We start from the raw sequence: 144,179 nt of genomic DNA on the forward strand, positions 1-144,179 counted from the left end.
GGTCTATTGTGTCATTTAAAGCTTCTGTTTCCTTATTTATTTTCATTTTGGATGATCTGTCCATTGGTGTAAGTGAGGTGTTAAAGTCCCCCACTATTATTGTGTTACTGTCGATTTCCTCTTTTAGAGCTGTTAGCAGTTGCCTTATGTATTGAGGTGCTCCTATGTTGGGTGCATATATATTTATAATTGTTATATCTTCTTCTTGGATTGATCCCTTGATCATTATGTAGTGTCCTTCCTTGTCTCTTATAACATTCTTTATTTTAAAGTCTATTTTATCTGATATGAGTATAGCTACTCCAGCTTTCTTTTGATTTCCATTTGCATGGAATATCTTTTTCCTTCCCCTCACTTTCAGTCTGTATGTGTCCCTAGGTCTGAAGTGGGTCTCTTGTAGACAGCATATATATGGGTCTTGTTTTTGTATCCATTCAGCAAGCCTGTGTCTTTTGGTTGGAGCATTTAATCCATTCACGTTTAAGGTAATTATTGATATGTATGTTCCTATGACCATTTTCTTAATTGTTTTGTGTTTGTTTTTGTAGGTCCTTTTCTTCTCTTGTGTTTCCCACTTAGAGAAGTTCCTTTAGAATTTGTTGTAGAGCTGGTTTGGTGGTGCTGAATTCTCTTAGCTTTTGCTTGTCTGTAAAGCTTTTGATTTCTCCATCAAATCTAAATGAGATCCTTGCTGGGTAGAGTAATCTTGGTTGTAGGTTCTTCCCTTTCATCACTTTAAGTATATCATGCCACTCCCTTCTGGCTTGTAGAGTTTCTGCTGAGAAATCAGCTGTTAACCTTATGGGAGTTCCCTTGTATGTTATTTGTCATTTTTCCCTTGCTGCTTTCAGTAATTTTTCTTTGTCTTTAAATTTTTCCAATTTGATTATTATGTGTCTCGGCGTGTTTCTCCTTGGGTTTATCCTGTATGGGACTCTGCGCTTCCTGGACTTGGGTGGCTATTTCCTTTCCCATGTTAGAGAAGTTTTCGACTATTATTTCTTCAAATATTTTCTCTGGTCCTTTCTCTCTCTCTTCTCCTTCTGGGACCCCTATAATGCGAATGTTGTTGCGTTTAATGTTGTCCCAGAGGTCTCTTAGGCTGTCTTCATTTCTTTTCATTCTTTTTTCTTTAGTCTGTTCCGCAGCAGTGAATTCCACCATTCTGTCTTCCAGGTCACTTATCCGTTCTTCTGCCTCAGTTATTCTGCTATTGATTCCTTCTACTGTAGTTTTCATTTCAGTTATTGTATTGTTCATCCCTGTTTGTTTGTTCTTTAATTCTTCTAGGTCTTTGTTAAACGTTTCTTGCATCTTCTCGATCTTTGCCTCCATTCTTATTCCGAGGTCCTGGATCATCTTCACTATCATTATTCTGAATTCTTTTTCTGGAAGGTTGCCTATCTCCACTTCATTTAGTTGTTTTTCTGGGGTTTTATCTTGTTCCTTCATCTGGTATATAGCCCTCTGCCTTTTCATCTTGTCTTTCTTTCTGTGAATGTGGTTTTTGTTCCACAGGCTGCAGGATTGTAGTTTTTCTTGCTTCTGCTGTCTGCCCTCTGGTGATTGAGGCTATCTAAGAGGCTTGATAGGAGCGTCTGGTGGTGGGTAGAGCTGACTGTTGCTGTGGTGGTCAGAGCTCAGTAAAACTTTAATCCACTTGACTGTTGATGAGTGGGGCTGGGTTCCCTCCCTGTTGGTTGTTTTGCCTGAGGCAACCCAACACTGGAGCCTACCTGGGCTCTTTGGTGGGACTAATGACAGACTCTGGGAGGGCTCATGCCAAGGAGTACTTCCCAGAACTTCTGCTGCCATTGTCCTTGTCCCCACGGTGTAACAGAGCCACCGCCCCCACCCACCTCTGCAGGAGACCTTCCAACACTAGCAGGTAGGTCTGGTTCAGTCTCCCCTGAGGTCACTGCTCCTTCCCCTGGGTCCCGATGCACACACTATTTTCTGTGCGCCCTCCAAGAGTGGGGTCTCTTTTTCCCCCAGTCCTGTCGAAGTCCTGCAGTCAATTCCCACTAGGCTTCAAAGTCTGATTCTCTATGAATTCCTCCTCCCGTTGCCGGACCCCAAGGTTGGGAAGCCTGACGTGGGGCTCAGAACCTTCACTCCAGTGGGTGGACTTCTGTGGTATAAGTGTTCGCCAGTCTGTGAGTCACCCACCCACCAGTTATGGGATTTGATTTTACTCTGATTGCGCCCCTCCTACCATCTCATTGTGGCTTCTCCTTTGTCTTTGGATGTGGGGTATCTTTTTTGGTGAGTTCCAGTGTCTTCCTGTTGATGCTTGTCCAGCAGCTTGTTGTGATTCTGGTGTTCTCACAAGAGGGAGTGAGAGCATGTCCTTCTACTCTGCCATCTCGGTTCCTCCGTCATTTACTTTCTAAAACATAAACCATGTCTAGTTTCTCTTCCAAATCCATCTTTACTAACTTTGAAGAAAATATTCTAAAAAGCAGTTGTGACAATATGGATTGGTTGTCAAGAGTCCTGAGTTCTACCTGGCAGTCTGTCCAGGTATAAGTCTCTTAGCTTTTCTGGTATTTGGTTTATAATATAAGGGTTTGCATGAGATCATTTACAGGGTCTTCTTTTAAAATTCTGAGATTCTGAGAGCTGAAATTTCAATGTCAAAAGACCCATGTCCAAATCCCAAATCTACTCTGACAGACTACCTATTGGCTATTAACCTCCTTCGGGTTAGGCTTTCCATCTGTGAAACAAGGGAGAGTATCTGATATCCATAGGCTTTTCCAGGTGACGTTAAGGATTATAGATTACTAGATTCATATATAGTAGCAGCAAAATAAAGAATAAAACTGCACATGATGACACATTGAATATATGCATTATGTTCTGCTCCTTCCTAAAATCCCATTAAATGACACCAAAATAATGTTTATAAGGTAGAAAATGACAGAAACAATGAGAAAGGGCAACAAAATTTGGAAGCTGGAAAGCAGAGGCACAAGGAGGGACTGACTTGGTACACCCAAGAAAACTGAACCCAAAGCCAACAGTGGGGAAAGCAGAGGAACAATTATATTTATACCATGGAAACTTCAAAAGACTCCAGAATTTAATAGTTGACTCTGGAAATAGGGTGAAAATAGGACTATACAAGGCTCACTGAAAATCTCTTCAGGTACTGGTAGACCTCTGCATACCTTCCCACTCTTTCAACTGGGCAATGACTCTTCCTCTATCCAGATAGTGATTGAAGTTCTAAGTTTTTGGATTGGGTCAAACTGAGGGTTTCTGGACTGGGGGAGAGCAGACCAAGGTGAAAGTTGGGATCCATATAGAAAAGAGGGAGGAAGTAAAAATGTACATACTGATTGTTGAGTCCTCGAACTTTCTTCCCACTTGACCCCTAGAATGCTAGCAGCCAAGCAGGTGGTTGAAAGAATCTTTTCCAAGTAGCCTGGATCATAGGAAAAACCAAATCACACTGACAGGAAGTTTCTCAATAAATGGTCCAGATGAACATCTCACATTAAAAATACACTCAATATGTCCTACTCAGATGTTCCTATCAGGTTTTTATTTTCCATTCTGTAATATGAGTGGACAGCCAAGGGTAATCTGACATTTGAGGAGTGCATTTAATATGAAAGACAAGGCCAAAAAGGAACACAAAAACTGAGTGAAAAAATAGCTTGGAGAAAACAGAGATTAGACAATGAGGAAAAAAATCAAGATAACTTCTTCATGCACAACTCTATAAACATTAAAAAAAAAAAAAAAGGAAGGTGACAAAGAATGACCAAAATGATTTGGAAAGATGAGGAGGAAGTGTAGGGATGGAAGAATGTGAAGGAGGAGAAGGAGGGGCATAGGGGAAGAAGGAGAGAGGAGACTACTCTCTGGGTAATGTAGTAAATGGAGCCAAATTTCAATCAACCAATGCCCAGAAAGAAAACTTTCTATGTTAATTGACCATTTCACTTCTTTCATTAATACAAAGGAATCAAAAAACAGTATAACCAAGTAGGTACATTTCAGGCTCAAGGAATATTCAAAGAAACTCCTAAAGTAAGAACTGATAACGAACTTTTATTTAAAGACCTGTTTTTGTCATGGTTATTTGGATTCATGGTCTCAATTTGCCACTCAATTTTGCTAGCAGAATTCTGGCTACAGTGAAACAATCATGCTGAATTCTTTCTTCTTTGCTTGTTTTGGAACTGATCCAGAAGAAGACCCCAAACAACCCTTTTGTATATCTAGAGGTCCTCTGGGGGACTTGCAGGGGCAATCCTAGAGGCTAGAGCTACACCTACATTGGGGAAACCACCGATTTACCCCTTGTCCTTTCTAGAACTCTGTGGTGAAGGACGTGTTGGAGATGTGAAGCAGCAAGGATCTTGGCAGATCTGTCTGAGACAACAGTATGGTCATCAGATGGAGAGAAGAGGCTCACTCCGCGGTCTGGGACCCCACTGGGGAGCTTCTGACTGTGCTTCTGAAAGGAAATTCATGTGTACATGGATCCATGTGTTTGATCTTCCTCCTTGGGGCATCGTTATCCAGGAGAAACAGGAGCCAGGCCCAGCTCATCACTTTCTGTCCTTTCTACAGAACAGGGCCCTGCTCAGTGTGCGCCATCCACAGGCCCAGTCGCCCACTTTTCTCTCTGCTTTGTCAATGACCAGTTTCCACGTTGTAGCCCAGTGCTTAACCAGACTCAGGAGCCCCCAACTGGGGGAGGAGACCATGCTGTGTAAAGTAGCCCCTCTGCTTTGTGAACTAGATTTGACAGCCAGTAGAAGAGGCAGGACACAGCTCTTCTAATACATTTTGTGGAAAAGGAAATCAATATGCTTCCTGTGTTTCTCTGGCACTGCTTTTTGATGAGTATGCAAGAGAGTAATTATTCTTTTTTCAAACACCAGTTTTAATTGATGAGATTTTATCTTCTATTTTTAGGTGTGGAAATACTATTTAATTGTACAGTCGTCCCTAATATCCCTTCTTGTTCCAGTATTCCATACTTCCTTGACAAAGGTGGAAGAGATTGTCACACTTCAATGGAGGATCCTTCATAAGCTGAAAGTGCTAGTTTGAGAAAGCCGACAGTTGGGAAACCACGCTGTGTTTCCATGGAAATGACTTGCTGTTTTAAGAAAAACTCTTAGTCAGGTTTTAATCTCAAATGCAAGAAACACAGAACTACACATTCTAAATGGAGAAGAGGAATGGAAGAAATGCTAATTTGAAGGCACAGAGTGATTGTTTTCTGCAAATTTAAAACTTTATCCTAAAGTTATATTTGTCATGTGTGTATAGTTTACCAATAGTGTGTACAAATTTGATTTTGTCAGCGGTCCAGGTGCATCGAAAATGAAGCATTTTTAGTCAGAGGCTCTCATCTTCATTTTCAGGGGGAATTTGAGAAAGCCATTTAAAAGGAAGAGTACGATGAAGGGACAGTTTTGTGATTATGTACATTGGGTTATGAAAGTTTGGCATAGACTCATCTCTGTGGAAGCATGACACTATTCCTAGGTACTAAATGGCAAATTGATTGTGTGTTAAACCTATGAGGACGGGCAGGTGTGTGAGAAGTATGTTAAACAAATAAAGACTCAGAATAAGTGAGTAGAAGTCTTTTGTAATATTTACAATGAAAAATAAAGGGGAGGAAAAGGAAAAGCTTTGTGACAATTTCTAAAACATTCATGGGTACATTGGCACATATAAAGAGGAAGTTGGAAGGAGGTAAGAGGTATTGCCAGTCAGGACAAAGAAAAAGTCTTTAAAAGTTTTGAAAAATCTTTTTGATCTTTTCACCTTGTGGGGAAGGTCAAAGCTAACTAGAGGATTACTGATTAGGGAATGAATCTTACAAAATGTTCTAACCAATTATTTTTCCTCAGTGAAAATCCTGGAGAAGAAAAGGATCAATTGATGAGAATTTCTTAAAAGCCTGGATAAATAGCGCTATGAAATTTAAATGAAGGGTTATTTTAAATGAATCATGGTGGTCAGGGACAAGGAGAATGGAGACAAAACCCCCTATTGCCCAGAAGGAAAAAAATGAACCTATCAGAAATATGATAAGGTCATCTATACATAAATAGCTACAAATAAATTATAGCACATAGGAGATGAATCTATTTTATAACAGCAAATTCTTCATCAAGATACAAACATTTTAATGGAAAACTGCCTTTTCTATAACTCAACCAGTGGTGATATTTTGATATTTTCATTTTCATGATTTACTGCTGTGCTCATGCTTCATCTCTCCCCGGTGAACTTGTCTGCATTGTGAAACAGCAGGGAGTAAACAAAGGACCCACTAGGACACGGAACTTACATTCCAGAAAGGATGACAGACTCTAAATACAGCTATGGAACCTTGTCTCTTGGTGAAAGAGCCTTGAAGAAAAATGAAGCAGCGCAAGGAAGGAGAAAGTGATATGGCTGCTAGTTTACATAGTGTTCTCGGGGAAGGAATTTTGAGGAATTTCTAAGGAAACTCCATACTCTTCTCCGTGGTGGCTCTACCAACTTACAGCCCCCCATAGTGAAGAGGTTCCCTTTTCTCCACGTTCCCTCTAGCATGTGTTGTTTGTAGACTTTAAATGATGGCCATTGTGACTGTTGGGAGGTGATAGATACCTCGTTGTAGTTGTGATTGGCATTTCTCTAATAATTAGCGATGTTTTTATGTTCCTTTTTGGACACAGGGGGCGCATGAAATGTACCTGTGGAAACTGGTCTCTTGAAAGTTGGCCCTGTTTTGAATTCGTTGGCGATTACCCACCCCAGGACATTTCTTGAGGCCTTGTGAATATGAAGTGCCCATAAGCCCCGGTTTTAAACTTGTCATTATGGGACGTGGCCACAGGGCAGCAGCATTTCTTGATGCCCGGCTTTGGTTCCTGGAGCAACCAGAGCCTTAGCCGAAGTGGTGTTCCTGGGTTGGAAATTAGGGTGGAATATGCCAGCACAGACATCCAAACGTTTGTGTCTCATTACTTCCCCCCCGTTACACTTCACCACCCCCAGACGCATCCCAACACCTGCAACACCTCGATCCTGAGGGTCCTGTCGGACATAGGTGGAGCGGCGACTCTAAGAAAAAAGGCTGGAGGTGGGAAGCCCACCACCAGGAGACGGGGACACCAGGGGACTTTTCAAAGCTCTTCCAGCCCAGGGGGTCCACCATCCTTGGGTGTACTCGGCCTGCTTTAGCCATAGGAGGGCCCGCCTGGATCTGGAGATTGTGGTGCCAGCCAGAGGGGATGAGGCACTCCAGGTCCAAGGGGGTCTCGTGTGCTGGCATGTCCTCCCCAGCTCCCTCAGCCCCACGACGGTCCAGCCTTGGGACCCAGCCTGCTCAGGCTCCAGGGATGTGACCACAGCCTATGTCCCCGAGGCCTGAGGAGAATATAGAAGGCATTTCTTTTCTGTTTTTCTTTTAATTCGATTTTCATTTTATATGGGAGTATAGTTTATTTTCAATGTTGTGTTTGTTTTAGGTGTACAGCAATGTGATTCGGTTACACATATACATATATCCATTCTTTTTCAGCTTCCTTTCCCATATAGGTTATGACAGTGTTGAGTCGAGTTTCCTGTGCTCTACAGTGGGTCCTGGTTGATTATCTGTTTTATATATATATATGTTAGTGTGTATATGTTAATCCCAAACTCCTAATTTACCCATCCCCGCCCCACCTTTCCCCTTTGGTAACCATAAGTATGTTTTCTACATCTGTGGGTCTGTTTCGGTTTTGGAAATACGTTCATTTGCATCCATTTTTAAACTTTACACATCCGTGGTATCAGATGATATTTATCTTTTTTTTTTTAATTAAATAATTTATTTATTTTTGGCTGTGTTGGGTCCTCGTTTCTGTGCGAGGGCTTTCTCTAGTTGCGGCAAGCGGGGGCCACTCTTCATCGCGGTGCGCGGGCCTCTCACTATCGCGGCCTCTCTTGTTGCAGAGCACAGGCTCCAGATGCAGGCTCAGTAGTTGTGGCTCACAGGCCTAGTTGCTCCGCGGCATGTGGGATCTTCCCAGACCAGGGCTCGAACCCGTGTCCCATGCATTGGCAGGCAGATTCTCAACCACTGTGCCACCAGGGAAGCCCCTGATATTTGTCTTTTAAAATGAGGGTAGCAGTGAGCCTTGTAGATATCTTGTGGAGCATCATTCAAGGAAAGGGAAACAGCAGGGACCAAGGAAGGAGGAACCTGAGGCATGCACCAACTTACATTCCCACCAACAGTGTACAGCAGTGTACAGAGTGCTCCAGAGACAGCGAGAGGTCTGTATGGCTGGGGTGGAGTGCACAAGGGAAGAGTGAAGGAAGAATGGTCAGGGCAGAAGGGAGGGCTAGATCATGCAGGCTTACATGCCTACCGTGTATACTTCGGATTTTATTCCTAGTGTTGAAAGGAGCCACTGGATGGTTTTAAGAAATAAAATATCATAATGTACTTTAACATGTTATAAAGAATCACTCAGTCAGCTACAAAGGGGTGGATAAGCCATAAGTTTCCAAAAAAAACAAGGTGTGAGAAGGTACTGCCAGGGAAGAAAAAGATGGTGGCTAGAGCCAAAGTGGTCTTAGTGAATGGAATGAGAAAGTTTCATATTGAGAACACATTTTGAAGATAGAATTGGCAGATTCTCTGCAAAGGAATGAGTGTGGGATGGGAAATAAAGAGAGGAATCAAGATTGATTCCAAGGATTTTGGCATGAAGAACAGGAAGTATGCTGATGTCACTTCCTGGGAAAGCAAATGTTTGCGGGATGCAGGAAAGTAAAAGTTCAATTTTTTAAAAGTTAAACTTGAGTTACCTGTTAGAAATCCAAGTGTAGGTTAGATATATGAGCCTAGAGTTCAGATGAAAAGTCAGGGCTATAGATATAGTTTGGGAAGTGATACACATATCCATGAGACTTAGAGCCATGGAACTAGACAAGGTTGCCTAGGAAGGGGATGTGGATAGAGAAGAGAAGATGTGCAAGGACAAAGCTCAGAGCATTGTAAGATTTAGTGGTTAAGAAAGGCAGAAAGATACAGAAAGGTGTTGAAAAGGAACAGTCATTGTTAGAAGGAAAACCGGAAATGGGGGATATCACCAAAACTAGAAGAAAGTGCTTCAAGGAGGAGGGAAATCAACTGTGTCACTGCAGAGGGTTTGAATAAGATGGAGACTGGGAATTACCTCTGAAATTTGTCAATTTGGAGGTCATTAGGGATCCAAATAGGAGCCCTTTTAGTGGAGTGGTAGGAAAGAAAGACTAATTGGATCCAAAAGGGAATAACAGGAGAAGTAGGTAAGAGAGTATAAACAACTCTTCTGAAATATTTCCTGTATCAGGAAACAAGGGTCTGTAATAATGAGAGATGAAGTCCAGGGCAGTTTTTGCTGTGGTTTTATGATGGGAGTATCATACATGGACTTCTTTGCACATGTGAACTATCCAATAGAAAGGGAAAAAAATTAATGAGTGTGAGGGAAAAATAATTACAGGAGAAAAGTCTTTGAGATGGCGAGAGGGAATTGAATCAAATGCACAAGTCAGAAGATCTTAGGAGCATGGAAAGTTCATCCATTTCAATAGGAGAGACAGCTGAATAAGAAAGAAAGGTAGGTAGATTGGAATACTTGCTGATGGATGTAGAAATTCTCTTCTGATGGCCTCTATTTCCTCAGTGAATTCCAGAGGCCACGTACAAAGAGTTGGGAATTCAAGGGTGTATTAGGTGCATATTGTTGGGTAACAACATCACAATGTAGCAGCTTAAAGCAATGATTTATCATCTCCCAATTTCTGTGGGTCAGGAGTCTAAACATGGTTAATCTGGCCCTCTGAAAGGTTGCAGTCAAGGTGTCAGCCAAAGCTGTGTTCTTAAGACTTGACCGGGGAAGGATTCCCTTCCAAACTCATGTGACTGTTGGCAGAATTCAGACTTACAGACTGATGGATTCAGAGCCTTAGTTTCTTGCTGGCTGTTAGCTGGAGGTCACCCTCAGTTCTTTGCCACATATTCCAAATGAGGCAGCAAGAGAGAGCGTCTTCTAGCAAAACAGACACTACAGTCTTGTATATCATAAGCACAGATGTGATGTCTAGGTCTAGTTGTTTTTGTAGTTGTTTTTCTATCCTATTGGTTAGAATCAAGTCACAGGCCCCACCCACACTCAAGGGGAACAGATTACACAAGAACTTGAGTACCAGGAGGCTGGGAAAACTAGGGTTGTCTTAGAGTCTGTCAACTACAGGAAAGAATGGGAGCTTGAATAAGAAAAGTTCAGTGCCTTATGGAGCTAAATTGAGAAAAGATATGGGGTTTGGACTTCTTATCAGGGGGACTAACATAAACAGGGATATAGGACACAGTGTTAGTGGTAATGATGTTATCTTATGGAGAGATGGATGATTAAGTTGAAATGTAGACCCTTCTTGGATTTGGTTTACCGTAAGGTGGGGTGATTGGAGCATGGGAAGTCATAGTCATAGTGAAAGTAAGCCAAGCTCTGTCATCCTCCTCACAGTCCAGTTGAGAGGGAGCAGTACAGGAGCTAGGGGAAGGTGTTCTTTCCAGCAGCAGTTAGCTTTCAGTATGGCATTATAGCACAATTAAATACACAAGGTCTAAAGTTATACAGGTCTGGGTTTAAATCCTGGTCCTATCCCTAGTTAGCTTTGCAACCCTAAGTAGGTTACTGTGTATCACTTATTTCAACTAATAGCATATAACTCCAGGAGGTACGTGCTACTATTATTTGCATTTTATGGATGAAGAAACTGGAAATGGAGCTAAAGATAGCTCCCTTACCCCACAGGATGTTCTGAAGGTTAATGAGACAATAAAGTTAAAGTACAACCATAGATACTCAGAAAATTTTAGCCAGAAATGCCATCCTTATCTATGATAAATTGACATGCTCTAATCAAAATATATGTAGGGAGTGATGCAATTTCAACTATTATCTTATTTAGAGTTTGTAATTCATGAAAATATGTAATAGACCATTCATAGCCCATAAAGTTCAAGGCAGATTATAAAATGTAAAATGTAAAAATTATTTTGGTGTTTAGAATTTAAGAATTGAAAAGAAAATTTTAAAAGATACGTCATCCTACTTTTTTATTGAAGCATAGTTGATTTACAATGTTGTGTTAATTTCTTCTGTACAACAAAGTGATTTAGTTATACACATATATACATTATTTTTTATATTCTTTTCCATTATGGTTTATCACAGGATATTGAATATAGTTCCCTGTGCTCTACAGTGGGACCTTGTTGTTTATCCATTCTATATATAATAGTTTGCATCTGCTAACCCCAAACTCCCAATCCATTCCTCCCCTCCTCCCCCTCCCCTGTGGCAACCACAACTCTGTTCTGTCTGTGAGTCTGTTTCTGTTTTGTAGATAAGCTCATTTTTTTTTTTTTTGGATTCCACATATAAGTGATATCATATGATATTTGTCTTCCTCTTTCTGACTTAACTTCACTCAGTATGATAATCTCTAGATCTATGCATGTTGCTGTAAATGGCATTATTACATTCTTTTTTATGGCTGAGTAGTATTCCATTGTATATGTACCACATCTTCTTTATCCATTCATCTGTCAATGGACATTTAGGTTGCTTCCATGTCTTGGCTATTGTGAATAGTGCTGCTATGAACATAGGGGTGCAGGTATATTTTTGAATTATAGTTTTGTCCAGATATGTGCCTGGGCGTGGTACTGCTAGATCATATGACAACTCTATTTTTAGTTTTTTGAGGAACCTCCATACTGTTTTCCATAGTAGCTGCACCAACTTAAATTCCCACCAACAGTATAGGAGGGTTCCCTTTTCTCCACAACCTCTGCAGCATTTGTTATTTGTAGACTTTTTAAGGATGGTCATTCTAACCTGTGTGAGGTGGTACCTCATTGTAGTTCTGACGGCATCCTACTTTGGATCCTGATAGTTCTGTCTGTAAGAAATCTGATCTGGAGAAATGTCATTTGTAACACTAAGCTTTTTTTTTTTTTTTTTTTTCTTTAATAAAGGAAGGAAGGAAACTAGGAAGGGAAGAAGAGGAAAGAAGGGGAAAAAGCAGAAAGCAGGGAAGGAATGAAGAGAAAGAAAGTAAAAGATAGAAAGAGAAAGTTTTTAGAGTTTGAAAATGCATTTAAGCTTATTTCCAAAGTGCTTATCAATTTTTTTAGTGAAAGTGCCACTAATGAATTGTTAGCTCACTTGAAGCTAGTTAGGTAAAATAGGTTTTTCATATCCATAGTAGATAATAACTTATTTCCTAGAGCACAGTAATTATCATTAAGAAGGCATGATGCTTCTAAATGGTGAATAAAAACATATTTTCTAGAGTTCTTGGAAATCTGTGCACAATAAAGAAGAAATATTTCAGCTTATAAATGCTTGGATTTATGCCTACAGAAGTTAAAAATTCAAAAAGACTGAAGTGTTACAGGGCATCATTAAAGAAAATCAGTATTTTCTCAGCTATCTTAATAATGTATGATGCCAAAATGCTAAGCAACAAAAGAACGGTGTCAATTAGTGAGAGATATCTTAATTAAAGATAAATTTTGGGTGTTTCATTAATGATAAAGAGATGACTGAGATCCACCTACACGGCCCTATAATCACGTCTGCAGAAAAGCAGATATTATTTGAATAAAATGAATATTTTATAAGGGATATTTATGAGAGGAAAAGTTTAAGAAGCTGTAGCATATAGAAAAAAATCTATATCAATTGGTGTTAGATGTTACTAGACTTTGTGAGCAAATAAATCTGAAGTTCTCTTAAAACTGTCAGCTCTTATAGGACTGACTATTCATCCATCCTCAAAAATATTTACTTTTCTCCACAGAAATTAATATATATTTTTTGTAAAAATACCCTACTTCTACTCAGAAATAAAGCATTTGAAAACCATCACACTAATGTGCCTCAAAATTTTTTTTCTTTGCCTAAGTTGTATTCATGGAGAGGCCATCTGCTAACCCATCCAAGAAGTTGTCACCAGTACTATCTGATTCAGTGTTTCAGCCACAGTAGGGGAAATACTTGATTCCCTGAAGAAATTGTACATAACTGTACGTACTCAGCAATCACTGCTCCACTCAGGAGTTAGCAGCCCACAGGTAGTAGACTTACAGTCTTATAAAATAAGATTTTATAAAAATAAACTCAGAGTTATTTTTATCTTCTTAAGCCACATTTCTGTTTTACCCGTTGGTCTCTAGTATATTGTTCATCTTAATTAAACCAAAGTTAGATGATGTCAGGCCTCAAATTATACCCCTTTGTAAGGAAATCCAATCCACAATAAATAAATTGTGTATTAGTTTGAGTTCTCAGAACACATGGCAAACATTTCAAAACCTATGTATAATAAAACTTGTTTTCCTAAAAAAAAAAAAAAAAAGAAAGGCATAGTGTGGAATTCAGCTGATGATTCAATTATCAGATGTAAACTTGGGCAAGGTATTGCTTTCTTCCTCAATTAGGAAACTGGTGACAATACTAGAATCTATTTCATAATGTATGTAATGTATTTAAGATAATGCTTGGCACACAGAACTCAGATATTCAGTGAGGTGTTTCCCTTGTTTGCCCGTATGTTGAGCCCTTAGACTTTAAACCTTAAGAGTGACTCCTCTGTAAATGTTTCTGTAACCCTTCAGAGACGACTGACTCTCTCTTCCTAATGCCTTCTTCATATCTACCTCAATTTTGAAACATAACACTATATGCAGTTGTATTAAGCAGGACTCTCTCAGTTCCATGAAATAAATCCAACTAAAATTAACTTTATTGAAAAGGTTTACTGGCTAATGGAGTGGAGCCAAAAGGCAGGCATGGTTCAGGGTAGAATCTGAAGGTTCGAAATACACCATCAAGGCTCTGTTTCTTAACCTCTTGCTGTTTCCTTCCATGTGTTGCCATTTTTTTTTTTTTTCAGACAGAAGCTTTCCACGTTAGACAAAATATATATATGAAGTGTTCCAAGTCTATATTATTAGAGCTCAGCTGAGCTTGGTTCACATGCCTAGCCCTGGAGCAAAGGGAGGAAAGTCATTTGCCGGTTGATACCATATGTCCAACCCCAAAATACAGAGATTAATAATGCCATGAGGGCCATACGGGGTGGATCTTTAAATATAAAGCATGGAATTTTTATCAGTGAGAGTTAAGGGACACTGGGCAATCAGAAACAACTGATATCTTGTGAAGAAATTATTCTTTTGCTTTTAATCTGTGAACTCCTTGTACATGGATATATTACATTTAGATAATTTCCTCATTATCTAAAAGTAAGCATGCTATATGTGTCTGTTAAATGGAAATAGGGGGTGTAATCTAAAATAAAATAGAGTAGTCAAAGAAGACCTCACTGGGAAGATGATATTTGAGCAAAGACCTCAAGAAGGTGAGGAACCACCATGGTATATGTATCAAAGCTAAGAAGTAACATGGATTACTTCTGACTTCATTCAGATTTCAGCAGTTGTTCCCTTAATGTCCTTTTACCGTTCCAGGATCCAGTCCCAGATACCATTTGCATTTCGTTTCTATGTTGTCTTAGTCTCCCCTGGTCTATGACAGTTTCTCAGTCTTCCCTTGTTTCATGTCCTTGACAGTTTTTTTTTTAAGTGTATGTCTGTATTATTTTTTAAATTTTTATTTATTTATTTATTTATTTATGGCTGTGTTGGGTCTTCGTTTCTGTCCGAGGGCTTTCTCTAGTTGTGGCAAGCGGGGGCCACTCTTCATCGCAGTGTGCGGGCCTCTCACTATCGCGGCCTCTCTTGTTGCGGAGCACAGGCTTCAGTCGCGCAGGCTCAGTAGTTGTGGCTCACGGGCCTAGTTGCTCCGCGGCATGTGGGATCCTCCCAGACCAGGGCTCAAACCCGCGTCCCCTGCATTGGCAGGCAGATTCTCAATCACTGCGCCACCAGGGAAGCCCATCTTTGACAGTTTTGTGGAGTTTTGGTTAGGTGTTTTTCAGAATGCCCCTCAATTAGAGTGCATCTGATGTGTTTTCTCATGACTAGACTGGGGTTATATAGTTGGAAAGAATACCACAGAGGGAGCATGCTTTTGGAAGTCGGAAGAAAACAGATCCTGTTTGCTGATAGGAATGATTCACTAGAAAGGGGTAGATTTAATGATGTAGGAGTGAAAGAGGACCATTGTCAGAGGAACGCCTTTGAGCAAACAAGAGGAAATAGGGTTTAGAACCCAGAGGGAGAGATTAGCCTTAGACGAAAACAAGGACAGTTTACAAATAGTTAAAAGAAGGGCTGACAGAGCTTATGAGCACAGATGATACATGCAAGAGAGTGCAGTGTTAGAAGATTGGGCATGTTTTCTTTTGATTGTGTATTTTCTATTGCTGCGTAACAGATGATCACAAATTTAGCAACTGAAGACAACATATATTTTATTATCTCACAGGTTTCATGAGTTAGGATACCTGGCATGGCTTAACCTGCTTCTCTGCTCAGGGTCTCACAGGGCTATAATCGAGGTGTCAGCTGGTGCTGAAGACACATAAAGTTCAGAGTCCTCAGCTCACTTGGTTGTTGGGAAATTTCATTTCCTAGAACCTATAGACTTACAGTGGTTTGCTTCTTCAGGCCAGCAAGAAAATATCTCTGTCTTCTATCTTTAACCTCTTGACCTCTCTTAAAGGGCTCACCTGAATAGGTCAGTCCACTGAGGATTGCTACCTTTCAATTAACTTAAAGTCAACTGATTAGGATTCTCAATTACATCCTCAAAATCCCTTCATCTTTGCCATTTAATAATCACAGGAATGATAGCTCATTAACTTTGCCTTATTCTGTTAGAGGTAAATTATAGATCTTGCCCATACACAAGGGAAAGGGATTCTCTAAGGGCATGGCTCACCGGGCATCATCTTCAATGGATTCTACTTCCTTAGTTAAGTAGGAAGCGAAATCACAAATTGTTTGGACAGAAGAGAAGGTAGTGGAAGTTTGAGGAAATGGGAAAGGATGAAATGTATCTAAGAATGAGTGTACATTTTGACTCTGAACAATCTCTTCAAGATTTGTAGGGTTTCTCCAGCATGTGGTCTCCTAGGATAACTGCTCAACCCAATTCTCACACTAGACAATTACTAGATATTCCAAAAGATATTTGTGGGGCTTTGTCAAAAATAGTAAGAATTAATTCTGCTGTCCTTCTTAAGATTTATTGATCTATGAGGAATTATGATTAATGGAGAAATGAGGTTAATAGTTAACTCATGATCTTCTAAATCCGAATATTGATTGAAAAGCATGTTGATATTTACATTTAAAAATTTGTGGTTCATGCTCTGTTTTAATAGCTGTGTTAAATTTAGCAAAACATTTAGTGGAAAAAGCACAGGGATTATGCAAATAACTTAGAAGTTATGACTCTCTCAAGCATTATACTGTGAGAATAAATGACTGATTAAAAGTCTGTTAAACTGGGACACTTCTAGAATTTCTGCCACTAATATGTTAAATCAACACAAGAGTCTATTATGTAAGCAATGGAGTTTTTTTTTTCTTTGTTTGTTTAGTGTTTTTGTTTGCTTTACAGAACTTCCCTAAAATTGACTTTGTATAAAAGGCTCATTAAAAATAATAACTTATGATATAGAGCTACAGCTGTATTTTTCTTTTTTAACATCTTTATTGCAGTATAATTGCTTTACAATGGTGTGTTAATTTCTGCTGTATAACAAAGTGAATCAGCTATACAGATACATACATCCCCATATCTCCTCCCTCTTGCGTTTCCCTCCCCCCTCTAGGTGGACACAAAGCACCGAGCTGATCTCCCTATCTGCTTCCCAATAGCTACCTATTTTACTTTTTAACCCATTCTTTTTTTTTTTTTGTCTTACTGGAGAGTCTTTTTTTTTTCATTTTATTTTTATTTTTTTAAACATCTTTATTGGAGTATAATTGCTTTACAATGGTGTGTTAGTTTCTGCTTTATAACAAAGTGAATCAGCTATACATATACATATATCCCCATATTGCCTCCCTCTTCCGTCTGCCTCCCACCCTCCCTATCCCACCCCTCTAGGTGGTCACAAAGCACCGAGATGATCTCCATGTGCTATGTGGTTGCTTCCCACTAGCTATCTATTTTACATTTGTTAGTATATATAAGTCCATGCCACTCTCTCACTTCGTCCCAGCTTACCCTTCCCCCTTCCCGTGCCCTCAAGTCCATTCTCTACATCTGCGTCTTTATTCCTATCCTGGCCCTAGGTTTTTCAGAACCTTTTTTTTTTTAATTCCACATATATGTGTTAGCATATGGTATTTGTTTTTCTCTTTCTGACTTACTTCACACTGTATGACAGTCTCTAGGTCCATACACCTCACTACAAATAACTCAATTTCGTTTCTTGTTATGGCTGGGTACTATTCCATTGTATATATGTGCCACATCTTCTTTATCCACTCAACTGTCGATGGACACTTAGGTTGCTTCCATGTCCTGGCTATTGTAAATAGAGCTGCAATGAACATTGTGGTACATGACTCTTTTCGAATTATGATTTTCCCAGGGTATATGCCCAGTAGTGGGATTGCTGGATCATATGGTAGTTCTATTTTTAGATTTTAAAGGAACCTCCATACTGTTCTCCATAGTGCCTGTATCAATTTACATTCCCACCAACAGTGTATGAGGGTTCCCTTTTCTCCACACCCTCTTCAGCATTTATTGTTTGTAGACTATTTGATGATGGCCATTCTGACAGACCGGTGTGAGGTGATACCTCATTGTAGTTTTGATTTGAATTTCTCTAATGATCAGTGATGTTGAGCATCCTTTCATGTGTTTGTTGGCAATCTGTATATCTTCTTTGGAGAAATGTCTATTTAGGTCTTCTGCCCATTTTTGGATTGGGTTGTTTGTTTTTTTGATATTGAGCTGCATGAGCTGCATGAACTGCTTGTAAATTTTGGATATTAATCCTTTGTCAGTTGCTTCGTTTGCAAATATTTTCTCCCAATCTGAGGGTTGCCTCTTTGTCTTGTTTATGGTTTCCTTTGCTGTGCAAAAGCTTTTAAATTTCATTGGGTCCCATTTGTTTATTATTGTTTTTATTTTCATTTCTCTAGGAGGTGGGTCAAAAAGGATCTTGCTGTGATTTATGTCATAGAGTGTTCTGCCTATGTTTTCCTCTAAGAGTTTTATAGTGTCTGGCCTTACATTTAGGTCTTTAATCCATTTTCAGTTTATTTTTGTGTATGGTGTGAGGGAGTGTTCTAATTTCATTCTTTTACATGTAGCTGTCCAGTTTTCCCAGCACCACTTATTGAAGAGGCTGTCATTTCTCCATTGTATATTCTTGTCTCCTTTATCAAAAATAAGGTGACCATATGTGCATGGGTTTATCTCTGGGCTTTCTATCCTGTTCCATTGATCTATATTTCTGTTTTTGTGCCACTACCATACTGTCTTGATTACTGTAGCTTTGAGGTATAGTCTGAAGTCTAGGAGCCTGATTCCTCCAGCTCCGTTTTTCTTTGTAAAGACTGCTTTGGCTATTTGGGATCTTTTGTGTTTCCATACAAATTGTGAAATGTTTTGTACTAGTTCTGTGAAAAATGCCAGTGGTATTTTGATAGGGATTGCATTGAATCTATAGATTGCTTTGGGTAGTATAGTCATTTTCACAATGTTGATTCTTCCAATCCAAGAACATGGTATATCTCTCCATCTGTTTGTATCATCTTTAATTTCTTTCATCAGTGTCTTATAGTTTTCTGCATACAGTCCTTTTGTCTCCTTAGGTAGGTTTATTCCTAGGTGTTTTATTCTTTTTGTTGCAATTGTAAATGGGAGTGTTTCCTTAATTTCCCTTTCAGAATTTTCAGCATTAGTGTATAGGAATGCGAGAGATTTCTGTGCATTAATTTTGTATCCTGCTACTTTACCAAATTCATTGATTAGTTCTAGTCATTTTCTGGTAGCATCTTTAGGATTCTCTATGTATAGTATGATGTCGTCTGAAAACAGTGACAGCTTTACTTCTTTTCCAATTTGGATTCCTTTTATTTCTTTTTCTTCTCTGATTGCTGTGGCTAAAACTCCCACCAGTATGTTGAATAATACTGGTGAGAGAGGACATCATTGTCTTGTTCTTGATCTTAGAGGAAATGGTTTCAATTTTTCACCATTGAGAACAATGTTGGCTGTGGGTTTGTCCTATGTGGCCTTTATTATGTTGAGGTAAGTTCACTGTATGCCTACTTTCTGCAAGGTTTTTAATCAGAAATGGGTGTTCAATTTTGTCAAAAGTTTTTTCTGCATCTATTGAGATGATCATATGTTTTTTCTCCTTCAGTTTGTTAATATGGTGTATCACATTGATGGATTTGTGTGTATTGAAGAATCCTTGCATTCCTGGGATAAACCCCACTTGAACATGGGGTATGATCCTTTTAATGTGCTGTTGGATTCTGTTTACTAGTATTTTTTTGAGGATTTTTGCATCTGTGTTCATCAGTGATATTGGCCTGTAGTTTTCTTTCTTTGTGACATCTTTGTCTGGTTTTGGTATCAGGGTGATGGTGGCCTCATAGAATGAGTTTGGGAGTGTTCCTCCCTCTGCTATATCTTGGAAGAGTTTGAGAAGGATAGGTGTTAGGTCTTCTCTAAATGTTTGTCTTCTCTAAATGTTTGATAGAGTCGCCTGTGAAGCCATCTGGACCTGGGCTTTTGTTTGTTGGAAGATTTTTAATCACAGTCTCAATTTCGGTGCTTGTGATTGGTCTGTTTATATTTTCTATTTCTTCCAGGTTCAGTCTCAGAAGGTTGTGCTTTTCTAAGAATTTGTCCATTTTTTCCAGGTTGTCCATTGTATTCGCATATAGTTGCTTGTAGTAATCTCTCATGATCCTTTGTATTTCTGCAGTGTCAGTTGTTACTTCTCCTTTTTCATTTCTAATTCTATTGATTTGAGTCTTCTCCCTTTTTTTCTTGATGAGTCTGGCTAATGGTTTGTCAATTTTGTTTATCTTCTCAAAGAACCAGCTTTTAGTTTTATTGACCTTTTCTATTGTTTCCTTCATTTCATTTCCATTTATTTCTGATCTGATCTTTATGATTTCTTTCTTTCTGCTAACTTTGGGGGTTTTTTGTTCTTCTTTCTCTAATTGCTTTAGGTGTAAGGTTATGTTGTTTATTTGAGATTTTTCTTGTTTCTTGAGGTAGGATTGTATTGCTGTAAACTTCCCTCTTAGAACTGCCTTCGCTGCATCCCATAGGTTTTGGGTCATCCTGTTTTCATTGTCATTTGTTTCTAGGTATTTTTTGATTTCCTCTTTGATTTCTTCAGTGATCTCTTGGTTATTAAGTAGTGTATTGTTTAGCCTCAATGTGTTTGTATTTTTTACAGTTTTCTTCCTATAATTGATATCTAGTCTCATACCATGGTGGTCAGAAAAGATACTTGATACGATTTCAGTTTTCTTAAATTTACCAAGACTTGATTTGTGACCCAAGATATGATCTATCATGGAGAATGTTCCATGAGCACTTGAGAAGAAAGTGTATTCTGTTGTTTTTGGATGGAATGTCCTATACATATCAGTTAAGTCTGTCTTGTTTAATGTGTCATTTAAAGCTTGTGTTTCCTTATTTATTTTCATTTTGGATAATCTGTCCATTGGTGAAAGTGGGGTGTTAACATCCCCTACTATGATTGTGTTACTGTTGATTTCCCCTTTTATGGCTGTTAGCATTTGCCTTATGTATTGAGGTGCTCCTGTGTTGGGTGCATAAATATTTACAATTGTTATATCTTCTTCTTGGATTGATCCCTTGATCATTATGTAGTGTCCTTCTTTGTCTCTTGTAATAGTCTTTATTTTAAAGTCCATTTTGTCTGATATGAGAATTGCTACTCCAGCTTTCATTTGATTTCCATTTGCAAGGAATAGCTTTTTCCATTCCCTCACTTTCAGTCTGTATGTGTGCCTAGGTCTGAAATGGGTCTCCTGTAGACAGCATATATATGGGTCTTATTTTTGTATCCATTCAGCCAGTCTGTGTCTTTTGGTGGGAGCATGTAATCCATTTACATTTAAGGTAATTATTGATATGTATGTTCCTATTACAATTTTCTTAATTTTGGGGGGTTTGTTATTGTAGGTCTTTTCCTTCTCTTACGTTTTCTGCCTAGAGAAGTTCCTTTAGCATTAGTTGTAAAGCTGGTTTGGTGGTGCTGAATTCTCTTAGCTTTTGCTTGTCTGTAAAGGTTTTAATTTCTCCGTCGAATCTGAATGAGATCCTTGCTGGGTAGAGTAATCTTGGTTGTAGGTTTTTCTCTTTCATTACATTAAATATGTCCTGCCACTCCCTTCTGGCTTGCAGAGTTTCTGATGAAAGATCAGCTGTTAACCTTATGGGGATTCCTTTGTATGTTATTTGCTGCTTTTCCCTTGCTGCTTTTAAAATTTTTTCTTTGTATTTAATTTTTGATAGCTTGATTAGCATGTGTCTTGGTGTTTTTCTCCTTGGATTTATCCTGTGTGGGACTCTGTGTGCTTCCTGGACTTGATTGACTATTTCCTTTCCCATATTATGGAAATTTTCAACTATAATCTCTTCAAATATTTTCTCAGTCCCTTTCTTTTTCTCTTCTTCTTCTGTGACCCCTATAATTCGAATGTTGGTGTGTTTAATGTTGTCCTAGAGGTCTCTAAGAGTATCTTCAATTCTTTTCATTCTTTTTTCTTTATTCTGCTCTGCGGTAGTTATTTCCACTATTTTATCTTCCAGGTCACTTATCCATTCTTCCTGCCTCAGATATTCTGATATTGATTCCTTCTAGAGAATTTTTAATTTCATTTATTGTGTTGTTCATCATTGTTTGTTTGCTCTTTAGTTCTTCTGGGTCCTTGTTAAAAGTTTCTTGTATCTTCTCCATTCTATTTCCAAGATTTTGGATCATTTTTACTACCATTATTCTGAATTCTTTTTCAGGCAGACTGCCTATTTCCTCTTCATTTGTTTGGTCTGGTGGGTTTTTACCTTGCTCCTTCATCTGCTGTGTATTTCTCTGTCTTCTCATTTTGCTTAACTTACTGTGTTTGGGGTCTCCTTTTCACAGGCTGCAGATTCGTAGTTCCCGTTGTTTTTGTTGTCTGCCCCCAATGAGTAAGTTTGGTTCAGTGGGTTGTGTAGGCTCCCTGGTGGAGGGGACTGGTGCCTGTGTTCTGGTGGATGAGGCTGGATCTCATCTTTCTGTTGGGTAGGACCGCATCCAGTGGTGTGTTTTGGGGTGTCTGTGAACTTAGTATGATTTTAGGCAGCCTCTCTGCTAATGGGTGTGGTTGTGTTCCTGTCTTGCTAGTTGTTTGGCATAGGGTGTCCAGCACTGTAGCTTGCTGGTCGTTGAGTGGAGCTGGGTCTTAGCGTTGAGATGGAGATCTCTGGGAGATCTTTCGCCGTTTGATATTATGTGGAGCCGGGTGGTCTCTGGTGGACCAATGTCCTGAACTCACTTTCTCACCTCAGAGGCTCAGGCCTGACACCCAGCTGGAGCACCAAGACCCTGTCAGCCACACGGCCAGGTACATTGGGAGTTTCTTGCCTTTTGGGAAGTCTGAGGTCTTCTGCCAGCGTTCAGAAAGTGTTCTGTAGGAGTTGTTCTGCATGTAGATGTATTTCTGATGTGTTTGTGGGGAGAGAGGTGATCTCCACGTCTTACTCCTCCGCCATCTTGAAGGTCTCCTACAGCTGCATTTTTAATGTTAGTTAATGCAGATAAAATGAAATTATATATGCCAATATTATTTGGCTACAACCATGAAATCATGGAAGACGTCTACAGTTTTCTTGCAAGTAGCCCAAGGGGAATAGAATAACAATAAGAAATGTTCATGAACAGAAATCTTGTGTAACACATTGTTTTGTATATGCAAAGTTTCATATGAATCTATCTTCAGTTCAACAAATGTTTAATTTGCACCTACTCTGTGCTGGGCACTGGGGATATAAAGGTGGAAAAGACACACTCACTAATTAGGGCCAGGCTTCAAAGTTCCAGGGAATGCTGCATTTCATTAAATTTAGTGTTGGATCTATGACTGTATTTTTTAAAGAGACTTCTATATTATGTTCTCTTTTCTATGTGTATTTTATGTTCTTAAAAGAAATTAAAACAAAGATATTTCCTACCCTCAATGTGCTTATAGTAGAAAGAAAGATACTCATGTATGAAACTTATCTCAAAACAAAGTAGCAGGTGCTAGAAGTGTACTCTGCCTAACCTGTATGAGTGTAGGAAAAACCTTGGGTGTAGGGAAATATTACCACATAAGTTGACACTATAGTAGAATGGCATAGTTTTCTCAGCTCTATTTCTACTCAACTGTGGGACACCGGCAATTTCGGTACATATAGTTTTCTTAACTATAAAATAAACAAAAGCTACCTCAGAATGTTGGATGAGTATTTCATGAAGTAACATGGACAGCACTTAACACAGTGTTTGATACACATTAGATTCTTGTTAGAAATATTTATTTCCTTTTTTTCCTTTACTTTCCTGTCCCATTCTCATCCTCTTTCCAGTAGGAGGAAACTAAGTGAGGAACAATGGGAAAGACATCACTTGAAAAAAAAAAAAAACCACAAAAAACCCCAGTCTTCATGAGGTTATAAATTTTGGTTATCCCTCTGAAGTATAATCTGAGGGATAATATTACTGTAGCAGAAACTCTGAGGGAAAAAAAAGAGGAGAGAAGACTGTCATTGTAGGTATAGGACATTAATGGGACATCTTGTATACCTTGTGAAGAAGTTTGTGCTTTCTTCCATAGGCAGGCAATTGGGAGTCACTTACATAATTTGAAGCAAGAGAATGGCCTAGACTCTGAGTCTAGAGATTGATTTGAGTTAGACAGTAGGTATATAAACTAATTGAGAAGATATGATAGGCCAAGTGAAAAATGATGATGTCCTGGATATGATCAGAAACAGCACACAGAATAGCATAAATATTTAGGAAATAGCTAGGGAAAAAAGGAAGTAGTACTTAATGGTTGATGGAATTTAGAGCATGAGAGAGTGTGATAAGGCAAAGAATGACCCTAGGTTTCTGGTTGTGTGGCATGAATGACAGTGTCATGAATGGAGAGAATGAGGAGGGAAGATGAGAAAGTCTACTACTAGTGGAAGAGGTATTGTTGGTCATATGGTAAAGATAGTGATTAACTTAACAAGAAAATGCCAAATGGTTTTTGAAAGTAGGTGAAATGTTTTGTACTAACATCAGAAAAGTATGAGAGCTTTAGCATTGTCAGTCCTTTTAATTTTAGCCATTTGTATCAGTGTGTAGTAATACCACATTGTGGGTTTTTAAAAATATTAATATACAGAAAATTCATTTGTTGTTTTGGGTTTGCTGGTGGGGGAGTTGTATAGCTTTGAATTTGGGGAGATGTACAGACTCAGGTAATCACTACCTCAGTCAGGATACAGAATAGTTCCCTCACTCCTAAACCTTAGTGGCTACTAATCTGTCTGTAGTTCTGTCTTTTCCAGAATGTCATATAAATAGAATCATAAAGTACATAATCCTTGGAGGCTGACTTCTTTTACTTAACATAATGCATTTGAGATTCATCCATGTGGTTGTATGTATCAGTGTTTTGTTTCTTATTATTGCCAAGCAATACTGTATGAATGTACCAGGTTAATTTATCCTTTTACCCACTGAAGGACATTTGGGTTGTTCCTCTTTTGAGTATAAAAATGACAGTAATGGCCAACATTTGTTGAACATTACCATGTTTCAGGGCTGTTTTAGGCACTCTATTTGTATGAACATATTTAATATCCAAAACAATGTTATATGAAAGGAAAAGATAGAGTAATAAAATATAGATTGGATGACAAATGTTAATTTTAAGGTTGGTATAGTCTTATAGAATTCTCCGCCCCCCCCCCCCGGCAGATTTTTGTCTTAATTATAGAAATGCAGACTTTTTTCTTTTTCTTTTGATGCTGTTAATAACATTAATATAAAAATAATTTTAGTGCTGATTAGCAATCTGAGCCATCATCCAACCCAATCCCCTCCTTTTAAAGATACAGAAACTGGACAGATCAGTTTATAGTAAACGTTTTGGTTTATTTTTTGTTAATGAATGGTGAGCTATGGTTAATATACTACCAATTCAGCAAATATAAATCTTTTTCTGTATAAAATTCTGAGCTATATAGTTAATTTCATTTTCCCTTCTGGAACTAATCTATATTTGACTCAGTTGCCTTTCATTTTGATTACTTATGAGAAAAGCTCTGTCATGGATATAGCTGATTAGACATAAGGAATCCAAAAATGTAAACTGCATCACCTAAAACATAATGCTTTATTAGTTAAAAAATGTATCTTGAAAGAAGCTAGCACCTGACTTAAGTGTATATCCCCTTCACCACCACACTCATTATTAAGATTAATATAATCTTTATTGTATTATATTATTAGTATCTTCTTTATGAGACTCCTCAGAAGAAATTCCTCTCTTAATAGCAAAGCAGCTATACTTTTCTTGAGAAATTAATTTCTATCTTATACTATGGACAATGCACAATGTGTACATGAAGAGATGTTCTTTTTCATACTGGCTACTCAAAGCTTGGAGTTAAATTTGTTACCACCAGTTTAGCAGTGTATTTACCACATTATTCAGTTTTTATTTAATGCTGGGCTCAATAAGTGTATTTTTATTCTTGCTCTCCTTTTGAGACTATATTGTTACATGTTATGTATTCTAACAAATCACTAACATCCTTTTTGAAACAAAGCAGATAAGAAAGGCAGGTGAGTTGAGACTAAGAAAGATAGGAAGGCTGAATAGCGGGCAGGTAGGCAGAGGCAGGCAGGCAGGCAGGCAGTAAAAGGACAGAAAGTAGGTTGCAGAAGTGGAGACTAGAATTAAACACAATTATCTACAGTTTTTTTTCTACCTACTTGCCAGGCTTCAACAATGGATCCATATTTAAAAAGCAACAGAATAAAAAGCATTCCAAGTCCCTCTCAGTGAGTATTAATTCAAATCAGCTATTCAAAAGTCAAATTAGGAGGAATAATAGAGAAGATTGGCTGAGAGATATGCACCTAACTCACTTTTTTGGTGCTTTAATTTCTGATGAGATAAGACCTGGGGAAAGCTATCATCACACCATCAGAGCCACATGGATTCACTTTCACTGACTTGTGTTTTATTGTTTTATACTTGGAATATATCCAATAATCATCACAATAACTAGTCATATGAAATCCCCTTGAGTGTTAAAAAACGTTCAGGACATTTTTCATAATCCAGTTTTACAATCTTTACATCAGCAGTCACAAACTAGTGACCAATGAACTAGAGCCAACCAGCGAATATTTTAAAAATCTTTTGCAGTATCTGCCAGCATGTTATAATTAGAAAAATTTACAAACACGCAGGCATACATACTTCCTCGTTTTAGGGACCCACAGCTACAGAAGGGGCAATGCTGACAGGAGCTGTTAGCAACTACTCTTATTAGATGACAGTTGTCCACAGTCGCTATGACTCTATAGGGTTTAAACCTGATGCATTTATATTGCCTACCAGTCTCCAATAGGTTTTAAACTATGACTCTATAGGGTTTAAACCTGATGCCTATTTGAGAAATGTATTTTAAAATGTATTGACAAGGCAAAGTTTGCCTTGCATATGAAAGGAGGTGCTTCTTTTCTGGCAACAAGAGCCATGTAACATCTTGCATTAACTACTCAGAAGCTCTCAATACCAAATGTGTAGTCAACCATATATGCTAGTATCATATATGTATGTTCCTTTTTAAAATTCCATCATTCGTTTATATATATTAATTTTGTAACAGTTTCTTATGAAAAATATGTCAAATCCTTTTTGCAAAGAATCAGCATGCACATATAGGAGGAAACACTACCTAAATTTTATTTAAGAATGACTCAAGTAAAAAAATGAAATGAGAAAATAATGTGCATTAATGGAATATTTTATTTGAGGATTAAATTAAGCCTTTAGCTACAAACAGTCATGAGGAAAAATAAAACAGAATTTCAGCTCAACTACTGTTCATATAATGACTGTCACTAAATATTGTTCTTACAAGAACCTAAAAAGCCAAGAGCATAATTTTCAAGAATGTACTTTAAATATAACAATGCAGCAAATTTTCAAGTAAGAATTTAGCTATCAGATTTGCAGTTGACTTTTTACATGAAGTCAGATTGGACTGCACAATTTTAATAGTAATGGCTTAATCGTCTGCCATATGGATAATATGGGTAATTAAAAACGATATATAGAACGGCAGTACTCAAATATAAATTTAGTATGTATAAACTAAAAAAAGTGTGGCTGCTATTCTTAGGTGACTGTTCAAACATATACATTTCTAAACTGTACTGCATGTATTACAATTGAATTTCTTCTAAGTATTTTTCTCTTTTGCATATGATATTTTCAAGATCCGTATAAAAGTCACATTGTTAGATACTATAATCAAATTAACATGGTGATATATAGTGCTTTGAAAATGGCTTTTATAAAACGGACTGAAAAATACTTTTATGCATGGACATAATGTATTTTAAATGCTACTGAGTAGCTGAAGACTGCCACTTTGTATTGTTTATAATGATTGTTGTTTTGACTTTTTAAAAGACTAGGTTAAAAATCTAAAGTAGGAGAAATCTGTATATGTATGGCTGATTCATTCTGTTGTGCAGTGGAGGCTAACACAACATTGTAAAGCAACCATACTCCAATAAAAATTAATAAAAAAAATCTAAAGTAAAAACACAAAAGCATGACAATACAATCATATACTGTAAGTTGAATTGTATACAGAATTATCACTACCATGGTACATCATTATTTTGTTTCATGAAATAATTATTTCAATGAGACAGACTCTAAAAGGCTTTTTAACTTTATGGTTACATTTAAGGTTATATAAATGAGAAATTTGAACTTCAATATATAAGATGCTTTAAATGAAGTTTAGAACATACAATATAAAAAGTGTCACTATGTTTTGACTTCAGTAAATTTTAGATCTATGAGTATTTGCTTATTAGGTCTTAAATTATTTTGTCTTTTGATATAATAAATGGTAATTATAACAACAAAATCTAATAACATTGAAAAATGTTCCCCCATTCAGTGATAGTTGGAATATAATAGCACTACCGCTAAGTTCTTTGACTTGACTAAGGATGACTCTGTAAGTAAGCCAAAGTAGTACCTGCATTCTCAAGGATAATAATCCTATACTAAGCATACTATAACATTTAGCCTTTATGTGGATATATAACAGTCAGTATATAATTTAAATTTAAAGTACATTTAAATTTACAGTACTTTTTTTTAAAAAAAAGGAATAGCTGAGCCAAAAACTTTTTGGCTCAATTTTTCCTTTTGAAATTGTAAATATTTATAAAAATAACTTAAATTTTGCTGGTCATAAATAAAGTATTGCTTCTACACTATGGGACATGAGAGTGTTCAACCTTAATTCAAAATTTAGATAAAGACTTTTAAGGACTGCTTCTGTAGGCACTATAGAGTTTAGGAGCAGTCACTGTGCTTAAATTGAATAACTGTGATCAGTTTCAAAAAGGGCTTGGTTATGAACTTGGTAGGTTCTCTAGTGGCTTGTTACTTTTGCTGTTTTAGGGGAAGATCAATTTTCTAAAGGATGTTGGAGCTCATATATGATTATGCCCAAAGAATAAAAAAATAAGAAACCATCTTCCAAATTTAAAAAATTCATATTTTTGTGTGTATAACACAAATTCACAGATTTTAAAAGTACAGTTAAAAGATACCTACTTTTTAAATGCTGTATATTTCAAATAGAGAAGATATATAGAGTGGCGACTGAATACTACTTTTGAACTGTTAATCAGAAATTAAATAAAACATTTCAAAAAAAAGATTTTTATATCTAACGTACAATTTATTCCGTGTATGCTTTTATTAGGTGAAAGTTAACTACTTCATGTAACAAAATAGTCATTTTAAAATTACTCTTAAAACAAAAAAGTTAATATACAGCTGAGATCAACATTAATTACAGCAGTTTTTGACAATATCAGTCCTTAAAGAGAGTAGTAAAAGAAAGATTTGGTTTCTATACAGTCAAAACAATTAGACTGATTAAACCATAAAATAATTCATTTTGATTCATGCATTGCATATATTACACTGTTTTTTCTTTAACAGTTACTTTAGTTTATTGAATTAAATAAAAGCAAAGAATTGATTTCTTGTGATTATGCAATCTAAACTTGTTATAAGTCAAATGGTAAAGGCAGCTGTAATGAATACCTGAGGAAGATTTTGAAAGCGTCCTTCCCTAAGAATAACAAAATTATTAGAGATAATTCCTTCTAATAACTGTTTTTTTAAGAACAGGAGAAAAGAAACATGATATTCAAATAGTTATAAATCAGTAAAGTATCATTAGAGCTGATTCCAAACATTCTTCCCTTGAGAATTAATTAACTTTCTGCAATGAAGACAGAATCTATTTTTTCTTACTTTGAAACCGACTGTCAGTGGCTGGTTGGGGTAGTGCATTAGAACAAAGCTCAGAGGGAAATTCTGCAGTCCTAGATGATCTATCTATATGTCTGCAATGGGAGCAGGAGAGAAATGGTGGTGTCCGTGTTGAGGATTTGCTGACCTTGTTTTTATACACTTTCTCTTAATCTCAGAACTATTTCATAAAATTGTCTGTCATTATGGGTTCAAACATACAACATAAGCAATGACAAAAATTCCTGTGTTAGAGATCTCTCTAACTAAACTTTAATAAAATATGGTATGTTATAAATATTATTAGGTATAACATATTTAGAGTTTATCCCTAAGATAACATATAGTGGCTAACTGGATGTAAGAAAAAAAAAAATCCACAGGTTATATCTGTATGAGTGTTACTATGAAGATGCTTAGTTGTAACATTACAGTGATTTATTCTTGTAATTTCCTCTAGAAGGTGAATTACTAATTACTATTATACTGATTTCCCATGGTCTGAACATTCTGAGAAATGGCAAATTCTCAGTTATAAATAAGTTTAACATTAATCATGCTTCTTTTCAAAGACATGATAGTTAACTTCAAAAGCATGGCTTAAAATTAAATTTCATTGTCTAATGAGTTATTTTATGGTAAATTCCACTGCTAATTTGTTTCTGAATGAATGTCCATATATTCAGAATATTTATATGTATTGTTGTTTAGTATTTCCCTATTGCTTACATTTAATAAATTAAATATCTAAAAAAAAATTCATGTAATAGCATATATATTAGATTTTTTACTATAGTTCTAGTTACAAATATTAACTATAATAATAGAGTGTATTTTCTCTAGTTTTTAAAATAAAGAGATTCATTTTTACAGATGATTAATTTGTCACAATATGACAATTGATCACAACTCTTTAACCTGTTAGGTAACATAAAAGTATAATGTTTTTAGATGGGGATGTTATATTATAGACAATAAAGTCTTAAATATTTCCATCATTAAGTGTTATACCTAATAAAAAGTCAAACTTAGTAATGAACTTTCATCTCCATATCCTTAAAATCTGAAATGGTAAGTAAATTTTCTCTATTAGTTTTAGTAAAAATAGCTTAAAATCTTAAAAGAAGGCAATCCAATGATAGTATCAACTTTTTCTTATCTAACAGTTGGTCTCTGATTAACATTAAATTTAAAAATATGAATAATAAAATAAGTTAAAGATTGACAAGGTATCCTAAAATAGCATTTGAGGCATTGTATTTTCATAATAATTGTAGAGTAGCTATTTTTTTAAATAACTGAGAAGCAATCCTTAACCTTTATGAAAAGATTTTCCTTACTTCTAAAGCCTGAAATTCAGCATTATAATGTAGAAACATTAGACATGCAAAACACCTAGCAAGCTCTAGGAAACCAAAAATCTGCAAATGATGATACATATTGTGCTGTAGAAAGCAGACCTTCCTAACACAATATGGTTCACAGTAAGGCTTAAGGCATATGATTTTTTTCTGAAGAATTGTTATTGGAGAGTTATTCAGTCTGAATGCTAATATGACGAAGTTGACTGGATCATTAAAAAAAATGAAAAAGGAACCATGTACATTATCTTTTAGGTCTTTGTTCTTCAATAGACATATCAAATATATACACAGTCCTATTTCTTTGGGCCCATAATACAAGTAGGATTTAATTGTGTGCTAACTACTCTGTATAACACAAGCAATTACCTATTGTGAAACAAAAATAGCTATAAAGCAGGACTTCAATTCCAGTCAGAAATTCAGCAAATTATGCCACAAGGAATGTTATTTGCACAGCTTTTCTCAGTGCAACATCGCCATCGTGAAAGGTGGCAATGATAATGTTACTACCTTTAAAAATGTACAAATTATTTTTATTAGAGATAATAGTACATACTGACTTTGACAGTTTTCTTTCCATAACTCAAAACAAAAGGAATGTATTGAAATTAGGTGATTTCTATAATTATTTATTAAACTTTAATCAATGCATTAAGAAACAGGTAGCTGGTGATCTAATGCATAAGTTGCTCTTTCCTTACTGTATTTTTCAGACCACTTACGAGTTAGATCTAGATAAAGACTTGGTTTATGAGGCCGGTAATCCAGGTACACGGTATTACTGGTTCTTTTGGGAATAGCTTTTTCAATCTGAGTTCCTTCATGCCACTCATTAAAAGAGGTGATGGAAATTATATTGGGGTGGGCTTGGAGTGCAGCACTCAGAGCCTCCTCGTAATATTTCCCATTGACTCGGTTGCGAGTGTTTTGAGTGTTCCACGGACGGATGCTGGTATCTATGTATCCTGGGCCCACACTTGGGATGAACATTAGGTCGAACTGATCACAAAAAATTTTTAGCTTAGCCCAGTTCTCATAGGATGAGCCATAAGTAAAGCCATTTGTGGCAAAATACGTATAAATTCCATCAAAACCACCTCGAAGAATTTCATATCTATGCTTTTTTTCTACTAGAAGTGCAATAAACAATGCATCATAAGGAGAGTTGCGAATGCTCTGAGACCCTGAGCTGGTTAACAGATTGGCCCATTTTTCAGCTGTTGTGATATAGGAATCATAGACATAAAACATTGGAAGAGCACTGCCGTTCTTAGTCTTGTACCTGTAAAAGGCAGGATGATTTCCATATCTAGAATACAAACATATATGAAAGCAAAATGAATATTCATAACTCATTTGCAATAGACAATAATTGTTTATGTATTGAAAATGAAGGTAATCAGTGCAGTTTAAGCACATTGTTCACCTTTGGGGAATTAGCTATATAAGTGTAAACATTAAAAATGCATTTTTAATTTTACACATTGAAAAATGAGATACTGGATACATTAAGACATTAACAAACAAGAAATTATACTGAGGTTTAGAAATGATGACTAACACAATAAAAAGCCCATTTTCTACATGAAAATACTTTTTTTTTTTTGTATAAGTGATAAATGTCCCACTGTTGCTGACATGATTTTGTAAGAGTATGGCATCTGTCACAGACTATTATCAGTAAACCCTTAAACAAAATGAAACTGTATTAATAAATTCTTTCCTTGTAATCATACTAAATGAAAATATTAGATCTAATAGCATATCTAATAGCAATTCAAAATTGCAAAAAACAATTCATATTTCATACTCTGAACTTTCTTTTAAAAAGACAACTCTATATTCATAAGATTTACAGAATACCAATTTAAATGTCAGATGACAGAAATCATAGTCTAATATACACATAAAACAGTAAAAACAGGAACCTGTAACTATTCATACAGAAAGTGAATTATAAGGAAATTATCAGAAATGTTCTTTACAATGATTGCAGTATTCATTACAAAATTAGTTTAAACTAATAATATGTCATACTATAAGTCATTCAAATCTCTCAAATATAATTTAAATATACTTTTCTTATAACAGTAATTATCATTGGATCATATAACAGTAATTATAGGACAGAAGAAACTCACTTGTCTATAATGTATTTGACATTTCGGTACATGTTTTTATCATCTCGATTCTTATATGGTTCAATGTGAAAAGTGACCTAAAACAAAAAATATTGATTAGAGAAAAAATTATGATGTAAAAATAAAAAGGAAATCATATCCCATATTTTTAATAAACTGACTTAATAACCTTAATTTAAGGTGAATGCTTTTTCAATTATAGTTGATTTACAATGTTGTGTTAATTACTGCCATACAGTGAAGTGATTCAGTTATACATATATACACATTTTTTATATTCATATTCTTTTCCATTATGGTTTATCATAGGATATTGAATGTTGTTTATCCATTCTGTATATAAAAGCTTACATCTACCAACCCTCTCCCCTGGCAACTACCAGTCCGTGATTCTGTTTCATAGATAGGTTCATTTGTGGCATATTTTAGATTCCACATGTAAGTGATATCATATGATATTTGTCTTTCTGACTTCATTTAGTATGATAATCTCTAGTTGCATCCATGTTGCTGCAACTGGCATTATTTCATTCTTTTTTTTAATGGCTGAGTAGTATTCCATTGTATATATGTACCACATCTTTATCCATTCATCTGTTGATGGACATTTAGGTTGTTTCCATGTCTTGACTACTGTGAACAGTGCTGCTATGAACATTGGGGTGCATGTATCTTTTTGAATTCTAGTTTTGTCTGGATATATGCCCAGGAATGGGTCTGCTGGATCATATGGTAATTCTATTTTTAGTTTTCTGAGGAACCTCCATAGTGTTTTCAACAGTGGCTGCACCAAGTTACATTCCCACCAACAGTGTAGGAGGGTTCCCTTTTCTCCACATCCTCTCCAGCATTTGTTATTTGTAGACTTTTTAATGATTGCCATTCTGACAGGTGTGAAGTGGCACCTCATTGTAGTTTTGATTTGCATTTCTCTAATAATTAGCAATGCTGAGCATCTTTTCATATGCCTACTGGTCATCTGTATTTCTTCTTTGGAGAAATGTCTATTTAGGTCTTCTGCCCATTTTTGGATTGGGTTGTTTGTTTTTTTTTGTTGAGTTGTATGAGCTGTCTGTGTATTTTGGAAATTAAGCACTTGTCAGTTGCATTGTTTGCAAATATGTTCTCCCATTCTTTAGGCTGTCTTTATTTTTTTTTATAACTTATTTATTTATTTATGGCTGCATTGGATCTTTGTTGCTGTGTGCGGGCTTTCTCTAGTTGCGGCGAGCAGGGACTACTCTTCGTTGCGGTGCGTGGGCTTCTCACTGTGGTGGCTTCTCTTGTTGCGGAGCATGGCCTTCAGTAGTTGTGGCTTGCGGGCTCTAGAGCACAGGCTTAGTTGCTCCGCAGTATGTGGGATCTTCCCGGACCAGGGTTTGAACCCGTGTCCCCTGCATTGGCAGGTGGATTCCTAACCACTGCACCACCAGGGAAGTCTTGTCTTTTCGTTTTGTTTACGGTTTCCTTTGCTGTGCAAAAATGACAGCTTCTCCTATACCATTAAAATAGCATTTTACAAAATAATCTACATTTAATGTGTACTCTTATTCAAATAATTTATAACAAAATTACTTTAAAACATCAAAAACTAGTACTATAATGGACAATAATTTTCAGAATGCTTGTTATTGATGTGGTTTACCATGATAGCAGAAAGCAGTAACCAAAAAAGGTTAGTTATATATAAATCAAGAAAAACTAATTATGGTTACCAAAACCATTTTGTATGTCATTTATAACTACTGGAGTAGATTAAGGGAAATATCATGTGTACTGTCTACTTAAGATCTGCAAAAACAACTGAGAATTTTCACTTTTATTACTAATTTTACTGACTTACCATTAAAATACTTTATGGCAATATAATCAACTTATTGACAATATTTTAATTTTAGAGTTTGGTTTCTATGAAGCATGTATGGAATTAGAGACTTCTATGCTACTGCAATATAAAATGCCTTTGTTTTCAACCACCTAATTAAAGTGAAATATATTTTACATTAATCAGTGCTACTAGTTTTCACATAATTATAAAGTCAGACAGCATTTAGTGAAACTATAATTCTCTACTTTTAATAAAATAAGATTTCAGTAATATTATACAAAGAAAGTTTTTATTAGTAACAAAGTAAGGTCAATTTCATTTGTGCAGTATATTGTAAGTATGGCGAGGGCAGTTAGATTTTGCAGTAGCTCTGGTATGTATGTGCTTTGTAACTTCAATTGAAAGAAAAGTGGCAATGGTATGGGTATTTTCATACTCTTATATAATGTAACCTTGGGTAATCTCCCTTTAGCTGTAACATTTCCTAAGTAAGTTTCCATTTTATATATAAAGGACACCAAATTTAAGCAAATATCCTATATTATAATGAATTTGCTTTTAAAGTTGCAAACTCTACATAGCTTCCTTCTTTTTCGTAAAGAAGTGCAGATCAATACATTTATAGTAATTCAAAAAGCCATTATTTTATACAATACTTAATAAGTTAGAAATGAGGGAAAATATTAATTGCAATAATATTACCTTGTAGGTTTAGTGAATAAATAATGTGATGTATCACCATTCCACTGTTCCATTTGGAAAAATCTATTAGACCAATACTACAATGACTTTAAAAATGATAGAATGTTATATATAAAATCAAATGTTTGCATTATCTTTAGATGGGGAAGTAAGGGTCCTATAAATGTTCCCTCATTTCATGCTTCTAATTTTTGACCATGCACCCAAAGTGAACTTTCTAAAGTGAAAATCTGATGATCCTGGAGAGTGACATTAGCAACATGATGACATAAAATGTTCCTACTATATATTCCTTTTTAAATCAACAAATTGGACATTCATACATGAGCAAAAGTGCCTTTGTGGTGTTCTGGGACCTAGTGTCTTATTCCAAGGAACCCAGGAGTTGTCTAACCCACCACAAAGATGGTAAGAGACAAACGTCTGTTCAAGCTGGGGAACCAGAGGAGCCAGCCAAACTGCCTAGACCCTTTTTGTTCTTGCCAGGCACTCACATATGAGACAGAGAACTTGCAGAAGTCTAGTCCTCCCAACGGGAGGTTGCAACAGAAGGCAGAAGAAAAGCTTTCCTGGCACCATGCCTCTGCCCAAAGAAACACTGGAAGGGGAAAAGGAAAGCAGTGAGTGAGTGCCCAGCTAGACTGGAAGTGGCTGGAAAAATCATTTCTTCACCAGCAACTGGAGTACTAAGATGGGAGCTTTATAACCGGGGGTAGGGAGGATATTAGGAACAATATGCAAATTAGAACTTCAATTGGTGGGAAAGGGATTGTTCTTAGCAGAAGTCCACCTAGGAGCCACTCGGATCACCCTACTGGATCTGCAGGTGCCCCCAATGTACCCAGTGCTAAACCCACACTTTCCCCCCACTCTATGTTGGCTCCTTGTGTGGGCTCCCAAGTGCCACTGCAAGAGAAAGCTCCAATAGACTGAGAGCATGCTCAGAAACCATGAGCTTGAGCTATAGCAACCTTTTGGAAAACAAGAGAGGTTTCCAATAGCCAGCCTGGTGAACTGTAAGAAACAGAGAGGGCATAAATGTTTAAAAACTCACCCAAAAGAGGGAACAAGAAGACTGGAGCAGGTATAAATTCACAAAAACAGAGTAAAAACTCGGATAATATCAACACTACAGAATATAACATACCATCTGCTGAAGGCAACAAGAAAAGAGTTAAGAAGGTATCTACTACTTCATATGCAAAAACAACAATGCAAATCTAAAGGGATTAGGAAACATCAAGGAAACATGGCATCACATAAAAATTATTTCTAGCAATCAAACTCAAAGGCACAGAATATTGCAACCTATCTGATAAAGAGTTGAAAATAGATGTTATGAAGAAACTCAACAGGTTACAAGAAAACTCAGAAACACAATTCAATAAAACCAGGAATAAAATATGTGAACAAAATGACCCTTCATTAAAGAGAAAGAAATTTTAAGAAAGAACCAAACAAAAATTCTGGAGCTGGATAGCATGCAATGCAGAGAATATGCAGCAAGGCAGAGCATACGAAGATAGAAAAACCGACATGGAGGATAGAAATTTTGAAATAACACAAAAGAGAAGAGGGAACTTAGAAAAAGAACAAAGAATTCCTACTTGATCTATGGGTATCCATATATCCTGACAAATGTCAGGATAATCGGAATTCCAGACAGAGAAGGCAGGGGCAGGAAGTTAAATTAAAGAATAATAGCTGAGAACTTCCAAAATCTGAGGAAAGACTTGGACATACAAGTCCACAAAGCTAGTAGATCATCCTAGTATCTCAATGCAAAAAGACATTCTCCAAGACATTAAAGGCAGGCAAGGAAAAAAAAAAGAAGAGAACTTACAAAAGACTGCCAATAGGCTATCAGCAGATTTCTCTGTAGAAATTCAATAGGCCAGAGGACAGTGGAATGACATATTTGAAGAGCTGAAAGATAAAAATGGCCAGCCAAGACTACTTTATCTAGCAAAGTTATCCTTTAGATATGAAGAAGTAAAGCCTCTCCCAGACAAAAAAAATCTGAGGGAGTTCACCACTATTAGATCTGCCTTGCAAGAAATGCTGAAAGGAGTTCTTCAAGCTGAAATGAAAACATACAAAATTACAAAATACTCTGGTAAAGATGAGAAATATACAGCCAGACTTAGAAAACTATAATTCTGTAGGAGGATGGTGTGTTAACTACTCAACTATAGTATAAAGGTTAAATGAAAGTAGGAAAAATAACTATACCTACTATAAGTTAATAAATATACAATAAAAAAGAGGTAAATTGTGGCATCAATATGCAAAAGGGAGGAGCAAAATAATGGATACCTTAGGGGGTTAAAGATAAGTTTCTATAAACCTAAAATGGACTGTTTTATCTATGAGATGTTTTATGGAACCCCCCCTTGATAACCACAAAGCACAAATCTAGAGCAGACGCACAAAACGGGGAAAAAGACCATACCACCATGAAAAATAACCAATTTACAAATGTAGGCAGAAAGAGAGAAAAAGAAATAATGGAAATACAAAACCAGACTGCAGTTGATAAGATTACATATTAATAATTGCTCTGGGGGCTTCCCTGGTGGCGCAGTGGTTGGGAGTCTGCCTGCCAATGCAGGGGACATGGGTTCGAGCCCTGGTCTGGGAAGATCCCACATGCCGCGGAGCAACTAGACCCGTGAGCCACAACTACTGAGCCTGGGCGTCTGGAGCCTGTGCTCCACAACAAGAGAGGCCGCAATAGTGAGAGGCCCGTGCACTGTGATGAAGAGTGGCCCCCGCTTGCCGCAACTAGAGAAAGCCCTCGCACAGAAACGAAGACCCAACACAGCCAAAAATAAATAAATATTTAAAATGTTTCTCCCACTGTATCCCCCAGACCTGGAATTCTGGTAACTGGGGTGGCAGACACAAAGAGCTTCAACCAGCGTTTCTAAATCAGTGGCAGAAACTGGCTTCCATGGAGGGTCCCATATCAACCAAACTCGATGTCATAGAAGCTCAATATCTTATAATAATCTATCATGGCAAAGAATCTAAAAAAGAATAAATACATATGTGTAAAAAAAATTGCTCTGAATGTAAATGGATTGAATTCACCAATGAAAAGGCACATAGTGACTGGATGGATAAAGAAACAAGACCAAACTGTATGGTGTTCTTAAGAGATCCCATTAAGCTTTAAGGATGCACACAGACTCAAAGTGAAGGGGTGGAAAAGATATTACATGCAGGTAGAAACTGCAGTGGAATGTAAATTTAAACAGGGCTGAAAAATTAAATGACCAAGTAGAAGCTAACTTTTTATGGAAATGTTTCCATGTGCTGTGACAATTATTTTTGTGTTTCTTCTGGTTATTTTCCTCCATATCAACAGATCTTTATAATTCACTGTACTTAAGCTGATTACTGTTAACTTTCTTTACAAAATTGTGTCTCAGCGATTGTCAAACATTTTTGTTTCTTTGTAGTTTTACTTTATAATTTTATTGACATATCTCTGTTCTAGTAGGAAAAATAAATGGTTCTGGTGATGAGGGTGATGTAGGAAGATCCTGAACTTACCTCCTCCCATAGACACACCAAATCTACAGCTAAATATGGCACAATCTCCTCCAAAAAGAACCTGGTGGAGTGACCCCATCACATCTGGCAAACGAGAGGAAAACCACATCAAAGCAGGTAGGAAAGGCTGAAATACGATCTCACCATAAACCCCATCCCAGCAGTGACATACAATCAGGTGAGAACTCAAAACCCAGAGCTTCTCCCTGAAGAACAAATAGTTTGTATCCCACATCTGGCATACCAGTTCCTAAGACCAGCCCCTGAAAGATGAGTCCCCAAAATATCTGGCTTTGAATAGCCAAAGGGATGTAGCTCTTAAAGAGCTTGCATGCAGACTCATCCATCCCAGGGACCAGTGCAGAAGCAGCCCTTCAAAAAGCACCCAAATTTTATGTAAAAGAAACTCATTGGCTAGTTTTAAAAGCATTGGTCTGAGAGGCAAGGGTCTGCTGGGATATTCTATGGGGAAAGAGGCTGTAGGGCTCTATCTTCCTGTTCACCCTCTGCTTGCTAAAGCCAGCAGGTGCCATTTTTTTTACTTTCTTTTCCTTTTTATCTTTTTCTTCTTTCAGCAGGTGCTGTCCCTGTGCTCCCCATCTGCCTCACTCCATGTAGTGGGTGTCACTGTTGAGCTCTCCCTCTGTCATGCTCCAGAGCACCAGTATTTCCCAGAGGGGAGCTTCTACATGTCTGGTGACCTAGATTTTGCAGCTGCCAGGAAGGGACACCTCTTGATCACCTGGACCTGGAGGCCAGGGGAGCTTGTGTCCTGGGTCCCATGGCACTGTAACAACAGACAGTTTTTGGTAGAGTACCACTCCTACGGCATTGCACAGATATCCAACTGAAACATACCCACAGTCTTTCTGAGAAACAGGCCTATTTCCTTCTATAGCACCTTTGGCCTGTGGGGCAGGCTTCTGGTTTTGCACACTTCTTATAAGAGCCTACAGAGGTACTCTCAGGGAATGGAGACAGTGGGCACAATCTTTGCACTCTCGCTCTGCCTCGCTCCAGATCACTGTTATCTTCAGAAAAGGAGTTATATTCTTAAAAGGAGTTATATTCTTATATCCTTGGCTGGTGCCCTGACTTTTGCAGCTTGCCAGGGGATGCCTCTATATCACTTGGCTCTGGTGGTCAGGGGGAGCTTCAGGTTTGGCACAGTTGCAGAGTCTACAGAGGTGCTCAGGGTATGGAGGTCAGAGAATGCCATCTTTTTGCTCTCCCTCTACCTCACTATAGCTCACTGGTATCTCCCAGAAAAGAACAGACACTTAACTGGAGCCCCAATTTTTATGACTGCCACCCAGCAAACAAACACCCCCAGATCACCAGGCTCTGGTGGCCAGCAGGGCTTACACTGTGGTCCTACAGGACTGAATATATTTGCACTTGTTAAAATCTGCTGGCTGAGGGTCTAAATTCTAATCAGCCTGAATCTAGGTGCTACCTGAAATCCTCTCCTTAAGGACAGTGACTGGTCTCAGCACATCTTCAACTACTAGAAGCTGTTAAAAATAAAATAGGCTGCTTAGACAACTACAAAGGTTTGAGACAACCAAGAGCTAGGGAAGGGCTGAATGATAAAGTTCATCTCATATGCAAGGCCAATGCTTTAAGACAGAGAGAGAGGTGAATGTATCATCAAATGCATAGAAACCAACACAGAGAGTCAAGCAAAATGAAGAAATAGAGGAATATGTTCCAAATGAAAGAACAAGATAAAACCTCAGAGGGAAAAACCCTTAAAGAAACAGAGATAAGTAAGTAAGTAACCTGATAAGAGATGAAAAGTAATGGTAATAAAAATGCTAACCAAATTCAAGGAGAGAATGGTTGAACACAGTGAAAACGTCAACAAAGAGAAAATGTAACAGAGGTCACAGAGCTGAAAAATACACTAGAGAGGTTCAATAGCAGACTAGAAGAAGCAGAAGAAAGGATCACTGAACTTGAAGACAGGGCAAGAGGCACTCACCTAATCCGAGCAGCAAAAAGAATGAAAAACAGTGAAGATAAATTAAGGGACTTCTGGGACACTTGTGTGAAAGTTAGTTTGCTTGATGTTGTCCTATAAGGAGCAGAGAGAGAGAAAGGGGCAGTAAACTTATAGGGAGAAGCAGTGACTGAAAAATTCCCCATCCTGAGGAAGAAAATACATCCAGATCAAGGAAGCCCAGAGAGTGCCAAATAAAAAATAAAATGAACCCAAAGAGAACCACACCTAGACATATTATACTTAAAATGTCAAAATTAAACATAAGAACCCACACATATATAGTCAAGTAATCTATGATAAAGGAGCCAAAATATACAATGGGTAAAGGACAGGCTCTTCAATAAATGGTGTTAGGAAAACTGGATCACTACCTTACATCAACTGGATCACTACCTTACATCATATAGAAAAAAGAACTAAAAGTGGATTAACTTGAATGTAAGAATGGAAACCATAAAACTAGAAGAAAATATAGGCAGTAAGCTCAATGACATAGGTCTTGGCTGCAATTTTTTGGATTTGACACCAAAACCAAAGGCAACAAAAGCAAAAATAAACAAGTGGGACTACATCAAACTAAAACGTTTCTGTACGGCAAAGGAAAATATCAACAAATAAAGAGGCAATGGAAGAAAATATCTGCATATCATGTATCTGATAAGGGGTTATTATCCAAAATATATAAAGTCCTCCAACTCAGTAGCAAAAAGCAAAAAACAACAACAAAAAAACCTATTAAAAAAATGGGCAAAGGTTCTGAAAGGATATTTTTCCAAAGAAGACATACAGAGGGCCAACAAAAACACAAAAAGATGCTCAAAATCACTACTCATCAGGAAAATGCAAACTAAAACCACAATAAGATACCACTGCATGCATATCAGAATGACTATTATCAAAAAGAAATAAAAAGTGTTGGCATGCATGTAGAGAAAAGGAAGCCCTTGTGCACTATTTTTGGGAATGTAAATTGGTACAGCCACTATGGAAAACAGTAGGGAGTTACTTAAAAAGTTAAAAATCGAACTATCATCATATGGTCAGGCAATTCCATTACTGGGTATTTGAGGAAGACAAAAACACTACGTCAAAAAGATACATGCACCCTCATGGTCACTGCAGCATTATTTACATAGCCAAGATAAGAAAAGGAAACAACCCAACGTCCATCAACATATGAATGGATTAAAAAAAGGATGTGTACGTATATAAAACATATCCCACCATAAAAATGAATGAAACCTTGCCATTTGCAACAACATGAATTAACCTTGAGGGCATTATGCTAACTGAAGTAAGTCAGAGAAATACAAATACCATACGATCTCAATTATATGTGGAAAAGAAAGACAAAACAACAACAAAAAAACCAAGCTCATAGATACAGAGAACAGATTGGTGGTTGCCAGAGCATGGAGGTGGAATGTGGGCAAAACATACAAATTTCCAGTTAAAAGATGAATATAGCATGGGGATGAATATAGCATGGGGATGTAATGTACTGAATAATGGCTATAATTCATAATACTGTATTGCATATTTGAAAGTCCTTGAGAGAGTAGATCTTAAAAGTTCTCATCACAAGAAAAAAAATTTTGGAACCATATATGGTGATGGATGTGAACTAGATTCATTGTGGTTAATCACTTCACAGTATACTTAAATATCATATCTTTACCTTGTATACCTTAAACTAATATGTTACATGTCAATTATACTTTAATTTTTAAAAAAGTAAAAAAATTAAAGAATATCTCAAATGAAAATGGAAACATCACACACAATCCTATGGTGTTACAAAAGCAGTTCTGAGAGTGGAAAATGCATATATTAAGAAATGAAAAAGATCACAAATAAACAACCTAACTTTGCACCTCAAGGAGCTAGAAAAGTAGCAAACTAGTCCCAAAGTTAGCAGAAGGAAGGGAATAATAAAGATCCTAGCAGAAATAAATGGAATAGAGACCAGAAAAAGTATATAAAAGATCAAGAGGTGGTTTTTCAGGGGAAAAAAAAGGAAAAGGAAAAGCCTCAAGCATAACTAAGAAAACAAAAGACTGAAATAAAGTCAGAAATGAAAGAGAAGAAATTACAACTGACACTACAGAAATATATGTGATGCTAAGAGACTACTATGAACAATTATAAGCCAAAAAATTAGATAACCTAGAAGAAATGAATATTTTCCTAGAATAATTTAACCATCCAAGACTGAACCAGGAAATGGAAAGTATGAACAGACCAATAACATTTAAGGAGATTGAATCAGTAATCAAAAGCATCCCAACCCTGAAAACCCCAAGACCAGATGGCTTCACTGGTGAATTCTACCAAACATTTCAAGAAGAATTAATGCCAATCTTTTTCACTTTTCTAAAAAACTGGAGAGGAGGGAATACTTCTGAACTCATTCTATATGCCAGTATTACCCTGATACCAAAGCCAGAAAAGAACCCTACAAAAATAGAAAACTATAGACCAATATTCCCTATAAAACACAGATGCAAAAATTCTCAACAAAATACTAGCAAATTCAAGAATTCATTAAAAGGATTATGTACCATGACCAAGTTGGATTTATTACTGGGATTCAAGGATGGTTCAACATATGCAAATCAATAAATGATACAGCACATTAACAGAATGAAAGATTAAAATCATATGATCATCTCAATAAATGCAGAAACAGCGTCTGACAAAACACAGCATTCTTTCTTGATAAAAACTCAACAGACTGTGTAGAAGAAACACACCTAATTATATTGAAAGCAATATACACTAACCCCACAGCTAATATCGTACTCAGTGAAGAAAAAGTGAAAGCTTTTCCTCTAAGATCAGGAACAAGGTGCTCACTTTTACTATTCTTATTCAACCCTAGTACTTAAGTATCCTATCTAGAGCAATCAGGCCAAAGAAATAAAAGGCATCCAAATAGTAAAGGAAGTCACTATTGTCAGATGATATGATCTTACATATTGAAAATCCCAAAGACTCAACGTTGCAGGACATAAAATCAGTACACAGAAATCAGTTGCATTTCTATTACACTAAAAATGAAACATCTGAAAAATTTAAAAAAAACTATCGCATTCACAGTAGCTTCAAAAACGATAAAATACTTAGTAATAAATTTGACCAAGGAAGTGAAAGACCTGTACAATGAAAGCTACAAGACTTTGCCTAAAGAAATCAAAGATGACACAATATAATGTAAAGAAATGCCATATTCATGAATTGGAAGAGTTAATATTGTTAAAATTAACTGCCCAAAGCCAATTATAGATTCAACACAATCTCTATCAAAATCCAATGGCATTTTTCATAGAAATAGAAAAAACAATCCTCAGACTTGTATGGAACCACAAAAGACCTTGAACAGCCAAAGTAATCTTGAGACAAAAGAACAAAGCTGGAGGCATCACACTCCATTTTCAAACGATATTACAAATCTATTGTAATCAAAACTGTATGGTATTGACATAAAAACAGACACAGAGATCAATGAAACGAAGTAGAGAGCCCTGAAATAAACCAACACAGATGGTCAATTACTCTATGACAAAGGAACCAACAATATATAATGAGTAAAGGACAGTCTCTTCAATAAATGGTGTTGGGAAAACTGGATAACCACATGGAGAAAAAGAAAACTGGACCCCTACCCTTACACTACTCACAAAAATTGCCTCGAAATAGGTTAAAGATTTAAACATAAGACCTGAAACTGCAAAACTCTTAGAAGAAAACAGCTCCATGACATTGGTCTTATTAATGATATTTTGCATATGACACCCAAAGCACAAACAACAAAATTAAAAATCAGTAAGGGGAACTAGATCAAACCCCAAAGCTTCTGCAATGCTAACGAAACAACTAACAAAATGAAAGGGCAACTACAGAATGGTAGAAAATATTCGCAAACCATGTGTTGGATAGCGGTTAATGTCCAAAATTTATAAAGAACTCATACAACTCACTTTTTAAAAATCTGATTAAAAAATGGGCAGAGGACCTGTAGAGACATTTTTTTCCAAAAAAGACAACAAAATGGCCAACAGTTACATGAAAAGGGGCTCAACATCACTAATCAATAAGGGAAATGCAAATCAAGACTAAAATGACATAGTCATAATAACAGATGTGAGGTGCTATCATCAAAAAGATAAGAAATAAGTGTTGGGCGAGGATATGGAGAAAAGGCAACCCCTTTTCTTGCCTTGGGTAGTTCCTTCAAAGAAATGAAATCACCTGCACCCCCATGTTCATTGAAGCATTATTTACAATAGCCAATACATGGAAACAATGTTAAGAGTCATCTATGGATAAATGGATAAAGAAAATGTGGTGCATACACACACACACACACACACACACGATGAAAAGCTATTCAGTCATGAGAAAAAAGGAAATGCTGCCATTTGTTTACAACATGGATGGACCTTGAGGTCATTATGCCAAGTGAGATGGATCGGACAATGAAAGACAAATATTGTATGATATCTCTTATAGTGGAATCCAAAATAAAATGAACTTGAAAAAACAAAAAGGAATGGTGGTTACCAAAGGCTAGGAGGTAGGGAAATGAAAGAGATGTTGTTTAAGAATATATACTTGCAACTAGTAGATAAATAATTAAGTTACGGAGATCTAGATCTAGTCTAACAGTGATTATAAACAACAAAACTGTATTACATTAAACTTGCTAATAAACTGTATCTTAACTGTACCCATCACTAGAAGAAATGGTAATTGTATATCATGATAGAGGTATTAGCTATCAATGACAGTAATATTGCAATATAAATATATCAAATCCATGTTATATACCTTAAACTTACATAATTTTATGTCAATTATACTTCAATAAAATGAAAAATTAAGCAAAAATCTGATGATGCTTTTCTCCTTCTCAAAGTCCTCCACTCACTCCTTCACTCCTGCACACCCTCCATTCCCCACTACAATTAGACTGAGGCAGATCTTCCTACCTACCATCTTCCTATGTGGTGCCATCATACTCCTCCTGCAAATACTTGCGTTTGTCTCTGACCTCCAGTAGATTGCAAGGTCTCAAGTGCATAGAAAATATCTTATCCTTCTTAGTACTACCAGCATCTCCAACAGTACCTGCCACATAGCAGACCCTGAATGCATGAATGCATGCAGGAGTGAATGAATGATTTCCATGCAATAGGTAACAGTCAAATTAAACTCTAGGTCTGCCATTTATATACCTCATTTAGGTAATATTCACCAAGTTTTCACCATAAATTCATATTATTAATTTAAGAACAATAAGGCAAAAAGGAAAAAAAAAGAGCTCATAGACAGTAAAACATTTTTTCAAATGGAGCTGAAAGATCATTTAGAAAAGAACCATAGACATACTACATGCAAATTTCACATGGTCGAAAATCTGCAGAAGCCTGAGAAGCAGATATTATGACTCTAGAGCAATAGGCCAAATAAATAATGGATGGTGAAATCAATACTATGAGAAATGTGATTTATATATAAAGTAGAAAAAACTTGCTCTTTTAAAATATGATACTAAACTTATTAAAATGCAAGAATACCACCAGTGACTGAGTTAGTTCTTTCCCTTAAAATCCTGATTTTCTTTAACCTAGATGGATGGTTTAATTCAGTCAGGTTTGATGTGATGATGTTTTACAGTAATCCACAATCTGAGTGGCTTTCAAAGACAAACACTTGTTTATTGCACACAGGTCTATGGACTGGCTATGCTGGCTCTGCTCGACTGTGGATCAAGTTCAATTCTGCTCCACATGTCTGTCAATCTGGGTCCTAGACAGAAGGAGCACCTGGGGCATGCTGTTCTCATGGAAGAGGAACACAACCATTGAAGCACATATAATACTTCTGCTCAGACATGGGTTTTTTTACAGTTTTCAGACATTACATTTTCTTACATCTCATTAGTCAAAGCAAGCCATGAGGCCAAGCCCGACAACAATGGGGCATGAGGTATACTTGCTCTTTCCATAGAGGGGAAGGAAAACAGGAATATTTGCTAAAAATGATACAATCTATCAAAACATATCTATCATGTTTCACACAAAAAAATTATTTCTCTGCTGTGTTATTAATGATATAGTGGTAAATATCCAGCTCTGATATTTATAGTCTCTACAAAACCAGCCTACTCAATGACAGTCAAAAGTGCTACAGTGTTTGCTCTAGTGAATATGCAGACAAGTATATGTATAAAAGAGCAAATATTTAAATCTTTTTGAAAAATGACTTACATTTTAGTTTTACTTTTCCAAAAAAAAAATTACATTTGCTAAAGATAATGTAGAACAAGTAACTAAAGTGTCAAACATTTTTGTTATTCCTGCATGTTTGTTTATGACTTAAAAAGCACCCACCTAAATGACTTCTAGTTGAAGTTAATAAATCAAAATCACAATTACAACGTATTTAGTAATGAATATTAGTTAAAACATTATGTAATCAAAACTAATGAGCTATGAAAAAAGCTTAACCGTGAGACAAACTAATTCCTTAAAAACTCTCTATTCCTAAAAAAAAGAATGAAAATAAAGAAAAAAACATTTTCACCTCAAAAAGTAGAAAGAGAAAACAAACCCAAGCAAAGAATGAGAAACACATTAATCAAGAATGAAGTAGAATTAATAATTATAATCATTAGAATATTTTAAAAGTAATATCATCAATAAATTGAAGGACTGTTTTTGGGGAAAGGGGATAAGTAAATCTATACTAATCAAATTGGGGAAAAGCACAGATTATTTCCTTGGTTTGAAGATTAGCAAGCAAAAAGAGTTGTTAATAATGGACTCACTTATTTTACATTTAAGGTTTCAGGTGTGATCAGTTATGTACACTACAGACCCCAGTTTATCAGCATAGAACTCACAATACTATTATTCACCTATTTATATCACACTGCCTTAAAAGTTTCACTAATTCTAGTAATTATCATTAATTAAACATTAACTTGTCCTTATATTAGGAAACATTCTTTTGTATATTGAAGTATATTGAAAAGAACATTCCATTCTTTACAAAAACAGAATTATACTTCATCTAATTATAAAAAAAATGGATGCAGAACATCAATACAACAGAAATCACACAAAAATACTATAAATAAAACCATCTTATGGTTTCATCCTGTAATTCTATAAATGAAGCAGATAAGCCAAGAAGATGAAGTAGTTAATATAAGATTCCAGAGCTACTCAACTGGGACAAGAACTCCAGTCTCATGGTTCCTGGTCTATTTTTTTTAGCACAAGGCCAAGAAATTGTTCTAAAAATTTTGGAAACTATTACCCTGTATGGTTCCAAATTTTTCTGATCATCGTGTACACAATCTGAAGCACAGAGAGATCAAGTAAGTTGGTGACTAGACCTCTTGGCCACATTCTCCTTCTATACAGAAGCTTTAAGCAGAAAAACCAAGCTATCTTCATGCAGCAGAACATTTTACTTTACCTTTAAAAAAACCTCCTGAAAGTACTAAAATTGCCAGCTCTCCTGAGTTGTGAAGGCCTCTTTCTTCCCATCTTCCAGGATTATAGTAGGCCCTGGACAAAAGAGTGGCCTTTGGACCTGTTCTGTGGAAAATAAATTGTATTTATCCAGTCTCAGACCTGATGCCAGAACCTGCAGGTCTGTCTACTTGCAGATTTCAAGTACCAATAAGAGCTCACTGAATGAAACTGAGGGACATGGCAGATGACAGCTCTTGCCAGTCAGTTAATTTAAGAGATGCTGCCTTAGCTTCAGGATTGTAAAGTAGAAAGAAAAGGCTTCATTGACAGGAATAAAAAAAAACACAAAAACAATTCTTGCATATTTAGCTATTTCTCTTTCCCTAGAGTCCCATTTCTATTCCCCAATGACTACAGAGTCTTTAAGCTGCAAAAGAAATATTAAGATAAAACTAATTTTTCATATTTTTATTTGGAAATAAATATTTCAACTGTGATCCATATTATCTCTTAAAAAGCTTACTCAATTACCTGTACTGGACAAATCAACCCGTGTTCCATTAGGCTATACAAACTGCAAGAAGTCTCAGAGTAAATGAAAACCTTCAGCAATTTTTAAAAGTGATAACAACCTGAGAACTCAGCGTAAATAGTCTCTAGTTAAAAGATACTCTAATTCATGTTTTCAATAAGATTTGAAAACACATTTGCATTGAAAAAGAATAAACTTGAAGAAGAATGAACAGTCTGAGAAGTAGAATTATTAGCCATGAAAATTAATGTGCAAGGACACAGAACAGCAGAGTGGATAATGCAAAAAACTAAACCAATATCATGAAGCTAAGATCATGAATAAACATTCCTTTTACACTTCACTCTAAATGATTCTTGTATTACACATTAGATTCTCATATAAAGTGCCTTGTTTCTAGACTCTGTATTATGTTTCACTGATCTCTTTGTGGATACTGATGCTAATGCGATACTCTTAATATCTGCCATTTTTAAATACATTTTAGTATCTGCGAAGACACATTTTAAATGTTTAATAAACATTTTTTAAAAAGTCTAACGTTTTTCTTACACATTTATAAACTTTAGGGATAGCCTGTCAAATTCTTCATTTAAAATTTCACTGAAACTTTTAACTGGGATTGCATTAAATTTATAAAGTATATTGAAAATAAAATACAAGTATTAGAGAATGGCCACTTGTGCAATTTTGGATCTTCCCATAAAATTCATGTTTCTCCATTTATGTAAGTCTTTCATTTCCTTCAATAAAATGCCAAAGATATCCCTGTATCTACTGCTAATGTTATTTTCAATGTAGTTTTTCCCATATTTTCTCCTGTAATATAGGAATCCTATTGGCTTATATATTGGGTTGGACAAAAGGTTCGTTCAGTTTTTTCCGAAAGATGGCTCTAGTAGTGATTAGTTATCTTTAACTTCATTCGAAACACTTTTGTTAGATTGTGTTGTGACAGCTGTCATATCAATGTGCATTAAAAAAAAAACTATCAAAATTGGTGAATTTTTGTGTAGCCATTTTAATATTGAAGATGGAAGAAAAAAAGCAGCATTTTCAGCACATTATGCTTTACTATTTCAAGAAAGGTAAAAACACAACTGAAACGCAAAAAAAGACTTGTGCAGTGTATGGAGAAGGTGCTGTGACTGATCCAACGTGTCAAAAGTGGTCTGTGAAGTTTCGTGCTAGAGATTTCTTGTTGGATGATGCTCCACAGTTGGGTAGACCAGTTGAAGTTGAAAGCGATCAAAGCAAGACATTAATTGAGAACAATCAATGTTACATCATGTGGGAGACAGCTGACATACTCAAAATATCCAAATCAATTGTTGAAAATCATTTGCACCAGCTTGGTTATGTTAATCGCTTTGATGTTTGGGTTCCACATAAGTTAAGCAAAAAACACCTTCTTGATCATATTTCCACATGCAATTCTCTACTTAAACATAACCAAAACATTCTGTTTTTAAAATCTATTGTGATGGGCAATGAAAAGTGGATACTGTACAATAATGTGGAATGGAAGAGATCGTGGGGCAAGTGAAATGAACCACCACCAACCACACCAAAGGCCGGTCTTCATCCAAAGAAGCTGATGTTGTGTATATGGTGGGATTTGAAGGGAGTCCTCTATTATGAGCTGCTTCTGGAAAACCAAACAATTAATTCCAACAAGTACTGCTCCCAATTAAACCAACTGAAAGCAGCACTCACGAAAAGCGTCCAGAATTAGGCAATAGAAAACGCATAATCTTCCATCAGGATAACACAGGACCATATGTTTCTTTGATGACCAGGCAAAAACTGTTACAGCTTGGCTGGGAAGTTCTGATTCACCCGCCATATTCACCAGACATTGCACCTTCAGATTTCCATTTATTTCGGTCTTTATAAAATTCTTTTTTTTAAATACATTTTTATTTGAGTATAATTGCTTCACAATGTTGTGTTAGTTTCTGTTGTACAACAAAGTAAATCAGCCATGTGCATACATATATCCCCATATCACCTCCCTCCTGAGCCTCCCTACCCCCACCCCATCCCAAAATTCTAGGTCGTCACAAAGCACTGAGCTGATCTCCCTATGCTATGCTGCTGCTTCCCACTAGCTATCTATTTTACATTTTGTACTGTATATATGTCAACTTTACTCTCACTTAGCTCCATCTTCCCCTTCCCCCCACCCCCATGTCCTCAAGTCCATTCTCTATGTCTGCGTCTTTATTCCTGCCCTGCCACTAGGTTCATCAGTACCATTTTTATTAGATTCCATATATATGCATTAGCACACAGTATTTATTTTCCTTTTTCTGACTAACCTCACTCTGTATGACAGACTCTAGGTCCACCCACCTCACTACAAATAACTGAGTTTCATTTGTTTCTTTTTATAGTTGAGTAATATTCCATTGTATATGTGTGCCACATCTTCTTTATCCATTCATCTGTTGATGGACATTTAGGTTGCTTCCATGTCCTGGCTATTGTAAATAGTGCTGCAATGAACATTGTGGTACATGTCTCTTTTTGAATTATGGTTTTCTCAGGGTATATGCTCAGTAGTGGGATTGCTGGGTCATATGGTAGTTCTATTTTTAGTTTTTTAAGGAACCTCCATACTGTTCTCCATAGTGGCTGTATCAGTTTACATTCCCACCAACAGTGCAGGAGGGTTCCCTTTTCACACACCCCCTCTAGCATTTATTGTTTCTAGACTTTTTGATAATGGCCATTCTGACCAGTGTGAAGTGATAGCTCATGCAAGTTTTGATTTGCATTTCTCTAATAATTAGTGATGTAGAGCAGATTTTCATGTGCCTCTTGGCCACCTGTATGTCTTCTTTGGTGAAATGTCTATTTAGGTTTTCAGCCCATTTTTTAATTGGGTTTTTTTTTTTGGATATTGAACTCCATGAGCTGTTTGTATATTCTGGAGATTAATCCTTTATCCGTTGTTTCATTTGCAAATATTTTCTCCCATTCTGAGGGTTGTCTTTTAGTCTTGTTTATGGTTTCCTTTGCTGTGCAAAAGCTTTAAGTTTAATTAGGTCCCATTTGTTTATTTTTTCTTTTTATTTTCATTATTCTAGGAGGTGGATTGAAAGAGATCTTGCTGTGATTTATGTCAAAGAGTGATATGCCTATGTTTTCCTCTAAAGGTTTTTTTTTTAACATCTTTATTGGAGTATAATTGCTTTAGAATGGTGTGTTAGTTTCTGCTTTATAACAACGTGAATCAGCTATACATATACATATATCCCCATATCTCCTCCCTCTTGCCTCTCCCTCCCACCCTCCCTATCCCACCCCTCTAGGTATAGTGTCCAGTCTTACATTTAGGTCTTTAATCCATTTTGAGTTTATTTTTGTGTATGGTGTTAGGGAGTGTTCTAATTTCATTCTTTTACATGTAGCTGTCCAGTTTTCCCAGCACCATTTATTGAAGAGACTGTCTTTTCTCCATTGTATGTTCTTGCCTCCTTTGTCGTAAATTAGGTGACCATATGTGTGTGGGTTTGTCTCTGGGCTTTCTATCCTGTTCCGTTGATCTATATTTCTGTTTTTGTGCCAGTGCCATATTGTCTTGATTTTTGTAGCTTTGTAGTATAGTTTGAAGTAGGGTTGCAGGATACAAAATTAATGCACAGAAATCTCTGGCATTCCTCTAACGTTAACAATGAAAAATCAGAAAGAAAAATTAAGGAAACAATCCCATTTACCATCGCAACAAAAAGAACAAAATACCTAGGAATAAACCTACCTAAGGAGGTGAAAGACTTGTACTCAGAAAACTATAAAACACTGATGAAAGAAATCAAAGCTGACATAAACAGATAGAGAAATATACCATGTTCTTGGATTGGAAGAATCAATATTGTGAAAATGACTATACTACCCAAAGCAATCTACAGATTCAATGCAATCCCTATCAAACTACCAACGGCATTCTTCACAGAATTAGAACAAAACATTTTACAATTTGTATGGAAACACAAAAGACCCTGAATAGCCAAAGCAGTCTTGAGAAAGAAAAATGGAGCTGGAGGAATCAGGCTCCCCAACTTCAAACTATACTACAAACCTACAGTAATAAAATTCTCTTAATGGAAAAAATTCTAATTCCCTGGAAGACTGTAAAAGGCACCTGGAACAGTTCTTTGCTCAAGAAGATAAAAAGACTTGGGAAGATGGAATTATGAAGTTGCCTGAAAAACAGCAGAAGGTAGTGGAACAAAACGGTGAATACACCTGTGCTTATGGCTTCCTAAATGCAGCACCTATGGAACATCCAAACGGACAAGTGCTCCTGCAACTGAGATAGGTCTGGCTTTAGCAGCTGAGGACTTTGTGGGCACATTCACATGAGGGCTGGGCCAGGCCAGAGTCTGAGCAGCCTCCATAGCTCCCACAGCAGGTCCAGGTGAACAACTACTGCATGTGCTGGGACCTGACCTCAGTGGATCTGCACCAGTGGTCTGGTGAAAACTACACCTGAGAGTCACCAGGGCCATTTGCTGGCATACCCACGGTTATGATGGGACTGAGAGCAGTGCCAACAACAGTGTACTTTGTGAGCCCGCACAACGGGCAAAGGTGACATAACAGAGCACACTCACAGGTGAACATCTCCAGAGGAGGAATGCTCAGAGGCTTCTCTCCCAGTGGAAGTGCTTCAATCCCACCTACCTCTCACTGCAGATCAGAAACACAGCTAAGAAACAGATCTTCAGGCCTCTACTTCAACAACTAAGGAGCATACCATGCCCCTGAAAGGGCAGTGACAACCACAGAGCAAAGGGGAGGCCCCACTCAATATCCACCTCACACACTAGGGGGCAGACATCAGAAGCAAGAGGAGCTATGATCCTGCAGCCTGCATAAAGGAGACCACAAACACAATAAGTTAGCCAAAATGAGATGACAGAGGAATCTGCTGCAGACGAAGGAGCAAGATAAAAACCTACAAGAACAACTAAATGAAGAAATAATGAAAAAGAATCAGAATAATGATAGTAAAGATGATCCGAGATCTCAGAAAAAGAATGGAGGCATGGATTGAAAAGATGCAAGAGATGATTAACAAAGACCTAGACGAACTAAAGAACAAACAGAGATGAACAATACAATAACTGAAATGAAAAATACTCTAGAAGGAATCAGTAACAGAATAACTGAGGCAGAAGAATGGATAAATGAGCTGGAAAACAGAATGGTGGAAATCACTGCCGTGGAACAGAATAAAGAAAAAAGAATGAAAAGAAATGAAGACAGTCTCAGAGACTTCTGGGACAACATTAAACATACCAACATTCGAATTATAAGGGTCCCAGAAGAAGAAAAGAGAGAGAAAGGGCCTGAGAAAATATTTGATGAGATAACAGTCTCAAACTTCCCTAACATGGTAAAGGAAATAGTCACCTAGTCCAGGAAGTGCAGAGAGTCCCATACAGGATAAACACAAGGAGGAACACACCAAGACACATGTTAATCAAACTAACAAAAATTAAATACAAAGAAAAAATATTAAAAGCAACAAGGGAAAAACAACAAAAAACATACAAGGGAATCCATAGGTTATCAGCTGATTTTTTAGCAGAAACTTTGCGGGCAAGAAGGGAGTGGCATGATATACTTAAAGTAATAAAAGGGAAAAACCTACAACTAAGAATACTCTACCTAGCAAGGCTCTCATTTAGACTTGATGGAGAAATCAAAAGCTTTACAGACAAGCAAAAGCTAAGAGGATTTAGCACCACCAAACCAGCTTTATGACAAATGCTAAAGGAACTTTTTTAGGCAGGAAACACAAGAGAAGAGAAAAAAAGAGGAAGGGAAGAAAAAAGACCTACAAAAACAAACCCAAAATAATTAATAAAATGACAATAGGAACATACATATCAATAATTACCTTAAATGTAAATGGATTAAATGCTCCAACCAAAAGACACAGACTGGCTGAATGGATTCAAAAACAAGACCCGTATATATGCTGTCTATAAGAGAACCACTTCAGACCTAGGGACACATACAAACTGAAAGTGACGGGATGGAAAAAAATATTCCATGCAAATGGAAATCAAAAGCAAGCTGGAGTGGCAATATTCAATCAGACAAAATAGACTTTAAAATAAAGACTGTTACAAGAAACAAGGAAGGTCACTACATAATGATCAAGGGATCGGTATAAGAAGAAGATATAACAATTGTAAATATATATATGCAGCCAATATAGGAGCTCCTCAATATATAAAGCAAATGCTGAGAGCCATAAAAGGGGAAATAATAGTGGGGGACTTTAACACCTCACTTACAACAATGGACAGATAACCCAGACAGAAAATTAATAAGGCAACACAAGCTTTAAAGGACACATTAGTCCAAATAGACTTAATTGATATTTATAGGGAATTCCATCAGAAAGCAGCAGAATACACTTTCTTCTCAAGTGCACACGGAACATTCTCCAGGATAGATCACATCTTGGGTCACAAATCAAGCCTTGATAAATTTAAGAAAATTGAAATCATATCAAGCATCTTTTCTGACCACAATGCTATGAGATTAGAAATCAATTACAGGAAAAAAACTGTAAAATACACATGAATGCTAAACAATATGTTATTAAATAACCAAAAGGTCACTGAAGAAATCAAAGAGGAAATCAAAAACACCTAGAGACAAATGAGAACAAAAACAGGCTGATCCAAAAACTATGGAATGCAGCAAAAGCAGTTCTAAGAGGGAAGTTTACAGCAATACAATCTTACCTCAAGAAACAAGAAAAATCTCAAATAACCTAAAGTTATACCTAAAACAACTAGAGAAAGAAGAAGAAAACCCAGACTTAGTAGAAGGAAAGAAAAATCAGAGCAGAAATAAATGAAATAGAAACAAAGAAAACAGTAAAGATCAATGAAACTAAAAGCTGGTTCTTTGAGAGGATAAACAAAATTGATAAACCTTTAGCCAGACTCATCAAGAAATAAAGGGAGAGGACTTGAATCAATAAAATTAGAAATGAAAAAGGAGAAGTTACAATGGACACCATGGAAATACAAAGGATCATAAGAGACTACTACAGTCAACTATATGCCAATAAAATGTACAACCTTGAAGAAATGGACAAATTCCTAGAAAGGTACAACCTTCCAAGACTGAACTAGGAAGAGATAGAAAATATGAACAGACCAATCACAAGTACTGAAATTGAAAGTGGATTAAAAAACTCCCCAAAAACAAAAGTCCAGGACCAGATGGCTTCACAGGTGAATTCTATCAAACATTTAGAGAAGAGCTGACACCTACCCTTATGAAACTCTTCCAAAAAATTGCAGAGGAAGGAACACTTCCAAGCTCATTCTATGAGGCCAACATCACCCTGATACCAAAACCAGACAAAGATATCACAAAAAAAAGAAAACTACAGGCGAATATCACTGATGAACATAGACACAAAAGTTCTCAACAAAATACTAGCAAACCAAATCCAACAACACATTAAAAGGATTATACATCCTGATCAAGTGGGATTTATCCCAGGGAGGCAAGGATTCTTCAATACAGTATATGCAAATCAATCAATGTGATACAGCACATTAACAAATTGAAGACTAAAAACCATATGATCATCTCAATAGATGCAGAAAAAGCTTCTGACAAAGTTCAACACATTTATGATAAAAACTCTCCAGAAAGTGGGCATAGAGAGAATCTACCTCAACATAATAAAGGCCATATCCGACAAACCTACAGCAAACATCATACTCAATGGTGAAGATCTGAAACATTTCCTCTAAGATCAGGTACAAGACAAGGATGTCTACTCTCGCCACTTTTATTCAACATACTATTGGAAGTCCTAGTCATGGCTATCAGAGAAGAAAAAAAAATAAAAGGAATCCAAATTGGAAAAGAAGAAGTAAAACTGTCACTGTTTGCAGATGACATGATACTATACACTGAGATTCCTAAAGATACTACCAGAAAACCACTAGAGCTCATCAAGGAAATTGGTAAAGTTGCAGGATACAAAATCAATACATAGAAATCTCTTGCATTCCTATATGCTAACAAAGAAAGATAAGAAAGAGATATTAAGGAAACAATCCCATTTACCATTGCATCAAAAAGAATGAAATACCTAGGAATAAACCTACCTAAGGAGGCAAAAGGCCTGAACTCAGAAAACTATAAGATGCTGATAAAAGAAATCAAAGATGACACAAACAGATGGAGAGATATACCATGTTCTTGGATCAGAAGAACCAATATTGTGAAAGTGACTACACTACGCAAAGCAATCTACATATTCAATGCAATCCCTATCAAATTACCAAGGGCATTTTTCATAGAATTAGAACAAAAAAATTTTACAGTTTGTATGGAAACACAAAAGACCCCGAAGAGCACAAGCAATCTTGAGAAAGAAGAGCGGAGCTGGAGGATAAGTCTCCCTGACTTCAGACTAAGTACAAAGCTACAGTAACCAAAACAGTATGGTACTGGCACAAAAACAGAAACACAAATCAATGGATTAGGATACAAAGTCCAGAGATAAACCCACACACCTATGGCCACCTAATCTATGACAAAGGAGGCAAGAATATACAATGAAGAAAAGACAGTCTCTTCAATAAGTGATGCTAGGAAAACTGGACAGGTACACGTAAAAGAATGAAATTACAACACTCTGTAACACCATACACAAAAATATACTCAAAATGGATTAAAGACCTAAATGTAAGACTGGACACTATAAAACTCTTAGAGGAAAACACAGGCAGAACACTCTTTGACATACATCACAGCAATATCTTTTTTGATCCACCTCCTAGAGTAATGAAAATATAAACAAATGGGACCTAATGAAACTTAAAAGCTTTTGCACAGCAAAGGAAACTATAAACAAAACGAAAAGACAACCCTCAGAATGGGAGAAAACATTTGCAAATGAAGCAACTGACAAGGGATTAATCTCCAAAATATACAAACAGCTCATGCAGCTCAATAACAAAAAAACAAACCACCCAATGATAAAATGGACAGAAGATCTAAATAGACATTTCTCTAAAGAAGACATACAGCTGAACAAAAAACACATGAAAAGATGCTCAGCATCACTAATTATTAGAGAAATGTAAATCAAAACTACAATGAGGTATCACCTCACACCGGTCAGAATGGCCATCATCAGAAATCTACAAACAATAACTGCTGGATAGGGTGTGGAGAAAAGGGAACCCTCCTACACTGTTGGTGGGAATGGAAATTGGTACAGCCACTATGGAGAACAGTATGGAGGTTCCTTAAAAAACTAAAAATAGAGCTACCATATGACCCAGCAATCCCACTACTGGGCATATACCTGGAGAAAACCGTAATTCGAGAGGATGCACGCATCTCGATGTTCACTGCAGCACTATTTACAACAGTCAGGAAATGTAAGCAATCCAAATGTATTGTCAACAGAGGAATGGATAAAGAAGATGTGGTACATATATACAATGGAATATTACTCAGCCATAAAAAGGAATGAAATAATGCCCTTTGCAGAGACACGGATGGACCTAGAGATTGTCATACAGAGTGAAGTAAGTCAGAAAGAGAAAGACAAATATCGTATAATAGCGCTTATATGTGGAATCTAGAAAAATGGTATAGATGAACTTATTTGCAAAGCAGAAATAAAGTCACAGATGTAGAAAACAAACTTATGGTTACCAAGGGGAAGGAGGGGGGTGGGATGAATTGGGAGATTGGGATTGAAATATATACACTACTGTATATAAAATAGACAAGTAACAAGAACCTACTGTATACCACAGGGAATTCTACTCAATGCTCTGTGGTGACCTAAATGGGAAGGAAATCTAAAAAAGAATGGATATATGTATCTGTATAACTGATTCATTTTACTGTACAGCAGAAACTAACTCAACATTGTAAAGCAACTACACTCCAATAAAAATTAATAGAAAAATCAACAAAATAAAAATAAAAGATACCCCCTATCAAGTTAAAGAACATGTTTTATTAAGAGTTTTATTAGTAATGAGTTTTTATTTCCTCAGAAGTTTAGTATCAAGATGATCATGTTTTATCTCCTTTAAATAATCAATTAAGTTTTATTTACTTAACACTTACATAGTGTTTACCATGTGCCAGACACTAAGGGCTTTACATATATTACCTCATGTAATCTTTATAACCATTCTGTAAGGTAGATTTTGTTACTTTTTCCATTGAGAGATGAGGAAACTGAGGCATAAGAGTTAAATATACAGCTACTAAGTGCTTGAGCCAGGACTGAATGTGGGAGATTTGGATTCAGATTTCATACTCTTGAACCCCCTCTTAGCTTCTTGCTAATAAACACTTCTCATATAAGTTTTCTTTAGGAATTTTACATATATTTTCATTAATGAGATCACTGTATAAATCTCTTTTTTGTGCTATCCTTCTTTAGTGTTTGCATCAGAATTGTGTTATTATAGAATAAAGTTGCAAGTCTTCTCTGGTAGCCAGTCTCCGAGATGGCCACCAATGCTCCCCATCTCCTGAGATTCATAACCTGTGCAGTTGCCTCCCACATTGTACCAGGGTTGGTTTACCAGCAGATAAACCAATAAAATAGGGCATAAGTGACAGTCACTTCCTAAATTAGTTCAAAACACTGCACCTTCTATACTGAACTCTCTCTTTCTCTAATCATTCATTATGGGGAAGCCAGCTGCCATGTATTAAGGAGACAGTCCTGTGGAGAGGCTGCCTGCAAACTAAGTCCTGTATATCTGAAACACTGTAAATCAACCATACTTCAATTAAAAAAAAAAAGTACTAAGTCCCATTCCAACACCTAAAAGAAACTGAGGTCTGACAACCACCACATAAGAATGCTTAGAAGTGGATCCTCTAGGCTTCAGATGACTATAGTACCAGCCAACAACTTGATTATAACCTTCTGAGAAATCTTGAACCAGACTCACCAGGCTAAGCCACTTCCAGATTCCTGACCTTTAGAACTTGCGTGAGATATAAAATGTTTGTTGTGTTAAACTGCCAAGTTTTGGGGTAATATGTTATACAGCAATAGATAATGAGTAAACTTTCCACTGTATTTCACTCTCACAAAAATCAACCGGTTCTCAAAGGTTGAACAGAACTGATAGGTAAGATCTGGTGCTTTGAGAAAGACATACACTCAATAAAACTTCAGAATTTTTTTCTAGGATATAAGTCAATTTAGATTTTTTAAACTTCTCTCTGCACAAAAAATAAAACTTTTTTGTATTTTCCAAGAATGCTGCCTATTTTAAATATGGTGATATAAAATCGTAAACGCTCTTCTATCCCTATAGATCTATTATTCCCTTTCAATTTTTGATATTATGTCTTCTCTATGTTTTTCTTTTTTAATCTTGCCAGTGGTTTGTCTATTTTTTTCTTCCCCATAGTGGAAAAATAATTTATCCACAGGCTACTGATTTTGAAGGTTTTGTATTTTATTTAATTAATTGCTTACTTCATCCTTATTAATCCCTCCTTCTAATTTTAGTTTATTTCATTATCCATGTCCTACTGGTATTGATAATCTCAGTGCTATTTATTTTTAATCATCCTAAATTTTCACTTTTGATCTTTACTTAAAAGAAGTGTTATTTTTAGTTATAATGTTATAATTAAAATTTTAGACAATTTTATACTTTTTAAATGTTTATTTTGGCCTTATTTTTAATGTTCAGTTATACTGAATATGGTCAGAGAATGCAGATCATATGGTTATATTTTTTGTGAATTTATTAAGATTAATGTTGCTAACTACCACATAACCAATTTTTGAAAAGTATCCTTGGATTTTAAAACGATTCTTATTCTCTTGCTATTCATTATAAAATTTCCTTTGCGGGGCTATTCAAAATCCTTTTCATCATTACTTCTATTTGTTTCCATGATTCATTAATTTCTGAAAGAAATAAATAAAATTTTATACTGTGAGAAATTTTCCCACATTTGTAACACACCTTACTATCTGGGTAGAATATACTTGGTCTTACAACTGTCTTCAGACTTTCACCTGCATTTTTTATGTACCTGGGTGTGTATGTGTTTGTGTGTGTATGTGTTATACAAGTTTAAATGAAATACAGATTTTGACAAATTTTTAAACAGCAGTTTGTTTTCTAACTACGTTAGAAATATTTAAATTCATATGGTTAACAAAACTTGTTTTTAGTAAATCTTTGACATCCAAGATACTTAGACATGTTAATCTCACTAATTACTGTATTATCTTCATAAAAGAACACTGCAATTCTCTTTCTTTTCTGCTAAAATAAACAGTAAGTATATGAATATAAAACATAGACAGAATAATAGTAAGGAAACTTTAATAAGCTATGATCTAGATGAGGTTTGGAACTCATAAATTTTTTATGAAAAAATGTATTACTAAAAAAGATTCTAAGTCATTTTCACATCAAGTTTTAATTAAAACGACTATTCCAAAAATTGAAATTATCCTCATGTCCAAAAGAATAGTTCACGAGTATTTTATTTTATTATCAATAATCGATAATAAAATAAAATACCTTTAGAGGTTCTAGTTCAAGATGGCACTGTAGGGGGAGCCTTAACTTACCTCCTCCCAGGGACACACCAAATCTACAACTATATAAGGAACAATTTTCTCTGAAATAAACTCCTACATACTGGGTAAACAAAAAAAGACTGATGTTGAAATGGGTAGGAGAGGCTGAGACACAATCTAACCATAAACTCCACGCCTGGCATGGAGACCCATAATCAGGAGGGAACCCACAACTCTGAGCTTCTTCCTGAGGAGCACAGAATTTGAAATCTACATCTGGCACCCCAACTTTTAAGACCTGCACCTGAGAGACAAGCACCCAAAACATTTACCTTTGAAAGTTAACAGGGCTGGTGTCCATGAGACACACAAGGCTATAGTGAACTGAGAAACATACTTAAAAGGGTCATGAGGATTCACTATGCCTACACCCCAGGGCCCAGCACAAAGGCAGCCAATTAAAATGCCTAGTCTTTCTGTAAAAGAGACTTATATGCTTATCTTAAAGCTTTGGCTTAAGTGGCAGGCACCTAATTTAAGGCATACCTAGAAGGTTAATACTCTCCAAAGACCAAGGAGCCTCCCCCGTCTCACTCCAGGTCACCTTATCTTCCAGGAAGAAGCTTGTATATACATCTGATGGCCTGGTTTTTGCGGCTGCTGCTAAGTAAGGGGGCACTAACTCGATCACCTGGCTCTGGTGGCCAGAGTGGTGGACATTTATGAGTCCCATAGGACTGAAACAAATAGAGAAAGAGTTCGTAACCAGCAACAACCCACAGGACAAAGCAGAGAGGCAACAGACAGGCACCCAATCTTTCTGTGAAAGAGGACTAATATCCTATTTTCATAGCTTTGGCCTGAGGGGAAGACATCAAATTAAACACACATCTAGGGGCCAACTGCAATCTTGTGCAGAGACCAGGGAAAGAAGTGGGCACCTACTTCACAAACACCCTCCGCCCAGCCCCAGGTCATGGGAATCTTTGAGAAAGGAGCTTCTGCCCACATTTGGTGCACCAGCTTTTGTGGTTGCTGCCCACAAGAAATAACCCTTGATAGCCTGGCTCTGGTGGCTAGTGGGTATTGTGTTCATGGGTCTAATGGGACGGCACAAAGGAAGAAATGGTTCTTAACTATCATGCAGGGCTCAGTACAGAGGAAGCAGAATGAAATGTCCATCTCCCAGGCTTCCATGGAAAGAGGTATATATGTATAACTTAAAAGCTGCTGCCCAAAGTCTGGCTTCCAATCAGCCTGAATTTAGGTGCTGACTGAGATCCTCCCTTTTAGGACACTGGCAGGTCTTGGGAAACCCTCAACGGCTGGGAGCCACTAAGAACCAAGTAGGTTGTTTAGACAATCACAAGGATATGAGAGACAACCAAGAAATAGGACAGGGTTAAACATTAAGGTTCATCTCCTACATGAGGCAACGCCTTCAAGACTGGGAGAAGAGGCTGTTTCATCTAATATGTAGAAACCAACACAGAATGTCAGGGAAACTGAAGAAACAAAGGAATATGTTCCAAATAAAAGGACAAGATAAAAACTTCAGGAAAATACTTAATGAAAAAGAGATAAATGATTTACATGACAAAAAATTCAAAATAAGTAATAAATATGCTCACCAATGTCAGAAAAAAACATGAAAGAAGTGAGAATTTCAACAAACAAAAAATAAAGGAAAGTACCCTACAGAAATGATGAAGTTGAAGAATACAACAACTGTACTGACAAATATGAGGGTTCAAAAGCAGACTAAGAGCAAAACAAAAGATCAGTGAACTCAAAGACAGGGCAGTTTAACTCCTCCAACTAGAGCAGCAAAAAGAAAAAGGAATAAAAAAGAGCAAAGATAGTTTAAGGAATTTATGGGAAAACATCAAGAGGACCATTATTCACATCAGGTTCCCGGAATGAGGAGAGAAAAAGGGCAGAAAATTTATGTGAAGAAATAATGGCTGAACACTTCCCTAATCAGGGGAAGGAAACAGCATCCAGATTTATTTATATATATAATATAAATAAATCGTCAAAAGTTAAAGGCAAGGACAGACTGTATGAAGAAGCAAGAGAAAAACAACTTCTTATATACAAGGGAATCCCCAAAAGACTATTAGCATATTTTCCAGCAGAAAAATTGTAGAAGGGTGTGGCATGATATATTTAAAGCTCTGAAAAAATTAAACAGCCAACCAAGAATACTCTATATGGCAAAGTTATCCTTCAGAATTAAAGGAGATATAAAGAGTTTTCCAGAAAAATAAAACATAGGGTAATGACCAATAGCCCAGTCCTATAAGAAATGTTAAAGGGACTTTTTAAGCTGAAACAAAAGAGTGCTAGTCAGTAACAGGAAAAAAATACAAATATATAAATCTCACTGGTAAAAATTAACATACAGTAAAATTTAGAAAAACCTAATGTTGTAAACGTGATAGATTAATCACTTATACAAAGCACTAGTATGAAGGTTAAAAGACAAACAGTAAAAAATAACTATAACTGCAATAATTTGATAGCGAATATGCAAGATAAGATGATGTAAATGGTGACTTCAAAACTATAAAATGGGAGTAAGTAAAAACGTAGAGCTTTAGACTGTTACCAAATTTGTTATTGACTTAAAACAGACTATTATAAATATAAATTGTTTTATGTCAGCATTATGGTAACTACAGAGAAAAAACCTAGATTAAGTACACAAAAGATAAAGAGAATGGAATCTAAGACTGCCACTACAGAAAATCATCAAATCACAAAGTAGAAGATCAAGAGAAGTAGAGAGGAAAAAAGAAATTACAAAACGGCTATAAAACAATAAACAAAATGGCAATAACTCCATATCTATCAATAATTAAGTGTACATGGACAAATTCTGGGAAAACAAACAAACAAGCAAGCAAAAAACCCAGAGAGTAGCTAAACAGATTTTTAAAAAGTCATCTATATCTTACCCACAAGAGTCTCACTTAGATGTACAAACACACAGTCTGAAAACGAAGCGATGGAAAAATATATCCCATGCTCTTGGAAACCAAAAGAAAGCTGGGGTGGCAATACTTACATAAGACAAAGAAGAACATAAAACAAAGACTGTAATAAGAGACAAAGAACAAAGTAGGTCATTACATAATGATAAAGGGATCAATACAATAAGAGGATATGACATTTGTAAATATTTATGCACCCAACATAGGAGCATCCAAATATAAAAGCAAATATTAACAGACCTAAAGAGTAAAACAGCCATACAATAATAATAGGGGACTTTAATACTCCACTGACATCGCAAATGGATATATTCTTAGAAACATATATTCTTAGAACAACCTTCCAAGGCTGAATCATGAAGAAACAAAATCTGAACAGACTGATTACTAGAAAGGAGATAATCAGTAATCAAAAACCTCCAACAAACAAAATCCAGAATCAGACAGCTTCACTGGTGAATTCTACCAAATATTCAAAGAAGAATTAATACCAATCTTCTCAAATTCTCCCAAAAATTAGAAGAGAAGGGAACACGTCCAAACTCATTTTATGGGACAAGCATTACCCTGACACCAAAACCAGTCAAGACACCACAGTAAAGAAAATTACAGGCCAATATCCCTGATGAACAGAAATGCAAAACTCCTCAACAAAATATTAATAAGCTGAATTCAACAATACAACAGAAGTAGCATATGCTGTTATCAAGTGGAATTTATTCCAGGGGTGCAAGGATGGTTTAACACCCTCAAATCAATCAATGTGATACACAACATTCACCAAATAAAGGATAAAAGTCATGTGATCATCTCAAAAAAGCAGAAAAAAGCATTCAACAAAATTTAACACCCATTCATGATACAAACTCTCAACAAAGTGAGTATAGAGAAAAAGTACTTCAACAAAATAATGGCCATATATCACAAGCCTCCAGCTAAAATCATACTCAAGGGAGAAGAGTCGACTGTTTCTCCTCCATGATCAGCAACAACTCAAGGATACCCACTCTCACTTTTATTCAATAAGGTATTGGAACTCCTAGCCAGAGCAATAATGCAACAACAACAATAACAAATGAAAGGCATCCAATTCAGAAAAGGAGGAGTAAAACTGTCTCTATTTGCACATGACATTGTGTGACATACAGAAAACTCTAAAGATTTCATCAAAAAACTGTTAAACAAATTCAATAAGCTTGCAGGATACAAAATCAATATACACAAATCACTTGCATTTCTATTCACTAATAATGAACTCGGAAAGATAAATTAAGGAAACAATCCTATTTATTGTACAACTGCATCAAAAAGAATAAGATACCTAGAAATAAGCTTAACCAAGAACGTGAAAGATCTGTAGACTGAAAATTATAAGATGTTAATAAACAACATTAAAGAAACAGAAATAAATGTTAAGATAGCCCACACTCATGGATTGGAAGAATTAATTTTGTTAAAATGTCCATACTACCAAAAGCAATCCATAGATTCAATGCAATCCCAAAGGCATTTTTCACAGAAATAAAACAAACAATCCTAAAATTAGTATGGAACCACAAAAGACCCCAAAGCCAAAGCAATACTGAGAAAAAAGAACAATGTTGGAGGCATCACACTCCCTGATTTCACACTATATTACAAAGCTATAGTAATCAGAACATAAAAACAGACACATAGATCACTGGAACAGAATAGAGAGCCCAGAAATAAGCCCAGGCACCTATGGTCAATTAACAACAAAGGAGCTAAGAATAGACAATGGGGAAAGGACAGTCTTTTCAATAAATGGTGTTGGAAAAACTGAGCAGCCACATGCAAAAGAATGAAACTGAACCACCATCTTACACCATACACAAAAATTACCTAAAAATGGATTAAATTCTTAAGCTTAAGACCTGAAACCATAAAACTCTTAGAAGAAAATAAAGGTAGTAAGCTCCTTGAAATTAGTGTTGGTAATGATGTTTTGGATTTGACACCAAAACCAAAACAACAAAAGCAAAAATAAACAAGTGGCACTACATCAAAAAAGCTTCTGTACAGCAAAGGAAACCACTAACAAATGAAAAGGTAACATAATAGATGGGAGAAAATATCTGCAAATCATGTATCTGACAAGGGGTTAATATCCAAAATATATAAAGGACTCCTACAACACATTAGCAAAAAAACAATCTGATTGAAAGATGGGCATAAGTTCTGAATAGACATTTTTCCTAGGAACACATACAGATAGCGAACAGGTACTTGAAAAGGTGCTCAACATCACTAATCATCAGGGAAATGCCAATCAAAACCACAATGAGATATTACCTCATACCTGTTTGAATGTCTATTATCAGAAAGACAAGAAGGAAACCCTTGTGCACTTTTGGTGGAAATATAAATTGATGCAGCCACTATGAAAATAGTATGAAGTTTCTTAAAATAATTTAAAATAGAATTATATTATCCTGCAATTCCCCCTCTGGGTACTTATCCAAAGGAAGCAAAAACACTAACTTGAAAAGATGACTCATGTTCACTGCATCATTATTTATGATACCCAGGAAATGGAAACAACATAAGTGTCCATAATGATGAATGAATAAAGAAAAATGGTGGATACACACACACACAAGAATATTACTCAGCCAAAAAACAAAAAAAAAACCAAAAACAGGAAAAAAAACAAAACGCTCGTGACAACATGAATGGACCTTGAGGGCATTATGCTAAGTAAAATAAGTCTGTCAGAGAAAGACAAATACCATATGATCTCACTTATATACGGAATCAAAAACAAAACAAAGCAACAACAACAAAAAAACCCCACAAAAAGTAAAACATAATACAACCAATTCATAGATACAGAGAACAAGATTTGTAGTTGCCTGAGACAGGGGGTGGGTGAAGTGGGTGAAGATAGTTAAAAGGCACAAACTTCCAGTTATAAAATAAATAAGCCTCCAGGATGTAAAGTACAGCTTGATAACTATAGTTAATAATACTGTATTGTATATTTAAAAGATGCTAAAAGAATAGAACATAAAAATTCTCATCATAGGAAAAAAATTGTAACGATGTGTGGTGATGGAAGTTAACTAGACTAACTGTGATAATCATTTCACAATATATACATATATCAAATCATTATGTTGAACACAAACTAATCTAATGTTATATGTCAATTACATCTCAATAAAATAAATTAAATAAAATACCTTCAGATTATATTTATGAGCTTTATCCAAAATAGCTGGTACCAAGTTATCAGTAGGTTCTCCATTCTCATCATTTGAGTCAGGTGGGTACCAAGATAGGGCTAGTACACCTAATAGAAACAACCAAAAAGAAAAGAAAAATAAACACAGGAACAGAAATGAGGTATTGTTAAAAAAATTAAGGTATTGGTAAAAAATATAGGTATTGTTAAAAAAAACAATACAGCAGAGTAAGGACCAAATTGTTAACAATAAAAAGAAACATATTCTCAAATAATGTTGTTTTGTTATTTTACTTAGATACCACTTACGGTTATTTGATTACTTTGTATACTCAATACTTTAAACTTTTTATCAGGCATCGGTATCTTTTAATTAATTAGTAGATTTTACTTTCTAGAATAAGTTTTAGATTTACAGAAAAATTGTACAGAAAGTAGAGTTTCTATCTTCTCCTCTCCTACTCACCATCTTCCCATGCCACATAGTTTCTGTTAGTATTAACATCTTACATTAGTGTGGTAAATTTGTTACAACTGATGAACCAATGTAGGTATATGTATATCATTAACTAAAGTCCACAGTTTACATTAGGGTTCCCTCTTTGTATTGTACAGTTCTATGGCTTTTGACAGATGTATAATGTCATGAACCGACTATTACAGTATCACACAGAATAGTTTTACAGCCCTCAAAACCCTTTGTGCTCCACTTATTAATCCCTCCTCCTTCTCCTTCCTCAATCACCCAGAAAATAACTGATCCTTTTACTATCTCTATATACTTTGCCTTTTCCAGAATGTTATGTAGGTGGAATCATAAAGTAACACTTTCAGACATTTCTTATACTCTGAAATATGCATTTACGTTTCATTCATGTCTTTTTAAGACTTGACAACTCATTCTTTTTAAAGAACATTTTTTTTTTAAATTTATTTATTTTTTTGGCTGTGTTGGGTCTTCGTTTCTGTGCGAGGGCTTTCTCTAGTTGTGGCAAGTGGGGGCCACTCTTCCTCGCAGTGCGCGGGCCTCTCACTATCGCGGCCTCTCTTGTTGCGGAGCACAGGCTCCAGATGCGCAGGCTCAGTAATTGTGGCTCACGGGCCTAGCTGCTCCGCGGCATGTGGGATCTTCCCAGACCAGGGCTCGAACCCGTGTGCCCTGCATTGGCAGGCAGATTCTCAACCACTGCGCCACCAGTGAAGCCCAGACAACTCATTCTTTTTATTGCTGAATAATGTTCCATTGTATCAGTGTGCCACAGTTTGTCCACTTACCTATTGAAGACATCTTGGTTTCTTACAATTTTTGGCAATTATAAATAAAGCTGCTATAAACATTTATGTGCAGATTTTTGTGTGGATCAATATCACTTAACAGAAGATTCAAGACATTTTTTAAATTACAGTTTATCCCTGTAGTACCTACTTACTTTTGAACTGATAAACTACAAAAAGAAAGTTTTAGAAACAATAAGCCTGCAAAGAAATTACTAACTGGAGAGGGAAATCTTTGAAATCAACTAATCCAAAGCCTCATTACATATATAAAGCAGCAAGAGGCCACTAAAAGTATGGTACTAATTTCTAAATCATTTAACAGACTCTTTCAGACAAGGAGGAAAATGCAGTGTTATCAAAAGACAAGCATGTGGAAATACAGAAAAGGCAAGGTTAGAAACTGGCAGAGACTTAAACTTTGTGTTAACTATGTCATGTACAAACAGCAGTCCCATCTAAAGACAAAACAAAACTTCTAGGTTAAGTTAACAGAAAAAAAAAAAAAAGGTATCTGTCCCCTATACAATCTGAAAATAAAAATAGCAACAAGAACACAAAGAGACAGAAAAAAGAATCTATAATATATGGGGCTTCAGGGGAGATTTTGGCTACCTAAGAAAGCAGTCATATGGAAAAACAATGTTGATGAGAAAAGTGTCTGAAGACAACTGATCAAACACTCAAGCTGCGTACTTCTCCAGCTTATAAGAAGAACATCACCAATGAAAAGTGACAATAAAAATTTTCTCAACATGCGACCTAAGAAAAAATCCTGCAAAAAAAAATGGTGAAAAAGAACATGGGAAAACACTATAAAGGAGAAACATACAAAAGAAAGATTATGCCATAGAGCTCAGGAAAATTATGAACACGGCATGCTTCGATGAAATTAAAAACAAGATTCCTGTTTCTAATAGTAGATTAGGTTACTTAGACCAACATTCCCAACAAAAACAAATTATTAAATAAGATATGGGAACAAAAAACTTCCAAACGCCAAAGAGCTTAAGAGAGTAAAGAATTACCTGTCTAAAATAAAGTGAAAATGTGAAGTCAGAGAAGTAACTGAGAAAGGAAGTCAGTCTGCCCTACTCATAATTAGGAGAAGTAAACCAGCCCTCAAAATCAGTGGATTAAATCCCAGGTGGACAATGCTTGGGAATTTAAAGTGAATTTAAGGTGGGTAATATTTTCTACTGTATTGGCAAGCACAGATATAGAATATTTTAATTATCACAGAAAGTTCTATTGTACAGCATTGTCAGTATTCTGATTCTCTAAACACCTTACCAACTTGTTCTTATCCAATGATTTTTTCTTCCTCCCTATCCTTGCTGAAGGTATACTCTAAGGCTTGGGGAGAATGTTCCCTGTTCTTCCTTATCCTATTATTGTGTTTCAGTCAATTATCACTTCTACATGTTGAATTATACCCCCATATTGTGCTCTACAATCCAATTTATCTTTGTACAGTGTCTTTTGGGCTGTGTCACTCATGAGCTTTGAATAAGTAATGGCCTGGGAACCAAGCCAATGATGGTCCTACTCCTGAGGAGAACTGGCCCATTTAAATGTTAATGAATCCTTCACAGTAACCCAAAAGGTTTCTCTAAAATATGTCAACCAAGTATCATTTATAAATAAAATCTATTACTGTGTATTTCTACCACTCCAATTGCTAAGGGAAAAGGGATACTCTTTAAAGTCCATTCTTAGAATATTAGCATATTAAATGCAGACCACTTCATAATGATCACATCCTCCCTCCACAGCACTTACCACAGGATCTTCAATATAACTGATACCCAACGATATTTTTGTTAAGCTAAATGCTTTTGAACAGGGTAATAGTTAAAAACACAGGTAGGAAATCAGATAGACCTGGAGAATCCAGTCCCAATTCTGCCATCTGACAGATGTTTAACTTTAGGTAAGTTTGTCTACTTAAGTTTTCACATTTGTAAAATGGGAATAAATTCAGTTCATAACCTAAAAGGCTGTTTTAAAAAGTATACATGAGAGAATGAATTATGAAGAGTAAGACCTCCCCCAAAAAGTGATTACAAAAAACATTTAATAATAAGAAGACAGTAAAACAGTAAGTAAATTTGTTTATGTTTTCCTCAACAGAGCTTGTGATAGCTTCTTTTATATATAGGGAACTTAGCGCTTCTTTCAAACATCTCAAACATTCTTTCAAACTAAAGATTTAATAGAAAGAAAGCAAGCCCATTTCCAGGCATAAACACAATTATGCAAGATGACAATTTCAAAAAAAAATTATAAGACATATAAAAAAGCAAGAAAAATAATGCACATTCAAAGCAATCAATAGAGCCAGACTCAGATCTGAAATAGATGTTGAAATCACTAAACAAGGAATTTAAAATTACTATTATGATTAAATGTTAAAAGATCTAATGGGAAAGATAGTCAACATGTAAGGTCAGGTGGAAAATATCAGCAGAGAGATGAAAACTAAAAGAATCAAATAAAAATGCTGGAAATGAAAAAAACATTAAAAGAGATGAAGAATGCCTTCAACAGACTCATGAACAGACACAGCAGAGCTGAGGAAAGAGTCAGGTAATTAAGCATGTCACAAGAAATTATCGTAACAGAAATGTAATTAGAAAAAATGATTGGAGGCAAAAAACAATAAACAATGCATCCAATACCTCTGGGATAAATATCAAAGTTCTAACATACATGTAATTGAAAGCTCAGAAGTAAAAGGTATATAAAGAGAAATAACAGCTAAGAATTTTGCAAAGTTAATGACACAAAGCAAGAAATTCAAGAAACTCAGAGAACACGGAGAAGGCTAAATACCAAAAAACAACTAAAGATGATATATTAAAACTGCTAAAAATCAAAAACCAAGAAAAAAACATTGCATAGAAAGTCAGAGAAAAAAGACAGATACATACAGGAAAATTAAGATATAAAAAGATGTTTAAAAATTGCAGCATACTTCTCATCAGAAACCATGAAAGACAGAAGACAATGGCATAATATTTTTAAAGTTCCAAAAGAAAACAAATAAAATATCCCCAAATCTGCCCATTGAGAATTCTGTAGCAGATGAAGTATCATTCAGATAAAAGATACAAACAAAATGTAAAAAACTTCATTGCAAGCAGATCAGTACTACAAGAAATGGTAAAGGAAATTTTTGAGGGAGAATGAATGTGATACCAAACATCCACTTGGATTTACTCTAAAAAATGAGGAACATTGGAAATGTAATAAATGAAGGTAAAATAAACTCTTTTTCTTTTACTTTTAATTGCTTTATAACATGACCAAATGTTTGAAGCTGTGGTCAGCAACACATTGCCCATGAACCAAATCTTGACCTCTGCAAGACAAGTGTTCTGCACCTTTGTTTACACTTTGCTTACGGCTACCTTTACACTACAGTGGCAGAATTGAGTGGTAGCAAAAACAATGCGGTACATAAAAATCAAAAATATTTGTTACCTGGTCCTTCACAGAAAACGTTTGCCAAGCTCTGGTCTATAATAGGAATAGTGTATAGTGCCTTTTCTAATAGAAGAATTATGACAACATTAGCAAAAAGTATGGGAAGGAAAAACTGGGAATATACTGTGGTGAGGTCCTTATACTACATATGAAGCATGTATTATTTGCAAGTAGACTCATTACACATAAAGGTATATTTTGTAAACCTTAGGTTATCAACTAAAAGAGAAAAAAAATCAAATACTAAGCAAATAGTAGACACTAAATGTAATCATAGAAAGTATGAAATTCCTAAAAATCTTATATGTTCTGGTATAGTGTTATAAGTGATAATTCTAGTTATTACTTTAAAATGTATATCTCAGAAATAACTAAATTTCCTTGTCAATTGCATTATTATGAACTTTCATCAAAAAAAAAAAAGAAATAGGAAGAGACTGAAAAGATAGTAGATTTCAATCAATCCAACTATATAAATAAACCATATTAGGTGCAAACAGTCTAATCATACTGATTTAAAGACAGAATTTTCAGAGTGGATTTTAAAAAAGCAAGACCTAACCATATGTTGTGTCCAAGAAAACCACTTTAAGTATAAAGACAAAGATAAGTTAAAGGTAAAAGAATGAAAAAGGATATACGAGGCAAACATTAATCAAAGAGAGCTGGAGTTGTTATAGCAATGTGAGACAACGTAGACTTCAAAACAAAGAATATTACCAGCAATAAAGAGGGATTATTTCATAGCAAAGGACTCAGTTATCCCCAAAGATATAATAGTCCTAAATGTTTATGTACTTAAAAGAAGACCTTCAAAATATATGAAGCAAAAACTGACAAACCTGAAAGGAGAAATAGATGAATCCACAATTCTACTTGGAGACTTCAAAACTGCTTTATCAGTAACTGATAAAACAAGCAGAAAATCAGAAAGGACAAAGAAGACCTGAACAATACTATCAAGAACTTGAACTAACTGACATTTATAAGATAGCCCATTCAACAGCAGCAGAACACACATTCTTTTTCCAGAGAATCAATGAAACCAAAAGTTGGTTCCCTGACAGAGTCAACAATAATAATCAAACTCTATAAATATTGACAGGAAAAAAAGGAGAAAAGAAACAGAAATCTTTTGGCAATATCTATATAGATGCCATATACTTTAAAAGCATAAGAAAAATAATACACACAGCTCTTTGCCCAAAAAACTAACAAATTAGATGAAATGGACCAGTTCTTTCAAACATAAAAGTACCCAAACTCACTCTAGAATAAATAGATAACATGAACAGACCTATGTCTATTAATAAAATTTATTTTGTAGTTAAAAAAATAATGAAATCACCAGCCCAAGAGGATTTCGCAGGTGAATTCTATCAAATAGGTAAGAAAAAAAAAAAAACCAACTCTACTCAATCTCTTCCAGAAAATGCAAGAGGGAAGACTTCTTGACTAATTTTATGAGGTCATAACCTACTCTAATAACAAAAGACAAAGACATCAAGAAAAGAAAAACCACAGACAAACATCTCATATGAAAAAGGACACAAAATCCTTTAAAAAGATGAGCAAACAGGATTTAGCAATATAGAAACAGGATAATAAATCATCACCAAATGGGGTTTATTCTAGGAATAAAAAATGAGATTCAACATTTGAAAATCAATCCATATAAGTAACTATATTAAACACTAAAGATTAAACAGTCAATGGATCAAAGAAAAAATCACAAGGGAAATTGGAAAACACTTAAGAGATGAACAAAACAAAAACATGACATACCAAAACTTATGGGATGTGGCCAAAGTGATGCTAAAGGGTAAACAAATAGCTGTAAATGTTTACATTTAACAAACAAGGAAAATCTCAAATAAACAACTTTACAACTTAAGGAACTAGAAAAAGAACAAACTAATTCTAAAGCTAGCAGAGGAAGGAGATAATAAAAGATTAGCTCAGATATAAATGAAACACAAAACAGAAAAACAATAGAGAAAATCAATGAAATCAAAATTTGTTTTTTGGAAGAGATCACAAAATCAACAAACCTTTAGCTGGATGAACTAAGAGGAAAAGAGAGAAGACACAAATTACTAAAATCAAAGATGAAAGTAAGGATATTACTACTGATTCTACAGAAGCAAAATGGTAACTAAAGAGTACTAGGAACAATTTTACACAGCAAATTTGATAGCCTAGATGAAATGGACAAATTCCTAGAAGCACAAAACCTACCCAGACTGAATTATGAAGAAATAAACAATTTGAATAGACTTATCACTATTAAGGAAATTGAATCAATAAACAAACATCTCCTGACCATAAAAGAAGCCCTAGACCAGATGGCTTCATGGGTGAATTCTACCAAATATTTAAAGAAGAACTGAAGCAATCCTTTTCAAACTGTTCCAAAAACCAAAGAGGAGAGAATATTTCCCAACTCATTCTATAAGGTCAGCATTACCTTAATACCAAAGCCAGACAAAGACACAAGAAAGCTACAAACTACTATCCCTTATGAATACTGATGCAAAACTCCTCAAAAAAGTATTAGCAAATTGAATTTAGCAGCATACTAAAAGGGTTACACATCATGACTAGGTAGGGTTTATTCCTGGAATGTTAGGATGATACAACAAATGGAAATTGATCAATGTAATATACCACATTAACAGAATGAAAGGAAAAATAAATAAATGGTCATCTCAATTGATGCAGCAAAAGCATCTGACAAAATTCAACACTCTTTCATAAAAGCACTCAAGAACTAGGAATAGAAAAAAAAAATACCACAACATAACAAAAGCTTTTGATGAAACAGCTACAGTGAACAGCATACCCAACAGTGAAAGACTAAAAGCTTTTCCTCTAACATCAAGTACAAGGCAAGGATGTCTACTTTCACCACTTCCATTTAACACAGTATTGGAAGTTCTAGACAGCAATTAGGAAAAAAAAAGAAATAAAAGGCATCCAAATTGGAAAGAAAGAAGTAAAATTTTCTCTGTTTGCAGACGACATGATCTTATATGTAGAAAACTCTAAAGATTCCACATACACAAAATAATTAGAATAAGTGAATTAATCATAATTGCAGAATACAAAATTAACACACAGAAATTAGTTTCATTTCTATACAATAACAACAAACAATCTGAAAATTTCAAAAACAATTCAAACACAATAGCATCAAAAAGGAAAATATACTTATGAAGTAACTTAAGGAGGCGAAAGACTTGTACAATGAAAACTACAAAACATTGCTAAAAGAAATTAAAGACAACACGAAAAATGCAAGCATGTCCCATGTTCATGGATTGAAAGAATTAATTTTGTTAAAATGTCACGACTATTCAAAGTGATCTACAGATTCAATGTGACCCCTATCAAAATCTCAATGACATTTTTTGCATAAATAGAAAAACCCATCCTGAAATTCATATGGAATTTCATGTGATCCTGAAGAGCCAAAATAATCTTGAAAAAGGACAAAATTGGAGGATTCATACCTCTTGATTTCAAAGCTTATTACAAAGCAACAGTAATCAACATAGTGTGGTACTGGCATAAAGACAAACATATAGACTAATGGAATAGAATAAAGACCAGAAATACACCTTTGCATATATGTTCAAATCTTTTTTGACAGAGATGCCAAGACCATTCAATGGGGCAAGGATGGTCTTTTTAACAAATGGTGCTGGGAAAACTGGATGTTCACATGCAAAAGAATTAAGTTGGACCCTTATTTAACACCATACACAAAAATTAACTCAAAATGGACCACAGATCTAAATGTAAGACCTAAAATTATAAAACTCTTTGAAGAAAACATAGGGGAAAATCTTCCTAACATTAGATTTGGGAATGATTATTTGGATATGACACCAAAAGCACAGGTAACAAAATAGAGAATAAATAAACTGGACTTAATGAAGATTTTAAAATTTTGTGCATCAAAAGACACTATCAACAGAGTGAAAATGCAACCCACAGGATGGGAGAAAATATTTGCAAATCATTTATCTGACAAGGGATTAATACATCCAGAGTATAGAGAGAACTCTTAAAACTCAACAATAAAAAAAATAAACCACCAGACTAAAAATGAGCAAAGGACTCAAAGAGAAATTTCTCCAAAGAAAATATTCAATGACCAATGAGCACATGAAAAGATGTTCAACATCACTAATCATTAGGGAAATGCAAATCAAAATTATAATGAGATACTACCTCACACCCATAAGGCTTGCTATTAAAAAAAAAAAAAATACCAGAAAACAATTGTTGGCAAGGATGTGGAAAGATTGAAATCCTTGTGCACTGTTGGTAAGTATGTAAAAAGGTACAGTTGCTGTGCAACACAGTAGAGCAGTTCCTCAAAAAATTAAACACAGGATTACCACATAATCTAGTAATTCCAATCTAAGTATATAACTAAAAAAATTGAAGTTGAAGTCTGGTTATTGAAGAGATATTTATATTTGTACACATGTTCATAGTAGCATTATTCACATGCCTAAAATGTGGGAGCAACTCAAGTGTCCATCAACAGATGAATATATAAGCAAAATGTGGTATCTACATACAATGGAATATTATTCAATCTTTAAAAAGAATGAAATTCTGCAATATGCTACAACATGGATGAACCCATATGATGCTAAGTGAAATAAAACAGTCACAGAAAGATAAATACTGTATGATTCTACTTATATGAGGTGCTTAGATACAAAATAATAAAGACAGAAAGTATAATGATTGTTGCCAAAGGTGGGGTGAGGGGAATAGGGAGTTATCATTTAATAGGTAAAGTTTCAGTTATGAACATGAGTTATGAAGATGGATGGGGGTGATGATTTACAGTGTTATGTATGTATTTAATATCACTGAACTGTACACTTAAATATGGTTAAGATGGTAAATTGTATGTTATGTGTATTTTACCAGAATAAAAAGAATTTGAAAAAAAAAATTTTTAAGATCTTATCAATGGGTACAGAAAGAAAGCATTTGATAAAACTCAGCATGGTAAAACTCTCAGCACTAGTAATAGAAGCGAACTTTTTTGACTTGATAAATGACATTAAAAAAACCCTAGAACTCATATAATACTTAATGAAGAAAGACTTCTTTTCCCCTAAGATCAAAATCAAGTCAAGTATATCCTCTTCTCTTACCACTTATATCCACATAACATCGGAAGTCCAAACCAGTGCAATAAGGCAAGAAAAAGAAACAAAGGTATACAGATTAGAAAGGAAGATACAAACATGTCTTTATTTGCATTCAATTGTCTATAAACACCAAGAATCCACAAAAATGCTCCTAGAGTTAATAAGTTGAGTTTATCAAAATCACAAGATACAAGATATAGATATAAATATATAGTATTTCTATACACTTTTGATGGGCAAAAAAATAAAAATTTAAGAAACAGTATCATTTATAATAGCACCCCCCCAAAAAATACTTAAAATAAATGTAAAAATATATGTACAGAATCTGTACACTGAAAATTATAAAAATCTAAAGAAAGTTAAAAAAATTTAAAGTCCTGTATAAATGGAAAAATACATCACGTTTACGGAATGGAATATTTAACTTGTTATTGTTCAATAGTGGTAACAATTTATTATTTTAAAAATGTCAACTTTCCTCAAATTGATCTATACATTCAAGGCAATCCCACTCTAAATTCCACCAGGATATTTTAAAGATACGGACTAGTTGATATGGATAGGCAAAGGAATTAAATAGCCAATGCAATTTTGAAAGAGAACAAAGAGGAATCATACTACCTGACTTCAGGAAGCTAAAGCAATCAAGACAGGGTGGTACTGATGAAAGGATAGACATATTAAATCAACAGATCAGAATAGAGTCCTGAAATAAACCCAAACAAATATACATAGTCACTGGATTTTTGATAAAAGTAGAAGAACATGTCAATGGCGATAGTACAGTCTTCTTAACAAATGAAGTGAGAAATGCCCCTATTACATTCTTAGCAGAAAGAGAGGCATGTCCATTTTCCAGAGATGAAAGCTACATACTACAGTCTCTATGGACCTACAAAAGACAGCATGCTTTCAAGAAAAAATTACAAGGCATACATAAAAACAAGAAAAACCCAGCACACTCCCAAGAGATAAAGCAATCAGTAGAACTAAACTCAGTTATCTATAGCAGTATGAAACTATCACCAATCTGCATTTATAAATATGCATTTTAAACTTAATACAATTAAAAGGAAAATTTATGACATTGTGTTAGATGTTAATTTAAACGTCAAAAATCTAATTCATCTTATTGTAAGTTCTATTCTACTTTTATGTACAAATTTTAAAGGCAGGAGATACAGAGATAATTGTGGCCTTGTAAAAACTGATAATTTCCACCTTCAGAAAATATTCTAATATTAGTTTCCATCTAGTGCTTTTGAAGTACCAATGAAGAAAACAAAGGGAAGTCCAAGATATGCGACTTATTCTTCTTCTTGTCCCTAGAATCTAACATAAGGTTGGGACATGGTAGAAACACAGTAAGTATTTAGTGCTAAACTGAAGGAAAGGGAAGATAATTTTAAAGACATAGAATGAATCATGTTTTGCTAAGTGTATTAGTTTTCTATTACTACCACAACGAATTAACACAAATTTAATGGCTTAACACAATGAAAATGTATTATCTTACAGTTTTATAGGTCAGAATTTGACATGGGTCTCACTAGGCTAATATCAAGGGGTTGCACTGAACTACATTCCTTTCTAGAGGCTCCAAGGAAGAAGCTGTTTCCTTGATGTTCTGAGCTTGTGGAAGACACCACATTGTTTGGCTCATGACTTTTCTAACCCCATTTCAAAAGCAGGCAGAGCAAGCTGAGTCCTTTTAAGATCACTTATCTCTGACTCTCTCTTTTCTCTCTTCTACTTTTAGAGACTCCAATGATTAGATTAGTCCCACCTCAAGGTGAACTGATTAGCAACCTTAATTAGGCATCTGCATCCTTAATTCCTTTTGCCTTGTAAGACAATATATTCAGAGATTCTGGGCATTAGAATGTGTACATCTTTGGGGCCATTATTCTGAATACCCCACTATATTTTTTGAAAATTTTATTAAAAAAAAAAGAAAGGTACTCATCTGTGATACTTTAAAGACTTGAAAAGGATACATATCTATCAGTGGCTTCTATCTGCTATCTGACACATTATTATAATATAATGGTTGGAATTTAAATATGACATTAATACTTCATTTTAATTTCATCATTCTTTTCTAGGAAAAAAAAGATTAAACTGCTAATATTTATACACATAACACTTTAATTGTAAAGCAAATAATTAACCAGCTTGTACTGTGAGATACAAAAGCATCATTATCTCACAGAGCAATTCAATAAAAATAAAAATGAGGCCATTTATGTCAAAGGAAAAATATGAATGTTAAAGAAGTCAAAGCACGTTCAACCATATAGCAATTCAAATAGCCTTCATTGACTGTCTTCTTCAGTTAAAAAAATGCCAGGGTCAGCATGATAGTTCCATGGACCAAAATAGTGTTTTGTGTTCACTATTTTTATAGTTAAATTACTCTTTGCCTAATAATGATAAGTATAATAGGATGTGGCATCAGCAACATGGTGGCATAAGACGGTCCTCCTTTATATCCCCCTTTTTAATTAGATATCCTTACATAAATGAATCACCTCTGTGGGTATTTTGGGACCTAGCACCTCACTCCAAGGGACCTGTGAGGAACCTCCCCCAACAGTGTAGCAAGTAAGAAACAGACAAACCTCTCTAAGGGCTGCCAAACCAGCAGGGCCAGCAAATCTGCCTAGACCCCCACTGGCTGCTATCAGGCAAAAATTGAGTGTGTGCTATCCCTGGCAGGCACTCATGCATGAAAGAAAACTTGCAGAAGTCCAGCCTTCACAAAAGGACTTGAATTTGGTCAAAGAGAAGGAATTATGAGAAACTTTACTGGTGCTGCCCCTCCCCCAAGGAAACACTGAACAAGGCTGATTTATCCAGTGGAGGTAACCTCTCCTTCATGGGAAAAAGAAAGCAGTGGGTAACAGGCTACCCCAGCTGGGCAGGATATGGCTGGAGAAACCCATTTCTCTTCACCAGCACCTGGAGTACTAAGGTGGGAGCTTCACAACTGAGGGAAGGGAAGATGATGGCAAAGAGGAGAAAAGAATTTCGAATAGCATTAAAGGGGTAGCACTCCAGCCACGAGCCTGTTGGAACACCACCCATTGAGATTGCTCAACTAGGTATGTGGGCACTCTCAATACACCTCAGTGCTATCACCCACACCTCCTCCCACTTTGCTGCTGGCTCCTTGTGCTCACTCCAGAGTGAACCTCCTGAAATGTGTGCTGGTAAACAGGGAGCCCACTAAGAAAACAAGCCACCACAGTCAGTGGTTTCTCACAGTGAGAAACCACAAATTTGAGCTATAGTGGCCACATTCTGAGAAACAAAAGAGGTTTCCAACAGCCAACCTGGTGAAATGTTAAAAGCCAAGTAGACATAAAAGCTTAAAAGTCTGCCCACAGGGGATAAGAAGTATACTGGAGCAGATATAGCTTCACAGGGGAAAAAACTCAAATATCAACACTATAAAGATAATATGTCATATGCAGAGGGCACGAGCAGAGTTAAGGAGGTATCTACTACTTCAAATGTGACAGCATCAACCCATATCCACAAGAACTATAAATAAAACCAAGGAAATACAGCATCACAAAAAGAAAACAGTATTTTCCAGCAACCAAGCTACAAGGTGCAGAATATATGATCTAACTAATAAAGAATTCAAATTAGCTGTTCTGAAGGAACTCAACAAGTTACAAGAAAACTCAGAAAGACAATTCAATGAAATCAGGTATAGAATGATTTCTTTATTTCCTTTTCTTTATTAAAGAGAAGGAAACTATTAAAATTATTATAAAGAACCAAACAAAATTCTGAAACTGAAAATTCAATGAATGACCTGAAGTATTATGCAATAGAGAAAATCTGCAGCAGGCCTGACTATATGGAAGAAAAAAAAAAATGTAACTTGGAGGATAGGAATTTTGAAATGACAGAAGAGGGAATTTAGATTAAAAAAGAGCAAAGAAAGCCAACGTGATCTATGAATATCCATCAAAAAGGCAAATATCAGAATAATCAGGGTTCCAGACAGAGAAGGGGGAGGGCAGGGAGTTAATTTAAAGAAATAATAACTGAGAACTTCCAAAATCTGAGGAAATACTTGGATATACCAGTCTACAAAGCTAATAGACAATCCTGTTATCTCAATGCAAAAAGACATTCTCTGAGACTTTAAAGGCAGACAGGGAAAAAATAAAAAACGAATTAAATCTACAATGGACTGCCATTAGGCTATCAGCAGATTTCTTTGCAGAAACTCTTCAGGCCAGGGGAAAACAGAATGACATATTTGAAGGGCTGAAAGATAAAAATGGTCAGCCAAGAATGCTTTATCTAGCAAAATTATCCTTCATATATGAAGGAGAAGTAAAGTAAAGGCTTTCCCAGACAAACAAAATCTAAGGGAGTTCACCATGACTACATCTGCCTTGCAAGAAATGCTTAAAGGAGTTCTTCAAGCTGAAATGAAAACAGGCTAATCAGCCAAATGAAAACATACAAAATTACACAATACACTGGCCAAATTGAGAAATATACAGTCAGACTTAGAAAACTATAACTCTGTAGTAGGATGGTGTGTTAACTATTCAACAATAGTATAAAGGCTAAATGAAAGAGGAAGAAAAGTAACTATAGCTGCTATAAGTTGTTAATAAATATACAACAAAAAAGAGGTAAATTGTGACATCAATAATATAAAGGGAGGAGCAAAATGGTAGACACATTAGGGAGTAAAAATAAGTTGCTTTCAGCCTGAATTGGACTTTTTTATGTGTAAGATGTTTTACACATAACCCCCTTGGTAACAATAAAACAAAAATCTGGAGGAGATCCACAAAAGACAAAAAAGGGGGAAAAAGAGCATACCACCATGGAAAATAACCAATATACAAATGCAGGCAGAAAGAGAAAAATAATGGAAATACAAAACCAAAATGCAATTAATAAAGTGGCATTAATAAGTCCTCACATATTAATAATTACTCTAAATGTAAATGGATTGAATTCACCAATCAAAAGGCACATAAGTGGCTGGATGGATGAAAAACAAGACCCAACTGTATGGTGCCAACAAGAAAACTTTAAGGATGCACATAAACTCAAAGTGAAAGGATGAAAAGATATTCCATGCAAGTGGAAACCAAAAGGAAGCTGGGACAGCTATACTTATAACAATCAAAATAGCTGGAAAATCTACAAATATATGGAAACTAAACAACAAACTCGTGAACAACCAATGGGTGAACGAAGAAATCAAAATGGGAATCAAAGATTATCTTAAAACAAATGAAAATAAAAACACATATGTAAACCTATAGGATGCTGCAAAAGCAGATCTGAGAGGAAAGTTTACAGTAATAAATGCAGATATTAAGAAATGGGAAAAATTGCAAAGAAACAATCTAACTTTACACCTTGAGGAATCAATACATGACAAGAGAACCAAGTACAGCCTGTGGGGAAAGGACAGTCTCTTCAACAAGTGATGCTGGGAAAACTAGATAACCATACATAGAAAAGAAAGTTGGGCCTATCCTACACTACTCACAAAAATCACCTTGAAAGGGATCAAAGAGTAAACATAAGACCTGATATAAAACGCCCTGAAGTAAACATAGGATGGAAGATCTTTGACATTGGTCTTGGCACTGATATTTTGCATATGACACCGAAAGCACAAATAACAAAAGAAAAAATCAACAAGCGGAACTGTATCAATCTTAAAAGCTTCTACACAGCAAAAGCAACAATAGCACAATTAAAAGGCACCTACAGAATGGGAGAAATTATTTGCAAACCATGTAATGAATAAGGGATTAATATCCATCATTTACAAAAAATTCATATAACTCAGTAACAAAAACCAAACAAACTAGCAAATAATCCAATTTTAAAATGGGCAGAGGAACCGAAGAGGCATTTTTCCAAGGAAGACATGCAAATGGCCAACAGGTACATGAAAAAATTACGAATCACCTGGAAAATACAAATCAAAACCACAGTGAGGAGACGCTGGGAGGGCTCACGCCAAGGAGTACTTCCCAGAACTTCTGCTGCCAGTGTCCTTGTCCCCATGGTGAGCCACAGCCACCCCCCGCCTCTGCAGGAGACCCTCCAACACTAGCAGCCTTGTGGCTGACAGGATCTTGGTGCTCCAGCCGGGTGTCAGGCCTGTGCCTCTGAGGTGGGAGAGCCGGGTTCAGGACATTGGTCCACCGGAGACCTCCCAGCTCCACGTAAAATCAAAAGGCAAAAGCTCTCCCAGAGATCTCCATCTCAACGTAAAACCCAGTTCCACTCAACAACCAGCAAGCTACAGTGCTGGACACCCTATGCCAAACAACTGGCAAGACAAGAACACGACCACACCCATTAGCAGACAGGCTGACTAAAATCATAATAAGGTCACAGACACCCCAAAACACACCACTGGACACGGTTCTGCCACCAGAAAGACAAAATCCAGCCTCATCCACCAGAACACAGGCACTAGTCCCCTGCACCAGGAAGCCTACACAACCCACTGAACCAGCCTTAGCCACTGGGGGCAGACACCAAAAACAATGGGAACTACGAACCTGCAGCCTGTGAAAAGGAGACCCCAAACACTGTAAGTGAAGCAAAATGAGAAGACAGAGAAACACACAGCAGATGAAGGTGCAAGGTAAAAACCCACCAGACCTAACAAATGAAGAGGAAATAGGCAGTCTACCTGAAAAAGAATTCAGAATAATGATAGTAAAGATGATCCAAAACCTTGGAAATAGAATGGAGAAAATACAAGAATCGTTTAACAAGGACCTAAAAGAACTAAAGAGCAAACAAACAATGATGAACAACAAAATAAATGAAATTAAAAATTCTCTAGAAGGAATCAATAGCAGAATAATGGAGGCAGAAGAATGGATAAGTGACCTGGAAGATAAAATAGTGGAAATAACTACTGCAGAGCAGAAAAAAGAAAAAAAGAAAAGAATTGAAGGCAGTCTTAGAGATCTCTGGGACAACATTAAACGTACCAACATTCGAATTATAGGGGTCCCAGAAAAAGAAAAGAAAAAGAAAGGGACTGAGAAAATATTTGAAGAGATTATAGTTGAAAACTTCCCTAATATGGAAAAGGAAATAGTCAATCAAGTCCAGGAAGCACAGAGAGTCCCATACAGGATAAATCCAAGGAGAAACATGCCAAGACACATATTAATCAAACTATCAAAAATTAAATACAAAGAAAACATATTAAAAGCAGCAAGGGAAAAACAACAAATAATATACAAGGAAATCCCCATAAGGTTAACAGCTGATCTTTCAGCAGAAACTCTGCAAGCCAGAAGGGAGAGGCATCACATATTTAAAGTGATGAAAGGAAAAAACCTACAACCAAGATTACTCTACCCAGCAAGGATCTCATTCAGATTCAACTGAGAGAAATGAAAACCTTTACAGACAAGCAAAAGCTAAGAGAATTCAGCACCACCAAACCAGCTTTACAACAGATGCTAAAGGAACTTCTCTAGGCAGGAAACACAAGAGAAGGAAAAGACCTACAATAACAAACCCAAAATAATTAAGAAAATGGTAATAGGAACATACATATTGATAATTATCTTAAATGTAAATGGATTAATTGCTCCAACCAAAAGACATAGACTGGCTGAATGGATACAAAAACAAGACTGGCATATATGCTGTCTACAAGAGACCCACTTCAGACCTAGGGACACATAGAGACTGAAAGTGAGGGGATGGAAAAAGATATTCCATGCAAATGGAAATCAAAAGAAAGCTGGAGTAGCAATTCTCATATCAGACAAAATAAACTTTAAAATAAAGACTATTACAAGAGACAAAGAAGGACACTACATAATAATCAAGGGATCAATCCAAGAAGAAGGTATAACAATTGTAAATATTTATGAACCCAACATAGAAGCACCTCAATACATAAGGCAAATACTAACAGCCATAAAAGGGGAAATCGACAGTAACACAATAATAGTAGGGAACTTTTAACACCCCACTTTCACTGATGGTCAGATCATCCAAAATGAAAATAAATAAGGAAACACAAACTGTAAATGATACATTAAACAAGTGGACTTAATTGATATTTATAGGACATTCCATCCAAAAACAACAGAATACACTTTCTTCTCAAGTGCTCATGGGACATTCTCCAGGATAGATCATATCTTGGGTCACAAATCAAGCCTTGGTAAATGTAAGAAAATTGAAATCGTATCAAGTATCTTTTCTGACCACAACACTATGAGACTAGATATCAATTATAGGAAAAAATACAAACACATGGAGGCTAAATAATACACTACTTAATAACCAAGAGATCACTGAAGAAATCAAAGAGAACATCAAAAAATACCTAGAAACAAATGACAATGAAACCACAATGACCCAAAACCTATGGGATGCAGTAAAAGCAGTTCTAACAGGTAAGTTTATAGCAATACAATCCTACCTCAAGAAACAAGAAACATCTCAAATAAACAACCTAAACTTACACCTAAAGCAATTAGAGAAAGAAGAACAAAAAAAACCCAAAGTTAGCAGAAGGAAAGAAATCATAAAGATCAGATCAAAACCACAGTGAGATCTATCACCAAGAAAAAAAGAGTGACAAGTGTTGGTGAAGACATGGGAAAAAAAAAGGGAACTCTTGTGCACAGCTGTTGGGACTATAAACAGTTTAGCCACTACGGAGAAGAGTATAGGAGTTCCTCAAAAAATTACAAACAGAACTACCACATGATGTAGCAATCTGACTTCTGGGCATATATCCAAAGGAAATGAAAACAGGTTATCAAAGTGATACGTGCACTACCAAGTTTAATGCAGCATTATTCACAATAACCAACGTACAAAAACAACCTAAGTGTCCACCAATGAATAAATGTGGTGTGTGTGTATATATATATTCCATTATATATATGAAATATATATGTATATATATAAAATATATATGTATATATATATAAAATATATATGGAAATGGACTACTACTCAGCCACAAGCAAAAAGGAAATCCTACCATTTGCAACAACATAATGGATAGTGAGGATTTATGCTAAGTGAGATAAGTCAGACACAGAAAGACAAATATTACAAATTATCTCTTATATGTGGAATATAAAAAAAATATTGAACACAAGGAAACAGAATGGAAGGGTGGTTACTAGGGGATCAGGAGTGGGGAAATGGGAGATATACTGTTTAAGGTACACACTTGCAACTAGTATATAAATTAAGACCTGGAGATATAATACACAGTACAATGATTATAGACAACAAAACTGAATCATAAACATGAAACCTGCTAAGAGCCTATGTGTTAATTATTCCCATCACTAAAGAAATGATAATTAGGGGATGTGATAGAGGTTTTAGCTAACGCTATAATGGCAATCATACTGAAATATAAATATATGAAATCAATATCCTACACATCTTAAACCTATATAACATTATGTCAGTTATTTCTCAATGAGTATAATTCAATATTTAACTGATAAGGAAATAATTTATTTACAGATGGACTGTAATGTCACTTTTATTACTCACAAGTGTTAGGTGTTCCCCAGTAGAAAATCAACCAAAGAAATAAAATATTTGCATCAATAGTGTGACTGCCAACACTTAAAATTAAAATTGTACTGTTGACAAAGTTTTGAAACATTTCATGTTCAAAAAATTATATAGCAGTAAATAACATATCGGGAAGATCTTTATAAATGTTAGGCATAAATCTAAATATGAACTGAAACTCTTCCTAATCACAATTAAAATTATAAAATATGCAGTATGTCATTTATATATTTATATATAATAGTTATATGTGTTATGAGTATATATACATATGTAAGTTATACATCTGAGATTTAAAAAAACCCTCATTGTATACTTTTATACCCATAAACAAATCAATTTTGAAATAACAAAAATGACTTGAATGTGATACAAATACTTTGTAGAAAATAGGAAAGAAGTCTTTTGAAAGATCCTCCCTCCAAAAGTAAATTGTAAATAGAGGCAGATACATACACACACAGCAGTCAATGCTCTCTCAATTTACCAATCCTATTTTGTGTCATATTTTGTCATACAACATAGAAACTAGAGCTATAAATATATACTAGAATGTTAGATTTTCAAAAATAGTTGAAAAGTAACCAATTACTCCACAAAAGAAAAACAAGTCATCTTGCACATAGTTGACATAGATTCACAGGACTCTATATTGTTTTGTTCATGAAAAAGTCTTGCATGTTTCTATACCCATATCAGCTCAACAGTGAGTTGGCACCTTCTGAAGAGTCAGAAAAATGTGAGAATACCCAATTTCTTCTTGTGGCCCTAGTGCTAGAGACACTAACAAGACAGAGGGAACCAAAACAGGGAGAGTTTTATAAAGGGTATATTAATAAATTGAAGAATTTTCAGACACCCAATTACACATTTTTTCATATTATTTACTTGTGGGACAACATGACTCTATGTAAATATGTGTAATTGGAGTGCCAGAAGTTAGAGGGAAGAGAAAGTTGAGAGGAAGTGGAGACAACAATAAGAATAATTTGTGACTTCCCAACAATTAAGTTAAAGAGGCATGTTGTAAACATCAGAGCAATCATAAAATAAATAAAATGAAGGAATATAGCTAATAAGCCAGAAGAGAATATAAGATGGAATAAACATTTTCAATACAAGGCAGAAAAAAGGAGGAAAAGGAATAGAACAGAGAGAAAAAGAAAACAAATAGCAAAATGAAACATTTAAAATCACCCATATCAGTATTACATTAAATATAAATGAAATAAACAGGAGTTAAAATATAAGTTTGTCAGACTAGTTTAAAAAACAAACAAAAAAAGACCAAATTCTATGCTACATGCCTAAAGTATGAAATATCACAAATGTGCATCAAGACGAATGCAGAAACAAATTGCTATAATCATACAATGGAATACTATTAAGCAATAATAATGACTAAACTACTGATAGAGTTAACAACATGGGTAAATTTCAAAACAGCATACTGAGCAAAAGACTCCCCCCCACCCCACACACACACATAAGTGTTGGATGATTCTATTTTTATATAATAATAGAGCATTTACAACTACTACTCTACAGTGATAAAAATAAGATACATAGTTTCCTGGAATGTAGGGAGGGCTGAATAAGGGAAGCTATAGAATATTTCACTTCACGATTGGGGTGATATTTAAACAGATGTACATCAAAGTGAGAGAATTCACTGCAGCTTATGTCAATCATAATTTAATAAAATTCAGAAGGAGTATTAAATTAGAAATGAATAAAAATATTATATCCAGAAATGTTAGTGTTAACATGTTAAAAGATGCTTAACAACAGTTTAATTTATGGTGTGTAAGCTTAAAATTATAATTAACAACAATGTGAAGACTAATTAGTAATTAATGTTCTACAAAAAATTATTTATACTCACAAACTCACATATACATACACACTCACATACATACACACACATATCTAAACACACACATAAAATAATTACCAATTGAAGCTGAGTACATTTGTTTCATGTGAGTTTCAATGACAGAAGGATCCCGAGAGCTGTAACTTCCCAATTCAGGGTAAAAGCTGGAGCCAATGTCATCTGGGGGGTTGTGTTTCCCTTGTGGATATTTCTTGGCTATTCTAAGGTCCCAATGCGAGAGGATTGGATGGTTCCAATGTACATATTTACCATCAAATTGTGGATTTCCATACCAGCTGTAATAAAATATATGTAAATAATAATTCCGAGGTGGCAGTTCTTCCAGGTAAGGTTCAGAGGCTTTGGAAGGTTTCACAGTGATTTCAACACTTTTTAAATTCTTGACGTTTGTTTCACTGTTGATTTTGTCACTCTTTTGGGAATCAAAAGTTTTTACCAAATGAGGAGTTTGTTGCCGAATTTCTGGAAGAAGGTCAAGTCCAAAAGGATCTCCAAAAGCAGCTTTATGTGGTCTCAGCATTTTTAAACCCATCATCAGAGAGAAAATAAATAGAATAAAAAGTGACAAAGTGATGCAAGTCCTTCTTCGAAACTTTGCCATGATGTCATACTTTAAATTCCAAAATGGTAAATGTTTAGCTGTAATTTATTGAAAATCGGTAATTAATAAGTGGTATTAACAATATTTTCCAATATATTCAAAAGGAAAACTAAAACCATAAAGTGTTACACTGCAAAATTTTAAAGTGCATTATGACATTAACTATATAATCAAATATTAATATCTACAAAAGAATCTACATATGGCTAGACTGAACAGCAGTATGTATTTGGAAATATCACAATTATATTTTTGTCAGACAAAGATTTTAAGAATTTAAGAAAATGAATACATTCTTCATCATTTGGACAGATTTTACATATACTGACTATAGAAAGGAAACATTCCATATAGAGAGACTAAAATTTTCTAAATATAAATATAAAATGAAAAGTTCATATTTAAAAATGAAATATTTATGAGTATATTAAAGACCTAGTCATTAAATGGAATTTCAAAAACTTATTCTTTGACTACCTCACTTCTAATGACCTGTTCTTCCACCACATTTCACCAACTCAGGTGTCATACTCATAATCTTGATCTCGTCATTTTCAATCAAAATCGTTATTTCATTTTTTTCCATTTTCTACACATAACCTTCCATGCTTTGAGCCTCTCTACTTTAGTACTCCCACTCAGTCAATTCCTTTACCTTTTTGAGATGTCTAATCCACTGATTCTACCACTTTTTCACTATCACTTTTTTTCTTCATGTTTTGTCTCTAGTGAAGCAGTTTATAGCCCATAGTCCAGCACTGAAATTCCTCACTTGCAAAACAGTAGGCCCTCCACATCCACAGGTTGTTTGAATCCACGGATGAGGAACCCACAGAGGGCAAACTGTACTATGCCACTTTACATAAGGAATTTGAGCATCCACAGATTTTGGTATCCACGTGGGTCCTGGAACCAATCCCAGCCCCCTCACAGATACCAAAGGACAACTGTACCCTTAACTTCCTTTACTTCTCTCCTTCCTTAATACTTATCTGGTAGAACCTCAAATAAATGATGCCTGGCTTGACCTTGATCCAGAATTACATAATGATATTGGAGAAAAACACACACCATGTTGACTTTTCACTCTGAATTTACGACCATAAATTTCGGACATTCAAGATGGCTTAACAAGCCTATTACTATACCCCAGTACTTTCACTTTTCTAACCTCAAAAGAATTATTTCATTCCTTCTCATTTTTCATCAAACGTGCTACTACATCACCAATTTCCTTTATTCTCTTCAGATAGCCATGTCTTATACTTTGTAGAGAAAACAGAATCAATCACATAAGAAATCCTTTATTTTCCTATTAAGAAATTAACCTAGTAACATCTACTGTTTTATGTCAGCACATATTTCCAATTTTAACTTTAGTATTGTTTCACTGCTTTGCTTTCCTTCTTCAAGAAGTGCTATTACTGTTATTGAATCTTTGCTGAATTTTTACAACTGCACCTTCTCTTTTTCACCTCTTTCTTCATTTAATTTTGATTTTTAAGTGTCTTGTTACCTTCTATTTCTCATATGGCATTATCTGTTATGTTTGTCTTCTAGTCTTCAGTTAGGAATATGAATTTTGTCGATTTTAATTATTTTCATATTCTCTCATTTGAGTTTTCATAATTGTAATTTACTTGTTCATTCATATCTTACATACTTTGTTTACTTCTATTTAAATATTAGGTTACAGTTGTTATATATTTATGAACATGGTTCTCTGGCATGCTTCAAGTATTTACAAGTTTAACTTTTTTGCCCATAGTGACTTTGCATGGAATTTGACTGAAATTCTTTTTTCTGTTGCTAAATATTACATGAAATAATTTTTCCTTAATGTTTGAAATGAATGTTCAATCATGATAATTTTTCTAGCTTCACAACTCTAGCAATCATTCTTCTGTTGTTTTTGTGAAGTTCTAATATGGCCTTGAATTTTTTTCCGAGATCAGTTGGGGTTTTCTCCATTCCCACATTTACCTGGAATTTTTTATTTCCCTCACTTTTATTTTGTTCCTACCCTGCTCAATTTGAAAGTTATTTCCAGAAGTTACTCTTCAATATGAGGCTTTGTCCTGAAAATGAGCTTCAGCTACTTAGAGTTATTTTAAAAATTTATAAATAATAAATTTATATCTTTTTGTTATTGATTTCTAGTGCGAGTCAACTGAAAACATTCCCGGTGTGATTTCAATCCTTTGAAATATGTTGAGACTCGCTTTAAGGCTCAACCTATGAACAATTTTGTTAAGTATCCCATATGCACCAGAAAGGAATATATATTCTGCAGCTAGTGGTTACTGAGTTCTACATATGTCTACCAAACCAAATACACTAAGCATGTGGGTTATATTTTTCATATTCTCACTCATCTTTCTTTTACTTGTGTTAAAAATCCCCCACCATCATTATGCCATGTCTATAACTGATTACATTATATAATTGTCACTGATGTTATTATGTGGAGACAAATTTAGGAGTTATATTTTCCTGAAGTATTAAATCTTGTTTTATAATGAAATGTTCCTTCCCTTCTCTACTGATGGGTTTTGACTTAAATTCCAATCTAATATTAATATAGCTATAACATATTTTATTGGGTTCATGTTGGCACAGAATATCATTTTTATCACCTCATCGTCACCTTAAATGACTAGTTTTTTTTTTTGAAATATGACATTGCTTTATTGTTATTGTCGGTTTTAATCTAATCTGATAGTCTCTGTCCAATAATTATAGTATTCAGCACATTTACAATTCTACAAATATCGATACTATAGCTTTAAATCTGCTTCCTACTTTTATCCTTAAATCTACCCTTACCCTTCTACTTGCTTTCCTTTTGGATTCCTTCTTACCGGCCCTATTTTCTCTCTTATCTTCTTTTTAATTGTTTCATTCTTCCCTATTTCCTTGTTAATCATACAATCTTTTTGCTATTAATTTAGTTATCTTAGTGATTACAAGCATGTACTCTCACTTGTCAAAATCCAGTATGAATTAGAACTTTACTGTTTCTTAAACAATGAAAGCACTCTTAGAAGATTTTGTTTCCTTTATCCCTGCCCCAACTTTTGGCTCCTATTTTGGTATATTTTATTTTTTTACACATACCTTATACTCCTCCAGATATTATATTGTTCTGTACAGTCAATGTTCATTATATTTACCCTTTCCTTTGTTCTTCACTTGCTCCATCTCCATATTTCCATTTAAAATAATTTCCCTTAGGATGAAGAAATAATTCCCTTTAATAGGGTCTTTGGTGTTGGTCTGCTGATACTCTTTTCATATTACTTTGTTTGAAAGTATCTTTATTTTGCCTTCACTTGGACTTTTTATGTATACACTTCTATTTCATAATTATTTTCTTTCAGCACCGCCCTTATCTTCTGTCTTTGATTGTTTATGATGAAAATCCAACTATTATTTTTTCTCTTTATTCCTTTAAGGATAATGTATTTTCTTTTTCTCTGGTTACTTTTAATATTTTTTCTCTTCATCTTTGGTTTTCAGCTGTTTTCCTATGGAATATATAGGAGTACAGTTCTCTTAACTTTTATCTTGCTTGAGGTTCAAAGTGCCTCTTCAATCTCTGGGTTGGTATCTTTCCTTAGTTTTGTAAAACTCTTGAACATATCTTTTCAAATACCACTTTTGCTCAATTATTGCTCTCTCATCTCTCATTATGGAATACATTACACACATCAGAATTTTATGTCCCATGTGTTGCTTAAATATTTTTTAAAATTTTCCTCCTTTTGTCTCTCCATGGTTGTCTGAATATTTACTTCTGAACTATTTTCAGTTTCCTGATTCTCTTCAGCAGTGATTAATTTCAGTTATAATTTTAGTCTTAGAATTTCCATTTGACTCTTCTTAGAGATATCAGTTCTCTGCTAAAATTTTCCATCTTCTTTTTTAACTCCTTGAATTTTTTAATCCCATTTATTTAAAGTCCACCTCTAATAACCTGAATCTGAAATCTTAGGATTCTGTTTCTATTGCCTGTTTGGTTTTTTCCTCTTAATATCTGGACAGTAACTCTTTTTATTATAGGCTATTTTTTTACTGAATGCCAGACATCACATATGAAAATTTTCAGAGACAATGTGAGGCTCTATATATTATTTTCCTTCAGAGAAAGCTTATTTTTGCTTCTTGAAGACTTCTAGGGTAGAGGAAGATTATCTTAATATAATCACAGATTGAAATCTTCAAAACTAGGTATAAGTCCTTCTGAAGATTTGGTGTATTTCTGATTCATCTTTACTCCTTTATACTCATGGGTTCTGAAATCAAAGTCACAGGTATTTATCAAGATCCCTCCTCTAGGATGGGCTTTGGAAGGGCCCTGAATTCCAGTTTTGGTCCCCAAAGAGCCATGAAACTACCAAAAGCTCTGTTCATTTTCTCAGCTGCCACTTTCTACTTATATTCTCAGCTTCTCTGCAGCTACTTTTGAATCAGAGGTTTTTAATAACCCCCCCTATTTCCTACCCTAATCTCTCAAAGAAAAATTAAGTTTTAGGGCTAGAATCATTCAAATACTTATATAATCCCACCTGAATTCCCCTATATCCTTAGTATAGTGAAAGGCTTTCTATACCTATGACTCAAAATTCAGATGCAATAAATAAAAAACAGATTAGTTTAACTACATTAATTTTTAAATATATATATCAAAAGCACTATAAAATAAAGTGAAAGGACAACTGACAAACTGAATGAAAATATTTGCAAGATCTTCTGTGTCACTCAAAACTAGAAAAATGTAAATTAAAACCTCACAAAGGTATCATTTCTTATCTATGAGATTGGCAAAAAATAAAAAGTATGAAACTACATCCTGTTGGCAAGACAGTGAGAAGTACTCCTATGCATTGCTAGTGAATACAAATTTGTACAACATTTTTTGGGAACTGGCAATATCTAACAAAATTACACACCCATTTTCCTTTTGACTCAGCAATCCTACTTCATGGAATTTACTTTGAAAATACACAACCAATAGTAAATACGTAAGTTCATATACAGCATTGTTTGTAATTGTAAAATGTTGAGTATTCAGAAAAAAATGAGGAAGAGCTCTTTGAGATGACGGAAAGTGATTTTCTGGATATACTGGCTAAATGAAAAAAGCAAAATGCAAGTAAGAAAAAATACATTTTCTCAAGTGAGCAAAAGAAACACAGAAAAACAAGAATCTAATAAGGTTGATTATCTACAGAGTTAGAAACTGGGTGGAAAATAAGGGGAGATGAAAATGGGGTAGAAGGGTGGGGAATGGAAGTAACTCTTCTCTGAGTATAACATTTTATGCAGTTTTGTCTTTTTGAGCCACATTATATTTCACATATTCAAAACAAATGAAAAATATTTAATGTTAAACTCCAGTTAGTAAGTGGGTTATTTTTTGCTATGAAACAGGTTAGCAATTCTTAAAATACTTAATGTGTATTGTAAAAATAAGCAATATATGCTGTGAAATGGGGCCCAGGTTTTTCACTGACAAAAAAAAAAGTGAGTTACAAATGTAGGAAGTGGGAGGCTAAAACAAAACTTGTGTTGTCACATTGTAATTGGCAGTATCAGTATGGATGTACGGCTTTTAAAAGATCAATAAATAGGAGTGTGTGTGTGGGTAGGTGGGTGTGTACACATATAAATACATGCGATTTATTTCCTAGCTCTGTCCACTGAGAGAGTATAGAACCAAGGAAATCCTGGCAGCAATAAACACATCTGATGACAAGACTCTGAATTGTATGTACCCCTGTCTACTTGATAGAACCAGGTTGATTCCAAGAACGTGGCTGAGAAAGTACAAGATGAGCTTGGGACATCTTGCCAGAAAGTCAGGAAGTAGTCAAAAAGTGTAGAGACACGTCCATAGGACACAGGAGTCAGCTTGAAGGGGCAACTACTGACTAAATCTGGGACAATTTCAGCATCAAAATAATGACAAAGAATAAAAAGTTATAGACATTAAAATAAGAATTCATGAATCTATACTGACATTTTTAAAATGTAAAAATAAATAAATGGAATAAAGAAGACATTTTAGAATACCAACTAATAAATTTAGATGGAATAATGGAATTGGACTATCACTATTTGGCTACTACCATAACTGTATCAAGGAAGAATCATTAATGGATATTAAATGAGGGGTTAAAAGAAGCAGGGTTTATGAGAAACAGGATATCTACATATTGGCAAAGCATCTCCCCCCCCAAAAGATATCCAATTAACTACAAAGAGAGACATAGTGACTTAACAGTGCAGAATCTAGCAGACACCACCTTAAACAAGTGATCAAAATTAACTTTAGCAGTTAATTTTGAATAAGGAGATATCTTGAGTCTACAGAGTGGATGCTCTAAGAAGAACACAGAATCACTGCTGTGGTATTTCTGTCAGTATTAATCTGGATCTAATCACAAAGATACATCAGATAACATATTAAGATACTCACATACACAGATATGTACCTACATATATATATATGTATACATATATGCATATGTATACATATTACATATAATATGTATGTAAAATTATATACAATGTAATATACGAGTGTGTATGTGTGTGTGTGTAATGATAAAGCAAATGTGGCAAAATATTACCATTTGGTGAAGCTGCAGGAAAAATATACAGGGATTGTCGAGTTGTTTGTATTATTTTTGAATCTTTTCTTTAAGTCTAAAATTATTTGAAAATGGAAAAGAAAAAAAAAAGACTATCACCAGCAAACTGGAGGACATGAACTCTTAACATAATACCTGCTTATTTCGGGGAAGGACCAACTCATACAGTCCTTAAGCTTTGCACTGCAGGACTCCAGGGAGTGATATTCCTATGTATGGAATGTGACAGCGTTGTGCATAGGAATAAAGGGATGAGATAACCATTTTGACCTGCTTCTATGATTTGCTGTCCTAAAATTTCCAAGTTGTCAAGATAAAAACAAATCCTTCCCTTTACTTAAAGAAGGTAAGAATTTTGACAACCCAGTAAGTAGAAAAAAAATTATGGATATAATATGATCTCAACTACAGAGAGGAAGGAAGTGTACTTAAACATGTATAATGATTACCTCTGGGTACTCATTTACTCAGTGATATTTTCTTATGCTGTCTTCTAAAATTAGAACATAATATTTCATAAGGAAGAAAAGTTTGTTTGGAGTAGGTATTTTATAAGGAAATAATCAATGGTAATGAATATTGACAAATCATCGAGAATGGGAGGAATGACTACTAGCTTCAGAAATTAGTAAGACATTGATTTTTGAAATGTTGATCAGCTGAATGGGTGAAATGCATGGAAGAGTCAGGATACATAATGGAAAGAATATTGATTTTGAAATTTGAAGATCTAAGTTCAAATCAGCTATGTTGACCTAATTGTGTGACCCTGAGTTTTTTTTAATTGTCTTAAAAGAAAAAAATTAACTGTTCTGTTTTCTGACAAAGTTGTTCTGTAAATCATGCAAGATAATGTATGTGAAATAAAATGTAAAAGGGTAATGTTTTAATCAAATGTAAATACTGATCGGATTTTAAAAAAAGAAAAGTGAAGAAATATATGAAACAAATAGTTCTGAGACATTTTTCTATTTGTTAGATTCATTTCTCAGAGCTATGGATGAACACAAAACACAAAATATCTATTTATAAAAGCCGCATTTCCCCCCCCCCTTTTGCCTCTAAATCTAATTTCTCTTTTCCTTTTATTTAATTCATTCACTTAAAATGTTTATCACATCATTATAGGTGATCCACTGGCTCTACCCCAACCTCCTTATCTCAGTGAACAATAAGGCATCTCAACCTAAATAAAGGCAGCAAACCACTGTGATTAAAAGTATGGGCTCTGCAGCTCAAATGCCTGGGTTCAAATTCTAGCTGTGCCTTTTTTTAGCCATTTCACCTATACAGTGGCTTGATCTTTTCCCTGCTTCTTTTCTCATCTTCATGAGTTATTACCTCACTTAGAGGATTTTTGTGAGGATGAAATAAGTTAATGTTATAAAACCCTTAGAATCATTTCTGGCTTAGTGTAACACTGAATAAATATGAACAATTATTTATTCTCATGATGATCATTATTAAAGATGGGTGTCTGGCAAGCAATCAATAACCAACACATAGTTTACTCTCTCTAAATACCTATTCTCCATATAGCTAACTTTTGAAATACTACTCTAATCTTTCAAGACAAGGCTGAACTGTTGCCTCTTCTTGATACCTCTCCCAATGATTCCAGGGTGAAAAGTACTCATTTTCCCATACAGTCTATTATTACACCATTACCTACTTTTTAAATTGGCTTTTTTCATGTATTGCTTCATGCTATTTAATGTATTATACCCTCTACTAGATTGTTCCATAAGGTCCAGAAATGGAGTCCTTACCTTTACACTCTAGTAGAACCCAATATGTCTTACATTTAGTCAGTGGCCATTAAGTGTTCAGCTTAAAGAATTTAATTTCTGGCCCTTTTGTTTTTTGACATTGGTATCTATTTGGGCAGTATGTGTATAAACAGATTCTACTGACTATACATATAGTTGACGTGTTCAGTCTATACTAAACATATTACATAGGAAGAATCATAGATAGATCTAATAATTTCAAAAATCCATTTTAATAAAAATTATCATGTCCAACTTAGCAAAACGATGAAACTTGAGATGCCTCACAGGTCTAATGATTTTTAGTAGAAAAGGAGTGGTAGAACTACTTATTTGGTTTCAACAAAAGAAAGAAGTTTCAGAAGTCACCTCAGAGAAAAGAATTCCAAGTTACTTGCAGATGTAAAGGTTCCCAAAGTAGTAATGTACTCAATACTCAAGGTACTGGGTAATGAAAATCTAGTATCTTCAAAGGGCAGTTTACATGACATAATAATACATAGAAATAATACGTTCTTTTGAAACTCTATGGCTTCTATTTTTGTGTTGGGTGATTTGGAGGTTTTTTAATCTTTGAAATGATTGTTTTTGACTTGGAGGTCTAGTGAGATATAAGAGATTCAGAATTAGTGTGATATCAATTATGATTTCGAAAAGGATTAGCTCCTACCCTGTTACTCAGAAAAGCCAAAAAGATTTCACTTTTTAATTATTTATTATTATACAGATTTCTGGTTGCTTTTTTCTTTTTCTAGCTGTTTCCTAATATTATTTTCTAAGAAGCCATTGTAGAGAAATATAACTAACACTAGAAGACACACCTGGAACTTTCAAAATCCATTTCTGTACCACGAGTTCCTTGCTTAGGTCGGTTTTAATGTACCCTTTCGTTAACAAAAATTCAGTCAAGCATAAAATCATCTTTCTGTTTTAATCTTCTCAACAACCTATGATGTAGAACTTCTTTTTAATACCATTTTACAGATGACTGAACTAAGGTACAAAGCATTTGGTAACTTTTTCCAAGTCTCTGGGCTAACAAATGGCTAAGTAACCTGTCTGAGGTTAAGCAACTAGCAAGGAGCAGAGAAGTATGGCTCTAGAATTCAAGCTCTTGTCCTCATCTTATTCCACCTTCCTACAACATTCTAGACAAATCAAGTTTAGAGAATATAACACCATAAATCTTGTGACAGATGAAAACTGCTGACATGTGGTCATGTTTTCATTTAAAGATTATGGATTTAGAAAACAACGATTATCTGTTACCTACTCATAAACTGTAGTCCAAATTTAATCTGAAGAAAGCTTATTATCTTATCATACACTTACTATTCATTGTGTGACTAACAGCCAACAGCTCTGGTAATGTTTTATGCATAAAGCCTGAAAATCCACAAGATTCACTACACAACACTATTTTTTCATGGTTTACATATAGCTCAACATGAAGGGAGTAACACATTGTCATGAAAACGATGTGCAAACAACGTAACTTAATATTACCAATACCTAGATTTTATTTTGTATTTTTCTCTCAAACTATTGTCTAAATACTTTACCATAATCAACCCATTCCAGTCCTATTTGCCTTTTTTAAGGCCATATAATTAACATTTTCCTCCCTTGTTTTATTTTTTTTAAGCACTTCCGCATTTTCCCTTAACTCTTATCCGCAGGGTCTTGCAACACTGAAACGAAAACAAACTATCCTAACGGCCTAAATTTCAATTTGCTCCTTTAGAAAATGGGAAAAGATACTATTCCAGCAGAGTTGCACCCTGCGATTTAGCAAACGAGAACAGTCTAAGATGATAGTGCCAAACGTGTGAACAGGTGAATGGAAAACCCATTTCTGCCTCGGCCTCCCCACCCTCGCTCTCCTCTCCCGACGCCCGGGCGGCTGGAGACCGGAGCCCGCCACCTTCCTGCTATAGCCCAAGCCCGGTAGGCCTCGACCTTCCCACTTGCCCCCAAGGCTCAAGGCCGAGTTTGGGGACAAAAGGACAAGGCTCTGAAAGGCTTCCATGACTCCCGAAATACCCAGCTTGCTGGGGAGGGAAGGGAAAACCGAGGCGACAGGACGTTCCGCTCCAAAGAAGTGGCAGAGACGACGCCAGCAAGGTCGAGATAAAGTAGTATAGAGAAGGCAATAAAACTAACCCAGACAAAATAAGGGGTAAGAGTGACAGAGTAGGGTGCCCCGAGGTCCCAAAGCTCGCAGCTTGAAGCCGCCAGCCACGGGCCGGAGGGGCGCAAGGTCAAAGGCCGTCTGCAGGCGAGCAGATTGGCTGGCGGGTGAGCGCGCAGGCGCTGGGGGGTGGCCCTGGTGCCGGCCAAAACCTCGTCTGCGGGGCCCAGAATCCTCCAGCCACTCACCAGGGTCTAGGAATTCAGCCTCCAGTAGAGACTCGGCCGCCCGAGACGTTGAAGCTGGGAGTACAGAGAGCCCACGCCTGCCCTGCTGCGAGCCGAGCAGCCCCGCCTCCCGAAGGGCGCTCGCAGAGCTTTCCGGGAGCCCCGAGGGGCGGGGCCGGGATGGGGCGGGGCTCACTGAGTGGGCGGGTCTCTGGTTTCCCGGCAGCAGCCCCTGGGGTCTGTGAGGGACGGGAAGGGGTGTGGGTGAGAGAAGGGAGAGCATTTTCTGGGCGTCACATAGGAGTGGAGCAAAGGGGCAGAGTAGAGTTGGGCTGGACTCGCATACTCTTTTCCCAACTAGAGATGACTCATTCCTCTCTTAGAAACTGGTCTAAGGTTCTGCTGGGAAGCTTTCACTAATAAAGGACAACTGTATTTAATGTGAGGTGTCCAAAAAGTTGCTTTTAACTGGGGGACACTGGCTGTTTTCAAACTTTTAAAATTAAGGAACCGCTTGCCCTTTAAAATAAAATGAAACTTTACTTGGAAGCTAAAAGTAAACAGAGATGACATTTTTAATTTGCAAACATTTATAAAATCACGTGTGTGTTGGAATACTTATAGAAATAATTGAGAACAATGAGGCAGCTGTGAAGAGCAAGAACTTTTGAAATAGGGGTTAACAGCTGAAGGTTTTTCACCTTACATCAGCCTCACAAGCCAAGAGAATTCTCTATTTTATTTGGTTACATAGTAACAAGGAAATCCTCACAGTCTAGAAGTTGCTGATGTGAACAATTTTGTAAGGGCTCTCCTTAAAATCTCACTGGAGTTTTTAAACAAATTTTAATTGTGAAATATACATATGTGAATGTAGCCCATATGTGCACATTTTAAAGAATAATAATAAAAAGAATACCCAGGTACCCACTACATACCTGAAGATTCAGAAAAGTACCAGCATTTTTGAAGCCTTCTAAGAGGCCTCTTTAAAAGTGTCTCTTTCCCTCCCAGCCAGAAATAATTATTATTCTACGTTTTATATTAGTCCTTTACTTGCTTTTTTGAAAATAGTTATATATGTATAAGTCCCTAAAAATATAGCTATCCTGGTGTTGTATTTTTATGTAAATTATACTACATCTTTTCCTCTAACTTCTTTTTTCACTGCACATTCAGGTTTTGAGATTCAACTACACACAAATCCATTTCACATGGACTAGGCTGGCATATCATTACCCATAACACCCACGCTATTGTTAGATTTTAAAACTTTTGCCTGGTGGTAGCATCTGATTGATCTTTTAATTTGCATTTTCCCCCTTGCTAATAGGATTGTGCATCTTTATATGCTTAGTAGCTATTTGGGTTTCTGTGAAATGCCTGTTCTCAATTTTGGCTCATTTTGTTGGCTTGATTGTTTTTGAAAATTAATTTGTTGATAATCTTTATATATTTTTAAAGTTTAAGTACTTCTCTCTTGTCAGTTATATGTGTTACGAATAGCTTCTCTTAGTTCGTGGATTGTTTTTCAACTTTTTACGGTGTCTTTTGTTGACCAAAAGCTGTATATTGTAAGGTACTGCTAGTTGAATTTAACAATATTTTAGATTATAATTTTGTGCTTTTTGCTTTCTTGTTTACAAGGGTCTTCCCAACCAGAGGCCATTAGCTATTCTCTTTTATTTTCTTCTAAAAGTTGTAACGCTTAATTATAAAATATTTTAGACACAGAAAAGTACAGATAACATAATGAACAACCATGCACTCAACTCTATGTACCCAAACACTTTGCGAGTCCCTCTTCCTTACGATTCTTCTCTAAAATTTCCTTAGCTATTCTTGTCTCTTTACTTTTTCATATAAACTTTAAGATGAGTCAGCCAAGATCCATAAAAAACCCTATTTGGATTTAATTGGAATGGAATTGGCAGAGGTCTACTGAGGTCAATGTAGATGCTGACTGAATTGTGTCCCCAGACTTGCCCAGACTTACTGGTTTAGAGAGGCTAGTGAGTGGTGGTTCTGCCAAGTGCTTCCCATCCTTGTTCACATTTTGTCAAACAGAGAAAATAATATTTTCGTGAAACATTGAGGCAAACAGCCTACTTGCAGTGAACGTGGTGGATCTGCGACTCTGACTATCCCAGACCCTATGTGGTAAATCCTAGGGTTCAAGAGAGTGATATATTGGCATACCTGTAACACATTAGTGGCACCCTAGATGAGAAGCTCTTCCCTAGCTAATTAATTTCACTTCACCACAACACACCACTATATAGAGTCTTCAGGAAACTGGGGCTCCAGCAGTTATGCTGGGAGATGACTGAAAACCACAGTGTATGCCACTGTGGCTTGTGAACAGATTGGGAAACCATCCATTTGCGGCATCCATCTATGAGTGAGGACTAAGTTTGGACAATCTCATCAGTGCTCTATGTAAGTAAGCCCCTGTTGGTCTTCCATGCACTAGTGTTATTTCCCAGCTCTGCATCATGTAGTTTTGTTTTATAACTTAGTGCATGTCTTTCTAGTTCTTTTCTTCTCTTGCAGTAATAGGGGATTTGGAAAAAGGTGAGATATCAGTGTCCTTTTGGTCATGAGAGATACATTTTGTCATGTTCCTTTTCTGATTGGCTAGTGAGTTTATACCACTTCAGGCTTTAAACTCCCTATTCTATTTGATTACAGTTTCAAGAGGAATATTAGAATTGTAGCAATAGAATTTTAATGCAGGCCTGTGTATTCCAGGAAGAAGGGTTTTCTGAGAGTCCAAGTTGATATGTGCCTACGGACAGCTGGGTCAAGTGGTAACTAGCAGGGCAGATTTTGGCGGCACCAGCCTTTCTGTTATCATATGTGGATTTTCAATCCCCTCTTTTCTGTACTATATTTTTTCACAGTAAACTTATAAATTTATAATTAACCATAACTAGCAAATAGGTATGTGTTCTTAAAATAGAGAATATAGCCCTCAGGACCCACACTCTCTTACTTTCATTCTTCTAGGATTCTATGATATTGGAAACATTACTCAATTTCTATTTCTATCAATTTTTAAAGCTGATAAATGGGTGACAATAATTTGCCCTAGAGAGAGAGAGTTATCTAAATGGTCAAATTAAAAGATGAAAGGAGTTTGTGTCCTGAAATTCCCTACTGCACTGGAAAAGACTAGTGTCTCCTTGACAACATAGATTTTGCCATTTTTATCTTTATGTGTCTGGAGCCAACAAAAATTGTTGTCATGTAACCAGAATTCAACAAACAATTTTTTGGGGTGATAATAGAGTGAAAAATTAGGTTACTTAGTCATTATTTAACCCTCCTTCCCTATATGTTTGTTCTAGTCCCCAAACTGTCCTTATTGTCTGTCTCCTGAATACAGTTGTCCGTCGGGATCTGCAGGGGATTCATTGGTTCCAGAACCAACATCCCATACTAAAATCTGTGGCTGCTCAAGAACCTTATATAAGATGGCATACGATTTGCATATAACCCAGGAACATCTTCCCTTATACTTTAAATCATGTCTAGATTATTTATAATACCTAATTCAATGTAAACACTATATAAATAGTTGTAAATACAATGTAAGTGCTATGTAAATAGTTGTTGGAGTGCAGCAAATTCAAGTTTTGCTTTTTGGAACTTTCTGGAATTTTAATTATTTTAAAATAATTTTCGACCTGAGTTTGAATTTGCAGATGTGTTTCAAGTCTTTTTTTTCCCCTCCAGTCTTGGAAGTTTTATTAGAGTCTCCTAGGTAAATCATGCCATTCTCTCTCCACTCACCTGAGATGTCGTCTCAGGTCCTGTCCACATCCTCTCCACTCCCATCAGTCAGAGTTATTTTTTGCAGGGGATAGAAACTGAATCTGGCAGCTAAAACACAGATAGGCTTTATGTGAAAAGCTATAGAGTACAGCATGAAGGTGAAGGCTAGTCCTTTAGGCAATGGCAATGGATAGGAACCCAGAAAGGCTGGGAGTTGGGAGCACAGCTTCATACAACAGTACAGATTAGGACACTGATACTTTCAGGGATGTACTGAACCCTCAAAGTTGTTGATACCACCATGAATAATTTCTCAATTCTGCCTGCATTATTTGTCTCATTTCTTCAAGATTCAAATTTTGGGCTGGAATAATCTGCTTAGCTAAGACCAGTTTATATGTCTGTATCTCCTTAGCTTCCCAAGGTGATGGTATTAGAAGGTGGGGCCATGAGAGCAGAGCTCTCATGAATGGGATTAGTGCCTTCATAAAAGAGGCTTCAGAGAGATCGCTTGCCCATTTCTGCCATATGAGGATAAAACCAGAAGTCTGCGACCCAGAAGAGGATCCTCACCTCACCATACCGGCACCTTAATCTTGGACTTCCAGCCTCCAGAACTGTGAAAAATAAATGATGTTTATAAGCCATCTGGTCTATGGTATTTGGTTATAGCATCCCTGGACAAACTAAGACAGCAACTAAACTGGCCAAATGTCTTGACAAAGGCTCTTTTCATTCTCTGATTCAAGCACTTGCCCGGATCACGGCACTCCTGAGTGATGGAGATGGGAGAGAGTTCCAGTGTCATACCTTTCCATTCAGAGGTGGCAGGATGTTCACCTCTGGTTGACTGGCGCTGCTAGATGTAAATGCACCAGTGACTGGGTATGGGCTATCTCTCATGAGGGACACCCTGTTCCTTTCACAGGCATGGTGGCAGTTGAGACAGATGCATGCCTTTAGTTGAAAGCTGGGCCAGCAGGGATATGCAACACTTCCTGAGTGGGGAAACTACTCCACAGGTTGATCCAGAGCCTCTTGGTGTTTTGAGGGAAGGAAGTGTCATGTATTGGGATAGTGTGTTAGTTTCATACCCTAATCTGCCAAACTCAAAATTTTACACCACTTAAACCCAGGTTTTACAGATTCATTTCCTAAGGCATTAGTGTTTGAGTTTCTTCCTTTCCAGGGTGCTTTAGGTTCCTTAACCAAATTGACCCAACCTTTCTTCTGCCATAACACCACCCTCTCCTGACATAAAAAAGGAACAGTTTGCAAAGTCACTGGAAAAAAAAAAAGGCTGCTATTTCCTAAGATAGATGAGCCCACTCATCCTCTGTTTATATATGAGAGTTCACAAGTAATTCTTCTCAACAGTATCTGCTGTAAGGTGATCCTTCTGTGCCTGCTTATTCTAAGTAGCTAGGGATTTTCTGTGCCTGCTTATTATAAGAAGTAGCTGGCAATTTCTCTTAAAAGAAAAGAAGAAAAGACATGCATTTATTCTCTGATAAAACATTTTTCTGTTAGCGAACCCAATTAAAAAGCAGGTCTGTGCCTTGTACATCTTTTCTACCTTCCATCATATCAAGCTCCATGAGTGCAGGTACAGAGATGTCTGACTCACAGCTGTGTCTCCTACATGCAACACATAGTAGGTGCCTGTAGTAGGATGAATAATGGCCCCCGAAGATATCTAGGTCCTAATCTCCCCTGAACCTATGAATGTTACTTCATATGGCAAAGGGGACTTTGCAGATGTGATTAAGGATCTGGAGATAAGGATTACCTGGGTGGGTCCTAACTGTCATCACAACTGTCCTTATAAGTGGCAGACAGAAGGAGATTTGACAGAGAAAAAGGCAGTGTGATCATTGAAGCAAAATGCTATGCTGCTGACTTTGAAGATTGAGGAAGGGGCCACAAGTAAAGAGATGCAAGGAATGCAGCTCTGGACACTGGAAAAGGCAAGAAAACAGATTCTCCCCTAAGTCTCTGAAGGGAGAGTGACCATGCCAACACCTTGATTTCAGCCCAGTGAAATTGACTTCAGACTTCTGACTTCCAGAACTGCAAAACAGTAAAGGTATGTTTTTCAAGCTACCAAGTTGGAAGTAATTTGTTCCAGCAGTCATAGGAAACTAATATAGTGTTCAATGAATGTGTTGGATAACTGAAGCAATGAACAGGAGGGATTCAGTAAACATTACATTAATTATAAGATACCCAGGTTGATCTAAAAATAGTGTGTGAAGAGAAAGACAGTAGATATATTGTATATTCTTTTTTAATATAGACCTGAAAAGGTTCTTGGGATGTGAAACAGCATTCTTCAAATATATCCACAGAGTTAAAACTAATTACATTGACTTAACCAGGTGTTTTTATTTACCAAATCTCATTCTGGTTGTTTTGGTTGGTTTTGGTTTGTTGAGATTGCTCCATAAGTTAGTTTTATGATAATTGGTTTTATTTGATTATGCATTTATTCAAAATTTGGGGTGGGGGTGACTTCTATAGACTACTTCAATTCATAAGAAATGTTTGTCTTCTAAGAGCTTGCCATCTACCAAGAGATACAGAGCTATACACTGTCAATAATTATATTAATTATCTACTTAACACTGCTTGGGTTACTTCAATAATATTTTATGGTCCATATGTTCAAAAGAGTTTGTGCTCCTATAAGGCAGGCTTTTTTTTCCACTCACTTGTGTATTTTTATAGCACCTAGTTCAATGCATTTCATGTAGGAAGTCTTCAAATATATTTAATTGAATTATCTAGTGGCCAAAAATTCATCCTTTATTGACTGAATAAGAAACAAAGCACGGTGTGTGTGTGTGTGTGTGTGTGTGTGTGTTTATTCATGCGTGTGGTAACTTGGTGGTAATATTTTTTTACTCCTGCTTCTTTCAGAATAAATTCTCTGAGTATGTTTAATCATCTTTTGAAATGAGAAAAGTGCAACAATAAAAGCAGAACTTACCAAATTGCCATTTATGATTTCACAGAGGAGAAAAGAAATACATATATATGCTGTAAAGTACTACCTCTCAATGATGTTTTATGATTCATTAGAAAAATATAATGTGCTCCCAAAAAGATGTATTAAAAACATAGCTTTATACATACATTTTAACTGCTTTTATAGATTTAGAATGTGTTGCAAGATATGAAGTATTTTCATTCTGCAACATTAACATTTATATTCCCTACAATTTGCTCATGAAAAGTACAGAAAGAGGTATCAAAAGAATGAGAAAGTATTGACTTCAAAAGTATTTTTCAGATGGGTATCAGTGATATTTATTGCATTAAAAAAGGAAAATGAGGAAATTTTAGATTGGGTTTACCAAGGAATAGAAGATTTTGGCTTCTCCCAAACTTTTCTCCAAAATTTCTTTTGATTTTGATTTCTTCCTACATATGTTCAAAGTCCCCACACAATTCCTCTTCCTAGTTCTATCTCTGCCTCCTGACCTGAGATTTCTTTTCCTTCCAGCTTCTACTGTGAACAGCTCAGCGATAACCCCTACTTATACTCATCTGCAGGTCTGAATATGCTAACTGACTGGAGGTACCTGGCTTAGGCTCATTAACTCTCCCTTTGATTATATCAGGTTTGCATCTACTGGGGCTTTGTTGGGGTTATGGCCACTCAGGATTTTAGCGTGTGGCTGGACAAGATTTCTCTTAGTAGAACAATCTCTTCTTCCACTCCAGACATGTGGTTGCTATACTTTTCTCTGAAACAGCCAAGAATAGGCAAATGATTCTCATAAAGTCAGGACAAATTGATGCAAAGCTTTCCTCAAACTGCACCCACATGAGTTTCCCTATACCTTCCCTACACTGGTCCTAAGTCTTTGTGGAGCTCCAGAAAACACTATAACCCCACTTCTACAAGAAAGCCCTAAAAATAAATGAATATGTTTCTAATTTTCATTCCAAGTTTTTAGAAAGGAGTATTTTGACCTCTTTAAAAATCCTCTGTATGACTTTGCATCCAGAATAAAGGACTGAGTTGCCAGTGCAGAATACACTCTATTTTCGAAAGTGTTCTTCTGTCAGTGTAGCCTGAGATGCCATTATCAGGAGGAAAGGAAAAGCACCAATTCTTCACATCAACCTTACTTTAAATTTCAAGAGAAAACTTCTGGTAAATGTAACACTGGGTGAACTAACCAATGTGGATAGCTCCCCTTGCCCCACACAGAGATGCTGAGTAAAATGTAATTGCAAACTGTTTGGTTTTAATCTGCAACAGAGCTGAAAGAAAGAGAGAACTTTAAGTGTCAAAAACAAAGAGAGAATTTAAAGCCAAACAACAAAGGCAACAATATAAATAATAGCAACAACTCATTAAGTACAGACAGTTTTAGAAGTGGTACCAAAAAATATTCACATAAACAAGAAAAAGAGTCTCAGGCAAATATGACTAAATTTTAAATGGATTGTAGGTACTTGTATTTCATATTTTAAAGTATATTTCAAAAGTAAATTTTAATGTAGATTTCAAAATATTTCATGATTTTAAAAACCTAAGAAGAATCAAGGAGAAATTTGGGGATACCTGGTAAGCAAATGTAATTTTAAATAAATTCCCCATGAAAGGCTTCTCTCATAAAGTTACCTACTCTTTGTGAAAGCTATTCTATTTTGTGAGTCCTCTATTGACTGCGGACTTACCTTAACTCACTGCATATTAGCTGTTATGTGTTCAAAAAATATACCAAGGCCCCTTTTATGTTTTTATTTAAGTTACTTATGAACTAATACTCTCAGAACTTGGGGTGGGAAGGGTAGTGGTGGTAGGAAGAGGCTGGAGAGTGGAATAGGAATCAGGGCAAGCGTAGGTAACATCATCAACTGTGGTACATGAAGTATCCAATTGCATGTGGACAGTTAGCTGTCCCATCACTTGAGTCCTAGCAGAAAGCTTTGGGATTCAGAAATATGGACCTTTTATTCAAAATTGTATTTAAATATTTTCTGAGTGAATAATTAATATTCTACTGCTAATTCATCATAGACACCAAGAAAATCTACTAGGTCAAGAGGATATTCTCATAAAATCATGTGTGTCCCTCTAACGCAGGGGTCCCCAACCCCCAGGCCACAGACCAGTACCAGTCAACGGCCTGTTAGGAGCTGGGCCACACAGCAGGAAGTAAACGGCAGGCGAGTGAGCAAAGCTTCATCTGTATTTATAGCCGCTCACCATCGCTCGCATTACCACCTGAGCTAAGCCCCCTGTCAACAGTATGGTGAGTTTTATAATTATTTCATTATATATTACAATGTAATAATAATAGAAATAAAGTGCACAATAAATGTAGTGTGCTTGAATCATCCCCAAACCATCCCCCGACTCCGGTCAGTGGAAAAATTGTCTTCCATGAAACTGGTCCCTGGTGCCAAAAAGGTTGGGGACCACTGCTCTAATGTGTCACATTAGAATACATGTGAGATTCAAAGAATGAATAATGACACTCAGTAGTCATAAAAGCAGTTTTGATTCCTGGAAAAGGTAAAGGCCATGGCATTAAAATAACTGATAATATCCAGTTTGGGCTAAGATGTGGAATATGGACACTGTCATATATTATTGGTGGAAATGTTAGTTGAAAGAACCTTTTTGAAGGGCAAATTGGTTGCATCTGATAAAGTGGTATATCCACTCTTTGTGTGAGCTATTCTATGTTCAGCAATTTCTTCTACAAAATTACACCCATAATGAGCAAAGCTGTGCACATAAGTGAGCCCTTTTTGTAAATGACATGAAAAGGTGTCCATGTATATTTTTTAAGAAAAATTAAGTTGCAAAACTATGTAAATAGCTACAGAAATACACTTATATCTGTGTGTCATCTATCACTATCATATCAAATTATCACAAATTTAGTGTCTTGAGCAACACAAATCTATTATCTGACAGTTCTGTGTAAATCATACTTAGGTCTCTTTAGGTTAGGGTCAAAGTATCAGCAGGGCTGCCTTTCTTACTGGAGGCTCTAGGGGAGATTCCCTTTCCCTGCTTATTCAATTTGTTGGCAGAATTCAGTGCCTCACATTTGCATGACTGAGATCTGCATTTTCCTGCTATAAACTGAGGGCAGGTTCCAGTTTCTAGAGGCCACAGCATTATTAGGCTCATGGCCCCCTTTCTCCATCGTTGAAGCCAGCAATGGCAGGTCAAGTCCTTCTCATGTCACATTCATCTGACTCACTTTTATTTTTTCTATTGAAGTATAGTTGATTTATAAGATTGTGTTAGTTTCAGGTGTACAGCAAAGTGATTCAGTTATATACATATATATTTTTTTCAGATTCTTTTCCATTATAGGTTATTACAATATATTGAATATAGTTCCCTGTGCTATACAGTAAACACTTATTGTTTATCTATTTTATATAGTGGTGTGTATCTGTTAATCTCACACTTCTAATTTACCCTCCTTCCTTTCCCCTTTGATAACCATAAGTTTATTTTCTATATCTGTGAGTCTGTTTCTGTTTTGTAATAAATTCATTCATAATATTTTTTAGATTCCACAGACCCACTTTTCTGCTTTCCTCTTCTACTTTTAAAGACTCATGAGATTGTATTGGGCCCAAGTAAATAATTCAGGATAATCTTCCCATCTCAAGATCCTTAACCTTAATTGCATGTGCAAAGTCCCTTTTGTCATGTAAGGTAACATAATCACATGTTCTGAGGAATAGGGTGTGGACATCATTGGGGGCTCTCTATTATGCCTACCACAAAATCTATATGTACACTTTATATATATATATATATATATATATATATATATACACACACACACACAAACACATATATATATATAGATACACACCTTCGTGTGTATATACATACATATGCACATACATACATATATACAAGCACGGGTGAGGAAAGAGAGAGATATAGAGAGAATAACATTGACAATAATAAAAATATGTGTGCATGTAGAACAAATTTCTAGAAATAAACATACCAAACATTTTTAACAGTGGTTATTTCCGGGAATTGGAGTTTTAGTTTTTATGTATACTCTTAAGAATGGTTTGCATTTGTACAATAAGCACACATTAATTTTGCACTTAAAAAAGTAAAAGAGCAATAAATTGATGAATGGGGCTTAAGACACTATTAAAATCACCAGTGCTATCTCCTAATATAAACACCTAGGGAAAAAAATGGTCTCTGAGTAAAATATTTGTTTCTTGAATTATTCATCAAAGTAAATTGGCAGATACTTCACCCCAGGTGTTATATGCCATGAATTGAAGAAATTAAACTTTAAACTACTAATTAGCTGAATTGCTGCATAACTAAATAGACTAGCAATTTTTAACATAGAACAATCATATTAGTATCACTACTATAATAAAAACACTATTACACTGCATTGGTAATAACAGTGTAAATAATAAATTGTTTATATCTTAATGGTATATATGCTACCATTTTCAAAGCATTTTCAAAAACATTAATTTTTTTAAATTCTGAAAATCATTCTACAATATTAAATAGGCAGAACAGATAATATTATCATCATTTTTTGGAAGGAATAATATTCAGAAGACCTAGATGGGAGTTGCCCGAGGTCCAAAAGCTCAAAATCATGCAGAAACAAAATAAGTACTTAGATGTTCTGTTTTAGGAACTATGTACAAAGTAAAAATAAATATGACTTCTGCTCTAATGAAGTTAACATGTAGGAAGGAAGATAAGACAATTATGTGGGTGGTCACACTCAAGGCAGAAAGTTATAAATATTATAAAAGGGTACCTATGAAGTGTTATAAGAGTTTAGAGAAAAGTAGATTGCTTGAGTATGAAATTATTGGGAGATTTAATCAAATAAGCAGCAATTGAACTGGGCCTTAAATAATAGGTATAGTATGATTTTCCCTAAATAGGAACTAGATTTGAGGTGCAGGAGTATGAGCCCAGGATTGAACAAGAGTGGCCCTCTTAGAGGCAATGACAAAGAGAAGCAAGAGAGAAGCAAAAATCCTTGTGCAATTAGAATTCACATCAGAAGATGAAAGAAACAGATCCAAGATGAAGTCAAGTTTTCAATTCTGGATGCTTGGAATAATGGGGTTCCTAGCAATAGTCATGAGAAACATTTCCTTGCCTTCCATTATTACTTCCTAGACCTACTGTAGTATGGTTATTGCTCCCAATACTCCTCAGAAATTGCTTTTCTCAAGTTCTCCATGACTTCCTTGCACTAAATACAATAAACACACTTCAGTCTCTACCATAGTTAATGTCTTGGTTGCATTCAGCTCTATAGTTCATTTCATCTGTGTTGAACACTTTCTTCTTTTGACTTTCTTGACTCCACACTCTCTGGTTTTATATAAAACCAATCCATACAAAGTGCTAACTGCACTCAATGCTCAGTGAACACACATGCTCAAAATATGTTAGCTTAGTCCTGTGATTCTTCCTGTTACTCTTCTGATAACCCCACCATCTTCTTTGTAGGTTTCCCTTTCTTGGTTGAGCCCTTAAATACACATCTGGATCCTCTCTCTTCTCATGAAGTGTACTCACTGTTGGCATTCTCCATTCAGTTTCATGGCTTCAATAACCATTACTGTGCTAAGGATCACTAAGGCAAAGTTTCCAGTTCAGATTTTTCTCTTAAACTCTAGACCCATTAACTTTCTACTGATTGTTTATGCTTACAAATGAATTAGGAAACTCAAATGTAATATGTCTAAGATTGAACTCAAAATTTCCTCCCTAACCTGCTCCTCTTCTTCTGTTCCATTTCTCAGGAGAAGGTTGTAGAATAACAAAAAATAAATATTTGGTCTTTGTTCCCCATTCCTGACACACAGCTCCTTAAATCCTTGAAATCTCCTGAGTGATAAGGGTTATAAGGAGCATCTTTTATTCTAATGAAGTGACTGATGAAACCTCAGAAAGTCCCCTCATCAAAGGGTTTGGAGAGCTACTGGGCTGGTGAACATGTCAAGGGGCTAGGAGGGTGGTACACCTGGAGAGGTCATGTGTCCCTTCCCCTAAAGCTTGCCTTATGCCTTATGCCTTTCTTCCATTGGCTATTCCTGAGTCTCATCCTTTATAATAAAGCAGTAATAGTGAGTAAAGTGTTTACCTGATCCTCGTGAGTTATTCTAGGAAATTATTGAGCCTGGAAGATGGAGGGGGGCATATTGTGGAAACCCCTGACTTTCTGCTTAATGGGACAGAAGTGTGGATAATCTAGTGACTCAGTGCTTGTAACTGGAATCTGAAGTGAGGGCAGATTTGTGGACTGAGCCCTTAAACCTGTGGAGTCTGATTCTACCTCTGGGGTAGTTAGTATTAAGAATTTAACTGAATTGTAGGACACCCAGCTGGTCAGAAGAAGTGTCAGAAGAAGACACACACACACACACACACACACACACACACACACACACACACACACAAAGATATCCTTATACATCCCATTACTCAAGCCAGAAATCTTTGTTTTCTCCTCCTAAAGCCCCAATTAATGAAATCACCATGTCCTTCAAAATATATTTTAAGATCCTTAACTTTTCTCCATCTCTATTGTCACTACTTCAATCAAAGATTTTGTTCTTTCCTCTGCCTTTGGCCTTTCAATGTAACCTTCACACTGCAGTCAAAATGATATTTCTAAGTTCAAATTTGATCATATAACTCTCTTCTTTTTAATCCTCCAATATTTTCTCTGTCCTTCAGGATAAAGTACAAATTGTTTAACACAACTTAAAGAGGTCTTAAGGATTTGGCTCCTGATTACCTTTCCAGTGTGAAAACTCATTACTTCAAACCCCCTGCAGTCCAGCTATAACAAACTATTTTCTATTTCTAGGCTTGCTCATGTGCCACTACCTTTCTTACTTTTATACTTACTGTCCTCTTTACCCGGAACACTCTCTTCTTCTCTCTTTTACATGGCTAAATTACTACTCAAGCTTTAGCACTTAACTTAGGTGTTACTTTCTTTAAGAAGCTTTGCTTGACACCCAAGTCAAGATTAGGTGCTCCCTTTGTTCTTTCATTCTATCCCAAACTCATTATGACTTAGTACTTATCATGCCATCCCACACTTACCTGCTAACTTGTGTGCTGCTGTGTGCATGTCTCTTGATTCTGTGAAAACGTCCTCAGAGGAGTGAGCTTGTCTGCCATTTTCACTAACGTACATCCAGCAACAGGACCTGATACAAAGAAAGTATTCAATAAATACAACAATGAATGAACGTATAAATGAACAGATGAATGAACAAATAGAGAAGTAGATTTGGGAAGGTAAAAGATAATGAGCTTAGTTTGGGACATGTTGCTTTGACTTGAAAGCATCATCATGAACCAGAGCCTATAGCAAATGCAAAAGTAGATAGTAAGATCTGGGAGTTACGCACAAAGTAGAGATGATTGAAGCCACAAAACTAGATGAAATTGTATATAGGAAATACAGAGAAAAAGACGAGAACTAAAAATAAAACATTAGGGAATGCCTGTATCTATTTTTAGGTGAAAGCACAGTGCTCCTGAAATAAGGTGAGTAAAAAGTCCATTAAGGACTCCAGACAAATAAAAATTGATGAGGGTTATGTTTGTCAGTGAGAAGCTATTCACGAAAGCTCTCACCACAAGAAAAAGAAATTCTGTTTTAATTTTTTGTGTGTGGCAGATGTTAACTGGACTTGTGGTCATCACTTTGTAATATATACAAATATCAAATCATTATGTTATACACCTGAAACTGATATAATGTCAATTATACCTCAGTAAAATAAATAAATAGATAAATAAATATAAATACATTCACAAATAGAACCCGTTAGTACACTAAAAAAAATATACTACAACACATTTAGATTCATCTTCACAGTGGAATAATAGTTTGACATTAGGGAATTAATTAAAATAGTATGCCCTATTTGTTGGTCAAATGAACTTTAAAAATAAAAGTGTCTGTCTTATGCTATCAAAAAATTAAGATGGACTCTTGAAGTAAAAAAATATAAGACAAAATGATAATCAAAATACTAATTTCAAATCCTATAATACTCTCTTTACTATCTCTTAGTTTCAAGGATTTGGGCTGAAGATGTGTGTCATAATTGAGGCCTCACTCCCTGCCACAGGTCAATAACAGACTACTGACCTAAGACAGTTAAGAGTAGCTAGACAGGAAAGTACTCAAAGGGACACTCTTTGTCATGCTTCTCTGATCTGGCAGTTGGCTAATAGCAAGGAGTTTCATTAGAAGAGGGATATAAAGCCTCAGTGCAAGAGTACATCCGAATTGCTTAGACCCGAGTCCATAAATGAAGGCCTACAGATAAAAAGGTACAAGTGCAGAGAAAATATGCATCCATGCAACAAAGAGAGAGCCAGCAGAGAGGTTTTAGTTTTGTCTTGTTTTTTGTTTTTGTTTTTCTTTTCAAAATTCTTACCAATATGGCAAGTTCACAACAAAATGAAAGAGTAACCTATATTAAACATTTCTGCAGTAGGTAGTGGATACAGTACCAGATGAAGTAATGTTAAAAATAAAATTCCGTAGGCTCTGGTGGTCTTCGAGTATAGCTCTCCTCCTCTCTCTTCAGGCAGTTAAACAATTGAATAGGTAATAAAACCTTACACACTGCCAATCCCTTAAATTTAGGTTCTGAGTGAATGATCAAATGCGGCCCACTAAATAGAAGAAGATTTAAGGAAAATTCAACCAAATTCTTGTAACAGATAAGTCACTCATCTGCAAATTGTAAATGACATTCTCTCTGGGCTGTCAAAGTACTGGAAGCTATCCTTTCCTTATGAACTCAACTGGCAGCCAGAATACAAGGGAACGTGACTTGGTCCACAGTGGACTTTCCCGTTTGGCATAGTGTGGGTAAAGGTGAAAAACAGACCTCCAGAAGCAAACAGCATGGTGACCACTGACAAAATTAAAAGGCAAAACAACCTGTTTTTTTCCCCCCCCTTTGAAAAGATCAAATCTAAAAGCAGAATAAACTTAAGAGTGTGCCAGGCCCATAAGAAAAAAGATACATTTTACTGAATTACATGAATAAAGACTTAAATAAATGGAGGTCTACACCTTGTTTCATGTGTGAAAAGTTAACGTTTAAAAACATTGATTTATTCAGTTGGATCAACATATTCATTGTTTTTGCAATCAGAATCCCAAGGGTTCCATTTCCCCACTTGATGAAACAATTAAAAAATACAGGTTAGAAAATTAACCAGTAAGAAAATAAGAGGAAATTCTTGAAGGAAGACAAATGAAAAGAATCATAGAGCCACAGTAATTAAAATGGTGTGGTTTGGAGGAAAGTACAGTCTGTTAGATCAATGAAACTGAATAGAAAATCTAGAAATTTGTTCTTATGTTCCTATTGGCACATGAAAAATGTGGCATGTCTAATCACTGGGTAAAAAATCGATTAAAAGGTAAATGATATCAACTCAATTGAATAACCAGTTTGGTGAAAAGAAAATAATTAAAATCTGACCTGAAGTAAGAAACATTATAAGAAGATTAAATATTTAAATGTAATTTAAATGTTAACAAAAAATCATAAACACATAAGAAAAATTAGAAAATGCTTCAATAATTTGGGCATGGGGCTTTATAAAAAGTTCTTATAAATCACTAAAAAGATATACTAGAATTTTAAAAACTGGGTGAAAACCACTCATAAACAGTAGTCAAAAATCAAATTAAAAGGGCTAACATGCATTTAAAAAGCTAAGGCTGGGACCAGATTCATAAGTCTGAATCACACAGACCCCCAAGCTTATAAAGGCACCATGTTTCGTATAATATTCTGCTGTTAAAATCTTGAAATTCTTAATATTTTTTTCAACAAAGTCCCTGGACTTTCATTCTGCACCAAGTCCTGCATATTATGTAGTCAATCCCAATTAATCTTCACATGTAATCAACAAAATACAAATCAAACTTCAAATTAAAAAATTGTTTTCAGATTTTAAAAGATAAAAAACTTTATATCATACAACATCCATAGTGTAGACAAAGCAGCACTCTCCTACATTCTTTTTCAACCATTTGCAAACATTCTAGAGCCATATACCACAATTTAAAATGAATAACTTTGGTCCAATTTTTCCTCCAGAATTAAAGGTATAGGAATTAATTGAACCAATATGTAAAACTAAGGATGTTTATCACAGTATTGGTTATAATAGCAAAAACCATCAGCAAATCTAAATGTGCATAAAATTATTGATTATAAACAGAAAGATACATTTATATAATTGCATATTATGCTTTAATTGAATGTTAGATATATTGTATGTACATATAAAGACATCCGTATGCTATGTAAGGATATATAATGATCTGGAAAGATAGCCTTGATTCATTGCTAAGTGAAAAACAGGCTATGTAACTACAAAGGGAGTGAAATGCTGCAGTTACCTCTAGAACACTTTTTACATATATGGTAAAAAAAAAAAAAAAAAAAGTCTGAAAAGAAAAACACAAAGATATTTTTCTCTGGATTACAGAAAATTTTCATTTTGTTATTACATCTTTTGATTTTTTTTTTTAACAATGAGCTTTTAGTTCTATTAAAATCAAGAAAAAACATTTTATTTGAAATGAATAAGAATTAGGCCATTTAATTGTGTCTGGGATCATTAAGCATTTAAATATATAACTGTAAAAATAATTCTAATTTGGTGTAAAACAAGGAAAATGACATAAAACATTTTGAAAGAAAAGATAGACAACGTTTAAAAGTTATAAGTTGTTCCAAACATGCAGATTATAAAATTAAAAATTGGAAGGTAGAGCCAAAACTATATTTATTTCCTCATCTTGAAAGGAAGTAAATAAATATACACTGCTTTAGTTTTGACACAGATAATTAAATTAAAGAAATATAGGTTGAATTTTGTTTTTGCAAAGCATAAATGTAGAATAATTTATAAGGATTTTTAGAAGTATGAAAAATTGTACCAGACAGTACAAGATTATGAGATAGAACATAAGGTTGTATGTCTTGAATTGGAGAAAAGAATAGTACTTAATGTGAAAAATAATAATTGATTTAGATTCAATTTAATTAAAAACAGAATAAAACATACCACATAATGAATTGCCAAAAATTTCAATCTTTCATCTAAAAAGAAAACACACAGAATGTAGCTGAATCCAGATGATGTATTACAGTCATTGAGTTAATTCTCTATGTTGATTAAAATAAAGACATAATCTCCAACAAATTGCTTCCTGATATTCCTTTAAGTTGTTTTGCTTGAAAGAGATTTCAACTGGAGAATAGTAGCAGACATCTAAAGTAAATTCAGGACCACCTGCAGTTTGGCTCTTAGAAGTCTGATGAGTAAAGATATTTTAGTCAAGTGGCTGATGTAAAACCACATTTCTATCATCATTTTTGATTGGAAAGGGGATTCTTGGAGGCAATCCAGCACAATATGGCCATGAAACGATAACATAATGCCAATTTTATCTGAATATTTGAACTATTAAAATCATTTTAAAGAACAAATTAATGGACATTTACTTTTTTTGCCAAATTCATTTAAAGTTTATTAAGTCATGTTTTCTTTTCATTCTTTGGAAGCATTTTAACCTGTACTATCAAAGTGGTAGAATAAAAAATTTATATAAAAATCCAAAAATTGAATCCATATTGTCTATATTCATTAAATTAATAGCTAAATAAATAAAAGAATTAAAGAATTTAAGCCTTTTTAAAAATTAAATAAAAAATGCATATATTATGAGTTCTCAAAAGTAATACTAAATTAATGAATGCTAATTTGTGGAAAACATTGTTTCTTTTAAATAAGGCTGACACTATACAGAGGCAACTGCTTCAGTGACAAAATCTGGTGACCTTAGGCAAAGGAATGCTTGTGCTAACTTCAGATAATAGGTGGCCAGATGAAAAACAACAAAAGTAGCTGATGAGTCTTCAATGTGTTTTCTGTAGGCCATCAGCATAAGGCGGACCTGCTGTGATTTTTGTAAGAATTCAGATATTTAGGCCCTGGTTCAGAATGACCAAATCCAAATTTCTGAGGTAAAACCCAGGAATTTGCATTTTGACAAAGCCATACTAATATCCTCAAGAAGTCTCAACCAGTGTTTACAGGATGAGAAGCAAGAATCTATGGTAGGGGAAAAGGAAAAGCACAGGGAGCCAAACAGGGGTCACTAGTTGGTTCTCTGAGAGCAGCTGACTTTACAGGTCTCATGAGCCATGATGCATAGCTCCATAGGTTCTTTGGAAACTGCATCTCCCTACCTGCTATATGAATTTTGGTAAAATATGGTTTTACATCTATTTCACCATCATGTATAAAGGAATAAAAATGATGTTTGCACCCTTCCAAACACAGAAAAACATTTATATGAACAATTAAATGTTTCAAGAAGCTTTGGTATGTCTACAGAGCTGATACTCTCTTAACTAGGCCCACTACTTATCATTCAATTGCATGGAAACACAAAGGACCCCAAATAGCCAAAGCAATCTTGAGAAAGAAAAACGGAGCTGGAGGAATCAGGCTCCCTGACTTCAGACTATACTACAAAGCTACAGTAATCAAGACAGTATGGTACTGGCACAAAAACAGAAATATAGACCAATGGAACAGGATAGAAAGCTCAGAGATAAATCCATGCACATGGTCACCTTATTATTGATAAAGGAGGCAAGAATATACAATGGAGAAAAGACAGCCTCTTCAATAAGTGGTGCTGAGAAAACTGGACAGCTACATGTAAAAGAATGAAACTAGAACACTCCCTCACACCATACACAAAAATAAACTCAAAATGGATTCAAGACATAAATGTAAGGCCGAACACTATAAAACTCTTAAAGGAAAACATAGACAGAACACTCTATGTCATAAATCACAGCAAGATCCGTATAGACCCACCTCCTAGAGAAATGGAAATAAAAACAAAAATAAACAAATGGGACCTAATGAAAGTTAAAAGCTTTTGCACAGCAAAGGAAACTACAAACAAGATGAAAAGACAACCCTCAGAATGGGAGAAAATATTTGCAAATGAAGCAACTGACAAAGGATTAATCTCCAAAATTTACAAGCAGCTCATGCAGCTCAATATCAAAAAAACAAACAACCCAATCCAAAATTAGGCAGAAGACCTAAATAGACATTTCTCTAAAGAAGATATACAGATAGCCAACAAACACATGAAAGAATGCTCAACATGACTAATCATTAGAGAAATGCAAATCAAAACTGCAATGAGGTATCACCTCACACCAGTCAGGGCCATGATCAAAAAATCTACAAACAAAAAATGCTGGAGAGGGTGTGGAGAAAAGGGAACCCTCTTGCACTGTTGGTGGGAATGTAAATTGATATAGCCACTATGGAGAACAGTATGGAGGTTCCTTAAAAAACTAAAAATTGAACTACCATACGACCCAGCAATCCCACTACTGCGCATATATCCTGAGAAAACCATAATTCAAAGAGTCATGTATCACAATGTTCATTGAAGCTCTATTTACAATAGCCAGGACATGGAAGCACCGTAAGTGTCCATTGACAGATGAATGGATAAAGAAGATGTGGCACATATATACAATGGAATATTACTCAGCCATAAAAAGAAACGAAACTGAGTTATCTGTAGTGAGGTGGATGGACCTAGAGTCTGTCATACAGAGTGAAGTAAGTCAGAAAGAGAAAAACAAATACTGTATGCTAACATATATATATGGAATCTAAAAAAAAAAAATGGTTATGAAGAAGGCAGGACAGGAACAAAGACACAGATGTAGAGAATGGACTTGAAGACACGGGGAGGGGGAAGGGTAAGCTGGGATGAAGTGAGAGAGCAGCATGGACTTATATATACTACCAAATGTAAAATAGATAGCTAGTGGGAAGAGCCACATAGCACAGGGAGATCAGCTCAGTGCTTTGTGAGCACCTACAGGGGTGAGATAGGGAGGGTGGGAGGGAGACACAAGAAGGAGGAGATATGGGGATACACGTATATGTATAGCTGAGTCACTTTGTTATAAAACAGAAACTAACACACCACTGTAAAGCAATTATACTCCAATAGAGATGTTAAAAAAAAATTCCAAAAAAAATCATTGTTTCTAAACTACATCGCACCCCCAACACTCTCCCCCTTTTTTTCTGTATATGAAGAAAATATTGTTAGACTTCCTTGTGGACTAACATTTTAACCTAGCATTGTCACTAAGCATATAATTTATTGATAAGGAATAGTTAATATTATTGGTAAATTGCTAATATTTCATTTATATTTCATGTTCACCTATTTTTCTTCATTTATTGACCAAATATGTTTGAGTCTCTACTTGTACAAGATACCTCTAGGCCTTAGTCAGGGAGTGATGAACCAAATAGACACCATCATGAAGTTTACAGGATAATGGAGGAACCAAATATCAGACAAGTATTTAAACTAATACATTTTTTTAAAGTTAGAAATACTACCAAAAAAAGCACAGGATGCTCTCAGAGAATATAACAGTAATCTAACAGGGAGGTCAGTAAGGATGTCTTTGAGGGCATCCTATTTGAGGAGGTACTGTTGCCTACATGATAAATTTGCTGCCATTTGTCCACAAGAGTGAAGGTGAAAGAGTTCCAGACAGAGATATAAATCATATCTTCAAAATCTAGAAAGCAGTCCAGTATGGCTGGAACATAATGAATGAGAGAGGGAGAGAAAGAAGTTGAAGCTGAAGACATGAGTCAAAGCAAAGGCTTAGAAGCATATGCTAAAACAATGGGATAGGGGAGGCCTGAAGGGTTTGAAGCAGGGGAGTGACTGGATCCTCTCGGCTGCTCCATGGAGAAGATATGGGGGCACCGACAATAGTAGACTTGGGGAGCACATTAGAGGCTATTTTATTCTAGGTAAAAGGTAATGGTGACTTCATCTAGGGTCTTCTAGTGAAATTAGAAATATATTTTAGATGTGCAACCACCACGTTAGGGATGGATTAGCTGTGGATTTGGTTGGAATGAGACAGAAGGAAACATCAAGCATAACCCAGAGATAAGAATGTCTTGTTTATGTGACACATATGTTCTCATTTTTTTTATGTTCTCATTTTTTAATATGACCAGGTATGGCCCAGGAAATAGGGTTTGGATAATCCTGGGAAAATCTTGACCTTGACCCACGTCTAACCATAATCTTGAAATAGAGCTTGCTGCCAGGAATTAGGAAAAGTGCACTTTGGGAGTAGAGTACAATGTTGAAAAGAAATCATAATAGATGGTAGTTTTAGATGCTGCGGTGTCAGAGGAAGCTTGCCGAGAGGGCCAGGTTTAGAAGTTCCAGCAGGAAGGCAGAGGAAGAGGGGCAGCCAGGCAGCAGCTGAATGTCCTCCTTAGACCAAGGAGCAGGCTTTGAACAGAGCAGAATTACAATCCCTTCCTTGTTTTAGGAGATAAGTAAACCCAGAGGATTTAAAGTACTGGGTAGGTAACCAAGAGAGGGATTTGAAGCCACAGAGGAAAAGGCAGAGGCCCAGTTGCCATAACTCACATGTGAGAATGAAACAAAGGCAAATTTTTCAAAACTATAGCAAGACCAGTGGCACAGGTGACAAAGCTTACTGTCAGAAGGTTGGGCTAGAATCCATTAGATCTGGCTTGTCCTAGAATCTGCTGTGCTGTGGGTGGGGGTTAAGGAACACCAGCTGTGGGAAAACAGGGACCAGAAGCTGGTAGGTACCAATAGGTAAAAAACACATCCCATTTTAAATCACTGGATGATGATAGTGCAGTGTGAACTATGGAGTAAGTGTTACTATAGAAACCTAAAACCTGCCTAGGATTTGTGCTGCACGTAAAAGTGATGAGTACAAACATCAGAATCACCTCTGTTAGCAGTACTTGATCAAGTCTTCCCAACTTCCAAGTATGATATCCACAAAAATATTAAAATGTGGGCATTCATAACCCCCCAAATCAAGACAACCAGTATTATCTACACAAATTACAGGTTTCTTTGAACTGAAATAGGAAATATAATTAATGAGTGATACTTTGCCTTTTGAGGGAAGTATTCTCCAGAGAAATAGAACCAGTAGGGTAGATAGATGTAGATACATAGATTGATTGTAGGAAACTCAGGAGATTGCAAAGGCGGAGAAAACTCACAGTCATCTTACAAGGTGGAGACCCAGCAAAGTAAGTGGTGTAATTTGGTCTAAGTCTGAAGACCTAAGACTCAAGGGAAGCTGGTGATGTAAATCCCAGTCCAAGAGTGGGAAAAGATGAGATGAGATGTCCCAGCTCAAGCACTGAGGCAGAAAAGAAGGGGCAAATTTCTCTTTCCGATTTTATGTTCTATTCAGGCCTTCTATGGATTGAATGATGCCCACTGTGGGGAAGTCCATCTACTCTACTGAGTTCACACATTCAAATGCTAATCATATCTGGAAACAACCTCACAAACACACCCAGAAATAAATGGGCATCCCCTGATCCAGGCAGGTTGACACATATAATTAACTACCACAAGGGATAACTAACGTGGAAACCTAAAGGTCATTAGCCTTCGCTGTTCTGCCAGAGAGAGCCTCTAGTCCTCAATGCCCAATGTCTGTACCAACTACAACACTAAACTTCTTTTTCTGTAATGTGAAGGAAAGAGCTGCTTTCTAGAACATACAAGACCACTCAATCCTCCAATTTCTCCCATTTTTCTTTCTCTCTGTTCATTCTAGAAATAACATGATTATTATTCCATGCCAACCAGTGGCAGACATGGAAGGTGCTGGTGCCCTTCAGGGATATGGAAGTACCAGTGGGGAGGAATTGTGATCAGAAGCCATGGAGCATTGTACGCTGCATGCTGTTGTTGTTGTTTGCGCTGTGTCTAGCAAGGGAAGATTGAATATTTTCAATGATCCTTTTCGAAAGACAAGATAGCCACAAAAGATAAATGTCTTTTGGACATAAGAAATTTTGATAGAGGCTTGGCTCTGCCCATCCATAGTTCCTCTGGCTCAAAACCCATGTGAGGGGAGACTGTAATAGAGTCAGATGGTTCACAATGTTTATGGACAAATACCATGTTTGGATACATTTTCCTTATCAGGATAAGCAGATATAAAAATATGTGGGTATTGTAACATATGCTACATAAGAGGAAAATAACAGTAGTTAAGCTGCAAGGACGTATTTTTGGAAACGTTTATTGTCAGAAATTTAAAGCACTTTCTTTTAAAGCATTTGTTTTGTGTCCTTAATATAACTTAAGAAAATATTGACTCTGGTGCAAAAAAATATATATGAGGTGAAAATTCAACAGATTGACAAGGGAGGGACACTAACTTAGAGGAAAGTAGGAAAGTAGAATTTAAAATAAAAATGCAATAACAAAGAGTCTCCATGAAAAAAAATTACTCAAAGATATGCATAAATCCAGCTAAGAGATGAATTCAAATAAAAGACTAAAGCTGATTCACTTTGTTATACAGCAACAACTAACACAACAATGTAAAGCAATTATACTCCAATAAAGATGTTAAAAAAAAACAATAAAAAACATTGGTACAAAATAAGTTGAATAAAATGTTATAAATATGTTATGAGACAACATACAAAAGTAATTATTGAAATAAAATATATAACATGTAAAAATAATAATAATAATCTAGGCTTCAAATTCCAGATTATAACAATCCCCTATTATCCAGCTGAGAAGTGAATGAGGGATGAAGGGAGCAAAGTAAAATAATACTAATATTCAGAATTACATCTGGTAGTATCAAAACACTATTTTATTTATGAAATTTATTATTGGAATTTATTTTTTAACTTGTATGTATCTGTTCAATTTGAAACTAAGATGTTTTACAAACAACTAGCAAAAAGGGTAATAAAATTACAGTCCGTGAAGAATCAGAAAAGGAGGAGAGAGAAAGATAAAGAAAAAAAAAAAAAAACTAATTGAAACTGAAAGGGCAAGTGGACAAACTTTTCAGGTAAAACAGGCTTAAAAGTTTTGAAGTTGGATGGGTTAAACTCTCCTATTAAAGACAAAGTCCAAAGTCCAATTAGATGTTATTTCCAAAAGACATACCTCAGGGAATATGACTTAGGAAAGTAAAAATAATAATAATAAAAAGACGAGAACAAAGGAAAAAAAAAAACTGCCAAAGATATATTAGATATATTGTGTAAAGGCAAACAAAAGAAAGAGTATAATATTAAAATCAGCTATATTAGATTTTGAGGCAAATAAATCATCACAGGATCAGATAAAATTGACTGCCATTTTATATTGGAAAATGATACATTCACCATGAAGATATTAGAGGCATAAACTTTTATATGACAAATACATAGCTACAAAATATTTAAAGTAAAAACTATGCAATAAAACTTTATGAGGAAAAATTGGAAAAGAAAAAAATAATGCAGCTTTGGAGAAACAGCTTCCAGGTTTTAAAGAACCATGTAGAAAAAAAAGGTTAAAATATAAAGGCTACATAATACTTTAATTTATAATTTATTTAAATGACAGACCAAGTATGTTCCAAATAAGCAGCATATACACTTTCTTCTAAAAGCTAATGTATCATTTACAAAAAACTGGACATATGATAGGCCACAAAAAAGTTAAATTACAGAAAAGCTGAAATTGTTCATATTATGATATTAGATCACAATACAAAAATAGCCATTAATAACAAATGTTGAAAATTAATTATTTGGAAAAAAACAATGCATGGCTCATTAACATGTATCAAGGGGGATTACTGATTGTTTACAAGGCAATACTAATGAGTATATGTTATTAAATATTTGATAGAAGCTCTATGTCCATAAACTCTTTGGCTTAAAATCGGAAGATGGGAAGTATTAACAACTACATAGGCAGTCAGTAACACTAGGGCAATTCAACTATAATATTTATGGCCAAAAACCAGGTGTGAATATACTTTTATCATGGCAAATAAGCAGATTTTAAAAGAGAAAAATGTGCATGGGTATAGTAAAAACTGTAATACTCTGTTTGCAGCCAAAGCCAAGTTGTTTTTTAAATGCTTTCACTACAAAAAAAAATAAAATAAAACAGGAAAAGAAAGAAAATAAGCCCCCCCAAAATGAATAAAAATACATTAATCATTCTAATCACCTGCTTGTTTGAAAATGTAGGTTTTATTATTTAGTTATGCTGAGGCCAACAGAAAAGGAGATGATTACCATGGAAAAGATAGTTTGTTATTCTCGGTTCCCAGGAAGAGGGCACATGCCATGACATACAGGGCCACATGGGGAAGCACCAGGGTTTGTCTGGATGCAGAGGTTACAAGGGGAAAACCTGGGCAAGAGCCTTTACTGTGGTGTCTGTGGGAAGAAATGAGCATGGCAGGGTAAACAGGCTTAGGATTGGCTAGTTTGAATAATTTCAGCAGGGTCTTTGGTGTAGGGGCTGTCCTAAACTGTCGAGTACTTAACTCTGGGGTGATTAGGGCTGGGGGATAGTCCCTGAGAGTGAGAGAGGTGTGGTGAGGTGTGAGAGCTCTGGATTGGTTGGTTTGCTTATGAAAGGTGTGCTCCTGGGCTAATCATTTACCATCTCTAAGAACTGGCTAGTACCTACAAAGGGCAATCTCTTCAGGGTCAGCAAGACTCTAAGATGTCAAAGCACTGGAACTACAAAAAATAAAAAGGCATGAGTAATACACTGCTGAGCCCAGCAGGTGCTCAAAAACAGGCTTCCTTATCTCCCTTCCACAGCCATGGCAGATGCTGTGATGCACTGCTGCATTCTTGTTAGAAATAAATGACTTATCCCAGCTACTGGAAGTGCTGCCAGCAGACACCTCTTAGCTGAAGAGTTTCCTCACCTGCATGGCTCTCCCTTTCTAGGCTGGCCCACATCCAATGACTGATCTGTGATCCAGCACAGGGTTTTTTAACCTTGGTATGTATTATTGACCTTTTGGACAGGATAATTCTTTATCATGGAGGTCTGTTCTGTGCTTTGTAGGATGTTTAGCAGCATCCCTGGTTTCTACCCACTAGTCACCAGTAGTATCCTCAGTCATGGTAATCAAAAATGTCTCCAGACACTGACAAATGTCCTCGGGTGGGGGGCCAGGAGGGGGCAAAATTACCTCTGGCTAAAAAATACTGACCTAAGAGTGTAACGCCTCACCCACTCATCCTAATTCTGTCTGGACAGCTCTAACATGTCATTCTTTCTTCCTCATATCCCACTGAGTTCCATATGATGCCCATAACTCTGGTCATGCTACCCACTCCTCCAGGGTTAATTCATTCATTTCTAAGCATTCAAGGGCATGCATATACTGACAGCTTTCAGATTCATATTTCCAGCCCAGATCTCTTGCCTAAGCATCAAATCTCTATAATTAGCTGCCTATTGGCTGGATCCTTTTATCAGGAGACATTTTATTTTTGTGTGTAAGAACATGAGCTCTGGAAGCAGCAGCTTATGTAAGTACTTTGACTCACCTGGCCACTTTGTAATGTTGGGATACTGTTAGGGAACCACTGACCAAAACTGCCCACCCTGGCCAGGCATGATAATAACCACCTGCATGAGTTGTCTTAAAACATGAGGTCCTGGTAAGGAAAGTGGAACTAACAAGCTACCACCAGCTGGAAGAATTCGGGTAAGGTCAAAAGGAGAGAGGAGACGCCAGTCCATATGTCCTACCAACCTCCCAGAATCCTACTCTCTGGAATCCATCTTGGCTAAGAAATGCACGGGCCACCAGGAAGGACCCTGAGTCAGAGTGATAGGCCAGAGACAACCCGGAAACTAACACGATTACCATAAAACTTGAGACTGCGAGCCACGTGGCAGAGCAGTTCTCCTGGGTCCCCTGCCCTACTGCTCTCTGCCTGGTGCCCCTTCCCAATAAAGTCTCTTGCTATGTCAGCACGTGTGTCTCCTCAGATAATTCATTTTTGAGTGTTAGATAAGAGCCCACTCTTGGGCCCCCTTCCTGCAACAATACCACCCCGAATCTCTCTCTTTGTTTAAGTTTCCTCATCTACAAAATGGATACAAGGATAGGGTCTACCTCATAGATTTGTGTGGGAATTAAATGAGTTAATGCATGTAAAGAATTTACAACAGTTCCTAGCATATTGTAAGTTCTCAATAAATGTTAGCTATTACTATTAATCACTAGGCTATCTTGCCAGTTACCAAAGGGCGTAGGTTCAAGTCCAAACTAATTGATGTTATCATTGATTTTTCCATCTCCTACAGTGACCACTTCAAATTAATCACCCAATCATAGTGAATCTGTGTTCTTAGAATTGGTTGAATGTGTTCAATTTCATCTCAGTTGCCACTCTTAGTTTAATCCCATATCTCTTATTACAAGAGCCTAGTTAAGAAACGAAGAACATGAACTACGGGGTCAGAGAGAGCTGGGTAGAACCTCAATTCTTCCTGGTGAATGATATTGGCTAAATTACATTTCCTCTCTCTATCCATCACTTTTTCGGTCTGAAAAACAAAAATGATCGTGCTTACCTTAGAGGATTGCAAAGAATATTACAAGAGAAGCATTTTTTGTATTATCCTCAACTTAAAATAACACAAACAACCGTTAATAACAGGCTGAATTAAGTAAATTGCAATATTGATATTTTCATGTAATAGATTACATAGCAATGAAAATAGGGAAACTACAATTGCACACTTCAACATGATTGAATCTTAGAAAGATAATATTGAGCCCCTTCACACACAAAAAGGTAAGACACAATACATACAGCATTTATTTATTTATATAAAAGTTAAAACAGGGAAATCTTAACTGTACTGTTTAGTGATGTATACATAGTGGTAAAATCATAGGGAAACACGGTTGTAGCTACCATAGAAGTCAATGGGGCCAGCAAATAAATACTGAGGAAGGTTGGTTTAGTAAGTGATGATCTGGAGGCTTTTGAGGTGCTGACAGTGTTTGTTTTCTGAATCTGGGAGGTGGTTGCATGAGTATTTCTATATTACTGCTATCTATTATAGTGTGGATTATTATTTTATGTATTTTTGTATGATAATTACATTTTACAAATTAGAAAAGTTTAAATAAAATGAATGTAATAAATGAAAACTAAATGTAGGCACAGAAATAAGAAAATATGAATAACACATTGACAATATATTATATATAAGTATGTATTATATATATACATACATATATATATTTGTAATTTTTATGAATAAAGGTTACTAACGGGCCTGAATATCAGGCCTGTTTCAGAAAGATCTCTAATTCTCCTAACACTGTTTCCTTGGAAACAGTAGAGTTAAGATAAATGAGGAATATTTTGTCTGCCTCATTTGTTGTGTGGAACACACATCTGCCTTGGGTTAGGGGGGCTGTGATTTAGTATAGGGCTATGTGATAACTATGATCTAAAGTTTGGTGGGAATAGAGGCTGAGGTTTCCTTGTGTCAAGGTGACCCACATGGACCTTGGCTCACATCTGTGGCCTGTGCAGGTCCATGTGGCTGAGGCTGCAGATGAAACCCCTTCTTCTGTGTACTTGAGTAGCTGCTGAGATGAGATGAGCGTGAGATAAAGATGTTGAACTTACTGCATGTGCTGCTTTATTTCCTTGTTTAATACCAAGCAAGCATGGTACTGTGCTAAATCCTATGTCTCTTGAGTCTGGTTACCAACTCATACCCACAACCACAACTGTGGTGTTAGAGAATGGTCTTGGAAGTAGGTTTGGCTTTCAGACCCTTGAGTCAAAACACTGTGATGCAGGAAAGAGAACTGGGTACAAGTGGGGAAGAGATTCTGTTGAGAATTTGGTGCCTGGGTGGCTGAATTACATAGATTTATCCCCTGGATTACTGGTAAAATAGTCAAGAAAGGCAAAATGGGACAGGTTGAGAGAGTAGCATCTAAAGAATTAAGGAAAGGTAAACTGGATAGACCTATTATTAGGTGGCAGTTAGGATAAGGGATAAAAAGTGAAGAAATTTAAGGTATTCTTTCAAAAGACTTACTAGCTCATTAACAGTATTTGGAAAGAGGAAAATCTGCTCCATATCTGGCAGCTGCCTTCCTTAATAAATCCCATGAGATACGCTCTCTTTAACCCAGTCTGGATGAATTTAAATCCAATGATGCTGTTAGGGAACAATAACAAAATGTGTTGACTCATGCTGCTAAATACTCTGTAGGTTGAAGCAGTAGAAACCAAAGAGGATTGACTTGAAACCTAGGACATTTTGCCCTACCCCCAGTGGAATTTCCAAGGCCATGTGCTTTGGTTAAAGGAGAATATCCTAGGGTTGGTAAAACTTTCTGAGATAAGTGGGTATTGCTACATAATGTACTGTCAATCTCCAGGGAGCAAGAGGACAATATTAAGAGGCCAAAAAGTAAGCTAAGGGGAGATGAAGATGCTGTGATAGGAGGTACCATGGTCCTAGTAAACTCCACATAGGAACATGATAAAGGAAGAGATATCCAGTAGTGCCATCCCCTTTGCTTGAATCTATAAATAGAAAGGATGTGATACATGAACAGAGGTCTTGCCCTTACTGGTCTATAGCTGAATGTTGGGGACATCTGCCCTTTGCCAGGTTTTATTTGGACCAGCTAATTGGGAGCCTTTACAATGCCCCTAACCTTCTTTTGTAGTAAAGGCTAAACTGTACCATCTTCCAGGAGAGCAACAGGAAGTCTCTGTCCTGATTAAAGAAGTCTTAAAATCAAGTGTCCTTACTGAACACCAGTTCTTGCCAACTTAGTCCTGTTTGGCCTGTGAGAAAATCCAGAAATAAAGAAAACAATTCTCCCCAAAGCTTCTGTGCCAGACATGGTAAAAACTATCAGGAAGTTAAGCAGGCCAATGGTGATGGCATGTGGTCATAGACTCAGAATCTCCAAAAAAATGTCAAGCACTATGTGTATCTCCACCAGAGAGATTCCATTATATATACTTTTACTGTCTTCCCTTAAGGTTACTCACATTCTGCAGGATTCAGTTACTGCCCTCTCTGTTGATTCATGAAGTTGATAATATAGTATATTTTCCTTCTCAGAAAGGAAGCTGTGACTGGAGGGAGGGTAATTTAAAAGCTGTAGTTGTGATGAGACTCGCCGAGAATGCCTGAATAATCTGGCTAAGATTCAGGGCCCAGCTCAGTCAGTCCTTTTTCTAGGAATGATCTGGGCTAGGACTACCAGCGGCATTTCACAAAGAGTAAAGAGCAAACTGCTATCCCTTCTGGTCTTTACTAGTCAGAGAGAGGTGCAAAGCCTCAAAGGGTTGTTTGAATTCTGGAGGACACATATACCATATTTGGGAATCCTGTTGGCCTTGATATACAAAGAGACTAGTGAAAGAAATGGGTTTGAATGTGGTCCAGAGCAGAGGGTAGCCCAAGTTGCCCCTCTGGGATTTATAATCCTGTCATAACAAGTGCCAGGATTTTTAGAGAAGGCCACTACTAAAACACACACAGACTCGAGTTCCTGACAAAAGCCTTAGAACGCTGCTTAAAGGTGACTGCTAGACTTCCAGACCGAAGTACTCCCTGATACTATGTCTAAAACCAGCTCATGTGAGAGACATGAGCTAATGCACACTATTTGGCTCCAGCAGAAGCAGCCCTCACACCTGAAGAGCATCAGATTATACTGAGGCTTGAGTTACCTATGATGCCATGGGTGATGTCAGACAGAGATTCCAGAAAGAAGGAGCTGCACAAGCTTCCTGATAATACATAAATGGTATATTTGGGATATGCTAGAGAGATCAGCTCTGAGGGAGTGCATTACATTCACAAGCAGGTAGTATTTCTGCCTCTACAGTGGAGCTCCTGAAGCTCTACCCACTCGTTGCCATAGGGTCTGAAACCTGCTGAGGCAAAACATCTGCCAGATTCAATGATGGGAGTTCTCCTACTGAATGGTGGAACTTTGTATGGAAGGCTGCTGCTATCCGAGAGTGGTCTGTAAAAGTCTTAGTTGCAGAATAAGTATACACAGTGGGCTGAATTGAGAGTTGTATATGTGACAGTGCAGGAAAAACTGGGTTCTTGGGCTCAGAGACATGTTTGACTATACAGATGCATATACAGCCCAGGGCTGTACTGCATAATCAGGCAGGCAAATGGTTCCCTGATGAACACATACATAACAGAAGCCTGGTGTGAAAGGGTGAATTTGTGGATTACCCTACAGAAACTCCTAGGGAGAACTGCATTTGTAGATGCTCACCAAGAGGACCCATGTATGGCACTGGAAAGCCAAGGCAGATGACCTGGTCTGCCCCTGGGGAAAAACAGTTGGGTACATGAGCTGAGCTGGCACAGTAGTGCTCAAGCAATGCCATGGTGGATGGAACAATGGCATATACCAGTGTCATCCAAGAAAAGTCACTAGTATGGTGACAGACCGTCCTAAATGATATCAAGAGAAAAAGAAATGTCCAAAATGGCATTGGGAGAATTCCATGGGATCAAGGGCATCAGTGACAAATGGATTACATAGAACGCTGCTCATGGCTCCTGGAGTATTCCAATGAGTCTTTCAGGAATAGATAAGTGTTTGGCGTACCCTTCATATGTCTCACAGGGAATGCACTTCACCGTAGCCAGTTTAACAAAATGGGACCAAAAAGTACAATATACAATGGACATGTTTTCCTATCAGTTACACAGGAGTGGCTTAATTGAAAATTAGAATAGGCAATTAAAACATTTAGGTTTGAATGACAGAGGGTGCAAAGGATAAGAAGGATGAGGAAGCATGGCTAGCAGCTCAGTGGGTGTGCACTTCATCGGAATATGAGAAGGATTGAGGGAAGAACGGCCTTAGGGAAGGTTACTATGTACTGGGAATAAGGTGGTGGGAAATGAAGCTGTGGCACTAATCTTTGTCTTTCACACCTCATAAGGCTTTCCTTTCTTTTGGCTTATCTGATCTACTGGTTTAGATTAGGATTGCATTTATCCTTCCAACTGAATGGAGCATTACTCCTTAGGATACTGTATTCCTTTGAATTTAATTATATTTATTCCTAAGGTAATCCTAGATTAGATGGTCAATTTGCCTAATGTGACCAAGCTAAGACTCACCCTAAATAAAGCCTTATTGCCCAGTGGTAGAGACTGACCTGTTATCTTTTATCTCTGCAAACCTACCATCTACTTCTAGGAATGGGGAAAGAAGGACCTGGTGAGGTTCTACTGTTACCTGAAGGGAAGAAAAAGCCACTTGGGACGTTAGGCATAGCAACAACTCTGGGAAGAGGCTGTATCTTCACCCAGGAAGGGCTCTCTACTGTGACTGATGGCTATTGTGTTTAAAGGGCAATGCCAGGGTGTTTTAGAGTCCAAGCCAGAGAGCTGCACCTATTGAAATGCTAAAGGCCATCTAAATTATAGTAGGATGTCACTGGAACACGTGTTCTTTATCATTCCCTTGTTGCCTGTGTGCCATGAATTTAAAAAGAGGTGCCATTTCTTGCTATACAGTTAGTGGGTATTGAGTAGATAAAAGACCAACACTGTATTCTCTCTATAGGGTAAATGAGTTGTACTCTACATTAATATGTGGGAATCAGTGTCAATAAAAACCTATTCCTTCACAGCTGAGTATGATTAGGTCTCCGGGCCAGAAGGAATCCTGAATTTATTGAACACTCTAGTGACCATCCCTGTCACTGAAAATATATAGTCTATGGGTAAGAGATGATTCTGCTGGGAAAGCTGGGGAAATTACACTGCATTAAAAACAAATGTTTGGTGTGCTAAGTATTACTGAAATATCTTATCGACTACTATTTGGTGTAATATTAACAAGTGGTTTGCGTGCTAAACATTACTTTAATGCCTCATCTACTGCTATTTGGCATAATAAAGTATTTTATGGGCTCACATATGGAAATCCAAGAAGATGAAATGGATACTGATGATGACCCCCAGGGTGAAAAGATATTTTGGGAAACTGGTTTAAAACCCTCAATTGACATTACCCCCTTGGAAACTGATTGTCCAGACAAAATAGTAAATTAGGCCTTAGTGAAACTAAATACACGTACAAATGTCTCCAACAATTTTTAAAAGATACAAGTGCTAGTGAATGTGAGGGCAACATGCAACTGATAAAAAAGTATCTAAAGATTTATGAAGCACATTGCTCAAGACTAACATGTTTTAGGAAAATGGTACCTACACTTTATTGGATAGCACAAATCTTGGTGGCTGCAGATGTGCTAGCTTGCTTTTTCCTGCATAAAAAACATTAGATGTGTCTGTCAGAAAAAAATATCACAGAACATTTAAGGAATACGTTTTGTGAAAATATGGACTTGAGATCATGGGGGTGAAACTTCAAGAAAGAATTTAACATCAGCCTGATCTGATGCAGCCTCTCAGAGAACGATCTCAGTTTCCCATAGCACTCTTTGCTTGGAAGGAGTGGAGCTGAGAAAAATGAGAAATGGTACTTCTGTTTGTTGTGTGAAGTCAGCCCTGGGGTGGGAGAACAACATGTTGCCAGGCAGGTTTGGGGCCCAGGGATGAAACAGTATAAAGAACTGGCAGAAAATACAGCTTGTAGCTTCTATGTGACAAGGAGACCCACATACACCTTGGCTCTCATTAGTGGAACCCAAACATCCTTGTGGTGAGATAGACAAAAGAACCTATGTACATGGAGTTGCTGAAAGAAGAGTTGAAGATGCTATAGCTCTGTATTTCCTGGCCTGTATCCTGTCATAAAGCTAAATAAACATGAAACCTATTGATGTTTTCAGGAAAACGTCCAGACTCTTTAGTGAGACGTCCATTCATTATATGACCCTGCTTCATCCTCTCTTACACTTCTCTTTCCTAATCTTTGTATACCTACTAACCATAGCTAGATAGATATTTTAAAATACTTGTACTTCCAAGAAGTAATTTTCTCTTATCCCTGAATATTTGCCACATTTTCTCCTTTGTTTACAATTACCCGTGAACCTCACCCCACCCCCATTCACCTCAGTCTTAAAGGATGTACTTTGTTATAAGACAGTGACAATTATTCAGGCCTTATCATGGCATGAATGAATTATATCCCAAGACCCTCTGTTTCTCTTCGATCTAATTATATGGTCATCATGTAATCTTCTAATTTATTTTTTATTTATTTTTCAAATCTTTGTCCTGAGCACCTTGATGTAATAAAGAAGAACCCAGGTGGTGGGTACTAGAGTTCTGGTGACTAGGCTAGTATATCAGTGTCTATGCAGTAATAGTCCAAGCTCACATCAGTGTTTCATGACTTTATTAATGTCAGTCAGCACCACAGGACCTTATAAATATGAAAGAACTGAGAAATTCAAGTTTCTTTTATCCATAAACCTAAGGACTATGCAACTGACACCAAAGCATTGCATCTAGTGAGGCTGCCTTTCTAATGTGATCTTCCTCTAACTGCAGTCATCAAGCTTGTTTTTATTAATGTATCTCTCCATGGTCACAATATTTTCTCTAAAACAAAACTAATAATGTTTTATCCAATCAACCTAGGCCAAAGAGAGCTTTGTAAATTGATACATATGACTTGATGCTAAAATATATGATTACTCAAGAGAATGAGAAGATAAATCACAAGATGGGGAGAAAACATTTGCCAAAGATATATCTGATAAAGGACTGTTATCCAAAATATATGAAGATTTCTAAAACTCAAGACTAAGAAAACAAACAGCACCATTAAAAAATGGGCCCAAAGACCTTAACAGACACCTCACCAAAGAAGATATACAGATGGCAAATAAGCATATGGAAAGATATTCCACGTCATATATCATCAGGGAAATACAAATTAAAGTAACAATGAGATACTGCTATACATCTATTAGAATGGTCAAAATCCAGAACACTGATGACACCAAATTTTGGTGAGGATGAGGAGCAACGAGAACACTCATACACTGTTGGTGGGATTTCAAAATGGTACAGCCAATTTGAAAGAGTTTGGCTTTTTTTTTTTTTTTTTTTTTTTTGTAAAACTGAACATACTCTAACCATACAACCCAGCAATCCTGCTCCTTGGTATTTACCCAAAGGGGGTGAAAACTTATGTTCACAAAAAACATGAACAAGAATGTTTATAGCCACTTTATTAGTAAGTGCCAAAACTTGGAAGCAACCAAGATGTCCTTCAATAGGTGAATGAATACATATACCTTGGTATACCCAGATAATAGAGTATCATTCAGAACTAAAACAAAATGAGTTATCAAGCCAAGAAAAGACATGGAGGAACCTTAAATGTATATTATTAAGTGAAAAAAAGCCCATTTGAAAAAGCTACATACTGTATGATTCCAACTATATGACATTCTGGAAAAGGCAAAACCATGGAGACAATAAAAAGATTACTGTTCGCCAGGGCTTAGGGGGAGGGAAGGATGAAGAAGAGGACCACAGAGGATTTTTACGGTTGTGAAACTGTGTATGATACTAATGGTGAATACACGTCACTACATTTGTCCAAACTTATAGAATGTTCAACACCAGGAGTGAACTCTAAGGTAAACTATGAACTTTGGGTAGTTAGGATGGGTCAATGTGGGGTCATCAGTTATAACAAATGTACCACTCTTGTGGGGGATGTTATAATGAAGGAATCTATGCATAGGACAGGGCAGGGGTATGTGGTAAAACTCTACCCTCCTCTCAATTATCTTGTGAACCTAAAACTAAACATTCTTTAAAAATCAATACAAAGAAACACAAACTGTAATTATTGCTCCCACATGGAAGAGTTATAGTGTAGTTGTTAAGACTATAGACTGTGGAGTCATAAAATCTAAGTTTGTATCTTAGATCCACCATAATACCCATGTGACCTGGCACATTTGAATCTATGTTTCAGTTTCCTCGTGTGTAAATTGGGGATAATAATGATGACACCTTCATCGTAGGGTCGGTGTAGGAATTAAGTAAAATAATGCATGTTAGGTGTTGAAAAGTGTGCCTGGATCATGGAAAGCACTCAATAAATACTAGCCATAACATATTTTGAACTCTCTCTTTTAAAATAAGACTCCAGTTACTAAGGGCATAAAATGATCTTGCAAAAAAATGTCCTCAGAGGGAAGGGAAGATTCAGTGTGTAGGCAACCAGGAATTGTGCTCAGAAATGAAAACATTTTATGAGTCACATGTACTAAGGAAATACTTCTGGTACTGGCTTCCATTTGGCTGATCAGCCAAGGTCAGTGGTTCTTAATTAGTAGAATATTAGCTTTCTTTGTAAAGTAAGTTAAAGGTGTAGTATGATGTCAACCAAGCATTTTAAATATACCATATTTACTAGGACATGCAAGTAAGAATGTCACTCTGTGTCAGACCACTGCTTTGTGTAAGACTGTAAGTGATTTTGTTCAAATATCTATCAGAGAATGAAATATAAATTAAAAAAAAACGTAAAAAAGAAATGTGACTAAAAGAACAGCTAAGCAATAGTCAATATAATTTAATGATTACAAGAATGTTGCCAAAGACTTCTAGCATTTTAAAGGAACAACAAGGAAGCAAAGAGCCAATTGCCTAAGTAATAGTAGTTATTCCTTTAGTTATGGATCCCCCATTCACTAGACATCTCATTGTCTCTTTCTTGTCTAATTACAATAATATCAAAATTGTCTCCATGCCTCCAAAATGGCAACTCTCTAACGTATGCTTCCCACTGCTATTAGAACAATCTTCCCAAAATACAAGTTTGTCCTTTTGGTTCCCCTTAAATTTCTTCTAGTTTTCTGTTTCTTATGAAATAAAATTAAAAGTCATTATGGCTATTGCCTAAACTTTCTTGACCCTTGGAACCCTTCATATCACAGTTATTTTCTTTAAAGCACTCTTCAGGTAAAATAAATATACAACAGTATGATTTATTAAGTAGTTAATTCTGACAACTTAATAATGGTAATCTGTGTGGTATGATACAGATATTGCAGTGTTTCCTCCTGAAATTTAAAGTGTCCCATGGCACTCCTGTGAGTTTTCTGTGGCACCCTGGGGTGACTTGGTGCACAGTTTGGGTACTGTGACACAGTGGCATGTTTTTTTCTTCACCATCTACTTTTATTTGCTTAACTTAAAAACTGTCTCCCCTCCCTTTGAGCCTCCATTCCACTCATGGGCTCTATTTTTTTCCACTTTCATTTCTCAGATATGCTGGAAGATTTTATACATCTGTAGTTTTTCTCATTCTGATTCCTTTACAAGCACTACTCTTCCTGTCCCTGTCTACCTGAAGAACATCTGCCTCATCATCAAATTTCACCTCTAATATTACCTCTTTTATTAATATTCACTGCCCAGGTAGAGTTGACTTCTATTTATGCTTGCACTTTACATTGTATAGACTTCTATCATAGCAGCTACATTAGTTTAACTCTTTCTTTATGGCTTTCACTTTCATCTAGGCTGTAGACTCCTTGATCAAGAGGCAAAACCACATCTAAAATCTCAAGGCTGAATCTATAGGATGCCACTAATCTTCCTTAAGGTGCTTGCCTGAGAAAAGTCAAGGCTGCCAGCATAATTTAACTGTTTGTTTCAGCCAACATCTGAAGATAGGGCCCCTATCTCCCAATTTCTGTGGCATGTTAGGAGCCTAACTTCAATAAATTTCACTTAGCAAACCCAGATGTGTTTCACATAGGTAAGTGAAAATTTAGGGGGGAATCGGCCTAACTCTGCTAAGTTTCTGTTCAACCCCTTTCCTGTAGAAACATTCTCCCTGTAGAGCACCCAGTCAACTCTGTACAAATAGAAGTTGAGTTCAGTTCCTGTTGTACTCTTTTCTCTATCGAAATAGTTATTACTCATTAAAATCTGTCCTTATCACTTTTAAGTGAGATTAAAATCTGTCCTTATCACTTTTAGGTGAAAGTATCCAGCTTTTTAAAATTTATGACACCATGAAGAATTTTTAAGGATCATTTATAATTAATGCATTCAGTATTTCAACTATAACCTGCTACAAAGATTTTAAACTTCATTCTCTTTTCAGTAAGTATTGATCTTATTTAAAACATGAATTTTCATATCAAAACCTGTTGCATCCTAGACAAAAAGTCCATATCTTCTCAAGTTGAAATGTTATAGCTTAAAAGGGAACCATGTAAATGTTGGAAAGCTTTTATTCAATATTCAGTTGACCACTTGTATATTTTAAAACATTTATAGATTGCATAAGTTATCAATGTATAAAACATGCATGCCACAAATTAATTAGTAAGTGTTAACTTCTTAATGTGGGTAAAGGTCCTGACTTTCCAAACACTAAATTAAATGCTTTTTAAAATATATTCTTTGACGGTGTATTGCTCAGACAAGGCAATGTCTTGGCTATGTCCCAGTGTAGTGCTTACCTCTTATAGACATGGCCAAGAAATGAGATTGTATCTAAATTCCCTTCCAGTGTTATATGTATTCTACTAAGGTGTAATATAATAGCTTCTTCTCTCTCCATAGGGATACTGAGTTTTCTCAATGACTTTTTTCAATTTTACAGGTAATTCAATTGCCATTAAACAGTTTCTTCTGGCTAAGATTCTCAAGAGAGTCTTTGCTTCCTAAAGCTATGGATTCTTACAACATCACAGACTATGAATTACCAACAATTCATCACATATTTAATAACAATGGTACTTTCATTTTGTGTGGTTTAAAAAGATTCTTTTTTTCAGTAATGCTAAAAGCACCCTTGTGAAGGAGAGATGTTTTCCAATATTATATCTTATTGACAAATGGAGGAATCATTTGTCACAAGAAGTCACAGTCACAGAAGTGTGCTAAGACATGGAATTCCCAAACTGACGACCCCAAGGCCCTTGCTCTAAACACTCAGTTGTACAGGATATAATTATATGGGTTTGAGGGGAAAAAGAGGGGAGAATACAGCTGTTTTTTCCCTGTCAGAAGATTGTTATATTTTCTATTCTAATCTTCATTTACAATAGTTTCACGGATAGTAAGAGGAGGGGACTGGTATTTGGTGGCAGTCTTCTGTGTGCTAGTCACTGTGTTAGGCGTTTTACAGTAGTACCTTGTCAGATCTATCTAAAGACTGTAGAAGGTGGCTATTCTTATCTCCATTTTACAAGAAAGAACTAAGTCATTCACTTAAGGTCACATAGCTATTAAATGTCAGATTTGGGTCACAAGCAGCCTGAGCTTCGAAGCCCATGAATCCTTACCTGAAGACTCTTATCTGAAGATACTCCCTTCCGAATAGTTCTATATAAGAATTGAAAAGCATATAGAATTATCAGATATATCTAATTTTAGGAAAATTACATACCATAACCTAAAATTATACAGTTATAGAATATTAAATATAGAATATTTTAAATAATAAGCTCAATTAAAGCACTTAATCTGACTCAACTTACAATTGACCAAGACAGCCTTAATGTTCCCATCAGTTTGACTTAAGTTTAGACAGCTTTCTAACTGACTATATGTCCCTGACCTCCTTCTCCTTAGAATATTGACTTTAGAAAACTTGTGATTGTAAACTCTTTCTCCGCCCTTTCTGAAATGAATATAAATCTTCTCCCAGACTCTTGCCAGTTTTATAACCCAGAAACCTCTTCCTCAAGGACCTAGGAGTCATTCCTTTGAAATGTAATCATCAAGGAAGAGAGAGCCCCTATCTCCTGGTGTCTTTGAGAGGGGAGGAGCCTAACTTCCATGAACACCAATTAGCAAACACAAATGGCCTGATCACCCCCCCCAAATATTTGCAAACTCAAGAATAACTCAATGTACTCAACATATCCTATTGATTATCCTCCCATCTAACAACCTCTGTTCTCTAGTACTTTCCTATTAGCCCACCCCAGAGCTCAAAAACTCTCCAAGCTCTTTGTCTCAAGACAAAGCAGGCTATCCAAACTTGATCTGTGCTTTCTCTCCTATTGCTGTCAATGTATCAAAATAAAATCAGCTTCTGTTTGCATGTTTTGTTCAGTGTCATTTTATTTTCTTTAATAGAATACTTCCAATTCTATGTAATTTTTGAGAAATTTGCCTATTAATGAAAGCTCATATTAAATAACATAAAATCATATTTTGCTTTTTTATGCCTAGTAAATGTTTGTAAACAATCTCTATCTATTTCCATGAAAATGGCATTCAAAATGTTTAAATAAAATACTACTTAAGAAAGATTGTTCATATTTCTCTAGTAGTAATTTCAAACACTGAGTAGAAGATGATTTCCCAATTTAGGATCACTAAAAATAAACTGAAATGTCTTAAAAATATGCATAAAAATATGTATGAAGGTCATGCTTTTAATGGCTTTGCCTCTTATCTTTTTTTCTTTTCTTTTCTTCTTTCTTTCCCTTCCTTCCTTCCTCTCTCTCTCTCTCTCTTCCTTCCTGCATTTCTTCTTTCCTTTCTCCCTTCCTTCCTTCCTTGTTTCCTTCCTTTTAACTACTTACCTTTTCAAGACTCTACTGCCAACAACAATTACATTTTGTGGTACTAGTGTTTAGGACTTCAACATATGGATTTTGGAGGATACATGCAGCCCATAATACACCTCATTCCCTAAACTCTCTCTGTTTAGCTCACTATTCTCTGCCTGGATTGCAGTTCTTGTTCTTAAAAAATGCTACCTCAAAACTTTTGCTGTTTGTCCTCTTGCTTGGAAAGCTATTCTCCCAGACTTGCCTAACTTAACACTTATACTTCATTCAGAAATGTCTTCCCTGACATCCTAGCTGAAGCAACCTCCCTTACCTAAACACAACCTCTTTCATTACACATAACTTCCTCAAGTTTTCTGACACACTGTTGTACATGTGTTAGTTTACTTGTTTGTCCACCTTGCTTCACCACCTTAGAATGTAAGATTCCTGATGCCCTATTGGTCATGTTTACTGCTAGCATGACTTGTATCTGTTAGGTGCTGTATTAATCAGGGTTCTCCAGAGAAACAGAAGCAAAGGGATAAAGAGATAGAGAAAGAGATAGAGATAGATAGAGATTTATTATGAGGGATTGGCTCACACAGTTATGGAAGGCTGAGATTATGTAATCTACCATCTGCAAGCTGGAGGCCCAGGAAAATTGGTGGTGTAGTTCCAGTCCAAGCCTGAAGGCCTAAGAACCAGGGAAGCCAATGATGTAAGTCTCAGTCTGAGTCTGAAAGCCCAGGAACCACGAGTGTTGATGTCTGAGGGCAAGAGAAGATGGATGCCCCAATGCAAGCAAAGAGAACATATTCACCCATCCTTCTCTTTTTGTTCTATTCGGGCCCTCAACAGATTGGGTGATGGCAAATCTCATTGGTGAAGTTGACCTTTATTTCTTAGTCTACCTATTCAAATGCTAATCTCTTCCAGAAACACCTTCACAGAAATATCCAGAAATTATGGTTTACCAGCTATCTGGGCATCGCTTAGCCCAGTCAAGTTGACACATAAAAATTAACCATCACAGGTGGTTACACTTTTTGCTGATAGGATGGATTTTTTCTAAGTGTGCATGAAATTCTGAGTAGGGCAGAAGACCACCTAAGAATGTAGACACAGAAAGAATGGGTGAGCCCTGGATAGACTGGATCTAAAACACTCAAGTTAAGTCTAGTTATTAACAAGCTGAATTTGTCATCATTTGAAGATCCATGAAATAGACCTATCATGACTCCTTAGGATTTATGAGGCCCAAAGTTTTCTTTGGTGAGAACTGCCATTATCAAGACAGCTGTACATTCTTCTGACTGTAAAATCATTTTACTACCAGCAAAGCACACATTTCTGTAATTTTAAAACTCTAGGTTAGATCATAAATAATTATATATATCTATTTTATTTTAGCAAAGATTCAGAATATATCTCTTAAAGACAACAGCGTTAAATCATACAATCTTTTGAAAATATATATTCATATATTGGTTTTGCCCTATAATTGATTTGATTTCTAAAAGTTGTAAAATGCAGCTAAATTTGGGAACCAAGTTATTAATAAAGACATTTACTTTTGACAAAAAGTTAAGATTGATTGATTTAATTACTATGAAATCCAGGATTTTATGTAGTAATTTCATAAAATTTAGGATATGGAGTAACAGACTTAGAGAGGTCAAACTGTCTCTTAACCAAAATACTTATCTTAGTTCAGCATATTTTCTGCCTACTGTCTCTATTAAGTAGATTTGAATACTCAGAGTCTCAAAAACTATAGACTATGATTCATATTTTTAAATCATAAATATATTTTCTTTATTTTAGAATGTGGTTTTCTTACAAATAAGAAGTTGTTTTCTCCTAATAGAAGTACATAATTGTTACTTGATAAGATTATCAATACACAGGTTAAAAAAATGTATATATTTTTTATATATATAAACATATTTATTTATTTTATAAATATATATTTATATATATTTAAATAAATTTTATATTTTATAAATATATAATTATATATATGTAAATAAATATATATAAAATAAATATATAAAATGGATA

General features: G+C 35.8%; 1 protein-coding gene across 2 annotated transcripts; it reads right to left on the reverse strand.

The window, feature by feature from the left end:
• Positions 1–27,146: 27,146 nt before the first annotated feature.
• Positions 27,147–101,012, reverse strand: MANEA (mannosidase endo-alpha). 2 transcript variants are annotated; one of them, XM_061207408.1, is made up of 6 exons: positions 100,859–100,941; positions 89,511–90,092; positions 68,017–68,126; positions 33,117–33,193; positions 32,258–32,284; positions 27,147–29,429 (listed from the first exon to the last, which is right to left on the reverse strand). In XM_061207408.1, exons 2-6 carry the CDS (start codon positions 90,052–90,054, stop codon positions 29,372–29,374), a joined length of 816 nt encoding a protein of 271 aa, XP_061063391.1. In that variant the 5' UTR covers positions 90,055–90,092; positions 100,859–100,941; the 3' UTR covers positions 27,147–29,371. The 2 variants fall into 2 exon arrangements, with proteins under 2 accessions (XP_061063391.1, XP_061063390.1); XM_061207407.1 differs by lacking the exon at positions 27,147–29,429 and having other exon boundaries at positions 31,077–32,284; positions 100,859–101,012.
• Between the last annotated feature and the right edge of the window lie 43,167 nt (positions 101,013–144,179).

This window comes from Eubalaena glacialis, chromosome 12 (assembly GCF_028564815.1).
Source record: "Eubalaena glacialis isolate mEubGla1 chromosome 12, mEubGla1.1.hap2.+ XY, whole genome shotgun sequence".
Classification (NCBI taxonomy): domain Eukaryota; kingdom Metazoa; phylum Chordata; class Mammalia; order Artiodactyla; family Balaenidae; genus Eubalaena; species Eubalaena glacialis.

Coding starts and splice junctions, on each gene's coding strand:
- MANEA (XM_061207407.1), bottom strand. CDS start 90,054: ATGGCAAAGTTTCGAAGAAGGACTTGCATCACTTTGTCACTTTTTATT. Junction 68,127..89,510: donor AATGTACTCAGCTTCAATTG/GTAATTATTTTA, acceptor TGTTTCTATTAG/GTGTACTAGCCCTATCTTGG. Junction 32,285..33,116: donor GTCAAATACATTATAGACAA/GTGAGTTTCTTC, acceptor TTTGTATTCTAG/ATATGGAAATCATCCTGCCT.